General features: G+C 39.9%; 12 protein-coding genes and 2 long non-coding RNA genes across 20 annotated transcripts; 7 read left to right on the top strand and 7 right to left on the bottom strand.

The window, feature by feature from the left end:
- Positions 1-2,612: 2,612 nt before the first annotated feature.
- LOC115742289 (RNA helicase aquarius) lies at positions 2,613-12,214 on the bottom strand. Its single transcript, XM_030676490.2, has 14 exons — positions 11,714-12,214; positions 11,105-11,194; positions 10,836-10,898; positions 10,563-10,649; positions 10,155-10,307; positions 9,889-10,049; positions 9,319-9,553; positions 9,069-9,179; positions 6,912-7,970; positions 6,574-6,822; positions 6,298-6,483; positions 4,870-6,024; positions 3,852-4,202; positions 2,613-3,325 (listed from the first exon to the last, which is right to left on the bottom strand). The coding sequence occupies exons 1-14, from the start codon at positions 12,140-12,142 to the stop codon at positions 2,990-2,992; spliced, it is 4,665 nt and encodes a 1,554-aa protein (XP_030532350.1). The 5' UTR covers positions 12,143-12,214; the 3' UTR covers positions 2,613-2,989.
- A 1,840-nt stretch (positions 12,215-14,054) lies between these two features.
- On the top strand, positions 14,055-16,449 carry LOC115742292 (xanthoxin dehydrogenase). Its single transcript, XM_030676494.2, has 2 exons — positions 14,055-14,170; positions 15,499-16,449. Exons 1-2 carry the CDS (start codon positions 14,127-14,129, stop codon positions 16,295-16,297), a joined length of 843 nt encoding a protein of 280 aa, XP_030532354.1. The 5' UTR covers positions 14,055-14,126; the 3' UTR covers positions 16,298-16,449.
- A 3,162-nt stretch (positions 16,450-19,611) lies between these two features.
- On the top strand, positions 19,612-22,967 carry LOC115742290 (calmodulin binding protein PICBP). The gene is made up of 2 exons (XM_030676491.2): positions 19,612-22,490; positions 22,579-22,967. The coding sequence occupies exon 1, from the start codon at positions 19,907-19,909 to the stop codon at positions 22,469-22,471; it is 2,565 nt and encodes an 854-aa protein (XP_030532351.1). The 5' UTR covers positions 19,612-19,906; the 3' UTR covers positions 22,472-22,490; positions 22,579-22,967.
- A 441-nt stretch (positions 22,968-23,408) lies between these two features.
- Positions 23,409-27,078, bottom strand: LOC115742293. Of its 2 annotated transcripts, none has more exons than XM_030676496.2 (5): positions 26,826-27,078; positions 24,532-24,634; positions 24,244-24,365; positions 24,043-24,164; positions 23,409-23,909 (listed from the first exon to the last, which is right to left on the bottom strand). In XM_030676496.2, the coding sequence occupies exons 2-5, from the start codon at positions 24,632-24,634 to the stop codon at positions 23,609-23,611; spliced, it is 648 nt and encodes a 215-aa protein (XP_030532356.1). In that variant the 5' UTR covers positions 26,826-27,078; the 3' UTR covers positions 23,409-23,608. The 2 variants fall into 2 exon arrangements, with proteins under 2 accessions (XP_030532356.1, XP_048135153.1); XM_048279196.1 differs by lacking the exon at positions 26,826-27,078 and adding an exon at positions 24,784-24,970.
- A 2,637-nt stretch (positions 27,079-29,715) lies between these two features.
- Positions 29,716-32,105, top strand: LOC115742216 (protein trichome birefringence-like 41). Its single transcript, XM_030676357.2, has 5 exons — positions 29,716-30,291; positions 30,833-31,004; positions 31,137-31,312; positions 31,402-31,560; positions 31,646-32,105. The coding sequence occupies exons 1-5, from the start codon at positions 29,939-29,941 to the stop codon at positions 31,935-31,937; spliced, it is 1,152 nt and encodes a 383-aa protein (XP_030532217.1). The 5' UTR covers positions 29,716-29,938; the 3' UTR covers positions 31,938-32,105.
- A 1,979-nt stretch (positions 32,106-34,084) lies between these two features.
- On the bottom strand, positions 34,085-65,442 carry LOC115742215 (scarecrow-like protein 3). 2 transcript variants are annotated; one of them, XM_030676355.2, is made up of 3 exons: positions 65,357-65,442; positions 36,487-36,878; positions 34,085-35,820 (listed from the first exon to the last, which is right to left on the bottom strand). In XM_030676355.2, exon 3 carries the CDS (start codon positions 35,767-35,769, stop codon positions 34,345-34,347), a length of 1,425 nt encoding a protein of 474 aa, XP_030532215.1. In that variant the 5' UTR covers positions 35,770-35,820; positions 36,487-36,878; positions 65,357-65,442; the 3' UTR covers positions 34,085-34,344. The 2 variants fall into 2 exon arrangements, with proteins under 2 accessions (XP_030532215.1, XP_048134491.1); XM_048278534.1 differs by having other exon boundaries at positions 34,085-35,812.
- LOC125314969 lies at positions 45,686-60,075 on the top strand. Its single transcript, XR_007198307.1, has 4 exons — positions 45,686-45,703; positions 54,874-54,877; positions 59,284-59,391; positions 59,492-60,075. It is a non-coding gene; the product is annotated as an uncharacterized LOC125314969 (long non-coding RNA).
- Positions 47,576-55,602, bottom strand: LOC115742214 (crossover junction endonuclease MUS81). Of its 3 annotated transcripts, none has more exons than XM_030676352.2 (15): positions 55,242-55,602; positions 55,018-55,106; positions 54,636-54,714; positions 54,473-54,559; positions 54,263-54,388; positions 53,391-53,616; positions 52,378-52,579; positions 52,116-52,258; positions 51,563-51,711; positions 51,018-51,075; positions 50,271-50,429; positions 49,569-49,648; positions 48,771-49,008; positions 48,308-48,394; positions 47,576-47,791 (listed from the first exon to the last, which is right to left on the bottom strand). In XM_030676352.2, exons 1-15 carry the CDS (start codon positions 55,433-55,435, stop codon positions 47,687-47,689), a joined length of 2,022 nt encoding a protein of 673 aa, XP_030532212.1. In that variant the 5' UTR covers positions 55,436-55,602; the 3' UTR covers positions 47,576-47,686. The 3 variants fall into 3 exon arrangements, with proteins under 3 accessions (XP_030532212.1, XP_048134489.1, XP_048134490.1); XM_048278532.1 differs by having other exon boundaries at positions 52,131-52,258; XM_048278533.1 differs by lacking the exons at positions 47,576-47,791; positions 48,308-48,394 and having other exon boundaries at positions 48,841-48,994.
- Positions 65,294-68,142, top strand: LOC115742217 (protein ARV 2-like). 2 transcript variants are annotated; one of them, XM_030676358.2, is made up of 10 exons: positions 65,294-65,609; positions 65,702-65,749; positions 65,848-65,937; positions 66,038-66,083; positions 66,198-66,280; positions 66,365-66,459; positions 66,991-67,057; positions 67,188-67,263; positions 67,418-67,494; positions 67,609-68,142. In XM_030676358.2, exons 1-10 carry the CDS (start codon positions 65,523-65,525, stop codon positions 67,630-67,632), a joined length of 693 nt encoding a protein of 230 aa, XP_030532218.1. In that variant the 5' UTR covers positions 65,294-65,522; the 3' UTR covers positions 67,633-68,142. The 2 variants fall into 2 exon arrangements, with proteins under 2 accessions (XP_030532218.1, XP_030532221.1); XM_030676361.2 differs by having other exon boundaries at positions 65,295-65,609; positions 66,198-66,274.
- Positions 68,143-71,109: 2,967 nt separating this feature from the next.
- Positions 71,110-72,924, top strand: LOC115742351 (protein JINGUBANG). The gene is made up of 2 exons (XM_030676580.2): positions 71,110-72,574; positions 72,630-72,924. Exon 1 carries the CDS (start codon positions 71,244-71,246, stop codon positions 72,495-72,497), a length of 1,254 nt encoding a protein of 417 aa, XP_030532440.1. The 5' UTR covers positions 71,110-71,243; the 3' UTR covers positions 72,498-72,574; positions 72,630-72,924.
- A 1,856-nt stretch (positions 72,925-74,780) lies between these two features.
- Positions 74,781-79,674, bottom strand: LOC115742286 (ubiquitin carboxyl-terminal hydrolase 24). Of its 2 annotated transcripts, XR_004015544.2 has the most exons (8): positions 79,310-79,674; positions 77,905-78,567; positions 77,566-77,753; positions 76,750-76,997; positions 76,203-76,348; positions 75,602-75,778; positions 75,036-75,293; positions 74,781-74,985 (listed from the first exon to the last, which is right to left on the bottom strand). XR_004015544.2 is itself a non-coding variant. In XM_030676481.2 (7 exons), the coding sequence occupies exons 1-7, from the start codon at positions 79,322-79,324 to the stop codon at positions 75,105-75,107; spliced, it is 1,626 nt and encodes a 541-aa protein (XP_030532341.1). In that variant the 5' UTR covers positions 79,325-79,674; the 3' UTR covers positions 74,781-75,104. The 2 variants fall into 2 exon arrangements, 1 of the variants encoding a protein (XP_030532341.1); XM_030676481.2 differs by having other exon boundaries at positions 74,781-75,293.
- An 8,096-nt stretch (positions 79,675-87,770) lies between these two features.
- On the bottom strand, positions 87,771-91,929 carry LOC115742197 (GDSL esterase/lipase At5g03610-like). Its single transcript, XM_048278955.1, has 5 exons — positions 91,770-91,929; positions 89,603-89,920; positions 88,879-89,153; positions 88,172-88,457; positions 87,771-88,080 (listed from the first exon to the last, which is right to left on the bottom strand). Exons 1-5 carry the CDS (start codon positions 91,927-91,929, stop codon positions 87,863-87,865), a joined length of 1,257 nt encoding a protein of 418 aa, XP_048134912.1. The 3' UTR covers positions 87,771-87,862.
- A 1,103-nt stretch (positions 91,930-93,032) lies between these two features.
- LOC115742343 lies at positions 93,033-97,727 on the bottom strand. The gene is made up of 3 exons (XR_004015550.2): positions 97,597-97,727; positions 93,474-93,477; positions 93,033-93,081 (listed from the first exon to the last, which is right to left on the bottom strand). It is a non-coding gene; the product is annotated as an uncharacterized LOC115742343 (long non-coding RNA).
- A 36,078-nt stretch (positions 97,728-133,805) lies between these two features.
- LOC115742207 (glycosyltransferase-like KOBITO 1) lies at positions 133,806-139,896 on the top strand. Its single transcript, XM_030676342.2, has 12 exons — positions 133,806-133,838; positions 134,352-134,753; positions 135,746-135,895; positions 136,190-136,242; positions 136,480-136,588; positions 136,664-136,798; positions 137,057-137,101; positions 137,338-137,525; positions 137,824-137,965; positions 138,609-138,655; positions 138,815-138,902; positions 139,300-139,896. Exons 2-12 carry the CDS (start codon positions 134,373-134,375, stop codon positions 139,588-139,590), a joined length of 1,629 nt encoding a protein of 542 aa, XP_030532202.1. The 5' UTR covers positions 133,806-133,838; positions 134,352-134,372; the 3' UTR covers positions 139,591-139,896.
- Positions 139,897-140,931: the final 1,035 nt, after the last annotated feature.

Raw genomic sequence — 140,931 nt, 5'->3', positions numbered from 1 at the left:
AGCCCGCCATTGCCCCCTAAAGGACACCGCCCCCTGATTTTCGATAATCATGGGTGCTGGTTGTTCATTGATAGGGATAGGGTTATGTTGGGCAGCTACCTCCCGACGAGCAATATTCTCGTCTTGTCGAACAGGGTGTCCCGGAAACATAACGGTATCCGCGGGTATATCTTGTCGAATAGGATGTCTAGGGAACATACCTGTGTCCGCATTTACCGGGGGTCTAGGTTCGTTGGCCGGTAACGCCTCTCCTCGTTGCAGAATCCGGGGAGGTGCTAAAGGCCGAGTATTCTGTCCCGCAAGGCCTATATTTGGCGGTGCCGTTCTTGGTAAACCGCCACTTGCCGCTGGTACGAAACCATTCCCTTCTTGAGCATGAGGTGGGTTAATTGTAATCCCATGTTGTCCTGCGAAGACATTCGTGATACGTGTTGATGATTAATGGCCTGACAACCTCGGTCATCCGCTGGACCATGTGATCAGCAAACTCGTTCTGGACTTCTTCGATGGTCCGCCTTATCGATGTTAGCATGACAGGCGTCATTTCTGGATTTCTCCTTGGCTCCTCAACGTTACGTCGAGAGACCTCGACGTCCTCTTGATGGGCCGTGGATGACTCCATTCGTTGCATTTCTTCCTAGGGTTCGTCTCCACCACCGTCTATGTTGTTACGTCCTCGTGTGCTTGGCATAGCACTTCTCTCGAACCGACACCAAAGGTCCCACCAGGCGTGCCAAAAAAGATTGTTGCGCGTTAAAATCCCTCGACAAGGCTTTGCTGGTAATGGGTTCTAAGCCCGGATTGACTATGGCCCAATGAAGGTTGCTTACGCGAGAATCTTTTATCGAACTTAATCCGTTCGTTTTCCGAAAATGGGTTCCGGGTCAGTTTTGGACAGAGAATGTCAAATGCAATAGATTTACACAAAAGGACGCGTTACAAACGGGCTTTTGACAACTTCGACGACCCAATGTGCAATAGTAACAGTGTGTGACAGATTTCGACGTGACCCCGGAATTGAATCGACGGGATCGGGAGATAATATAGGACACAATGCTGGAATTCAATCGACAAGACTGGACGGGGAATTATAGGACACAATACCGGAATTGAATCGACGGTCTTGGACAAGATGGGTGAAGGGTGCAACACCGGAATTTAATCGACGGTGCTGAACCTAATGAGTAGACGCCGGAATCTAATCGACGACACCTAACTCTGGATATGATACTCGCCGGAATTGAATCGACGACGGGGATCCCAAGACTACTGCTAGGCTAGGCTAAAGGCTAAAGGTTAAGAGCTAAGAGTTAGTTTGAAAATGCAAGTGTTTTGGATTTGTTGTGTGTGTGTATCTTGCTATTGCGAGGTATTTATAGGCAAGCTCTTTAGTAACCGCCGAGCGGTTTCTTCCCTTGGCCCCACGCTTTGCTCTTTTCCATAAGCCACGTGGATGACGGTTTCCTAGTCTTCGCGCCTTTTCTTTTTACCTCGTGGGGATTACCGCCAACCGCTTCGATCGTGGCCTCCCTCCGCGCGCTTTTCTTGTTCTAGAAGGAAGTGGCGCCAGAATTTATCCCGACACGTGGCACCTTTCTGATTGAAACGTTCCTTGCTTCAGTGTTTTTTCCCGTAGCTGATTATCGCTTCCTCACGTGCTTGTCACGAGTCTCTCTTGGATTATTTTAAGTGTCAACAGGAATCAATGCGAGCTCTTTGTTCTGAAGGGAGAACTGCAAAAGCAGCTTTCGCAGAGTGCTGCGAGGCGGTCAAGGACACTGCCGTGTCGTGTGTCTGCAAGCTCGTCCCACGAGATCAAGTAGGAGGTCCATATGGAGAACGTCGTGTAAGTCACAAAGCATTGCGGGAAGCCGCTCGGCCACGGCATACAATGCGGATGTAACCAGAATTGGCGTTGTATGCTGTGGCCGCTTCTCGCAGTACTTCATGACAAACACGATGTTCTCCATGTTGACCTCCTCCTCGATATTTTGGGACAATTCCTTGCAGATGCACGACACGTCGGTGTCCTTGACCTCGTTGCAGCATTCCTCCGAGGCTGCATCTACGGTTTTTCATGGCGCTTTAGCTAGTTCTAGATTTGTTTTTTTCGTGCTTTTTTTTTTTTTTTGTCCTTTTTGGATTTGTTGAGAACGAAAATTTTCCATGTACTGTCAAAACCTTACTCATGCTATTACTGCAAATTTTACGGCAAATTTTTGTCTCCTTAGGATGCTCGTGGGTCTGTGTAGTTGACGTTCCACAAAGTTCCGATGGGCGGGATATTTCAGCTCTATGTCCAGAAATTCTATGCCGCCTCAGAGACGATAAGTGCGCAGTTGTTCTACCTCAACCACATTTGCCATGAAATGTCCCTCAACTTTAACCAGTTCTGCTGTAGCACATGGTAATCACTTTCTCTGAAATTTTTAGTGATTTACCACATTTGTCGCCACAAAGTTTTGAATCACTTTCTCTCAGAATGTTGAGCATCCGGGGATGCGGTCAGCTTCAGCATGTCTCTCGAGAGAAAATCTTTGACAAAAAAAGGGAAGACAGTGGATTTTTTCAGACAGTTTAATCACGAAACTTTGGAAACCAAGCCATGGAGGAGCAGAACTTGAAAGAATCAACATTGGCAAAACTCAAGGTTTGGCTGCATCTAATGTTACAAAGATCAATAATTAGGCGCTGTACATCAGAAACTATGCTACAATTTGTTCCCTGGACCATGAGGATGCACTTCACAATCTCTTCCAGTAGAGTCCTATCAAAATCGCATTTTTCACATGCTCCCCTGGGAACAGAGAATATTAGATATCTAACCATTTGATGGTGTTCTCGAGAACCTGCTCAGCTCGTCTTCAAGTGGAGCCGACTATGAGAAAGAGGCTCCACTGTTCATTCCAATTCTCCGGGAACTGCTCCTTCATGCTGCCAAATAAAAAGGGCAGCGAATCTTCCACCACAGATGGGTTCATACAACAGACTACTCCTGCATCTCTGTCTCATCGTTCGAGCTCTCTAGCATGTCACCATTTCCATCAGATTTATGGACTTCCGGCTCAGTTTCCCCTTTCTGTTGATTCTGAAGAGGCAAATTTCCATTTTTATCATTTACAGAATCATGGACTGCTGCATTATTCTCTTCATCATCGGCAAGCATATTTCCCAATTTGTTACCCGTAGGCACAGGCGTGCTAGCATTCTCAGTTTCCTGTGAAGAAGTTGAAATCATATGGTCATTAGGAACTCCATTGTCAGTCACGGCACCAGCTACTTGTTCAGGATAAGCCACATATTGATCCCATTGGGGGTTCCTCATCTGCATCGAAACAGGAGAAAATGAAGATCATGTTTAGCTCGTCCCAAGGTAAACATTAAACTAAGAACCAGCTTACAAGAAACAGAAAATCCTAGAACCAAGTTCTGCAAATCCTTTATTGGAATGAAAAATAAAGCAAGAAGCAATAGTTGATTTCAAGCTTGCTTCAATTTTCCAACTAAATTTTGCCAGTTATTTGTCCAATGCTATTCACCAATTTAGTCTTGCAAATACTCAAAGCTTCACAGCTTAGATTGGTTTATATTTCCCTAAACTACATAATACTTAAAACTAAGGAGCTCTCCATTAAATCATTGGAAATGTCATTTGGCAGACACTTTTCTCTCTTTCCAAAATGAAAAGTTACACCAACCGTGCTCCTATGTAATCACAAACAATACAACAGAAATGGCCACAGAATGCTCCATCGCAGCGACTTAAAGCAACTCAACTTCTTCATTATTAAGGTACCAAAAATGCCCACTTCATTGCTAAATTGCTATGTTGTGAAGGAAAAGATAAGTACCTGATATAGGCGATATATCTTATCCATGACAATGCTGCCCATCTCCTCAAGACCACTGACTAGATACCTATCTCTTGTGTCTTCAACGTGCCGATCGGTATATGATGTATCCTCGTAGAGATTCAGCGCAAGATGGTCAGGCCTTTGAAGTAATAGCCGGAATGTTGGCTGTAGCTCGTAGCATTGCTCAAACAAAGAGCGGCGACAAAAAACATACAACCCAAGTCGGGCACGGGACATGGCAACAACTAATCGTCTAACATCACGAAGGTGTCCAACAAAGCGAGTACGCACAAGAGACAGCAAGATGAAATCATTTTGCTGACCTTGGAACTTATCAACTGTAGTGACCTGTCGAAAATGGGAGAGAAAGGATAATTATCATTTCAGGGATTTATTTATATCTGGATAGAGGAATGGAGGAGAAATCTAAATACTATTCTCTTTGTATCACGTTCATTGATCAATCCTACATGGTACTTTGACTAAAGTGATGAGGAAAGTATATTTCATGCTTTTGACCCAAGTTTACCAATTCATCCCAAACTTCCATAAATATACTCAACTAATCGAGATTTCAATGCATATTGTCGACTAATTGAGATTTCAATGCATATGACAGAAGAAAACAAGAGTGAAACATGGAGGAGAAAAATCACTGTACGTCCTTTTCCAGAAATCTTATCAAAAGCACACCGAGCACGTAATTTATAAGGCCATAGACCTGCTAATAGAGTATTGCCACTCACAATAGTTTGGCATAGTAAACAACCTTTTCACAGATAAGTCATCAAATTTGTTATTATCTGTGAAAAGGTTGTTTACTATGCAACCTACTGCAAAAAATTTAACAGCGTTCCATGAATCTAACCAAAAATAAATCATCACATGAAACCATCAAACAAGTTGTTTTGACACTAAAAGAAATCTAGTATCAAGGACCAAACATAAAAACTGTAGTTAATTCATAAAAACATGTGATAAACCATCACAGAAGTCACAGCCAGTCATAGCTTACCTTGCTGGGAGGACCGATGAAGTTATAAGGAGCACATCGTCTGTTGATAACGTCACGGATCAAAAGTTTCTGGCCATTGTAAGTGGTCAAGATGGAAATCTTATTTGCCGGGTACCCTAGTAAGCGCATGTACATATAGACACTAACTACATATTCAGCCTCTCCTTCATTCTGATAGAACCAGGGGGAAGGGGCACTCTCACCTCTCCCATGGTAATCAGGCACGTCAATTAATTGATAATCGTAAGTGAACCCAGCATTGGCTTTGTGGAAGATGGCAGCCTCCTTCAGAAAAGGAAGGTCTCCCAAATCACGGTACCTCCAGTTATAAAGTTTGGCAATGCTTGGCCTGGCTCTACCCTGTGCATTAAGCTCAATGTAGGGTATACCCAGACGAACAAACCTAGTGAAGAGGCTCTGATCCATGTGGCTGTACTTCTGGAAAGCCATATTCTTTACAACTGGAGGCAACTGATGGTGATCACCAATCAATATACAGCGTTTAAGGCGTGCGTAACCATCTTCCTGTCTCTGAAGCAACATTGGGATGAAAGTCTCAATTTCTAGTATTTGGGCACTTTCTTCCATCAACAAGTTGTCATACTTGAAACCTAACTGAAGAAAATCTTTCCTTTTAAGGGCTGCATGAGTGCAAGTCATTGCCACAATCTTTGCCTGCTTGGTCATCAAGTAATTTGCTCGATCAGCTGTTGACTTGAGCAATTCAAATGCCCTACACTCTTCAAGCTCCTGAAACATGGTTTTAAGATGGCGAAAACACCCTTTAGCAGCTCGCATGTCCTTTTCAAATGACTGACCAGTAAAAACAGGCTGAGGAGTGTCAGAGAAGAACTCCTTAAAGGGGAAACGATCTTGAACAAATGTAGGTTTATCTTCATTATCAGCACAAGCAGCAAGAAATTGCTCCCAACGTGAATATACATGGAGCAACCAAAAGTAACCAGCTGTTTCACAAGTGTAGCCCACATCCTCAGGCAGTCCAAGCGATCTTGCCAGCCTTTCCACTTCACTAAGCAATTCTAATCGCCGAACAAGCATCGCATTGACACGACCTTGCCTGCTGAAGTCCAGATCAGTTGCCAGTTCTTGTTCTCCTTGACCTAGCCGAAGAAGATAGCGTGCAGGCACATCCCTCTGTAATCAACAAGGACGCCAATTGAAATCGAATTATATTTTTACAATTGAAGTCAATTTATAACATCATTGAAATCAAAGTTGGAAATATCCAAAGCACAAAGAAAATGAAAAGTGCCACAATCTGTACTCTTGGGTCTAGTTGCACCACAGAATAGTAGGTCCCATCATGTGAAACATGAACCCACCCAATTTAACTGTTAAAATAGAAGCAGTGCATGTTCTCGGTCTGTAGAAGACAATTTCCATCTTGACATGGTTGTGAAAGCTTACCTCCATAATCTTCTCAAAAAGGTCATTAAGAGCCTGATTTGAATGGGTGATTATCAACGTTCTCTGAGAAGGACAATTGTGATAAAGAACATTCAATATCTGCACTGCTGTATCAGTCTTTCCAGTACCAGGCGGACCAACAACCATCGTCAGTCCAGGTTGGATGCCTGATATAATTGCCCCAACCTGCAAAAACAATACAACTTGAATCAATCAGCATAAGATTCCTCTGACTTTTGGACCTTAGAATCTTGGGTAAGAAGAGAAATTCACTACCTGTGTAGGTGTGAATCTAACAGAATTTTGCTTCGGCTGATCTTGGGGATAAGGACCTGGATCAGGGGGAATATAAGCTTCAACAATGAGATTTTCCTTTTCAGAACCAGCGACATCATCCATAGAAGTATCAGATTTCCTGTTCCCAGGAAGAGCGTGAGTATTGGCTTTCAAAGTCCTCGGAAGTCTTATGCGAAAAGGGGGTTTCGGTAGGGAGTTTTCCGAGCCATCTGGATTCACGAAGGACACCTAAAGCCAGGATGGGAAAAACTGTTACTAAATGAAATTAGAAAATGTTTCACAGAAACTAAGAAGAAAAAACCATCACGATAACTGACCTCATATTCCGAGAAACTCTCTTTTAAATGGTTTGCGTCAAGGAAAGTATCTTTAAAATCTACAACGTCAAGAAGATCAGGCATATTAGTCCACTGTGCAGCAGAAGGATTCCCGTAGCCCAGAAATATGTTGTGCAACCAGTCAGGAACAATGCAATACTCATTCATTAGATCCCTTATGGATTCCAGTATTGCCTTGAAGTTGTTTTCCTTGGGTTTTCTCCTCATCAATACATTAAATGTGCCATAAACATCCTCTGAACCTTTTTCCGCAATATCGGTGACATCCATATGGTACTGCGCTGCATCCAGAGCAACAGTAACAGTCCTCAATTCACCCTTTGGGGGCTTCCACTCATCGCGTTTGATTCTTCCCGTAAAATCATTCATTAGAGTTCCCTCTTCATCACGGATCTCAATAATTTCACATCCCCTCACAGACTGAAGGCCAAGCCTCTGTGGCACACTAGCTTTTGACGCTTCCTCTGCACTAAGAGGCTCAAATGAAGGACGGATAGAGAGCAAAAATAGGACATCATGCTCTTTGAGGGCATTCCACTCTGATCTTACTTGAGCTTTATAACTGGAGATGCTAAAAGTTACTTCGGCTGTCACAGACGCAGGCTTAACCTCACCAATATTCGGCTGCTTTACCTCTGTTATCTTAAATTCTTTGAATGGCACAGCCATCCTCGACCAACCACGGAATGCAGTTTCTCCTTCATTATTGATGTACGCAAGGAGGTGCGGTACAGCCTCCTGAATATCCTCGCGAATCTCATAAGTGGACTCAAGACGAAAGAGATTAAAATTTCTTAGAAGATAGTCATGGAGTGTCAGGAACTGTAAATTGAGTTTGGGAAGAGCCAGACAACCTTCCCCCGAGTAATTTATGCTTGGTACAAGACTTTCATCCCACATGATCTGCTCATTGGGGTAGAGTGGAAGCGCATTGATAGCTTCTTTCTGAGACTGTTGTTTTCCAAAGTAGGATACCATCACTTCAACAAGAAAATCCACCCTATCTGACCAGGGATCTTCCTTAGATACCAGCTTAAGCTGCATATATAAAAGGGACAGGAACAGAGCATGGTTTTCCAGTATGAATACCCCAAGGAGAAAGATAAGTCTATGAGCACATGGCCAACTATGCCAACCAGAAAAGACACAAACATTGCTGTAAGATAGGCAAGTGATCCTTTTTTATTTTCTATATGTGTATCAAGGCGGAGCAAAGTACAAGTACGCCCACAAAAATGTGAAAAGGATGTCAAACAAAACGTGCCTATAAAGTGTTTAACATTGGAAACTTCAACTAATTGTAACAACTAAGTATTCCTCAAGTCTCGATGTTTTCAACAGTTGCATAATGCCTGTGATGAAGAAGCACCCTGAACCCTCTGTATAATGACTGTTCGGACCTATTTATCCGTCATTTCTTTTACTTCTTTCCTAAGGATGAACCCACTTACCAAATAAGAATAGAACCACCATAAAGCAGCTTAAACAAGAAATATTTTAGGTGATCAAGCTGCATTTTTGGAGGAAAACATCATAGTACATAATCAGAAGTTTTACAATTCAAACTGTCAACTTCTAAAAAATCTTTCTTATATGCCTTTTTTTTTTTTTTCTAATTTCCAGCAGGAACTCATACTCTGATACTCGTACACATGCATAGACAAAGGTTATAAAAGCACTTAAGATGCATCACATATATATTTCATAGAACACTTTCTTCGTCATATGCTGATTAATTTCTCTTTATTAGTTTCACCTAAAACAGATGCACTCTATTGCAGCATACTTCATGGAACTGGGATTACCGATTCAACATACAAATGTTTCCTGGAATGGCCAACACACATACAACTACGTAAGTGCTGCATTATTGTTTGCTTGATTCTGCTCATCTGTGTTATTCTAACACTCAGCCCTCAGATGAAGTAACACATAATATGTAGCCAAGGGACTGCATAGGTCAGGCAATGGTCAGCAGTCAACATTCCATCTTTGAGAAAGAAGTGAATGCGATGCAACTATGGACAAGTAGTATGAAGCACACCAGATGCCCAGTAAAGTTGATCATTAGATCAAAGGAAAGATCAGTACGGGAAACGGAAGACACAATAAATAAAAAATGTAATACTGACAAACCTTGTGGCAGACTAAGTCCCTCAACTCATCTTTGGTAAGTACAGACAATTTCTTTGAAAGATCGTTCCTCTTGTGAATTGCACCGATGTTAGCCAATGCAAGTTCTCGCAGCTGCAGGAACAACAAAGAATCAGGTAGAAGTCAATTGATGAAAGAGATGATCAAAATCAAGGAAAGGAGATGCATTTCCACCATTCTCAGGATCCATGAATGAACCAGCATTCTACATAAAACTGTGGCCATAACAAACCTTGGGGACCTTCTTAAAAGCGAGTAGCTGGAAAGACTGAAAGCGGTCATAATGAGACTGAACCACCTCATCATCTGTCAATTGTGTGCCGACATGGTCATTAATTTCAAAGCCTTCGTAGAACTGTAGTAAGTCAACAAGTTGTGCAAAGAGTTTTCCTTTTTCATGTCTATACAGGGCACTTAAATGGCATTTGGCAACGATGGCCACATCTTCCACAAGAGGCCTCAGATACCTGCTCATCAAAAATAAAAAGAAGGGTGAGGAATGCTGAAGCATAGTGGTTGCAGTAGCATAGTGGTGTCAGCACAAGGCTAAAAACATAATTCAGTTGAATATTTCAGAAGAATCCCACACAACCACCTTAAAGAGCCAACAACAAGAGAGAAGAAATCCCTTGAACTGATATGATAAAAAAATTCACGCACTATCCTCATGTTAAGTTCTTTTGCAACTATCAAACTCAATTATTTGCATTGCGAAATAAAAAGCTTTCAATAAAGCAACCTAGGCAGGTGACAAAAGCAACCACTGCAGCAGCTTTAGATGAAGTAGAAAAAAACCCGATACCTTCTTGTTGGCAGCTGGCTCAGAAGATCAATGAGGAATTCTATAAACCTCTCACAATATAGGACGGAAGCATCATCAACTTGTCCAGGACTGTAGGCATCAATTGTTCCATCATTCCCATTATCACCATCCGGTCGGGGGAAAACCTTGAAGTCGAGTACCTAGAATAACCAAACAGAATATTGATTTCATTGCGGAGCAAAAGGGCAGGTGACCAGCTGAAATTAGCTATAGATATATAAGCTCTATTAATTCACAGACAGTACCTCCAAAAACTCATCCATGAGATTCCTCAAGAACTTCGACTCCAACTTACAAGAGGGATCAAACTGCTCGCCATGTTTCGTGGTATCCTCACTCTCTCTCTTTATCATCCTTTTCCATTTTTTAATCAAATCAGGGTTGAGGCAAAGCTCCATCTACAATTGCAAGAAACCATGTGTCAGCTTTTTAAGATGCCCATCACACATGTGGGCGCACACATTTATCTCAAACGGAATAGAACTTGTAAGTACATAACATAATTATTAAAGATTCACATGGAGCATAGGCGCGCGCGCGCGCCACACACACACACACACATGTGGGCGCACACATTTATCTCAAACGGAATAGAACTTGTAAGTACATAACATAATTATTAAAGATTCACATGGAGCATAGGCAACTTATACCTGGAAACGACCAAACGACAAACTGTGCCAGGATTGCAGACTTGCTAATCTCAAAACAGTTTCACTGACAATTTCATCTTCCAAACTCTGCCAGGTGAAACAGCAGTCAACAAGATAAAATGGCAAGTAAATAAGTGCAGTTCTGATCACCCAGCTTATTCAAAGAAGGAATAAAGGCGACGCAACAATATTCCGCCCGAAATGAAGTTCTAAAAAAAAAAATTTATAACCTAATGCCCAAAATTCGAACATCCATGAGAAAACGGAACATACCTGAAATGCATAAATCATGAAAACCAAGTAATTAGTTTTCTCTGGTATACTTAACTCCCTTCCCTGGAAAAGAAAAAAGAAAAATAGGCATTCAGGCAGCAGCAAAAATGCAAGAAAATGATTAAACGCAGAATACCGACCAATTTTCCTAAATTACATCACTAAACACTCAGTGAAGTCACTTCGCATATTGCTGGTAGCAGGGCAAAAATTCCCTCAGAGGAGAGAAAGGTTAAGTACACGTTACCAGTGAATAGAAGGATACAAACCTCCTTAAGACGGAGAACCCTGTCAAGAAATCCCTTGAACTCATCCTTTCGGTCATAAAAGCACGTCCAAGCTGCCACATTCTCTCGAAACTGCAAGAGTCACATATGCATGAATTTATTCAAGTTCAAAGGCACAATTTCTTCGAACAAAGGATTATTTTCCTACGTAATGAGGGCAGTGCACAAACAAAAGAAAATCTTCCCTGCTGTCTCATCACATTCCCAGCCATTGCCCAAAGAAGTTACCTTGATTAGCTTATTAATTTGGGATATTAGACAAACGAAGAGAAGAGCCTCGAAGTCATATTGCTATTCCCACCTCACAATTAGACGTTTTAAACAGACAAATGTCAAATCAAAACTTGCTGCTCTTCCTCGTTGCCTCAATTAACCTGAGCAATTATCGAATCTCTCGATGAAAATTGAAAACCTAGCAATAAGAATGCAAGAACCAATTTCTTCACCAATATAACCTGCTTGGCCTACCAGCTCACGGATGTGGAAAACTTACTCGATACCACACATTACCACTCAAAAACTAAGTACACTAAATCGCAATACTCAAATCAGCAAAACCTCTAAAGCTCCAGCAAGTTCCCCGCAACTCACCTTTTCATTGACCATGAGAATCATCGACATGACATGCTCGAAAGTCGCGGTCTGCGGGTCAAAATTCGGCCACAGGTAGTTCTCCAAGTACTGGCTCACTTCGAGAATCATAACCCTCTGCAAGGGCACCGGCTTCCTTCCGCCCTTCACCACCAACTCCGTCTCGTAAATTTCCTTCACCAGCGCCGAATCGAACGGCCCCCTGCTCCTGCTCGCCTCATCGTCGTCGCCGGAAACGAGCCAATTGGCCGCCGCGATTTTGGTGAGGCGGTCGCGCTGGATCTCCGACAAGGTGATCGAGCCGGGGAGGGACGAACCGGGCTTCGACTCCACCGGCTTGTCGCCGAGCTGGTGGGACGACTCGACCGGGTACTCGGCGACTCGGTGGCGCTTGAAGTCGTAGGTGCCGGTTCCATACACCTTGGTCATTTTGGGGAAAGAGAGAGAGACTCTGAGAGAGTGAAGAAGAGCGAGGGTTTATGGTGGAGGGAACGAGCTCTCCTCCTCTCAAAGGCGGCGAAAGGAGTTCTTGAATCCCGCCCGAGGACGGTTTGGGCCCTCGCATTGGCGGTTTTTACGTCAATGCCATTGATATCAAGTGATTTTTTTTCATTTTTCTCAAATTCAGTTTGCTTCGCAAAAGTACTGAATAATTCGAAAATATTTTTTAAAAAATTAACGATTATATTGGTAAAAAATAATTGCTTCATAAATATTTATTTTCATTATTTACAAATATTTTTCAGGACTATGAAATTTAAACTTTATTCTTAAAAGTTATTAATTGTATTGCTCGGAATAATTAGCTCGTAAAAAATTTTGTTATTATTTACAATTATTTTCGTGAATGGTGAATTTTCTTTTTTCTTTTTTTACGTTCATTTATGTTTGTAAGCAATTAAAGTGAGCATTTTTTAAAAATACTTTTCAAATCACCTATTTCCTTCGAAACAAATGGAACATTAATGACTATTCTTTTACAACGAGAAAAAAAATTACCAAGGAGAGTAGATTTCAGTAAATGATTACGTGGTTGTAAAAAGTCAAGAAACACAATTTCAAATTACTAAAAACGACTTCACCGCATTAAAGTGTAAGTACACTAAAGTGCCATAATTTTTGTACAGCGCTCACTTGAATGACATAACTTTTTTTTTGCTCACTTGAGTGTCATCAAAGGAAAATTGTTCCCTTGAGTGCTACTTCCGACAAAAATTATTTACTCGAGTGCCACTTCCGGGGAATCATCCTATGTAGACTTTTTATTTATTTTTCAACAACATGTGATTTTTTAAATATTTTCTTATTTTTTTTTATTTTGATATTTTTCTTTTTATCTTATTTTTGTTGCTTTTTTGGCCTTGGCCGGCGAGGGTGACCGACGACCCTTGTCGGCCACGACTAGCTAGCCCAAGGGGCGAGGGCCGCCTCTCCCTAGGTCGGCGGGCCTGCAACGGCCCAGGGCAACTGTCGTTGCGGCCTCGATAGCGACGGGCGAGGGCCCTCGTGACCTTGTCTGTCATGGGCAAGGGCCATCACGCCTTCGCTTGCCATTGCCAAGGCCGCGACGGCCTTAAGTGAGGGTCCTCGTGACCCCACCGGCCGAGGGCGAGGCAGCCCTTGCCTCGAGGGTCACCGATCATGGTTGGCAAGGGCTAAGGGAGCAAAAAACAAAAATAAAAAGAAAAATTGCAAAATTTAAAAAAAAATTCGCGTGTACATAATCGTTTATTTGGTACCATATCGGCTTTTTCAATGTCCACGTCGGTTTTTCCGACGTCCATATTAGCGATAGCATTTAAGTAGTCGATTTTTTAAAATTGTGATACTCAGCCAAGCGAAAAAAAATTATGCCACTCAAGTGAGCGCCGTACAAAAATTATGACACTCATGATGTACTTATCCTCTGTATTCATTGCAATAAGGACTTCCCTGATTGGTCGAATTTTGACATTCTATAGCTGGGATGAAAAATTCTACCCACCCTTGATATTATAAATCATATTAATCGACTTTTTACGACAAGTGCAGAGTCATAAATTAGTCTAGTTGTGCCAAAAAAAAAAAAACTGATTCGGACGCTAAGCTAAAAAGAAAGAGCCACGTAGTCTTTCGTGGATGCATCGCCTGCCTTCGACAAAATGCAAAAATCAAAAGTTTGAACTTTTATTACACTAACGAAGGAAGTGGGAGTACGTACGATGATGATATGGCCTGGTCAATGTAGTCGGTCGTGCGCGACCGTATTGCGTTTTGAACGGTTGTTTTAAAGTTTAATTCACGGCGATTAAGCGTAGCTGTCTATTCCCAACGTGCTCTCCTTGACTGGGAGAAAACTGGCACTGGTGGCGCCGGTTCTTCACTCGGTCTCGCTAAGTCTGACACGAACAAAGAAGGAAAGAAGCTCGCAATCATGTCCATCTCCGACTCTGGCCCCTCTTCGGTCTCATGCCAAAGGTAATTCCGATGAAGCTACTCTCTCTCTCTCTCTCTCTCTCTGTGGGATTGGGAATTTCTCGTTTTGGGTCTGTTTGAACTTATATTTTTTAGGCTAGAATCAAGATCTCTATGTTGAAATCTCTCGATCTTGTACGTGGGTTTTTCTCACTGAGTGTCGTTTCTCATAAATGGGTTCTGGTCTTTTGCTACTAACATGCAATCCCGTGGCTTGGGAACTGCGATCTGCATCTTCTTGTCATCTTGAGTTTTAACTCCAAGCCCAACCTTATGTTCTGGTTCGTGGATAGCTTGATGTTATTGATTTGTATCAGCCGATATCCTGTCTGGACTTTGCAATATCAAACTGCTTCATCAGTAGCTGGAGCCACTGCTGTGATCAGTCTGCTCTTGATGTTGTTGACTAGAACTAGTGGTAGGAGTATCTTTGCTCACATCGTGTATTGACATTCTGTCTTTTTTTTGTTGTTGTTGCTGCTAACAATAAAATTTTTGTCACTATGTCTTGCTGTTTTAACTGTAATCGTGCGCGCTAAACACGTCATGGCCCCATAATAAGTCATGAAAGAGAGCTGTTTCCGCTCTCATTGTCATAATTCTATCTACCAGTGTAGCTATTGACTGTGTCTGGTGCCTTGTAAAACTATTTCTGTTGTTAATAGAAAAGACAAGATCTAATTCAGTTTTGGTGAGCATGTCAGCCTTGCCAGGCAGATGAGTGCTCTCTATTATGTGTTTGTGCCCAATGATGGACTCAATTGGTGGATTGTCTACCGCGCAATTCTCCTGTACCTACGCATGTTTCCTACTTTCTGCCTTCTGTTATGGGTGCTAAGAGGTTGTGTTGGAGTAAATCGCCTCCTTGAAGCATCAACTCCGCTTCATAAATTTACATTGCCATTTCTTGAACAGTTATCAATTGGTTACAATTTTCTCTGCAAGGTCAATAAGCATAATATGTTCATGCTACTGCTGCCAAAAGTCAAGAATCTAGGCCAGTTTTTTTCCCTGTATCGTCCAATCAATGCTGACTAGAAAGGAGTAATAAGAGTAGAAAAGAGATGATCTTTTTTCCTCCATCGAGGCAAGAAGTTTCTTTCTTGCCTTAAAGTACTCAAAGGCAACCATATCTCAGTTACATTTCATGGAGTTGAATCCTATTGCTCATTTGGGATTCATGTAGATGGGAAACCTGTTCTCCGTTTCTGATGTTTAGCTGTCCTTTGAAAGTTTCTTTCTCTCATTTTGCTCCTCTGTTTCCATGGTCCCCATAACTGAACAGGAATCGACACTATTTTGCTTCGTTACTGATTTCTTTATGTTCACAGATTACAAGGGAAGGTTGCCTTGGTCACTGGTGGAGCAACTGGGATCGGAGAGAGCATCGTGCGTTTATTCCACAAGCATGGTGCGAAGGTTTGTATCGCCGACGTGCAAGATAACCGGGGTCATCAGGTCCTGGAGTCTCTTGGTGGGGAATCTACAGTTTCCTATGTGCACTGTGATGTCTCCCTTGAAGATGATGTTCGCCGTGCAGTCGATGAAACAGTCAGTAAATTTGGTACACTCAATGTGATGGTCAACAATGCCGGGGTATCCGGCCCGCCATGTTCGGACATCCGTAATGCAGAACTGTCCGATTTCGAGAAGGTGTTCGACATAAATGTGAAAGGGGTTTTCATCGGAATGAAGCATGCCGCCCGTGTTATGATCCCGCAGAAGAGCGGCATCATAATCTCTCTAAGCAGTGTTAATAGTGTCATAGGGGGCTTGGGCCCACATGCGTACACCGGGTCCAAGCATGCTGTTTTGGGGCTGACACGGAATGTAGCAGCCGAGCTAGGAAAGCATGGGATACGCGTGAACTGCGTCTCTCCCTATGCAGTTGCGACGGGCCTGGCATTGGCTCATTTGCCCGAGGAGGAGCGGACTGAAGATGCCATGATGGGTTTTCGCTCCTTCGTCACTGGGAATGCCAACTTGGAGGGAGTCGAATTGACAGCAGGGGATGTGGCGAACGCGGTCCTCTTTTTGGCCAGCGACGACGCGAGGTATGTGAGCGGGCTTAATCTCATGGTCGATGGGGGTTTCACATGTTCTAATCACACTTTAGGAGTCTTCAGATGATCAATTGGGGACTTATCCACTGCACATACCATGCTGTACTTGCCTAAATTGTGGTCACTTGGATACTGGTGGGTTGTATCATCAGAGATGGATCAAGAACAACTGGGTGTACTGGATTTTATTATGGCCAAGGGAATTAATTAGGCTTTTTTGCTTCTGCATTTGTTGGAGATGAATTCGAACACTACCTGATCTCTGTTCTTACCCGCAGTAACTTCTGTAATAAAAGTATAACTGTCATGTACTATCTTCACCCAGGTAAAATATAGTGTGGTCGTGATTAAACATAAAAATCTGTGCTTTATATGTTCTAGTTTCGAAGGGATTAATGTATTGACAGTTAGAACGATTAGCTTTATCTTATGTCAAATCAGAATAGAAATCTAGAAGTAACTACAAGATATCTCTCTCTCTTTTTTTTTTTTCCTCATGGCGACCCTTTCATTATTATCATAAGAGTTCACACCCACTAAGGGATATCTGATTTGAGCCATATCTATTCTACATCACCTGCGACTCAAATGTCTTCGGTTGTCGATTTCATTTCCGCGACCTGATAACATTTCTAGATACTAGGAAGTTTGTATAAATAAGATATGCCATAATTAGATAGGGCAGCATGAGCCTCAAAGGCTCGCTCAAGATGTGAATCGAGATCTTGATTTCACGAAAGATGGGTGACCCATTTAATGATTAAGCCAACAACCTTGGCAAGTGAGATGCCCTTTTATCTTGTGTGTCATTTATAAGCACACCAAACATAAAGCATATGCTACGTGTAGATATACACAAGATTATAGGAAATTACCAAAAAAAAGTATTAAACATATTGTATTTGTATCAATTCAATCATAAATATTTTAATTTAGCTAATTTAGTCACGAACCTTTTGATAATATGCCAATGTAGTTCATCCAACTAATTTTGACTGAAAATCGCTAATTTAGACATCGACTATTCTACATGGCACCATTGGTGCTAACGTGTACAAATTTTGTAAATTTTCATGTTTATTTTTTTCTTATTTATTTAATTTTTTTATTTTATTCAATTTTTTTTTTTTATATTGTGATCGGCAAGGGCTTGGCAACCCTCCCCAAATCTAGGCGGGGGTTGCCTTGTCTAGGCCATCGCCGGCCTCTCTTATAGCGGCTCGCCCTCACGGCCATCAAATGTGGCTAGTCTCCAACCATCGTTTGAGACTAGCCACCAGCAAAAAGGAAAAATAAAAAATAAAAACCTAAAAAAAAAAGTTAACAAAATTGTCCATTCATCGCTGGCCATCCCACAACGGACGGCCAGAGCTATCTAGACCGCCATGTTAACGTTTTTTGATCAAAATTGGCCGAAATGATTATATTAGCAAATCTCCAAAAGGTTTAGGATTAGATAGGCACAAATCAATAATATTTAAAATTGAATTGGTACAAATATGATAGATTTAAGGCTCTTTTGGTAAATTTTCCCAAAACTACACAAGGCCCAAAATAAACCAAACGAGGCCCGTTGGAATATACACACATGCAACACATGGGCTCAGTAAGACTACATAACACTGGAAATAAGTACATGTTCGGTGAAAGCACGAATGTACAATCACAGCACCAATACCAGACACATTTGGATGAGTCTACTCTTCCAATTACTTCAAGATTCACTAATCTCATCCTCGAGAAAGTCCTCGAAAAAAGACCCTCCATTTGCGTTGGGTGTCTCCTAAGAAATCATATCGATCCATACCCCATTTCCTATTCGCGACTCCGAGGTCACGAAATGATATGAGCGTCTATAAAGCTCCCGAAATGGCTATGGCCCCCGCGAAAAATATAAGATCAAGACTAAGCAGGACATAAGAAAGTAGAAGAACCCTATTTCAAATTATAGGTGTGTGGCAAGGAAAGACGTGTGTATATGCGAATCGGTATCATTCTTCTCCCTTGAGGCCTAAAAAGTTGAAAGCACGAGCGCATCACCGAAAGGCCAAAGTGAGGCGTTCAAGTGTCGGCTAGAATACAAAAGAAGATCAGCAAAATCTCAACGTACTACGTGGGACATGTATAGGAACTTATACAAAGCACACCGATGTTGAAAGCAAGATCTTGACGAACGATGTCCTCCGGTCTGAATTTCCGTTTGCTCCATGTGTCCATTCCGTCACTAAAGATCGTTTCTTTCTTCTCTTTTTGTCGAATATGAGAGGAGGAAAGAGGAGCCGATTTGAGAGGAGGAAAGAGGAGCCGATTCGGCGGGTAGCGTCGCGTGTAAGCTGATTTTAAGATGGTCGTGTTTTTCTTCTTTTTATTTGTGGTTTTGACGAAGATTGCGCTAGACTCGAAAGTTATGCACGTGAATTTGCTAGATTGCATAGTTTACAGAGCTACTTTAAGATCGACCCCAGGAATTCTCAAATTGAATAGTAAAAGGATGAGATTGGAAAGGTTGACATCCAAGATGTGATGGGAAGAAAAATGGAAGGAGTTCGTTAAGAAGAGATAGTGAAATGTTTAATTTCAATGACAAATCGTTTGAAAAAATGGGGTCATGGGCCGGTGGGCGTTCTTGATAAGGGAAATTGAAATTGATAAAGGAAGCGGGTCAACTTGATTTACCTTTTCTTTATCTTATTTGCTGCTCAGGCTTTACAGACTATGAAAGTTGAAAACATGTTGCAGAGAGAGAAGGGACGAGGAGCGTCTGTCTGGATTTGGAGCTTTGTCACGGTGGATCCCACCATCGCCGACCACCACCACCACCACCACCAACGCCCACCACCGCCCCCAACTTTTCTTTTTGGAAATTGCCGCCCACCCATTTGCTTACGCCTCCTCCGGCTTGCCCAGTCAACAGTGACATGTTGCATTAAATAAAAAAGGGAGAACCTTTGCCAAGTCTTTTGAACATACAGTATCAACAGCAGAAACCATCTTCATCTTGTCATTGGATTTTCGAATTCTCTTGAATCTGTCGACAGGAACATCGGATTTTACGCGCATAACATGGTTTATTCGATCGAAATCGTGTTCAAGAAACACGAGTATCTGATATGATCTCACCAAGATAGGCCCTGTACCTACTGAAAATGAAGGTTTCAAATCACCATACTCATACCCAATCCCAACATTTAATAATACCCGGTGGACCGTAAGAGGACTCTAGAACTATTTCATGCGTGACACAGGGGTTCAAGCCTCTGTAAGGTGAACCCCACCAATGCAAAGATGCCTTCAGAAATAAGAAACAAAGCGAGTGCCATTTTGCAGATTTCCCAGGGCACACGCACATCAACCAAAAGTAATTGCATCCAAAAGATGCCCTTGTTGAAAGGGTCCCAATAGAGACCCAAATGTATGCTAGTGCATGTCAGCATCAGACCGCAATCTCAACCTCATTCAAATCCACCAAGAAACACAAAGAGGCTAACCTCAAGACCTAAACTTAACCACAGCAACAAGGAATCTTTCCCTTGTTTGTTTTCTTGGAATTCCAAAGTGGAAACTTGCCGTTGGCTTTCTTTTCTGAAGCTTCACCTCCCTGGTACCGCAGCAAAGGACACCCGTTTTCTTATTCCCTCTGGTTTGTTTGTCCTAGTGGATTTCTTTTCCTTTGAAGATGGTCCAAAGAAAGGTTGCCGATAAGCTTGGAATCCAAGCTGATCGAATAAAGTCCGAGAAGCTATCGGCGACCTTCAGACCCTCTTCTCATCAGAACCACGACGGCAAAACCAGAGGGACTGACCTGAAAAAGAAGATGAAGAGGTCAAGACCGATGAAGCTCTCCAGCTTCGACGGCTCGAGATCAGCTGCCTTCAAGAAGGAAGTAGCGCAACCCGGAAGACCGCCGCCCTGCGTTGCTCCGACTTCCGCAGCAGCTTTGCAGAAGCAGTCTCCCATCAAGCCAAAGGGTGCTGTGCCTAACTATATGAAGTCCACCAGCTGTTCAGTTGCCAGAAAGGAGTATTCTCAGGTAATTTCGCAGACAACTAAAACTGGTTCTGATACTAAGAATCTGCATAGAAGAACTTCTGGTTCTTCAAAACTGACCCCTGCTTCGTCTGGTAACACATCCCCGAAGAACCTAAAGAGGTCATCCAGTTTGAAACTAGTTAGGACTCTAACGAAGACCCCTAGTTTCAAGCCTGCAAGGTCATCAGTCAAAAGGTGTTCCAAAGTAGTTCTCTGTGCAGACATGGATGCCCAGAGAGCTACCTGTTCTTCGACTCTGAAGGACTCGAAGTTTCCTGAATACCTCATGCTTAATCCTGGCGGAACCGAAGCAGACGGAACTTCAGCGACGAAGGTCTGTCCCTACACTTATTGCTCTCTCAATGGTCATCACCATGCTCGATCGCCTCCTCTCAAGTGCTTCCTCTCGGCACGGAGACGGTTGATGAAGACCCAAAAGAATGCAAAAGTAGTGCCTCTAACCCCAAACGATGAGGGTCTTGATGGTAAACCTGCTAGTGAGGAGGAAAAAATTGGACTGGAATTTTTTGTTGAAATTTACGCTAAAACTGAAGATGAAGTCTCTTCTTCCATTGGAAGAGTTGATATTAAGGAAGAAATGGTTGAGTTAGCAGGGGGAAGCAAAGATGCTGATATCACCACTTACGAGGTAACTGCAGATGAACAAAAAGCAAAATATGCAGATGATGAGCAGAGTGATAAGAAACTATCTGATGTGTCGTCACATTGCGAAGACGATCTTAAGCGAAACCTAGAAGGGTATATTGATGAGAGTAACAAAATGGTCGAAGGTGAGAGCTTTTGTGGAGAAAGTGTCAAACTCCTGGACTCCTGTTCAGAAGATTTGGGTATGGAGTGGGATGCGGGAGAGGATGCTGTTTCAGAGCTTGATGGAGAAGAGATTTACTCAACAGAAGAGGATAATCTATCATGTTCAGATATTGAGTACATAGCAGAAATAGAAGATCCTACTTTGCTCAAAATAGCTGCCGTCGCTTGTCAGAATATTGACAGCAATTGGAAGGAAATTTCCAATGATCAAGCACTGAACGAAGGAAAGCATGCAAGCTTTGATGTCCAAATGCCAAGCCTTGATATGGAAGTTGGAGGTGAAGATGATGCGCTGCGGGGTTCTGAACCTAGCCACGTCTTTGATTACTTAAGCTACAGCGACGATTCATCCATAGAGGATGAATTTGAAGATGTGAAAAACCCCAATGGAAGTGGACAAGCTTCACTAGAGGAGGTCCTCGCAGAAGTAAAGGCATCCTTTGAAGAGGCTGAAGAAGAAAACGTTCCTGGTGCTGACAATGTCAATGCCAATATGCTTTTGAATGCAGTCAGTGACGAATCCAACAGCTTGGACATGATAGGCTATGCCCCATATGATCAGAAGAATAATGACGTTTCCCAAACATCTGAGTTCGATGCTCGTCCAGGTTTGACAGAAGATGAGGAGGCACAAGTTCATACGGATCTTACCACCAAGTGTAGCAGCCTCGATGAGGAAATCCTTCACAATGATGTTGGAGAGAGAACAACAGAAGCAGAGGATAATCATGATTCTGCATCGGTGGCAACAACCATGAATTCTGATCAACCATCCGAAAATTCCTGCAAAGGTGATGAAGACACGCCAACACATGCAGTGGATGATGCTGAGGAGCAGGAAGATCCAAGAAGTAAAAGATCTTACCAAGACGAATACTCTGGTGGAGAACCTCCTGAAATGGAAGGAGGGAAAACTACAGAGCCTGATTCAGCAGATTCAATCCTCAAAGAGGACAATTCCACTGAAGTGAAGTCAACGAGGATATACTCCAGGTTGAAGTGCAATCCTGATGAAGAAACATTTGATTCCTTTAAGAATTTGAAGGGCACAACCAGATGTAAAAGATCCGGTGAGCCGAGTGAGGACCTACGGAGTTTTAACCCGAAAGAACCGAACTATCTGCCACTACCTCCTGATCCAGACGCTGAAAGAGTTGATTTGAAGCACCAGATGATGGATGATAGGAAAAATTCAGAAGAATGGATGCTTGACTATGCACTCAGACAAACTGTGACAAAGCTAGCTCCTGCTAGGAAGAGAAAGGTAGCACTTCTGGTCGAGGCTTTCGAAAAAGTCATGCCAACTTCAAAGTATGAAACCCATCTTCAAAGCACATCAGCAAGCTTCCCTCATGCAAGACCTATTCAAGCTTGCAGCTGAAAAAGATCCCTAAAGCAAGGTAAAAACCTCCTAGTATTCCTCCCTCTTTTTCCCCACTTTCAGAAGTATCCTTCTAATTCATCACTGTCACTAATTTCCTGCTGCAGGTTATAAGCAACAGGGTGCATTTCAAGCAGGTCGAGAGGTTTGGCAGGCATCACAGGCTTGATAGAGCATACCCTATTCGGCTCTTACATTTCGGATCGGGCAGCTTGGAGAAGGGAATCATGGGACAAACCTTGAACTGCTCCGAAGGCAGGCAAACTACGAGTGTCTACTTGGTGGCCAAAAAAAAAAAAAAAAAAAAACTGTTTTGAGTGTCAAGCTTGTTGATATATATGCACCGTCGGTGCAATACATGGCGTTTGAATTTCCTTATGAACAGGGTATCCATGTAGCCTCAGTTGTAGGGGCACTTGGCTCCAAACTCCCGTGACTTATTCTATTTGATGTTTGTCTGATATAATGTATTGCAAGATCATGTTTATGCTCTAAATTGGTCTGAGAGTAGTTTTTGCACTGGCTTACAGTTATGAAAACCTAGGTTCTGGACAACACACATGGACTTCGTGCACTAACAGGAAGATCTTGATAGCTATTCTCCCTATGAAAAGAGGAAACATATAAACCTATTTGAGTTCATGCAAGATTTTTAGAGGATAATCACATGATCTTTTAGTAATCAGTGACCAAATTTAGCCCATCATCGACCATACAAGCAACTCAGAGAGATCGGTGGCAGCGCTACATGATGTGCTCTCATCACCTTGCAATCAATACCAAGCCTCTGCACGGGCATGCGTACTGTTACTGTTGCCTGTAGAGCGGTTTCTTTCTTTAGCCTTCTTCAAGATGGAAGAAGTCTGTGAATATCCATCACTGATCAAGCGAATACCACCCTAAAATCAAGTAATAAAGCTTGCAAACTTTTATCTTCTGCCAACTAGTCGTTTGTCTTGGAAAGAATGTACAGCAAAAATTCTCACAGCATGGCATGGAGACCGTCTGCCGTCAAGAACGAACTTAAATTTACAGTGTAAATGCTGGTAATATAAACATTATATCATAATCGACTATAGAATAAATCCTTGTAAAGGTACAAAAAGAACACATCACAAGAAAGCTATCCCCAACAAGCTAGCGAGACATATCTAATCGAACGTCAATTGCAGGACACTCAATAAGGACTGATCTCAATTCTGCAAAATAACGACTGGATTCCGAACTTTGCACCTTTGAACCCACAGTAAGGCCACTAGCTTCTGCCACTTGGCTTTCTTGTGTTGTTTTGTCAGACATGATTTCATCACTAAATAATTTGAGAGCATCTGGTGTAGAGAGAGAATTAGCAGACTTATACAAGTCTTGGAACTTGTCTCTGTGTCCTTGATCTTCCACTAGCCTCTCTTTCAACACATCAGGAAGGCAAGCGAATGCACTTAATAGGCGTTGCAGATGGTCAAGACAATAATTTCACAAGTCAATGATCAATCTCCCAGAATTGGTCAATACAAATCTCAATGTAATCTAGAAACATGTCATCATTAATTTATGTAACTCTTTTGTTTTACCTGGTGGCACCTTTAACAAGACCCCAGTTGTATCCGATGGGCACTGATTGCTTAAAACCAATATTGAATCCCTCTTGTGCAGAAGCCTCTTTTCCGGCTATTAGTCCATCACGATAACCGATCTAGCATTCGTCAGATAAAGATTAGTCTTATCCAAGAAAGAGAAATACTAGAACTTACAAATTCAAAATTCTTTATTACTGTGTAAAATTGATCATGCCTCCTTTGCCACTCTCTGGCCAAGTCAGATGATTCACCGAATACCTCATCTGAATCATCCCATGCCAATGCATCTTTGTCCACCAACTCAGAGTCATCATTACCTGAAGCAAAACATAAAAAGACTCGTACTTCTAAAGATAAATCTTTCAAGTCTTGCTCACACCTATAAAGGGACGTGATACTTTTAAGAAAGTAGTGATAAACTGATGAAGATAATGTAAACATATATCTATGCAAAACTGACTAACAGCTAAAAACAACTCTTACCAAGAAATTGGTGGTCATTATGGGCAGCGGAACTAGGACTTAATTCTAGCTGTGAGAGTCGCAAACTCTCAGAATAGAGCTCTTCAGCAAATTTATGCTCCATCTACAAAAGGAAAGCAAACATTTTATCCAATTCCTTGATCCTACAAGAAACCACAAAGATTTCTTAATGGCTAACACAAACGTTGCATTAAGCTAAAAAGAAAAAATGTGACTAATTATTCCAAACTTCCAAACCCATCATCCACTGACCATGCTGAATTGTAAAGAAAAGCTGATGGATTTCTAATTGGCTAACATGAATTTTGAGTTAATCAGATAATGAATGCACAATTTTCCAGTATTTTGCCCAAGATGCTGCCCAAATTCAAGCTAGGCTTAGCCAATGAATAACAGCAGAAAACCAAAGACTGAATCAAATGATGAGGATAGCACCAGGATTACAACACAAATAATCACACAAAAAAACCAAGTAATCCCAGATAAATTCATGGCTTGCCTGTTAGAAATCAGTTCAAGGAGGACACTTCTTGGATATTCAATAACCTATACCTACGAATTCCATTGAACCCAGAAATGATACATTGGAAAAATCTTTTGGGTCTTCCAATATCAATAGGTTGATTGTTTCGCTCCTCTATCTTCCAAAAGGAAAAAATATCTCTGAGAGTTGTTTCCTGGATCCGAAAGAAAGTGCTTGGGTTCTCCCAATAACGAAAAAGTGTATCATGCCTGAATCTAAACGAGGTTCGAAGAAGAAGAAGAAGAATAACAGAGAGAGTAGTTTTAATCAGTTCAGTTGGGGGAACTTGAAGGAAACTAGGCTTCCCCCACTTTTTAGCTTCTTCCAAACAACCTGTCCTACTACTTCTTTTTTCGGGATAATTGCTCAAAATCCCCCTGCTTTGCACCATTGCACAATAGCCCCGAATTTTCCAAAAATTTCAGATTATCACCCTCAACTTTGGGCCTCCAAACTTTGAAAAGTTGCAGATTACTCCTTCAACTTTGATTTTGTTGCAGTGGCTAGTTTTCCATCTGAATAGCAATTAAATGTTACCTGAAGATGGACCTATCATATTTTTGATGGAAAAAACCACTAATTCAATTAAAAATATATAAAGAGGGAATGCATGGTTAAGAAAATTTAGCAGAGGTTATTTTCTGATCAATAAAATGAGTTAATCCAGGGTATCACTTACACTATGCAGATGATGGAACAGCTAGCAACTGCAACAAAACTCAAAGTTCAAAGGCCTAAACTGTTACTTTTCAAAGTTCGGACGCCATTGTGCAACAGTGCCAAAGTTTGAGGGAGGACAACCTATAGCTTTTTACAGTTTAAAAGCTATGGCACGATGGTGCCAAAATCTGGGGACGATTTAAGCAATTACCCCTAAACTTTTTTGGCTTAATTCCCTAAAAAACCCCCAACTTAGGCTCCAATCCCAAATTTTCCCCGAACTCATCATAAAAAAATGAAAACCTTCACTTTTGTCCCAAAATCTTCCCCGCATCCAAAAATCGCAATTAATTCTTCAGAATTATTGACATCAGGACTAATTAGAGGTTTATTATCGGAATTTGCGTCTTCACCAACATCTTCACCTTTATATGGAACAAAAACAATCTCTCGGTGTTGCTAATTTTGAGAAAACCAGTGACGATTTTTGGACAAGAAGTAAATTTCGGACTAGAGTGAAAGTTAGTGATTTCTTTTTTTAGATAAAAAAAAGTTTGCAGTAGAATTAGAATTGTACCAAAATTTCAGGTTTTTAGGGAATTAGGAATTTTAGTTTTTATGAGCACGGCTGCCTATTGGGTGGTAGTCTGTCACGATGCCTTTTTGTGCTGCTCGCTAATGAGTCTCATGGTTTAAAAGCATCACCTCTATGATGAGTCCTAAATTCAAGTTAACGTAATTACACAGGCAGACAAAAGCAAATGCAAGTAACCAACTCAAATTAGTGAAGTCTCTCACACGACACAATTCAGAATGCCATGGAATTTTTATTCCATAACATTGTCATGAAATTGACTTCCAAAGATATTGAGCCTCCAAAATCGATCCAAGAATAAATTTTTTCGGAGTTCAGATAAAGAGAATCGTCCACAAATTCTAGATTCAGCTCATAGCGGCATATCATCGAACAGTTGTTGGGCAACTCCAATTTCAAGCATATCACTAAAGTTGTGTCAAGATAGGGAAGACCAGCAGATGCATTTCATCCAATATGGAAGAAGAAATCAATCCAAACAAAAAATAGAGAAAATGAAAGGGAAATACCACTCACCTCTTCGATAGGATGAATTGTGGCCACCGTTAAACTGAGGAGCACTGAAAAATGATTTCCAAGAGAAGAAAGATTTAACGCAAGGACCAATTCAATGCAGTCTCGGGGTCGCTTTTCGAAACGCTCAATGATCGAGCGAAGGGTGGTGAATCACTCGGTGGGGGTAAGATTTTTGCTCTTCCTTCTACCACTCGTGTTGTTTCGAGAAAGCGTCGCGTGGCGAGGTTTCGTTTAGAATGAACAAAGTGTTTGATATCGTGACGGATGGGTGACGGGAGAAGGTTTCAATGGCCGCCACCTGTCCAAGCAGCAACGCCACCCACCAGTAAAAGAAGGCAGCCGGAGGAGATCGGCTCATGAGCAGGGTAGTTCCCGACTTGGAATCGAAAACCGACCCTGTTATTCTTGGAATCGGCTTGTAATACACCCGGTCGGTTCCAAGACTCTAATGCCAAATGGGGAACCGGTCGCAGCCTTTTATTTTTCATTTGTTTTTATTTTTGTATAATATGCAAGTGTCAAATATTAATATGATTTTTTCTCTTTGAAGATAATATGTCAAATACACTCAATTTTAACAAATATTTTCTATTTTAAAAATGTTAGAATCAGGGGTAAATCTATTCAAAATCGGTTTGGTTTAAGATTCTCTAAGCAATTTGTTGCCTCAGTTTTGCGCACCAATGGAGATAATGAAGGAAAAGGCCTGCTTTCCATGGATGGCATTAGGGAATTCTTGGTTAATTATTTTCTCGTTACCCTGATTAAAAGATTATGTTGGGAGTGATCATTAATTTCTTTTTGGGTAGCGAGTACGGATTTACTATTTTATATTGCGATTGGTTTATTTAATTTGTTCGTTTAGTTGAGCTACCAACCTTAGTGAAGAAATAAAAAGTAGAGATTAGTGCAATGAAAGATTTAAAACTTGTCACGGAATTTATAATTGATTCCTAAAACTTTCAAAAAGCGAAACTAAGTTCCGAAACTTGTCAAATCGATTCAATCAAGTCCTTTTGTTATTTCCGTCCGACTAGATTAACGAAAGATGCCTACGTTTCTTTTTTTATTATTGTCTTGAGACATGTGGAGGTGACGTGGTGTCCACAAAGCCTCACATCAGAAAAAAATATTCAGGAAGTAAAAATACACACTGAATTAGGTTGGAAAAAAGAGAGGATAAAAGTACAAAACAAAAAAAGCACTAATTGTAACCAACAGCAGTGGCCACCGACAAGGGGGAGGGCTTTTTCTTTGTTTTCTACTTGGTTTTCGAAAGGAAAAATTATCATTTTTAACTAATTTAATGTAGTTAAGTAAAATTTCAAAAAAGAAAATACTGCAATAAATTAATGTAGGAGAGGGAAAGTAATAAAAATACCATGTAGCATTTTCTGTTTTTCGAATTAGACGGAATTAATGGAATGATTTGATTGTACCAAATTGACAAGTTTTAAGACTTACTTGCATTTTTTTAATAATGGTAGAACTTAACTGCATTTTCGTGACAAGTTTTAAGATTTCTAGTGCAATTATGTATATGTACCATGGGAAGAATTCTAAGGAGGAGAGCAAGAACGACTTCTTTTTTTAACATACTAGCAAAATTTATGTGTGCACAAAAAATTAAGGAAAAAGAGAGAATTATTTTTCGAGTTTTCGTAGAAAATCAGATCAGCTTATTGAAGGAAGAGAAAAATTCGATTTAACATTCCAAAATGTAAGGGGCATTTATTAGATGACATGAAATTGCGTTCACTTTTTAAGTTATCATTTCACTAATTGTTTAATCATGCATTTGCTTGGTTATTATTGCATTGAAATGTCTTGGAAAAATTTGATATTGAAATGTGTTCTTACGTATTTGCTTATGTGAGATTGAAATGGGTTAAGAGTTAATAGGGAGATCAAAATATGAAGATTAACCTTCACAAGTTCATATTCACCGACCCCCAATAATTACAAGCTTCCTTTTTTGCCTTTTTCTGCTTTTGTCATCATTGGAAACAGAATCTATGTCACATGCTACCCTCAATTTTGGACTCCATCTGGATCTTTCTTCTCCAAATTGATTTTCTTTTAATTTTTCAGCTGTTGCTCGGTTGTCATCATCTAATCATACCATGAATGTCTTTGTCAGGATCTTGACTCCCCAACATGATTCCATTTCCAAACCATTTCGCTTCTTTACTCAATTGTAGTGGTTGCATAAGATCAATCCCTTTCTCACTGCAATCATCAAGGTTGAAATGGGGCTACAGCACTTTGACAATTAGACAGATGAAACTATCACGAGAAAAAAATGAATGAACAACCACAGGTGCTCTGTTTCGACCAAAAAAAAAAAACCACAGGTGATCTGTCTCACAGTGATTCCAGAGATTCCTCCATGTCCCTTCTCTCATGTCTGCATGTTCCATGCAAGACAAAGCCAAGCCACTTTTGGTTCTCTCACCGCAGAAGCAAGCACTCCAAAATCACACTCTCTCTCTCTCTCTCTCTCACTCTCTCTGTGACAAAACATGCATGATTCAAAATGGAATCCAATAAGAAATTTCTGAGGGGTTTCCTCTTCCTCGTATGAGCTGTTTGTCATGTGTTTTGCATGTGAAGACACCTAGATTTGCAAATGCGCAACATGGGTCCATAACTAACCAATTTGGGGACAGCCTACCTCTCATGCTCTTGTTCTTCGAGTGTTTCTGAGATCTGGGTCACTCGTGCCCGCATCTCTGTTCTGAAGTCTTTCCATGATTTTGTTATTTCCAGGAAAGGAAAAGAATAAATGTCAAAATATTTTCTGTCACTGAGACCCGGAAAGGTAGTTACTTTGGATGTGCTCGGTGACCCAATTAGGCAGTTCAACTATATTGCCAACATATCTACTTTTGTGGACTCCAATTAACCACACGATCCGCCATGGAATCAAGCCAAAACCTACTTTTTTGGCAACTTGTCTTCTTCTGCTTACTTCCAATTTATCACGCAGTCCACCAGGGGCTTTGAGCCAATTAAGTTACCACCGCCCTCCAACCGCACCTCCTCCTCCTTCTGTATGCAATGCACGTATATTGATTTGGGCCCTCTCTTTCTCTCTCTCTCTCTCTCTCTGAATGAAGAGTGGAGTGAAGATTCTGTGGAGAAACAGGAAGATGGCTGCAGGGTGTCAGAGAATTGTCTTGGCAATCTTGGTTGCCATGTCTGTGACACTTGACTCGTGCGTTAGTTCTGCAGAAGCAGGGCTACTGCAGAGTGTGAGTGCAAATGAAGTGAAGGGAAAGGAACAAGAGCAAGAAGACAATTGTGACATGTATGAGGGGAGTTGGGTATATGACAGTTCTTATCCTCTCTATGATCCCTCTGCGTGCCCTTTCATTCGCAAGGAGTTCGACTGCTTCAAGTACGGCCGACCCGATCGGCTCTACCTCAACTACAGATGGCAGCCCAAAGACTGTTACTTGCCTAGGTACATCTCTCTCTCTCTCTCAATCATTGTTTGCGGGCGGGCATGTCTGTGCGTCATTTATCTTATGTTGTCGTCGTGTTCATATCATTATGTGTTAATCTTGCCGTGTCTCGATTCATCTTGCTCACAAAAAGATGGGAAATTTGGAAAGTTCTCACCTTTTTCTTGCACCGCAATATTAAATCAAGATTTTGCCACCCCGTGAAGATTTTTAATTGAGCGGTTGGGCTTTAGAAGTGCACAGGAGTCAAAAAAGTATTGAGGTCTCTTTTCAGACCTAACATTAATGTTTGGTGGAACTGGTTCCTGCAAGAGAAGAAAAAAGAGCCTCTTCATGTCGCAAACCACCTGGAAAGTTGAAAGGACTGTCACTTCCGTTCCTCCGCCTGCGTCGAATTTTTTCCGATTCATGTTAACTTTCTACAAACTTGTGACATTGGGAGAGAATTATAGAGATATGACTGGATACTTGCTCCGAATTTATGACGTATGCATCCAACTGTCGCCGATAAGAAAAACATGTTTCCGAATGATGTTGCAGATTTGATGCTGAAGGTTTCCTAAGAAGGTTCCGGGGCAAGAAGATTATGTACATTGGAGACTCCTTGAGCCTGAACAACTGGCAATCTTTAATATGCTTGCTTCATGCTGGCGCGCAGAATTCGAGTATCTCGCAGGAGACGGATGGCTCGGTTTCTAAGGTCACATTCGAGGTGATCGAAAATTTTACTTCCTCAAAGAATTAGATCAAAATGTCTGGATGAATAGCATAATTATGGACAGCATGCGATAAGCAAAAAGTGAATGAGGATGTTCAAAGATCTCATGATGTCACCATCGTGCAGGATTATGGAGTATCCGTAATGCTGTTTCACTCTCTGTACCTGGTCGACATCGAAGTGGAAAGCATCGGGAGAGTTTTGAAGCTAGACTCGCTTGAGAACGGTGGTTTGTGGAAGGAGATGGATGTGTTGATCTTCAATACTTGGCAATGGTGGTACAGGAGAGGAGATAAGCAGCAGTACGTTGCATTTTCTTACAGAAGTTGTGTTCTCTTCAGCTGGTTTGAAAGATGCAGAAACAGACCTCCCTTTTTTTGGTCACCTGCAGATGGGATTACATTCAAGAAGGTAATCGCACGTACAAAGACATGGATCGGATGGTTGCGTTTCGCAAAGCATTGACGACATGGGCGAAGTGGGTGGACTCCGATGTCGACACGATTAAAACTAGAGTCATCTTTCAAGGGATTTCGCCCTCCCACTACAAGTAAGTCCTTTTCCTTTTCACTCCAACTTCAGCAAATCAAGGCGTCAAATGCGTACTGATTGCTTCAATGATTCGACGAGTTTAGCGGGACGGATTGGCATGAGCCGGGAGTGAAGGACTGCTCGAAGGAGAACCTACCGATGACTGGATCGACATACCCAGCTGGATTGCCAGCTGCGGCATACGTGGTGAAAGAAGCGATGAGTAGCATCATAAAGCCTGTTCATTTGCTGGACATTACCACTCTTTCTCAGCTGAGGAAAGATGCACATCCTAGCATCTACAGTGGCCTCAAGGTTATGGACTGCACACACTGGTGTATTGCAGGACTTCCGGATACATGGAACGAGCTCTTATCCGTGGCGCTTGCTGCTTGAACGGAAATAGAACGCAAACATGAGAACAGAGATTAAAGGATGGAGTCAAAGAGTAGCCAGATTGATCCGATACATTGATGGGACGAACATGTCCTCTTGAAAATAGAATAATGCTCATTCTTTTTTGTAATGAGAACAAAAAAGATATGTCATTACTTTCATTTTTGCGAGTCATAACCTTGTCTAAGCGGGGACGGGTGCCACAATGTTGGCAAAAGGAATGGCGGCGGTAATACCTTCGACAGTAAGATTTATCGAATAAGAGTTCACTTTGAATAGGGAGTAGAAGATATCCTCCGCCGAAAGCTAATGAAGTGGCAAGAGTTCTATAGAAATTAATCACTCAAAAGAAGCATGTTATCCACTTCCCATGCCAAAGCAGTCATTTCTTCTCTTCTTCATCACTCTTCTCCTATTTGTCAATCATTTTCCGACCCAACAGTCTATCATTAATGAAGTCCTGCACAAGCATAACTTCACACAGTTAAGGAAATAAAAAAACAACTTATGTTCATTTGTCTATGACATCCTAAGACTCAAAAGTCATGTAAGCTGGAAGACCTGGTGGCTTTAGGACTAATCTTGATATATCATCTGAGGGCTTACATGTCAATTATTCTGATATGAAAAAGTTGTTATGATTAAAATGAATTTTTCTGATTCTGTTCCCTGAATGAGTTTTAGATAATCAGAACGCGTTTGGTAACTGCCTAAAATTTCTATTTAAGGAACAGAAACGCGTTTAATAACTGCACGAAATTTCTGTTCCCTGGAACAATTGCTCTTCCCAATTTTTGTCATTTAAGTCAAACAATTACGTAGTTACTTTGTGAAATTTCATCTTACATTTCGAATTAACCGAACATTAATTCATATTGATTCTCTTATATAACATATTGCATATTGAAATGTAAAAATAAATATCAATAATCATCACGAGTCATTTTCGCCATTTACTTTGGGGTTTCATGGAACTCTTTTGGGCGAGCGGACAACCCACACGAGCGACACCTTCGTTTCTACAAGGAAAGTGCAATGCCTTGCCCCGCATTGTGTGTTTTTGGTTCTAGGAAATCAAGCTTCGGGCTTAATTCATCGAAAACTTAAGAACGAGAGCTTGTTAATTGTTCATGATGGTTATTTTTATCCCGTTCCATTTTTTTTTAAAACTAGACTAAGTCTAAAGTACATAAACCTAGGCAGATCACAACTAATGAAATCAAGTGTGCAATCAAGGAATCATGAAAGTGATAAATCGCATCATAAAATCCTAATGAAGCCCTAAGGGTTCGGAGAAATGTAGTTCAAGTTTAATTGCAAAAGTATTTATGATTTAAAAAAAAAAATCTATGAAATCTAGGAAATCTAGGCCCAAATTTATGAAGATGAGGTCAAATTAGCCTAATCTAAGCTTCTTCCATTTTTATGGATTTTTTGAAAATTTTCTTATTTTTTAGAAATTTTCCAATTTTTTTTATTTTTTATTTTTATGTAATATTTTATTATCTTATATATTTTTCTTTGAAAATGAGATCTCGTTCTATTTTAGATTGAGGAAAAATTGAGAGAACTCAAGAAGAAAAATGAGAGACGTGAGACTTCATTATATTTTGTGATTCTCAAAAGTGATTCTTTTTCCCAGAACTAACTTTCTTTTGGTTCTTGCTTTTGCTTCAAAACTGTTTCTGAGAACAGAATTAAAATTAAAATTATTTATGTTACCAAACAAGATTGTCATCTTTTTTTATTCTGGGGAACAGAATCGGGGAACCAGAATGATTACCATGTAAGTCCCGAGAGTGTGTCTAGCAACTTCCATATAAGAAAGCAGATTCATTCGATCATGAAGTTTTCCCACAGGAAGTGTGCAACAATGAGAATGCACATAGCGGTCTTCAGGAAATAACAATGAGAAAACCATGTCTTTTTCTTAATCAGAGAAATAACGCCATGTCCTAGCACATTAGAAAACAAGCTGCAAATATGATCTAACACCACAAAATTCACCAAGAACAGGTCCACTTGACAAGTAGGGGAGGAAGAACAAGTATGGGCACAGTATTTGGCATGTATTGTCATGCCAACATTAGTCAACTAAGTAAATTCAAATAAATAGAGAGGAAGAAAATAGAGTGACTAAGTTGAGATGAATAAAGACCAAATGAGCCAATATATTGGCCAGATGCAACCGAGGGGCAAAAGGAGTTACAGATACCACCAAAAGGGGCAAACAATTTAACACAGTTATGGCAGAGAGATGAGTAAATTGGAATCTCTCCGCTGGCTCACTATGCACGTGCTGAGGAAGAAGAGCTTCAGGTTCTTTATACAAAATATGAAAGAAAATTGGAATAATAGAAGAAAAGAGAATAACACAACTCCCACACAAATTCCACAATATTATTTTCTACCTCTTAAATCTCCAGGCTGAAACTGAAAACAGGGGTTTGTCATGCCAACATAAGAAGAAGCACCCATTCTCTTCCTTTAGGTTGTACCCGTCATAACCACAGCTCTGCAGCAACATCCCCGCTTGCAACAATCCATTGTAACTCAAGGACACCTTTCCAAACCCAGCTAACTCAAGCCTCGAAATCCACTTCTCAAGCTTCTCATGTCTCTCCTTCCTCTGAATGCCCTCGCTAGCAATGATATTCTTAATTTCCTCTCCGAACAGCAGCTTCTCAACCTTTTGTCGCTCTACTGATGCTCTCGGAACAGTAGACTCCAGACAATCAAACAGGGAACCATAGAAGTACAATGCGTCCACATATCTCTCCATTAAGGTAGCCCCATTATGGTTTGATTCTTGCTCAGTAATCACCATTAGCTTAGGTGACAATCCCCAGAGAGAAGTCAAGAAGCTCCCCATCTTTGGTGACAGGTTACAAGATAATGGGGAAGATGCCGAAGCTGAGTCAGGACTAGCACAATATAAAGGGACCACCTCTTTCTGAAGCCACTCTCCTAGAGTGCGCTGCTTCATATGCAACACTCTCTGTCGATGACTAGAATTAGAACTATTGGATGCAGAAGGCGAGGTCCTTCGCTGTGTCTCATCATCAGCTGCCAAGACGGTATGCAGCTGGAGTACAGAGCTAATTGCAAGTGCTTCACCAGTCTTACGCAAACTTTCTAGATCAAGATTCTCCAGCTTACAGACAACAGGATTGAACTGAAATGGGATATCCAATTTTTCAGCTTCTTCAGTCAATCGAAAAGCCATTTGATCTAAAACCTCTTTCTGTTCATTGACACCCGTAATTCGCAAGTGAGGCGGGCCTTCTGGCCTAGCTTTTAGTGACTGAAGAAGATTGATCCACTGAGCAGGCTCAAATGAGTTGAGGTCGATGATGTGAACCATCTTCTCCCCCTCCATCGCTTCTAGTATGGCCTGATTAGTGATTACGTATGCAAGCTTCAAGAAGGGGCAAAGCTCGAAAAACAATCGCTTGACAAGAATTTCCTCAGACACTAGGGATATTTTTGTCGAGTTAAGGGCTTTATGAAGGGCTGGCCAACCTTTGAGTATCCGGTCAGCAAGTGCTTCAGTGAAGTAAGCAGCAATTCGCTGCATAGCATCACCATCAGGAGAAGCAAGATGTGAGATTTGCTCAAGGTAAAGATTAGCATCCTCCACACTACCAGCAGCGACAAGGTTAGCACAGCCAACAAGATAACGGATCAGCCACAAACCTCTGTCTTCAGGACTAACTTCCCTGAGCAATGGGTATGGTGATCCTATGCCAGGAGAAAGTGACATCAACGAGAACATCTGAAGGGGAGATGAAGTTACAGATGATGATCCCTCGTCGTGAACCATACCCGCCATTGATGATGGGAAAACCTTGAGTTACGAGGATTTACGACCTCACCTGCACCACTACAATGAAATCAGATCATGCAAGAAAAGTCAAATCTCAATGTCAAGCAGTCACACCAAAGTTCCTTTACAAAAGATGGAAGGAGATGAGAACAAATGCAAGCCATGACTCCTAATTGCAGAACTCAAATTCAGTGACAGGCTCTACCTAGAAAGGCAAAAACAGTTATGGTGAACTCCAGTAATGAACAACATTAAATGCACTAACAAATGATGTCGAGCATCTCACCACTCATAGAGCATATTAATAAGAGGTAGTCATCTACCTTCATCAATATCCAACCTCTTGCACTGAGATAGTTAAGAGTTACAAGTAAATGTATTCCTCAATGAAACACTTCCTCATTTAATAGCAATAAAAAACACAACAGCTAAAACTGATTTTGGCAGAAGTCTCTTCTACTGCAGCTGTCCGGTTTCTCACTAAGAACTGAAGAATTCACACCATTTACTGCTCAATCTAGTCATTCGGGCACTGTTACCTCTTGGTTCATCAAGTACTTTCAGCTTTGCAAGATCAACAAAGCAATTACTTTCGTTGCCAAAAATAAATTTGAACCACATCAGTGACTAGAGATAATTCAAGCACATGCTATGCTTTTCTTTTCCCCAAAAGAATCAACCCCAAGCCTTACTCAAAGAACTGAGCAGGATCAACAGAATTACCAGATAAAATGTTGATGGATGCTTGCTTCTTGAGTCAGTGCTCGAGGAGAACAGCAGATATATGTTACTGAGCTGGGAAATCTGATTAGTCACAAACCCAGAAAAGACTCCAAGAAAAATTCTGAACTTGATAACCCAGTAAACCTCATCCTTCTAGCTCTTGGTCCGGAGGTCCATTAAGAGCTATGTGGGTGTCTAGGGTTTTATGGCAGAGCGAGCCAATTGGAATAAAAGCTGTCGTCTTGAAGAACTTTTCCATGGCTGCGTTGGCGACAAAGCACGAGGTTGTGTTTGTCGTCATTGTTTTGTTGTCTTTTGTTAGGATCAGAGGAATATGGAATTTCTGAAATCCAGAGCCCCCCCTCTCTCTCTCTCTCTCTCTCTCTCTCTCTCTCTCTGTTCCAAAAAATTTGTTTGTTCTCTCTTCCCTCACTAGGTAAAGCTTTGTCTGGACACGAAGTGGATGGGAATAAAAGCTGGCCAGAATTTGGGGCTATTCTCAAGAAAACTGTTGATCCAAGCATGTCATAACAAAACAAAACAACACCTTTTCTTGTTGCTTAGTGGGTGATGGTGGGGATTGCGAGGAAAGCCTCACAAGTGCCTCCAAAATCTGCATTTGGATTCTTGTCCAAAGGCAAGTGAGAAGAGACCATCCACTTGGTACTTTGTTTTATTTCTTCCTTTTTAGTTTGACATGTTAGGATCCAAGGACAATGAGACAAGGAGATTGTGGAACAAGCCAAAAATAGATATAAAACATTTCAACTTTACTGGTGGAGTCCTTGGGTGGGAGTTCTTGGAATTTGTTAATTCCATTCCTTAGAATTCCTATGCACATTCTTTCAAGAGGGAAAAAAGAACTGAAAAAAAAACCCATAAACAATTTGCCAGAAGCAATCAAAAGGTTGGCAACATAATCTTGAACATTGGGATATGCAACCCAAAAGCAAACCTTTGAATATTGAGTTAAGAGTAGTGGTATACCACCTCATGGATACTTAAACAAATCGATTTGTTTCCTTAGTGGAAGGTATTGCAATGACATATATTTATGTCCAATTTGGGAATAAGTATACTAGAAATAGCGTAACTTTCTCAAGGCACTCACTTAAGTTTTATAACTTCTTTTACAATCATTTGAGTGCCATAACTTTTAAAAAACATATATTTGAGTGCAATAACTTGCAATCAATTACTTGAGTGTCGTAAATTTTAAAAACGTTTATTCAAGTGCCAAAGATCCGATGTGGCATAGCACTTGTGATTAACCTTTAAAAAATTTATGGCACTTAAGTAATCCATTGAAGAATTATATGATTCTCAAGTGATTGAAAATATAGTTATGGCCTTGCGTTACACATAAATTATAGTTCTTATATAATCTAGAAAAAAAAAATGAGCTTCGGATGAACGCCATAGGAAGTTATGACACATGTATGTCATTTTTCCCTCTAATCCATCATCTGTTTTGTCGGTCGCATGCAAGACTTCTGATTAGGTACCTACATTATAATTTCGAAAAAAGAAAACAGAACTCACGGTTTGGGTGGTGGTATGATGTTGGCCTTATTGGTTTCTAAATATGTCTTCAACACTAAAAATACGGTACTAGCATTGCTACATATCCCAAGTGATTCGCCTTTTACAGTCAAGCCTTTCTGTTGTTGATATTTCATGTGAAATTTCACCTTCCCCTATCCCTCAAGCAAATAAATATGAGCATACATGTTTAATGGAGGCATGATTTCCTTTTAACATGACTAGTTAATCCTTCTGTTTTGTTCTCTCCGAACCTCGAAAACCCTAATCTGATTTCTCTCTCTCTCTCTCTCTCTCTCTCTCTCTCTCTCTGTTCTTTCTGGCTTTGGGTTGTGAAGACAAATGCTATGCTTGGTTTCTTGCTTGTTATAATTCGGTCAACAATTACGTCCTATTTCGATATGCCGAATTCGCATGTGGACAAACGAAAGCATCTGCCTTTGCTTTACACGCTCCCTCAAAAGAGGATACAAACTAGAAAGAGATGATAAAGCAAGGACACAGAATTCTCTGTGACAATTTTAGTTTATCTGGTAGGTTTTTCCCATAGCGAAAAGCAAACAAGTTTAAGCTCCATTTGTTTTGCAAAAAAAAAAAAATAATAATAATAATAATCTAAACAATTATTTTCAAGAAAATATTTTCCTAATTATTATTTTTTTCGCGAAACAAATGGAGGCTTATCAACATATTAGCGAGCGATTTTGTGCTTCCTAGTACTGAATTACAAGAAGCCTCTTTAGACAAAGAATCAAATAGACATACCTTCAAACTATGCAGGTTAATTAGTAAGGACTTAATAAAGATGTTTGGGTCTTGTCTTTTCTCTTCTTTTCTTGTTTATGCTCTAAACTCCATGTTTGACCGGACATTATGTTGATTACTTTAAAGGGTCTTCGTTGGTGAGAGATTGGTAAACTTAGGTAGGCATTTTCAAAGAATTAGATACAATCATTGGAACATTGAAAGGGAGAGGTGGATGGAGAGGATGCCATTGCTTTTGGAAATTTCCTAGATTTTGCTTGTTCCTAGGAAAGACGCTTTGTCCTCTCGATATGAAAGCTAACTACTTGTCCTAAACGGTTGGATATCGGTCCTAACGATGTCCTAGTTAGGGTGTTTTCAAAGGAACGACATTTTTGTAGCTTTGTAGGCACCGTTAGAGCATTTTCCTATGTCAGTCCAGCAAATATTTTATGCGCTCGCCCCTGGAGTCAAGCTAAATGATAAGGATGTCATCGTTTAATCGAAAGAAAAAATAAATAAATAGAAGGCCCCACAAGGAAGCGTTAGAAATGGGGAGGACGAAGTTAGGGAAGCCGTTTTGACCCTGTAGGATGAAGACAAGTCTCCACGAAAGACAAAACTTTATAGCGCCATTTTACCGGCGAGGTGATAGGCAAAACCAATTGTCACATAGAGGAGATAAGATATGATGGGTGTTGGCTTCGGTATATATTGATATATGATTTGAAGTGTTCAGAGATCGATTTATTTTTGGATGTTGTATTCGTAGTCAAGTCTTGATTGGTCAAATGTTTTTCACGACTTATTTGCTTCGACGTGCCATTAACTTTTATTGGATATCTATGCGAATTTTTCGCGAGACTTGCTCAATGCTGCTCCGGTTGGAATTACCAAGCTGGCGATAAAGAATATCCCTTTGAAAGCAAGGAGAAGGACCATAAGAACATGCTATAAATTAAGATAATGCTATGATCTTTCCCACATTATATGATATTTCTAACACATGTTTTTAAAGAAGAATAGATAAGGATAAGGTCTTTTCGACCCACCGGAGCAAAGGGAATCCTATGCCAGGCGCGACAACCCGTGAGTGTCTTTTAAGGATGATCACTTCATCACTTCACAAGCGACGAAAATCATTACAAGAAATAAACAAAAAACCGTTGGTTTGTACGGGTGGAAAATTCTTATTCTTATGAGATGATATCCAAGGAGGATCGTTTCTCTTTTGTGACGAAGAGAACTGTAGCCCCCAAGATGAGAACTAAACAAGGAAATGTATCGTTAAGCACGCTTCGGATATACGGTGTTCGTGTACAGATTACACAAGTAGCCTTGTACCTCATTGATTTAGACATACAAATCTCAAATCGAAGGTGGATAGCTATTTGTGTAAAAATCTTTCACAATAAACAATATATAGTAATTTTTTTTGTCAATATACAATATGGGTCCGTTTGCTTGTAGGAGTTTTCCAACTTTCCGGTATGAAAATGATCTTTTGTGAAGATTATTTTCAAGGAAATTGGTTAGCTAATATTTGTTTGGACAACAAAAAGCTAATCGATTTATGAAAAACCCTTTTCATGGACCGAAAACAACAAGTTCAGGTTAGGGAGACCAACTATCCCTTCCGACAAGAAAAATTCCACTTTCCTTAAACACCAAACAAATACTAGCTAACCAATTTCCTCGAAAATAATCTTCATAAAAGATAATTTTCATTGTCATGAACTTTTTAGCGAAACAAACACATCCTATAATTGATAAAAAATTAAGCGCCAAATGACAAGATTGGTCGCACCGGCACCCACTGGCCTCCTCGGTCCACCATTGGACGCAAGCAGGAAAAGGCAATGGTCGCCCAGGACGACGCATAGCAAAGCTCAGTGTTTTTTACATGTAACGAGTACCCTTTTAACCATTGACTCACGGAAAGGGGCAAAAGGATGCTCATCATGCCGTGCACCTGGTGATCCTTTCTCAAAGCAGACGATTCACTTTCTTCTTTTCCTTGTATCTTGTCAATTGTCTTTTAATACAATCGCGAATTGCGAGCCATCTTCCCTACCAATCATCCGACAGATACCATCAATGGATAGTTCATTAATTATCTAGTTAATTGTCTTTTACTTTTACCACCGTGTTTGAACTTCCTTTCATTCTTTGTAACTCAAAACTAACCTGTGCGCTCCAGAGCATCTATGGATCTTGGAACAAGTGTTCCGTAGATAAATCTTCTGAAACATGACTCTGCGAACTCATATTTAGCTCCAAACAAGCGTGCCATGCCATCATTTTAGCGTTTGACCCAGACGTGGAAGACGTAAGAGGCAGATGTGTCGCCTTACCAATCCTTAGTGAAATCTTTAAGACGCTAGGTTGCAAAAACGAGTCAAACCCGAGTACCAGATTTAGACCGACCCCGCAGCATGCCGTATCCAACAGCTATGCCACATGTTAACGAACGTTCAATTGATCACTATCCAACAAAGTAGGCATACTCCTGCCCTCGATAGCACTTGATTAATATTGGAAAAACGAAATCATATTAATGTGCTCGTCCTAATGCCCAAAGCGTTAATACAAAAAAGTTTTTCCATTCACAATGTCCTCTTCTTTGCCAGCGTAGATGCGCTGAGCAGCATCATATCGTCAAGTTTTAAGAGGTAACGAAAATCAATCACCCCATACCAATCAGAAGATGTTTTTATTGGCAAGATTGCTGGCAACATTGTTGGTCTGCTTTGTTAGCATTTCCTCTTGTGGAACAGACAAGTAATCAGGATTATAGTGAAAGAAAGCAAATCAAAGAACTGTTCTGTTTCAATTGATTGAGGAGAACGTTGCTTCGATCACAGGAGGTGCTATGTCGCTCTTTGCATGTTTTGCATTTAGAGAAGCCAATTCTATCATGACAAAAAAAAAGTCTATAACTGTGCACTCATTGAACAGAATAGACATGGGCAAGAGATAGACTGGTTGGCAACATGTCAAGAACAGGAACCACTGCATAGAACCAGAAGTGTCGAAGACATGCAGGAATGGCTATTGAAGCTTCTTCAGTTCTACAATGGTTACTGTGACCTTTTAACAAAAAGTCAAGAATGATAATGCTCCATTAGCTTCAAAGCACAAATGCCTGGAATCGATGTCTTACCTTTCACAGCATTAAGTAATAACTTGTTGCTAAGGTCCTGCACCATTAGTGAAGCAGAGTATCAGATGGCGATTCAGAGCTCAGTCTCCTTAATAAGAAGCAAAAGAATGGCTCACCTACGATATGCCTACACGAATAATTCGACAGAACCCAAGTTCAATTCAACTTATATAAAACAAACAACAGGTTTGCAAACTCAGCATCCATTAATCACCACAGCAAGAAATACATAAACTAACGAGTACATATTGAACAGATAATAAAGAAGACAGTGAATAAGAACTTCAAAGCATTTCAACAGAGGAACTTGTTCTGTCAGATTGAGCAGAGAGGCACGGTGACAACTACAGACTCCAAAGTTACACTTCCCAGGAGGCCACTAATCCAAAGTTGCAGATCACCTGAACAGTACCCTCCCCAGGTGAGCTTTGCGAATCAGAACCAACTATGCCGTGGCTGAACATGCAAACCCAGATGCAAAGACCCATCAATGAAACAGGACGAACCATTCATCGCTTGCCTCCTCCCCAGCTCACACACTACCACCCTAGACCGCCACACCAGCCGCCACCGTTTCTTTTCGCTGCTTCTCTCTTGGTGTGCGCTGCTTGCATTTTTTTTTTATTACCCTTTTTCAAATTTGTTGCGAACGAAATTTTTTTATGTACTGTCAAAACCTTATTCATGCTATTAGTGCAAAGTTTTGTCTCCTTAGGATGCTTATGGGTCCATGTAGTTATATCTCCTTTTATGCTTATAGCGTAAAACGCAAAATGTGGTGTCTTTGGCTTGAATGGTCTCACTAATTGAGTGCTTGTGGTATTCATGTTATTGGTATGGAATGGCAATTCAGCAGTGTAACTTTCTAGGCAAAATTGTTGATCTTGTGCCTATAAGGCTGAAATTGGGAAAAAGGCATCCATGCTCTCCAACATTTTAGTTGGAGAAGCTGTGTTATAGACTAGGCTTTAAAATGACCAAGAACTGTTCATACGTTATTCACAGGAACAATGTCATTCCCGACATGCGGTGAGACATTCTCATCTTGCTGAAGTCGGTTTGGAAAATAGAGTTCTTATTGATATCTGCATTATTTGATCAAAAAAGGGCTCACACTATTATGAATCCCGAGTTATGAAAACAATCTTTATACTATGAAGGTAGCATCGTTTGCATAATGGTAGCTTCACATTTTCGTCCAACAGGGATTATTGTATTTTCATCTTCAAGTTTTTGGGCATGGGGTGCTCGAAGGAGCAAATTCTTCGTGCTGTTGCTGAAGTTTCAGACACTTCCGGTGTGAGGGATACTTCACTCTATGGCCAGCAATACTTCGTCGCCTCAGAGAGGATCAAGTGCACTGTTGTTCCGCCTCAACCACATTTGCTGTGAAACGTTGTTCAACTTCAACCAGATCTGCAGCGGCACACTATAATCGCTTTCTCTGAAATTATAATGATAATTACTTTAACAATTTACCACATATATCGCCGTACAGGTTTGGATTATGAACATCCTGAGTGGGGAATTTCTTCGTTTTCCTACAATCAGGTCAAGTAGACATGGAAGGAAGTCAGAATACAAGGGAGGAGCTTCCCTGTGATGGTGTAACCAAGACAAAATACACCTTCAATTATTCATCACAGAACTCTTTTACCAACAGGCGGTGATGTTGACCCTTGGTCTTGCAACTTGTTATATGTTTATCCCTCCTTTGTTATGTTCACGCGGAGCGCACTTCCTCAAAATTGGTTCAGTTCCCCTATTGCATGTTCTTTTGTTTTGCGCTAAACAATTGCATGTTCACCGCCTATTTCTCTCGGATATATCGGTCACGCAAAGAGTATTTCAGGTTCAGGATACCATTCCCCTCCTCTATATATAGGCTCTGTTTGGTTCAGCATTCCAAATGAGCATTGGGGCTTCAAAGTTCTTTGGCCAAATGCAAATGTTGTTTGATTCATTTTTTGGCTTACTTTAGAGAGATGCAATTGCATCTCAAATGCTTTTCAAAGTCCTTTAGCCCAAAGTACTTCTAGTCCAAAATTAGGTACTTTGGGCTAAAAGACTTTTGCGAAATGCAACTAATTTTTTTATTATTTTAATTTTGTCACTTTCACTTGCCGTCGCCGCCCACCGCCATTGCCCATTGGCTGCCCGCCTCTGGTCGTCGGTTGCTGGTCGTGGCCGCCAGCCGCCGATCACTCCCGCCTTTTTTTCAAAAAAAAAAAATATTTTACAAAGTTCACTTTTCACCAAACAACATTTATGTCAAAGTTGCTTTCCAATTGTGTTTTTAAAATACACTTTACCAAACACTACTTACATTTTGAAAAAGGCCTTCAGCCCAAAAATATTTGCATTTTTTCAAAATCCCTTAGCCAAATGTTGAACCAAACAGGGCCATAGACACCGACCTCTTCACTCTCCCAAAGACACAAGCACACAAAATACACAAGAAAGAAAAAGTGACAAAGCCAGATTCGAGGTAACTTTGTTTGTGGCGGTGGTTTTGGCCATGGCAGCCGGTAGCGCGGTGGCTCAAGAAGGCCGAACCGACCCGGGCCTCTTAAAAGAGTGCGGGCCGTTCGTCCCGAAGGGACAACCGCGGGCGCCGCCCTCGAGACACTGCTGCGAAGCGCTTGTAAAAGCTGACGTAACGTCCGTATGCACGTGTCATACGGACTTTCCCACAAGATGGAGATGCATCTCGACATGGCAAACGTAGTGTACGTCGCCAAATACTGCAGCAACCCGTTTGGCCACGGCCTGCAATGCGGAGGTAAAGAAATAACTCGTTTTCTCTAGCTTATTCAAATTCAAGAACTTATTTAGTAACCTTATCGTTAATTTGATAACTATTTGTGGGTTATACAATCCCATAAAGTCCCCGGATGTTGAAGGGCAAGGTCACACGTGGGGCGAAAACACCAAGAATAATCTTGCCCGTTTTCATTTTCAATGTAATACTTGACAACAATATATGGGAATAAAGGTTTACCATCTGGTTAATTGTCAATGGTTGACTTACGTTTTTCGTTTACAATTTCGTGATTCAAGTACTTCCTCCCCTTTTTGGACCAAAAAAAAAAAAAAAAAGTACTTCCTCCCCTTCTACTTTGCTCGATATTCCCGAAGAGCAAGCGCCAACTCGTACAATCACACGTCCCAGGTGGAACTCCCTCCACCTGCAAATACGACTCCTCCATTAAAGGCCTTCACTTCAAATTTTCTAAATCAGTGGGGGCATTTGCTTTCATGAAACTCATCCTTCTTCCGTCATATTGGAGAAAATGCTATCAATATGACCACGAGCTGAGCGTTGTTTGCACGATTCAAGGATGAAGAACATAATTCAAGACGTGCACCAAGGAAATAAAGCCAGCATAGGATCGCAAGAATTCTTCAGACCATATCTCAAGGAGGTTATTCCCGGTTGCGCGAAAATAAGATCATCCGAAAAACACATGAAAACCGTATTATTCCACTGATATTCCTCGCATAGAAAGAATAAAACAAGTGTTCTGTCTTGCGAAAGCGGTGGATTACTCATGAGCTCCAACCTATACTTTGATGTTAAATTGGCTGCAAATGTCATCAATTATTCTCCGGACCTGGCAATATCAAGATAGAAGCATCGACCGATAGCTTGACATTAATGATAGACTCAATGGAAAAGTACCACATTTGTGGAGCCAGAAATTAAGAAAATAACCTGTGTTTGGCAAGAGCCGAAAATTTGTGTGCAAAAGTATATTTGAATGTGAAGTTTCCTCAACACGACCAACCACTTGGAATCATCTGATACATTCTACTAACGTTTGACTACTTTTGTACAGTTAGTCCCATGAGAATCCATCACCTCACAAAATAAAGTATCCCATCCATCACCGCACCATATAAAGTATCCCATTGACTGCACATACTGAAAATGATGGAAACAACACTGTTGACAGACTGTAAGAACCCCAGAAGTTGCTCGAATTGCCATCAAAATAAATGTTAATATGCATCTACCAAAGTAATAGACATGCAAAATCCTACTAAAGAAAATGGTAGAGCAAAATGCATGGTACGAACTTGCCAAACAGGAGAGAGGAAGACAGTGAGGAGAATCAAACTTGAAACTTACTGACCAGCGAGTAACAAATTGCTCTTGATCATCTAATATTAAGATTACTTCATATGCATCTTGAAATCTCTCTTCGAAATTCAGAGGCGGTTTGCTTAAAACATTCATACGAGAAAATATTTGGTAGGCTAGTTTTGCCAAGTCATCAATGAGACACTCCATACGGAGGAAATGGACACGTGTCCATTGCGGGTCCCACCCGTTAGTAAATTTCCAAAAGCCCTCTAACCAATGGTGGTTCATAGAAGATAAGCGGGCAACAATAACCACATGCAGTTGCTTTCGGCGTGCTCCCACAACTCTAAAGGATGGATAACGATACGGAATTGCTATTTTTGCTTATGAGACCAACTACCTTAAGATGGCTAGGATTCTGCGAGGGTCTTGTTTAGATCTTGACTTGTGTTTGCGGGCAGCTAATGAACTCATCAAGTCAACAATGTTTTTCTGCTGAGGTCTACGTAGCACAACCAGTGGCAGTCATTACAAGAAAAGTAGGATTAGGAACTACTGAACACAAAAACTGCGGTGGTACAACCTGTGCAACCATTGCAGCGACCGTTAAATTTGTAATAGTGGTACGTTTATTTTAACTAAAATCTCATGATCAAATCATTTTCAAGGAAAACGGTTAATTTTTAGCTCGTTGTTCAAGGAAAACACTATTTTGTATATCACATAGTTTTCCCCTCATCTAAATACCATAAAGACAAAATAATTTTCCGGAAATTATTTTCCTTCAAACAAACGGACCCTAAGTATATGACAGTGAAAAACCCAAGAGAGTTAACATGGACCACAAGCTGCAAAGATACAAAGTAAAACACCATTTTTCTAATGTAACTTTCACTGCAGTCCTGCCAATTCGGCCTGCTACTTGGTTGCATCAAGTTCGCGTTTTGTCTTGCTGCACAGACTACGAAGGATTGACGAGGAAACCGACACTTTCTAGGAGATAAAGTGTGTGCAGTGACGTGGGCTTGAGATACAAGTAATGCAAAACAATTTACAGTTGAGGTGAAGACTTGACTATAGTCAGATGGATGAAAAAGATGCAAAATGGATTACCACCGTGTTTGAATTCCCTTTCATTCTTTAGAACTTAAAACTAACCTGTGCGCTCCAGAGCATCTATTGATCTTGGAACAGGTGGTCCCGTAGATAAATCTTCTGAAACATAACTCTGCGAACTCATATTTAGCTCCAAACAAGCAAGCCATGCCATCATTTTAGCATTTGACCAAGACATGAGAGACTTAAGAGGCAGATGTCTCGCCTTCAGCTATGTCAGCTCTCAGTTTCCAGGGACCAGTCCTTAGTGAAAACTTCAAGATGCTAGGTTGTGAAACCGAGTCAAAGCCGAGTTCCAGATTTAGATCGACCCCACAGCATGTCGTGTCCAACAGCTATGCCACATGTTAACGAACATTCAATTGATCACTATCCAACAAAGTAGGCATACTCCTGCCCTCGAGAGCACTTGACTAAAATTCATATTAATGTCCTAATGCCCAAAGCGTTACTACAAAAAGTTTTTTTTCATTCACAATGTCCCCTTTTTTCCCGGTGTAGATGCGCTGAGCAGCATCATATCGTCAAGGTTTAAGAGGTAACAAAAATCAATCACCCCATACCAATCGGAAGATGTTTTTACTGGCAAGCTTGCTGACAACATTGTTGGTCTGCTTCATTAGCATTTCCTCTTGGGCACATAGGTCACCATCCTTCCCAAATATGGAACAGACAAGTAATCAGGATTATAGTGAAAGAAAACATATCAAAGAACTGTTCTGTTTCAATTGCATGAGGAGAACATTGCTTCAATCACATGAGATGCTATGTCACTCTTTGCATGTTTTGCATTTAGAGAAGCCAACTCTATCACGAAAAAAAGCCAAGAACTGTGCACTCATTGGACAGAATAGACATGGGCAAGAGATAGACTGGTTGGCAACATGTCAAGCACAGGAACCAATGCATCATAGGACCAGAAGTGTCGAAGAAATGCAGGAATGGCTATGGAAGCTTCTTCAGTCCTACAATGGTAACTGTGACCTTTGAACTATCATATCCTATTCCTGTCATACAAGTTAATATAGTTTTTATCTGCGCTTTCTAAACTATATAACTTGAAGATTATTAACATGTTTTACACAGGCGAGAGCTGCCATTCTTGTAAATCATGTATTATTATTTTCACAATGTGAATCCGAAATAACTTCTCATACATCAGCACTCACCAGAAGAGCATAGGCACGGGCAAGAGAGAGAAGTGTTGGGTACATGTCAATAACAGCTATAGCAGCTTCTTCAGTCACTTGTGGAACCTGAACACACAATCTCACATAATTTGATCATCCAATTGTGGCAGATTTTATCAACAATTCCAGCCATTAGACATAAGAATCATTAGGACACTGGACACCCAAATCCACTATTAATACTTCAAAGAGTTTCTCGGTCAAAAAAAGAACATGTTTAGGAAAAGCAGATTCCAGAGTAAAGGTCATAGAGCTCAACATTTATCCGGAAAGATAATAATCTGATAGAAGGAAAGAGAAACACAATTCCATCCAAAAAACCTAAATATAACTCCCGAGCAACAGAAAGATCTCCCTTAATTGTTAACAGAAACTTCGTAGTAATATTTCAACGTTTTAAAATATAACCAAATCTATCACTTACTATGAAAAGAGCAAGTACCTGCATGAGTTGGATCGCAAAGACATCACTCACAGTCATTTTCTCCACATCTTGGCATCTTTTTATAAATTCATCGAAAGGTGGGCAAACCCCAGTGCATTTGGACTGGTCACGTTGCAATTGTAATGTGTAATAATGAATAATCGCTTGAGTCAGATGACCATAGTTCTTAAGTGTACCAGCTAGACCGCTTGTTCTCTGCACGTCAAAACCCTCCAGAATTTCTGTCGTGAAACAACTGCGTGTGATAAAATTACTTACAGTTTAAGAAAAACTCATTATTAACTGATCGGACAATAAGTCATCAATACAAGAATAGGAAACCTGCAGTAGGAAAGCGCCAAAAAAAAGAACATCCTCCACATAATGAAAATCCACTAAACCAGCAATTACACCAAGCTCACAATAGTTGCACAGAAATTTCTTATATATTATACAGAAAAATCACATATCATATGCCCCAGGCATCTATGCAACTGTATTATTTTACTTCACAAGGAAATTGGCAAATGATTATATCACAGAACTTTTCACTCATTTCGAGAACTTTCCATCTTGCAAACTTGTCTGCATATAAAGGATTTCGCAATTTGTAAATAAGATGCAAGGAAACTACATTTATCCATGCCCTAGAAACTTCAGGGAAAACAACAAAATAAAAGAAGGAAATCTAAGAGGCATTTCACAACCGTTCTGCTCCACTTTGTCATTCCTTAGTCTATCCTTATCTTCTTCATCGTGCATTCTCTTAAAATCTATCCTTCCCTTTTTCCCACTTTCTAGTCTATCATTACTTACGCTGTCTTGATGCTTTCGGCAGCTTCACAATGATTTGGATCACCTTCCACAAGGTAAATCAGCTTCTTGAGCCCACACCTCTAAAACATATGTAAGACCCAGTGTCAGTTTAACCATCGATGATCACATCAAAAAGCAAATACACAGTACACGCCAATGGGATTATCATCTGATTTTGAAGCTAGGATTTCATCAGTTTCCTCCAACAGAACAGAAACATGGTGGGTCACACCTATACTGGACGTCAGGTAAATTCGGAGGGAACCTAAGTTCTCTTACTAAGCTTTGCTCTCCTGCTTATTTTAATCACATTAGCTGATCAACTTTGGTGAGAAATTCTTTACAGTTTTTACAAACAATTGATACCAATATCAATAGCAAAAAATTTTCTCCTATGAACACTGGACAGCATCTGTTTGTCCTAATTGCTTCTACATGTCAAAACATGAAAGAATGCTTTGCCTACACTGCCAAGTCACCAAATCAAGATAAGACAAGGAATTCGAGGTAACTTCACGCCACATAGTGAAAATTTTGGTAAAAGACCGTCAAAACAACCTAAGAAATGACAACTCTGCAGGTGACTATCAGTGACATTATTAGACAGGAAAAACAAATTATAACATGCAAATGCACAGCTAAAAATTCAGTCAGGGATTTACACGGTTACTTGATGATTTAAATAACTGAAACTGTAAGTACCAGAAGCTTCAATTTCTGATCCTTATAGCGATTATCTCTGATAGAAGAACGCAAATCCTCAACCTTCTTTCTCTCTACTATAAAATCAAGAACATATTCAGAATCATTATATTTATGACGAGCTATCCAGATTCCGTCTCCTACTGGCAGCCGCCTGACCTGCAAATAATTTTGGTGAAAGCAATACAAGGGCAGTCAGACAAGTTCAAGAGCACGGACCTGTTAAACTATCCAATATCGCTTGCCAATGGAATCTATCTAGGCCTCATGCATGTAGTCTCCCTCCACCTAATAGCTTAAATTTTTGGATTGGACTCTTTCACAGCATTTACACAAAATATAAGACGTTATCATTGGCACACTTTTTTTACTCATTGTGTTGATATTCCTGAAGAACAAGCACTAACTCATACTATCACACATCACAGGTGGAACGCCCTTCATCTGCACAATATGACTCCTACATGAAAGGCCTTCACTTCAATTTTTCTAAAGCATTGGGGCAGACTATACTATCAATATGACCACTAGTTGAGTGTTGTTTGCACAATTCCAAGATCAAGAACATAATTTCAGACATGCACCATGGAAATAAAGCCAGCAGAAGAGGTTATTCCTGATTGCACATAAATGAGATCATCCAAAAAAAAACACATGAAAACCATATTATTCTACCGACAAACCTCACAAATAAAGAGTACAAAGTGTTTCTCTTGCGAAAGCGGCTGTTTACTCATGAGCACCAACCTCTACTTTGATGCTAAATTGGCTGCAAATGTTGTCAATTATTCTCTGAGAACGTGACCTGGCAATATTACGATAGCACATCAATCAATAGCCTAACATTAATGATAGACCCAATGGAAAAGTACCACATTTTGAAGCCAGAAATTGAGAAAATAACTTATGTTTGGCAAGAGCAGAAAATTTGTGTGCAAAAGTATATTTCGGTGTGAAATTTCCTCAACACAACCAACCACTGGGAATTATCTGATAGATTCTACTAATGGTGACTACTTTTGGACAACTCATACTATAAGAATCCATCATCTCACCAAATAAAGTATTCCATATGCTGCAAATATAGAAATTCACGGAAACAACACTGTTAACCAACTCTAAGAACCCCAGAAGTTGCTCAAAATGCCATCAAAATAAATGTTAATATGCATCTACCAAAATAATAGACACGTAAAATCCTTTAAAAAAAGCAAAGCAAAATGCATAGCAACAAGCTTGCCAAAGAGGAGAGGGCACGATAAATAGGAGAATCAAACTCAAAACTTACTGACCCGCGAGTAGCAAACTGCTCTCGGTCATCCAATATTAAGATCACTTCATATACATCCTGAAACCTCTCTCCGAAATTCAGAGGCGGCTTGCTTAAAACATTCATACCGCCCTCCAAACTTACAAAGCCTGATCCACTCGCCGGATAATCCTAAGAATTCAGGTGCAAAAGAAAATAAAAATTTGTATCACCACCAACTGACCTACAAATATTTGTGGGAAAATATATCCAATCAAAAGTGCTAAACCTGACATCTTATATTGATGGAGACGCAAAAGAGGGATAAACAAATAAAAAGTTGCAACAACCTTGCAGTATCATTCTCATCTTAGAAACCTAAAAAAGAACGTCAGATATTTAACTCAACTAATATAGGTCCTGTCCTTATCATGGTATCACAAAAAATAGAAACGAAGCATATCGGAGACCCAGACCAAGGGTGGGTCAACATCATTTGGTAAAAGGGAATACACGAAGAGAAGTAATTTCTCTAGAATTTTTTTTGAAAATACAATCATAGATTGCAAATTCATGAAAAGATGTGATTCTATTACCCAGTACAAACATACATTTGAGGAGCAAGGTTTCACGGTAAAAGAGCTCTGTGATGCATTAGTGAAGGTGTATTTTGTCTTGGTTAGGTCATCACAGACAAGCTCCTCCCTTGTACTCTGACTTCCTTCAATGTATACTTGACCTGATTTTAGAAAAACAAGAAATTCAACACTAAGAATGTTCATAATCCAGAACTGTATGGCGATATATGTGGTAAATCATTAAAATTATCATCAGTGTAATTTCAGAGAAAGTGATTACCATGTGCCACTGCAGATCTGGTTGAAGTTGAACAACGTTTCATGGAAAATGTGGTTGAGATGGAACAACCGTACACTTGATCCTCTTTGAGTTGACATAGAATTGCTGGCCATAGAGCTGAAATATCGCTCCCATCAGAAGTTTTTGAAACTTCAGCAACAGCATGAAGAACTTGCTCCTTCGCATATCCCATGCCCAAAAACTGGAGGATGAAAATACAATATTACATATTCGACAAAAATGTGAAGCTTCCATCTGCAAACAATGCTACCTTCATACTATAAAGGTCGTTTTTATAATTCGGGGATTCACAACAGTGTGGGCATCGACTTCAGCAAAATGAGAATGTCTCCTCACCTCATGTCGTGAATGACATTGTTCATGAGAATAATGTATGAACAGTTTTTTGGTCATTTTACAGCCTTGTCTATAACACAGCTTCTCCAACTAAAATGTTGGAGGACATGGAAATTTTTTTTTCCAATTTCGTCATTACAGACACAAGATCGACAATTTTCATAGAAAGTACATGGCTGAACTGCCATCCCATACCAAGAACATGAAGACAAGCACTCACTTAGTAAGACCATTCAAGCCAAAGTCACCATACGTTGCATTCTACATCATAAGTGTAAAAGGAGATACAACTACACAGACCCATAAACATCCCAAGGAGACAAAAATTTGCAGTAATAGCATGAGTAAGGTTTTGACAGTACCTAGAAAATTCTCACTCTCAACAAATTTGAAAAACATTAAAAAAAAAAAAAAAAATACGAGAGCACCGCATTTCAGGTACGTCATAGCAAGAAGTCAAAACAAATCTAGAACTAATAAATCACCATGAAAAAGCCCAAGAGCAGCTCAAAATTAATTGATGACCGCTGAATGATCAACAGCTGAAAGACCATATGCATGAACTGTTTGTGCATGTGCTCGTTCATCGTGGCATCTGACATATGTCCACTCTGTAATTTACTTAAATTAAGCAATATTAAGAAGAAATAATTTACTCTCTCAAGAGTTTGAGGGGGAATATCAGGTGGGTTTTGCCGCTTTCTCCCGCAAATAGGTTGGACTGTCAAATCTTCAGAAGATTCAAGGCTCGCAGTCTCCAGATTCACCCCTTTGACCATGTCCAGGTCAAGAGATCCTTCGTCGGAGTGAGCTGACTCCGCCAAACCAGACCTCAGCAGACAGTCTCGTGCGGCATCCTTGCCTTCCTGAGAAAGCATGTATCTGTTTATGGACAAACTCTCATCAACCACTGAGCCAAACACAAAGCTATCACATGATAAATATCTGGCCAGATTTGGATCCCTCAACTAATTAATTAACCGTCTGGCAGGCTACTAACAGACGAATGAGAGAACATGATCTGCAAAGTCATTAATCTAGATGCTTCTACATCTATCTGTTTAGGAGTTACTCCAATCAATGAAAATAGCAGATTCTCATTTCAACTAGTGCACCTTCATCTATATTTCTTACTCAATGAAATGCAATTTTTTATAAAAAGTAAGATGCCTTAGCCATTGTGGACATAGGCAGTCATTCAAGTATACTTTTCACCTGGTTGCTCTATGGTTGAATAATCACTAGTATCAGAAATTGACTACATTTACATAGTCCACTGGAAACAGAAGCACCAAAATCCCCATCATCATTTCATTTCAACAACAAAGATAGCTTTGAATGGTTAATAGCAGATTGAATTTTACTAATCATTCAAATATAAATGTGCTGAGAAGTTACACATGGGACTGCAATGAAGGATAGATCATCCAACATTCTAAAAGGCTGCAAACCAATAAAAGAAAGTACAAGAATAAACAGATCTTTGCAAAAGACATAATGAAATTGCAAAACAAAAGAAGTGCTATACTTTGCTGGAGAGCTAGATTTCATAACTAATCCCTTTGTTATTAGTGTCTTCATGCAGCTCCATCCACTGTACCATTCCCTTGGAGAACTTCCAAATTGACCAGGTTTCCCTTTTCCTTTTTCTGGACTAAGAATAGAGTGATGTGGTTACAGAATGAACTGTTAACTCCCAATTCATAGAAAAAGGAAATTTGATGAACAAATGACCTACACAATTGGTACCCGAGAAAGTCCACTAGCTTCAGCTGCATCAATAAGTTCTTGCTTGCGCATGTATTCATTCCCATTTGAGGTTCCCCTGAAGAATAACCAACTTACAAATTAAATTTGCAGTCACTACAAACATAAAGCTGAGAAGACAAGATATTCTCTACCTATAAAGAGTAATCAGCAATGTGTAGGCAACGGAATTCTTTTTCGGAAGATAACGCTTGGTTGCTTTGGCATTCTTACCTGCGACAAAAAGATCTTACTCATTTCTTGGAGATAACCAATGAATTCAACATCTCGATCGACATAAATCACTTTTGATCACTATGCTAAGTAAAATATAGAGTTTTAGTACAAGAAGAATGCATTCAGACTACCCAGACGATGCCAATATATGGACAGCTCAGTTCCTAATGAGAATTGCTACATCTTACAGCGACACATAACTTCAAGTAACATTACACTGCACTTTAAGATTGAAACGAGAAGAAAATGAGTCGAGAACAAATCTGCCATAAAATCAGAAATAGAAGGAACTGATAGTACCCTTGGTCGTCAAGTCTTCATTTTCAGAATTGGGCGAATCATTCTCAAAATATCGTCGCACGAGCTTCAGAATCCACTTCCCAACGCCCCTGATTCAAAATGCCCACATTAAATGCACAAGTAAACATCGCACTCGAACTTTCGAACGTATTTACAATGTCCAGGATGCTTCGGTAAGGTGATTCTATCACAATTGAGACTCTCCGAGAGATGTGAAAACTCACTTCAATTGGGACAACTCTTTGAGGGAGTTTATCGGCGACTGGGACTGGGAAATATTGTGAATCGCCCTGGCAAGAGTGGCCTCTACATTCTCCGACAAGCCCTTGGGGGCCTGCGAGAGCTCAAGCTTCTTCTGCAACATGAAATGTACGAGTCCTTCGTTCGACGGACACACAGCTCCGGTCTGGTCCTCCATTCGAGAGGTCCCCGCAGCATTCGACGACGACGACGGGTATTCCGATTTTCCGATCGGCGTTGCGAAGAGGAGCTCTTCGTGACGAGGACGCTCTCTCGCTTGGCCTGAGAAAGAGTCGAAGAGAAATAGCGGTTAATTCGAAAAGATTGAAAGGCCTCCTCACTTCTCTTCTCTACCCAGTGACTCTGGGTCGGGTCTATTCGGGTTTCGCGAATCTGGAATCGGGATGGATCTGCGGACTCGGGTCAGGGTCGACGGGTCGAAATCAGGTTATAATTGGACCCGTTGCCAGGTTAATTAAAACTTCAGAGGAACTAAACCACTAAAACTCATTGGGCCCAAAAAATGTCTAATTCCATCGTTTTATTGGCTACATCCACGTCCTAACAAAGTAGAATGACAAAAACACCCAAACATTCTGACTAGAGCTTGAACTAATGATGGGCGGAATGCGCGAATCATTTTACAACAAACCATTTCAAGGAGATCTGTATCTAAGAATTGATCCATTTTTTGCCTATTTTTTTCACTCATCTTAAATCTATGTGGAAAATTTATGATCTCCTTTAAAAGCTGTCTTTTGAATACTCGAATTATTTATAGGTCCACTTTCCCCACTAGCACCACGTTTTGTTCATCACAATACCACAGCTATATCACGTCGTCACGTGCAAATTGGCTGACCAAATCGCCGTGACCAACACTATTATTTTCGCCCCAGGCCACAAGTCACTAGTTACCCTAATTGGGTTTTCAATGGATTTCGATATATTCTTTCACTCTCCTCCATCTCTCCCTCTCTTTACTTGCACCGCCCTATGCTCGGTATTGCAAGTTATCGCCAAGACCTCACTCCTAGGTCGATCTGATATTAATCACCTCAATCAGCCTCAATTCTAGTGAGCATGATGGCATGCGCTTGGAGCTAAAAGCGGCGAAGGGCGGTGGCCGTGGGCAGAGGCATATGCCCTTGCGAGCTGGGGTAGAGGCAACCGTCGAATGATGTATGACGGCAATACTGTGTGAAGGCTAACAATGGCTGCGTCATGCTATTGAGAGGCTAGTCCGAGCGGGTCGAGTGATAGAGAAAGAGGTGAAGGACTCACGAGAGTACTTTTGTCACCTCATTTTTATGGTGTGTACCGAGCTAACTGGGGGTGAAATTTATGTCACCTATAGTTTTGTAGAGTATTGATGTGGAGTAGAAAATTTCTAAGGGTACATTTGTTTTAATGAAATGTTTTATGGGACATAATTTTCCGTACTTTCACTCGTTTGATTCGCTGAAAATAACTTAGTCAACGTAAAACACCTTCCAATCAACAAAAAATTTATGCATAAAATTAGAAAAATGAATTCTTAAATCTAAAAAAGTGAAAACACTTCCTGAAATTGCTCTTCTCAAATTTTTAATATTTTATCATTTTATAATATTTTTATAGTTAATACGTTCTATATTTTATATGTTATTTACTTAATGAAATATAACTTTTTGTCTTTTATTTGTTCTTTTTTTCTTTTTCCTTTTTTTTTACTCCGCCGATCGCCGGGCCTCGACGACGGCCGGAAGCCGGCAAGCTCGAGGCTTGCTAGTGGGTGCCGCCGGTCAATCGCGATGGTGGGAGGTAGAAAAAGGAAAATAAAAGGAAATAAAAAAATTAAAAATTAAAAATAAAATGTAATATAAAAAAACAAAAAATTGAAAGATTCTATTTTTTTTGTTTGATTCAAATAAAATTATGAGATTGAAATTATTTTTCACATCAAACAAAGAAATAATATATTTTTTTATTTTTAATAATTAAAAAATATTATTATTTTTAAAAGAATTTGAAAATTTTAAAAATGAAGTAGAAATTTTTCAGCCACCGACAATAATTTTTCATAGAAGATATTGTGTTAAAAGTATATCAGAAGTAAAAATTTTCAACCGTTGCCAAATGAATTTCTTTAATGAAAAATCAACTTTTGGGGCTGAAGTAGAAAAATCAACTTCTACTTACGAGTAGAAATAGAAAAATCAACTTATGGCCAGAAGTTGATTTATGAAGTAGGAGTATTGCCATGCGCGCCCTAAAAAGGTGAAAACACTTTTCAAAATTGTTTGTCTCTAATTTTTTAATATCTTATATTATTTTTATATTTAACATATTTTATATTTATATGTAATAAATTCTACGAAATATAAATTTTTGTCTTTTATTTGTTCTTATTTTCTTATTTTCTTGCTCCGTCGATTGCCGACCCTTGGCGACTACCGAAGGCCGACAAGCTTGAGGCTAGTCGGTGGCCCTCGCCAATCAGTCACGGTGGAGGGAGGAAGAAAAATAAAAATAATAAGAAAGAAAAAAATTACAAAAAGTAATATAACATAATGTAAAAACAAAAAAATTACTTCAAGCTCCTAATTTGTGTTTTTTTCTAAGTTGTATGTATAATATATGTGTGTGTGTGTGCGCGCGCACGCGCGCTTCCGATGCTCTATTTCGATTATTAAGGTGTGTTATTGCAGCTTAACCTGAAGCTTAAAAGGAAAAAAGTAATTATTTATTTTTTGTCAAAGTTTAATATATTAGTTAAGTCCAAAGATGTTTTGCAAAAAATATATGCGACTAATTTAGAAAAAAATTCGAAGTGTATGAGTGGCGAGATTTTGAATAAAAAAACGAAATGTAAAAATCAATTTAGATTAGGCTCTAATTTCGGTTTCTTAAGGCATGTTTGGTAACGTTTACGTTCTGATTCCGTTCGTCGGAACAAAAAAGAATCAGAAGCATGTTTGGTAACGCAAATGATTTTGATTTTGATTCGTCGGAACAAAAAAGAATCATAAGCATATTTGGTAATGTAAATGATTTTGATTTTGATTCTGCTCCCGAAAATACTTTTGGACAAAAAATAAGAACAAAAAAAAGTTAGTTCTAAAAAAAAAGAACACATTTGAGAATAAAAAAGGCAACGATAGTCTTCTCTCACTTTTGTCGGGCGCCCGCGAGGCGTGGGCCGGGTCAACCTAACCCAGTCCGAATAAATTTTTTAATAAAAATTTAGAAAATTAATAAAAAAAATTAAAAATCCAAAAAAAGGAAAATTCTAAAAAAATTCTAAAAAATTGAAAAAAATTAGAAAAACCTCCAAAATTTTCAAAAAAAAAATCTCAAAAATTAGGAGAATGGTCATTTCAACTGGCCAATCCTATTTTTGACAATTTTGCCTTCGGATTTCTCTCGAATGATGATTTTTCTCCTCATGAGCAAATCATTTCGAAAAGTCCCGAAAATTCCCAAAAAAACCTCAAAAAGTAGGAAATGGGCCCATTCAACTAGACAATCCTATTTTTGGTGATTTTGCCTTTCGATTTTTTCTAAGCTCTGCTTGATTTGTTGCCGCATGCATCAATGACCATCTACATGGTATTCAAGGGTAAAACCGAGCCACTTATATGGCGGATATGAAATTTATTCATTTTGACTAATAAAAGATAATCATAGTCACATCTTTCATCATTGGCATATGCATAGCCTCAAGCATGGAAAAATAACAATTTTAGCGTATTATCCTTCTAAGGAACAAATTTGAAGCATCCTTATTTTGGCCAAAAAGATGTTATGGTGTAAGAGGATCGCAAATGTGGGGTCTAAGGAAAGTCATCAAATGTGATTATGTAATTATTTGATAATTTTCTCATAACAAAAATTTTATGCAGCTACCAAACGCGTTCCGATTCTTTAAAACTCATCAAGGTAACAGAATTAAAAAAAAAAAAATGATTCTAATCCAAATCACTTTTTTGGAAACAGAAATGTCATCAAACAGACCATTAGTCTATGTGAAATGAGTGAAGTTAGAGGTTTCTGTGTGGTTAGCTTCTGCTGATTGATCTGATTCTGCACAAGCCAAAAGCATATAGACATTTCCTTTATAATGTACTCAAACAAGAAACAGGGGAGTGCAAGGTACATCCACCTGCTTTTACTACCTCTGGTTTCTTGTTCTTTGTGCAATTGAAATCATTTCATTGACATGGGTTTGGAATTCTTTTGATGGACTTGGCAGGGCCTGTTGTGGAAATCATCCTTGGCCTTTCTTGCTTTGGATGCTTGTATCTTTTCTTCTTGAAGATTTTAATCATTAACGAGATTGTTCCTCGTAATGTGTTTAGTATCTTTGTCCATGACCTATGCATACAAAGAACAAAGTGCCTTGGCGACTCAAAACAGGTGTCTGCTGCTGGAAATGGCTCAGGAAGGGGGGTATTCGTCAATGAGCGTCGGCTCTTTTACGTGGACGTGTGTAAAGGTCCTTTTAATAACCCATGTTAGATGGAGAGATTAGTTTTTGAGTTGTTTCGAGATCTTAACAAGCGGCATTGTCAAAGCTGCTGATATTGGCGGATGTCTTTCTTGGGAACTTTTTCCTTTGTTATCTCCTTCTGCTCATGACGAGAAACTCTTTCACGATACCAGTTGGATTCTCCAGGTGAACTTCGATGTTTGTTTTGTATGCTTCACCTAGCCAACAGTCAACAGTAAAACACTTCCACTGCTGCTGTAAAATCAATCCACTTTCTATTTAAGGCACACGGTTACTTTTGTTTATATGAACTTAGCCCATTGAAGATGTGTAGTTCAGTGGATCGACCAGAAGTTTTTCTTGTATTGTGGCCACAGGGTACACGGCAAAAGGCTACCGGTCCTCGATGTAGTGTTAAAAAGACATGAAGAAATCTTTTTTCCTCATTTGATTGGATTGACAATTGTTAAGTATAACATTTACTCCTTTCAAACTTTGTAATATTATCCAAGGATGTAGAGAAAGCTAGTATGTTGTATTTGGCCATGGCATGCATTAGGTACTCTCTTTTTCTACTTGAAACTTGCACTTTACCCTTATTAATATGTTCTTTGTTTGAGATTTTGATATGCATTTAGTTTCCTAACCACGTAGGCACAGGGACTTTACTCTTTCTTGCAATCCTTGTTTCAAGCTACTTCAAGCTTATACTATTAGCCATGATGGTAAGGCTTGGGCTTGACAAGTCTGCACGGAACACTATCGTTTCAGCTTATATTTATCATCTTGTCTCTCCAGCCTACGGGTCCTCAACACCCGTTAAATTCTCCGATGTTTGGATTCGTGATGCTACGGATTTTGGGAATTTCCATCATCAGTGGTTTTCGTCATTGGCTTATCTGTCTTGTCCTCCAATGCAATGGCTTTGAAAGGTCAAATAATTAGGCAATTGCACGGATGAACTATGTACTCGTTCAAATTTGCGTGGCTCTGATGAATGAAACTCAATACTCGATTCTGTTCTGTTAGTCCCTTCTCCTCCATTTTCCTTGATCGGCGTCTTTGCGTGGGCTTTTTTCCAAATCAAGTTGAAAAATAATAATAATTACCAAATCAGGTGCCGCTCGGCGATCTTGATGCCGAGCGGTCCCTCACTCGGCAGTCACACTGCCGAGCGGCCCAAAAAAGCGAAAAAACATTGCCCGCTAGGCAGTCTTATTGCCGAATCAACGGAGCGCATATTTTTTTTAAAATTTTTTATTCTCGCTCGGCAGTTTGATTGCCGAGCGGGAGGAGGGAGTACTTTTTTTAAAAAAAATTTATGTTTGCTCGGCAGTCATACTGCCGAGCAAGCACTCAACCTTTTCTTTATTTTAATTTTTTTTTTATGGTTTTCTTTTTTAATCATTTTTTTAATTTCTTTTTTTTTATTTTCTTTTAATCATTTTTTTATCATTCAATTTGTTCTCTAGAATGGACAAAATATTAATGAAATTCCTATATAATATAATGGTCTACGTTAACGAGCGAGCGAATGAACGATCGAGGCCGCGGAGCGAATACTCGCTCGTTCGCTCGCTCGGTCCGGGGGGTCGAGGGTCACTTGTTCGTTCACTCCGCGGCCTCGATCATTCATTTGCTCACTCCACGAGGTTGAGGCTCGCTCGCTCTTTTGCTTGCTCGTTTGTTCGCTCCGCGGCCTCGATCGTTCACTTTCTCATCCTCAATTTTTAATTCGTGGCGAACTTTCTCCATCAAAAACCTTTCGGATTCAGTTAGAAGGAAAGATCCCACGAGAAATCCACTTGCAACTCATCGTCCGACATGGTCGTGCCGGTTCCTTCGCCCAAACTCATTCTTGCAAATAATTCCAATTTACGGAAAGATACATTCCCGAGTGAGTCCACTCTATTGAGCACTAGGCATGGCAAGGAAACCACGACACGCAACGTAAACATGTGTGTTAAATTCATAAACATGGTGCATACGCTCTATTCCGATAGTCCCTTTCCTCACCCTATAATGAGACCAGGATGTCTTGGTTTACTCCGACATGGAATGTAAACATGAGCGAGCGAACGAATGAACGAGCGAGCGAGAGAGCCTCAACCTCGCGAAGTGAGCGAATGAATGATCGAGGCTGTGGAGAGAACGAACGAGCAAATGAACGAACGATCGAGACTGCGAAGAGAACGAGCGAGCGAGCGAATGAATGAACGAGTGAGCCTCGACCCCACGGACCGAGCGAGCGAACGAGTGAGCCTCGACCCCGTGGACCGAGCGAGCGTTCGCTCCGCGGCCTCAATCGTTCGTTCGCTCACTCATTAACACGGAACATTGTACTATATAGGAATGTCATTAATATTTTATCCATTCCAAAGAACAAATTGAATAATAAAAAAATGATTAAAATAAAATAAGAAAAAGAAATTAAAAAATGATTGAAAAAGAAAACAATAAAAAAATTTTTAAAAAAAGAAAAGGTTGAGTGCTTGCTCGGCAGTCATACTACCGAGCAAGCATAATTTTTTTTAAAAAAAAGTTATGCGCTCCTCCCGCTCAGCAATTAGACTGCCGAGTGCGAATAAAAAATTTAAAAAAATATGCGCTCAGTCGGCTCGGCAATTAGACCGCCGAACGGGAAATTTTTTGCTTTTTTGGCCTGCTCGGCAGTGTGACTGCCGAGCGGCACCTGATTTGGTAAATAAAAATTTTTTACACTTGATTTGGTAATTTTTATTTTTTTTTAAACTTGATTTGGAAAAAAAGCCCTCTTTGCGTTGTAAAGCAGTGATCCCCGCGTCAACCAGGGAAAAATGCATAGGGGCTTGTTTCACTGCACATGCTGCCAAATTTTTTGCCAGTCATGTAAGTCCACATATTCAGAGCCTTGCTGATCGAACTCATAACCGCAGTCTCTCCCTCCCTCCCTCCCCTGTCTCTCACCTGCTTCTCACTGACTCACGCACGCATAAGCTCTCCCTCACCTGCCTCTCACCTGCCTCTCGCTCGCTCACGCACGCACGCATATGCTGTCCCTCCCGTCGCTCCCGTCTCTCGCTCACGCACGCATATACGATCTCCCTCCCCTGTCTCTCGCTCACGCATATGCCATCATTTGGTCCTTTTGCTATCGAACGACTTATGAATAGTTGTTGCTCATCAATGGCTTACGCAACCACGAGACTCACCTTCTCCTTCCACTTCTCCACAAACTCCAAAGTGAACCGCCCACCCCGCCACCACTGCTTTCACCATCCCCACCACCTCCATGACCTCCTGCTCCAAGAAGCTCCACATCACGACTAGGCTAAAGCCGAAGGCGAAGCCGCCATTCCAACCCGGCTCCATCAACTTCTCCAAAGAAGAAAAGCCCCCCTCTAGAGCCAAGAGCCGCCCGCTCCGATCACCACCCAGTTCCAGCCCACCCGACGACCAGAATTTCAATAAGCAGCGCCTGCTGGAGAAGTTCGCGGTGCTGAACACGGGGACCTACGAGTGCAGGTCGTGCCCTACGAGTGCAGGTCGTGCGGGTACAAGTACGACGAGTCGGTGGGGGGAGCCGTCATACCCGATCACACTGGGTGGACGGCGGAGCGGGCAGGCTTGGCACCGACGGTACCTGTTTCCCACCGTGAGGCGCACGAAGGAACAGGGAACCACATCGGCAGCGAGCCCATCGCCGGAGGCTCCGAGCGTGCTCTTCGCCCCAGGCAGCAATGGCAGTGGGACAGGTGTCGTCCACTGAGGACTCGGGCACGGCCTGACCGGCACGGGCACCCAATATTTTCTTAATAAATATCACTATCCACTCATGCCATCAGCGTCTCCCCAATTCGTTGTCCACCGTTTTTAAGAAGCGATGCAAAGAGCGCATCCTCAAGCCACTCCCGTCTGGTATCCTATATAAAACCCCACAATTTCGCTTCCAAGGACAGAAAAAACAAAACATACTCAAAACACACAAGCGCCCACACCAAGGAAGCAGCGAAAAAAAAATGGCGAGCCTCAATCTCCGTTTAGACGCGGCCGGTTTTGGCAATGGCGGTCGTTATGGCGATCGTAAGAGAAAACAACGCGGCGGCAGCGAAATGCGAACGCGACATGCTGGGCCTCTTGACTTTATGCGGGTCAAGAGAGAACCGTAGACGCGGCCTTTCGCAAGGTGTTGCGACGAGGTTAAGGACACCGACGTGTCGTGCGTGTACGAGGTGCTGCTCCATCTCATGGGACAGGTACGTCGGTGTTTTTAACCTTGTCGCAACATCCGGTTCTCTCTTGGCCCGCACTCTGTTAAGAGGCCCTGCATGCCTTGGCATTCCACAGCCACCGCGTTGTTACCTCCTGCAGTCACCGTAACAACCGCCGTGGCTAAATAGAGATTTTTTTGTTTGTTTTGGTCGGATTTGTATAAAATTTTAAAAAAGCAATGCTAACCGCGTTTTCATGATAGATAATTTCAAAATAACAAAATTTTAGCCAAATACGATAAAAGTATGAATTCTTTTCTTATGTATTGATTTCTACTTTTAGAAGCATATTTTCCATGATACAATAAAACTTGCATTCCAATCAAGCGAAAAACAAGGACTCACTACTGGCTCAATAGAGAGATCAATATGTAGCAATCAAATTACTGAATGACTTTGAGTGTATTTGTTACGCAAAATATGAATGCCTTGAAAAATATTTTCTTATCGAATCCGTATCTAATTTTTTCTTGTAGCCTATGAAAATAGTTTTGTTTATTCAATTTTGTAAGACATACAAATGATCATATTTTGAAAAATATTTTTCAAATCGTTATTTTTTCTCAAAACAAACGGACTTTACTATCTCCCATCATCTCTCTCCTCCATTACTCACTCATCGCACTAGCGTTGAAAAAATTGCTCTCTTAAAATTTGCACAAAATCTCGAGATCATATCAAGGTTGTTACTAAATAAGGTTATGAAGTAATATCATTAATCTTGACTGAGCCATGCAATTGTGAAGTACGATGAACTTTTTCAATAATCAACTAAAATTGTTGCATCACGTGATAAGCACTAGTAAAAAGTTATTAATATTTGATGCGCTAATTGGGTGGGGGAGAAGACACACTTAAGGTTGAGATTTGAAGCAATTTAAGAAAATAACTTAAATAAGTAAGAGGTGACTTTTACTTCAAACTCCTTATTTGCATTTTTTTTCTAACTTATATGTATATAATCTGTATATATATATTATTATATTATATTATATACACATATATGCATTTATATATGTTGGTTCTGATGCTCTATATTCGATTATTAAGGCGTGTCTATTGCAGCTTAACCTGAATTAGTTATTTTTTGGTCAGATAATATATTAGTTAAGTACAAAGATGTTTTGCAAAAAATAGATTTGGCTTTTAATGCTGATACCTCCAAATTTCAAAATGGTTAAATTATTAGATAAAGTCATTTAAATCCATTTTCTTTTTTCTGTACTTTTGAAAAACTAAATTATTTGTTCACGGCAAAAACGAACAAGCTCGAACTCCAAGGAAGAGGGTTTGTCCCAAGCATTGTCAACTCGAACTTCGGTAATTGATCTTCCTTCAATCCAATCACACTTTCTTGCCTGTCTCTCTTTCTCTCTACAGCCTCTTCTGGAATCAATTGTTCCAATCCAGAAAGATCATTTCTTTTGCATTCAGGTTCGCTTCTTCTCCAATTTCGAATATTGGGTGGTCACGAATTATATATTTTCAGCTTCTTTTTTTTTTTTTTTGGGGCCCTTCGTTTGGGGATAAAGAGAAGGCAAGAGATGGAGTACAGATGTGTGCAGTGTGGATTTGAGATCAAGAAACTGTACGTGCAGTACTCACCTGGGAACATTCGCCTCATGAAATGCGTAAAGCTTTTGACTTTAATCTCGTCTCTTTTTAAATTAGCTCTTTTTGCTCGGATGAGCAATCTGATTGCTCATCAATTTGTGGTCTTCAGGAGAACTGTAAAGCAGTTGCTGATGAGTATATTGAATGTGAACCCATGGTGAGAACTCTTTCTGTTGAATTTCGTTTTTCTGCTGCTGATTTCGGTTTCTTAGTCTCTGTAAAAATGAGTGAAATTCAAGGTTTTTGTGTTGGTAGATTTTGCTGATTGATTTGATTCTGCACAAGCCAAAAGCATATAGACATCTCCTTTACAATAGACTCAATCAAGAAACAGGGGAGTGCAAGGTACACCCACCTGCTTTTACTAGCTCTGGTTTCCTGTTCTCAGTGCAATTGAAATCATTTCATTGACCTGGGTTTGGAAATCCTTTGATGGACTTGGCAGGGCGTGTTGTGGAAATCAGCCTTGGCCTTTCTTGCTTTGGATGCTTGTATCTTTTTATCTTGAAGATTTTAATCATTAACCAGATTGTTCCTCGTAATCTTCTTAGCATCTTTGTCCATGACCTATGCATACAGAGAACAAAGTGCCTTAGCTAGTCAAGACAGGTGTCTGTTGCTGGAAATGGCTCGGGAAGGATGGGGTTCGTCATGGAGCTTTGGTTCTGTTACTTGGACGTGTGTAAAGGTCTTGTTTTACCTCGTGTTAGATGAATAGATTAGCTTTTGAGTTGTTTTGAGATCTTAACAAGCGGCATTGGCAAAGCTGCAGATATTGGCGGATGTCTTTCTTGGGAACTTGTTCCTTTTTTATCTCCTTCTGCTCATGACGAGAATTTCTTTCACAATACCAGTTGGATTCTCCAGGTGAACTTCTATGTTAGTTTTGTGTGCTTCACCTAGGTAATAGTCACCACTTCCAGTTCTGCTGTAAAATTAATCCACTTTCTATTCAAGGCACGGTTGCTGTTTAATATGAACTTAGCCCATTGAAGATGTGTCGTTTGGTGGGTCACTAGAAATGATAAATGTGATATGCAAACCTCTCTATCTTAGGAAGAAGAGGCTATAACCTTGTCTTAGAGTGGATCGACCAGAAGTTTTTCTTGTATTGTGGCCACAGGATACTCGGCAAAAGCCTATTGGTCCTCTATGTAGAGTTCATAAGAGATGAAGAAAGCTTTTTACTCATTTAATTGGATTGGCAATTGTTAAATATAACATTTACTCCTTTTAAACTATGTACTGTTATCCAAGGATGTAGACAAAGCGAGGATGTTGGATTTGGCCATAGCATGCATTAGGCACTTTCTTTTTCTACTTGAAACTTGCAGTCTACTCTTATTAATGTATTCTTTGTTTGAAATTTGATATGAATTTAATTTCCTAACCACATAGGCACAAGGACTTTACTCTTGCAATCCTTGTTTCAAGCTACTTCAAGCTTCTACTATTAGCCATGATGGTAAGGCTTGGGCTTGACAAGTCTGCAGGGAGCACTATTCTTTCAGCTTAAATTTATCATCTTCTCTCTCCAGTCTACGGGTCCTCACCACCTGTTAAATTCTCTGATGTTTGAATTCGTGATGCTACAGATTTGGGAATTTCCATCATCAGTGGTTTTTGTCATTGACCTATTTGTCTTGTCCTCCAATGCAGTGGCTTTGAAAGGTCAGATAATTAGACAATTGCACGGATGTACTGTGTACTCATTTAAATTTGCGTGGCTCTGATGAATGAAACTCAGTACTTGATTCTGTTCTGTTAGTCCCTTAGTCCCTTCTCCTCCGTTTTCCTTGATCGGCGTCTTTGCCTTGTAAAGCAGTGATCACCGAGTCAACCACGGAAAAATGCATAGGGGCTTGTTTCACTGCACATGCTGCCAAATTTTTTGCCGGTCATGTAAGTCCACAATTCAGATCCTTGCTGATCAAACTTATAACTAGCTTTCTTAGCTTCTAGCGATGAAAGATCAAGTAGTTTTTCAATCCCCTGTCGGATTGATTTTGGTTCCAGCTTTTGCAATGGTGCTTTGCTTGACAACTCCGTGAGGTATCCAGCAATCTCAAAATCATGCATTATGCTATATTCACGAGTGAGTTCGACACATTGGGAAACTGTTTAGGGTCACCGCTTCTCCTTTTTGTGGCTTCCATTTGGTGGAGGAAGGACAAGAAGAAAAGGCTTCGGTTGATATGTTCGGACTTACTTTCACTGGTCAGCCTTCTGATGTCACGTATAGAAGAGCAGCTTCGGATGAATGCTTCAAAGATATTGCAAATTGCTGGCATCTCAAGCTCTGAAGCAGTTATTTGGACAACCAAGGTCATTGCACATCACCGTCTACCGTGCGACTTCATTACCTGTTCAAAACAATGTTAATCTTGAAGTGAATATTTTCACTTTCTGCTGCATCGTGTATCCAGCTTTGGTTCCAATTGTTTTCTGATTTGCAGAAGTGGTTAGTGAGGTTAATCTGACCGATGACCCAGTGCTTGATTCAAGAATATTTGAGTGTTAATAACGGTATTTACTGAAATTGTCTCGGTTTACTTCTCTTGTTGATATGGTCAGCATCGCATTTTGTGTCATCCCAAGTCCAATCTAGAGAAGAGAGAATAGTGTAAAAACTGTGTTTAAATGGGCCAGGTTGAGCCCTTCCATCTTGTTGGCCGTTTTTCTCAAATGAGCGCACAAAAGAATCGGGAACCGCCCGAACCAACCTGTTCTGGGCGGTTTGCATGGGAACCGCATCGGTTCCCGGTTCCAATAGATGGAAACTGGTGATTACTGATCAATTGCAGGTGTGGAATTTCCCCCAAGGACCACCCAGACTACACATATATGTTTCTAACTTTATGATTTTAATATTAACCTTTTCAGAATAATTATGTTTTGAAAACCTGAATGTCAGGACTGAATTGATGACGTGGGTAGTTCTCGATTTCTGAGTGGGGACCATTCACCCTGGAATTGATTATCCCTAATTGACGTGACCTAGACCGAAGATTGATGATTTTGACTGGGATTTACATAACCTGCAGGTCATGATCGTGTTCGATTTGTTTATCCTCGATTCCATTAAGTTGTACCGTGTAAGGGCACTTGGTAGTAGCTCCAAATCTACCAAACTTAGAGAGATACGCATGTTAATTGTGATAGAGGTCACTGTGGGAGTGGAAGATGGTTAAAGTGATGGGAGAAAAGAAATGAAACTTTGCTTATGCTAATTGGTAATGAATGTTCATGGTAACTGAAAAATGCTAATTACTGTTATATATTGTTGATACAATTACGTTCGAGAGAAGGTTACTGTCGCTGCAGACCACCGACCTAACTGCGCAATGTTTGTTGACCATAATGTGACCGTCTGCATGAATTGAATCTGATGTCGTAGTGTGTGAACATCAACTCTATGGGGCTAGCTACAAACAAAATGTCATATACTATTACCATCTTTTTGATCATGACTAAGAGAAACCCGACCAACGCCAATCTTTGAACATGGAAAATCACTAAGATTCTCATTCTAGATAACATTAAATATCGAAATCTTTTAAAAGATTGATCTTCATGAATACTTTGTTAACAAGGTGGCTCGAAGTTGCTTCGAACGAGAGAGGAATCTGTGATATACTTGCTTAAAATGAGTTTAAAAGTTTTTTAAACATATACAATAGTATTTTTCCGATTTAAAAGACAATCCAAACTCACGACCCACTCCTCATTGGAAGAAAATTCGACAGCTTTTTATTAGTTAATGATTACACGTGGCTGTATTACTAATTATAAGTGTAAAATGATTCAATCATGCTCCTCCTTCAAGTTCCAAAGCTTATATTGATTTTTTATAGTCTAAACACGACTTTGGAATTACAATAGACAGCCGACCACCATGCTTCTAGGACGGATGTTTTGAATACTATGGAGCACAAGGTAAACGAGAGACGTTAGTTTAATGAAATTTATTCAGTAAAACAACTTTAACTTATTCAGGTGTCCTTATGTTGAAAAGTCAAAAACTCTTTCTTGCGGCTAAAACCGAAAAAAAGAGTCAAAAACTCTCTCATGTAATTTCTGAGCCTGAATTTCCAAAAAAAAAAAAAATGTGAGCCTGAATAATTTTCACAACCCATATTGATTTATTCTGTAAAAATATAACACATTAATAATCATTATTATTTTTTAATTTTCTGGGTGGATCGATTATATCACTATAAAGTAACGATTCAAGTCCTGATTAGCGGGAGAGAAGAGTCAACGGGAGGATTAGGGAGCCAAATAGGTCCATGATTAGGAATATAAAATATAAAATGATTGCATAATTGTTAGCTTAGCTCACAGAAAGAGAATGCCTTATTTACTAGAGAGTGTGACCCATGTGGAGAATAAATAAATCAGTTAGGTCACTCTTCACTAACTTGTAATTTGGTGTCGAGTAGTATAGTATCTGGCCAAGATTCCCACGGCAAATCTAGAGGATTGTTATGAGTCGATGGACGAGTCGATGCTTCGAAAAATTTCTGAAGATTTTTGGGAAGAAAGGACATTGCTAATCGTGATTTTTCCCTCACACGTCTTTCTCTTTACACTAAATCATAGCTTAGTCTAGTTTGGGAAATTAAACCAAAAGAGTGAAAGTTAATCAGTTTGCCAGGTGCAAATTCACGAGTAACTTTCACTTGATGTGCATGTGAATGACCTAACCCAAAAAGAGACAACCCCTGATGAAACTAAATGAAATCAAGAGATGGGTCACGTCCAATGTTCATCCATCTGGTCAAATTATGAAACTTTAAGCTTGAACAACCTAACCCTAGATAGTTTATGGACGTAGAGGAGCCGGTAGGAGCGTCAAGCTCAAGGGTTCATATCTTATACCAGAATTGCAGTAAAGAGCTTGACCTATGTCTGATTCTTTTCTTATTTTATTTACGCCACATTCAAGAAAAAATGTTGGACACGGTATGGATCTTCGAACCTTCCCACCGTCAATTCGTTTGAAGATGCCGATTAGTCAACCGAATAATTATAAAGATGGAATCAAATTTTCTTCGTCATTGAACGAGGACAAGAAACTACCAAAACTTTGAATGGAGCAGCAATGTCACATTTTTGCCGATTGAGGCCCCTCTTCTGAATTTGTTTAAGGACAATATTTGACTGTTAAATGTAAACACGTTGTAGCCTGAACGACGATCTTCATCCCTATCAATCACTCTTAAGCATGCGTAGATGCGTTCTTTGCTTCACATCAGGCGATGAAGATTTCGAGCGGAAGGCAAAACTTTCCCGTTGCACAGCTGTGCACCAAAAGGGTCCAACAAGGCCTCGAATTCTTGGGATATGTCAAGTAATTAGTGAAGAGGGGGGTGGTGGTCCCTCTTAACAAACCTAATTTGCGTTGAGTAAAGCAACGAGTTTTCAAAGTAGCCGTTGAACCCACACCAGGAAATAACAATTTAAAAAGAGACGAATTATGCAAACCCTTTCCCTCAAGAAATCCGTGTTGGTCCTTTACAGCTCCGCTCCACTTTAGAGAATTCCTCTTTATAACACACCCATCATTGTTCATCACAGTAATCTCTCCGCAACGTCTCTCAAAACTGCCCCCCCCCAATCAAGAAAGTCACTTTATTTTTTTGCTTTCGATGGATCTTCACGTTTCAGATATTGCAGTCTCCATTCCATTGTTGTCTGCAACAGTAACAAGCAGTAGCTGCAGCAGCAGCAGCAGCCTGGGCAGCGAAACCGAGGATAGCCCTGCGAATTCTCACCGGTTCGAGCTGCGAGACGTGAAATATCGGCTACCTTGCACCCCCTTTTCCGGGTTTCAGTCGCACAAGCCATTGGCAGTTTTGTCGGGCCATGTGGGTTCAGTTTCTTGCTTGGCCTTGTGTGGGGAGTTCATCTTGAGTGCCTCACAAGGCAAGGACATCATAGTGTGGCAACAGCCCGATTTGAGGCTATTCACAAAGTTTGGCCAAGGGGATGGCTCTGTGAAAGCCCTTGTGACTGTGGGCGACAAGGTGTTCACAGCACATCAAGATAGCAGAATCAGAGTTTGGAAGGTCTCGAGGAGGTCGGAGAATGTTTTCAGGCTCGTCGATACGCTTCCCACCACGAAGGACTACTTGGGGAAGTGCATGAAGCAGAGCAATTATGTGCACACAAGGAGGCATCACAAGAGGTTGTGGATTGAGCATGCGGATAGCATCTCTTGCTTGGCTGTGCATCACGACTTCATCTATTCAGGGTCTTGGGACAAAACCCTCAAAGTGTGGAGGGTATCGGATCTGAAGTGCTTGGAGTCCATAAAGGCACATGATGATGCTATTAATGGGTTGGTGGCATGCAAAGGGGTTGTGTATTCAGCTTCTGCAGATGGGAAAATCAAAGCCTGGGGCAAGGAGGGAACAAAGAGGTCACACTCGTTGAAGGGCATTTTGGAAGGCCACAAGGATGTTTCTCTAAATTCGGTGATTGTTTCGGAAGATGGGAAGTGGGTTTATGGAGGAGGGTCAGATGGGTATGTTATGGGGTGGGAGGGGAGTAGTAATCTTGTGAGCTGGAAGTTGGTGTGCGAGGAAAACGCACATCAGATGGCTGTTTTGTGTATGTGCTTGATGGGAGAGTACTTGTGCAGTGGTTCTGCTGATAAAAGCATAGCCATATGGAAGAGAGAGGCTTTTGGTCAGATTTGTAAGGTTGGCCTGATAAGTGGCCATGAAGGGCCAGTGAAGTGTCTGCAAGCATCACCTCTCAGAGTTGGTGAAGGGTTCATGCTCTATAGTGGGGGTCTTGACAGACGTTTGAGGGTATGGTGGGTTCCCAAGTACTCTGCCCAGAAAGAGGACACAACTTCAACACTGATGATTACAGAGAAGAGCTCTATTTTGGGTTAGAAAAAGTTTCAGATTGCTGAGAGTTATGAGGCACTGCTGCTGCCTTTTTTCTTTGCCTGCAGTGCTTCAAATCAGTTTTGAGACATGTTCATAGTTCTTTGAAAGATGAACAAGAGTCTGCAATTCATTTTGTTGAGAGTCTGAAGCCGGGTCTTGGAGTTATTGAGTTTTTCTTCTTCTTTTTTCCCCTTTCCCCTTGTGCAACACTTAATGGTAGATAGGGTTCAAGAAAATAGATACGTTGCTTTCCTTTTTTTTCTTTGGTTTTCTCTCTATGTTTGGACAAAGTTTAGAACATACCAGTGAAGAGTGGATTGTTTGTTATTTCCCGTTATAGGTGTCACAGATTTATGATAACTCTCTATATATGAAACCAGTGTGATTTAAGGATATGTTCAGAGTATGAATAGCATCCTTTCTTTAGTTACATGATGAAGTTGCAGCTTTTCCTTGTTTATGCTGCTAATTCTTCTTCTCCAGCCAAGCCTTTTCATTTGGAGTTGGGGTAAAATATATATAATACCAGAACAAACAAGTATCTGAAACATGCTTTGCTTCCTCCTTCCATGACAATGAGACCCCACCGAAAAACATAAGAAGACATCGATGCTAAAAAACCACAAGCAAACACAATTTAGAGCTGTGACAAAAAAATATCGTCTTGTTCTCAGTCTTACAAGACTTTCCCATCGTTTGTCAGATTTTCCTCTGCAGATATACCAACTTAAGGTGAATTTATGCCTGTTTTGTTATTTCGTCACTGTTTATATTTGAGGATGCTAGACCGCTAGCCCTACTCGCTTCTGACAATTTCTTCAAAATACAAACTCCAATTAGGAAAATTATAGTAACTAGACAAGGTTAGATCACTAAAGAATAAGTTTTCGAAGCTGAATAGGCATTACAGTTAAATCTCTGATCCCTTCCCCCTAATTAGTACATTACTGTCATGATTTCATCATGAGGAACTATAAAATGAATGGACGGTTGCCGAGCTCAGACCCAGCAATCAGGACCACCACAGTCTTAAATGCTTAAGAACCTAAATCCTTCATCTTTAAGCAATCACAGGATTGCTGAAACCCCAAGCAGCGAACAGGCACGGTTCAACAACCTGTCAAGGTTTTCTAGCTGCTTGGACTATGCTTTTTAGCCACACCATCAAACCATAAAATATTGTCCGCTAGCAAGGGAGGGAACACGGTAGTAAAAGTTTAGACTGGTTCTTTGATTCCTGTAAAAGAAAACAAGCCAAGCACATAAAGTCCCAACTTCCTCTGTTTTCTTTATGTTGTTCAAATAAGAGTACTCTGAAAACAAACTTAAGAATGATTCTTTGGTACATGTGAAAGTAAAGGAGCCACCAAACAGAAGCCGTCCTCTAACAAGGCCTTCTAATTTCTAATCAATTGTTCATGAGAAGCTTCTGATTTTCTCACCAGAGAAAGCAAACAAAAGTGTTCCAACCTGGACTACTCTTTTGCCTTTTTTCCAAAGAACGAACAGTTCTTCGAAATATCTAAGAGAAAAGCAAGGATCCACTGAGAAATATCAAAAAGGAATTCAGCTACTAGCTTACTGCATCATCCACATTTGCCTGCTGCTACTAAAGATCTGGAGGGACCATTCAAAACGTTCAAGCAAAAATCTTAGCCCCCAGGGAAAAAGAAAATTTTATTTCTCAGCTGTGATGAGCCAACTTGACCTCCACTCAGATCAGCCAGCATTGGTTGAGCGAGAAATTGGATTCACATAATGCACCGTGCAAGGGGTATCGCGATGACAATGCAAGTGTCAAGGATAACAAGAAGAGTGAAATTGCTCTAAACTTAGTTGTGCTTCAATTTAAGGGCGTGTTAATACTTCCACTTGACAATGTTAAAAAGACAGAAATAGATGCCTAATAACAAAAATTGAAGGAGCGGGCTTCCATGAAAATCCCAACGGGAAAATTGATGCCTAAAGCAGGGGTGCAAAAATTTCCAGGACCAACCCGAACCGAACAGAAATTTTTGGGTCTTTTCGGGCTGGGTCTTCTTAATTTTCAGGTAACAGGTAAAACACACAGGTATCGTAAAGGTTTCAGATCGATGTCGGTTATTGCAATGAGTTCAAAACCCCATCATTGAATCGTACGGGTGAGCGCCTAAAAGGCTAAAAGTGACACTATCAAACATTCCTCAACCTCAATTAGCAACATCCAACCTCAGGGGCTCAATATAGCCTGTTAACAACCTTTCAAGCACAAAAAATTCATCCCATCTCATTTATCCACAACACCACTTAACGGAAAGCGAAAATTTAACCATATCAAAACTGAGAATTAATTTACTCCAAGTAGCAGAAATTTCAACTACAATCCATTCATTAACAATATGTCAAACCCCCAAAAAAAATTTACAACCTCACCCAGAAGACCATCAGAAAAGGGAGGCCAAGAACTACCTCAAGTTTCCCAACATAAATGGACAATGATACACAGCCATGACATCTGGCTTTTTGCCAGTGATTCATAGTAATAACTTTGTTATCAACTGATAAGTTACTCGAATCAGCAGGCCTCTTTCCTTTGACAAAGGTACACACATCCATAAACATTCTGCACACTTAAACTTGCTTGTAGAAGAGGACATATGCCTGGTCGTGCAATACCTTATTTGTCCCAATAACAGTCACAGATGCATCATCAAACCGCAACCACTGGCCATTAGCGTGCAGAGTATCAGTAGTGTAGTGACCCTTTGTGGGCTCCCTGCCATGGTGGGTTACAGTAGCAACAAGCTTGTATTTGCGGCCCTGCAGAGGCAAAGCATTTCACTTGATATAGATCATAATAACCCCAACTAATAAAAGCAACTTCTAGCTGTTAGGTCCTTAAGTTGATTTGCAAAACTTACAGCTATATCTCATATCTACATCTATGCATCTAAACAAAAATTCTGGAAAAGGCACTCTAATGCTTTATGACAACAAGATGATTCCAACACAGAATTAAATACCATAATTACCAGTTCAAAGCCTCAAAAGTAGACAAGAATGCAGCATATGGCATATGCAGAATAAATAGTTAAGACATGCAATTAACAATTGGAGAAAAGCATCACCTCTGTAGATGAAGACACAAGCAGCTCACGACCCAAAACCAATTCAAGGGGAAAATACACTGCTTTATGCAACTTGGTGCTTCCTTGGCTTCCATACCCAAACCGCATCAGGTGCAGAATCAATACGTTGGAAAGTTTTTGAATTTTGATGGATTTCCTTGCAGCCACCACACTAGCCTGCTAAATGATGAAATTAATTAGAATATTTTGATGCTTGTCCTATGAAAATTGAAGTTCACTGATTTAAATATCATAAAAGTGAAATTTCAGGTAATGCTACCTAATAGCTGATTAGTTTGTAAGGACTGCTATACCAATGAGAATTAATAATTATCACTACCCTACAGACAGTACCAGAAAAGGCGAGACAATCATACTCATTAAGGAGAAAACAATATGCAGAAAGGAAAAGAAAGCAGATGCAACAACGTTAACATGACGTGATATTAAATAGTTACATATACATCATAAGAAACATGCATAACCAAATCAATATGGTTTCACAATCTAATGACCATAAAAAGATTCAGTCCATCAAAATTTCATGTTCCACAATAAAGATTAAAATAGTAATACGTAATGACTCGTCGGTTCAGACAACCTTTCCGCTTGCTGATGGTTTATATCCCTCGAGAGTTTCTGGTGCTGAGAACAATCGAAGCGCATCCTCAATAGTATGAACAGCCTCTGGGCAAATATCTAGATGTAGCAAGAGAAAGGGTTGAACAGTTGCAGAAGCTTTATTTCCTGAACCAGAGATACAGAGATCCAGAAATTATCACTTTGAGAGAGCTTTATTGACCAAAACAAAGTAATGAACAACTAGATTAGAAAATCAGCATGTAGAAGCAGCTCTTCCATCCATGTTTAGATATCGCCAACACCATCTAGATTCAAACTCAGCTCAGCCAAGCAGATATAAGGCTAAAATGCCCAAAAAGATCACAGTTTAACAGTTATGGAATAGAACCAAATTAAAGAACAAACAAGTTTCTTTTTCCTGAACAGAAAAACAAATCTCACACAACTACCGTGGTAGAAAGCAGTAACCGATGCATCCGATGAATATACAAGGACCAAGAGAAAGCACCAAAGTACTTTAAACAGTAAAAGCCATGACTTTATCATCATATAACTATAGTGCGTACCTTTTGCCTTCACCACACTTTTCAATTGTCCACCAAAGATATCACTCAGTTCTGATGGGACAAAACTTTGTGTTCTAGTCACTGCCGATTTGTTCTTTGGGCCAACCGTCTCCCATTCATCATCTTCCACAGAAGAAACTAAAGATGATTTTCCCCCATTAACTAACAAACAATTCCCACCAAGCTTAAGTAATTCATCATGCATTTGATCCATGATGAAGCTTAGAAATTCCTGTGCATCTTCTTGCCTACAGCAACAATAACAATAGAAACCAACTTAGAGACATTTTTCATATCACTTACACAATGCTAAAAAAATGAGAAATGGTCTTTTTAAAACAAAAGTATTTCATTCCATTCTCAGCAAGATAATAGTTTCCCTTTTCTTGTGTCATCAGGATGTCTAAGCTCATGCTTTCCTTTGCTAAATTAGCCATGGCATTCAGCAACCCAACAATATAATTATGATATTTCAAACACTTTATTGCTTAAACATGCTGTTGAAGTCTTGCAGAAACAAGTGAGCCAACCAACAACATAAGCCACTCTTGACAAGGAAGATCTTACAAAGTAAGAGAATCTTAGGGCATTAACATATCCAAATCAGTCATCTAAAAAGCACTAGCACCAAGAATAATGCATCTTCATTAAACAAATTCCTTTACCTGTGTTTCAAGTACAGTGTTCATGTATATACATTGAAGACAGCAACTGACAGAACTTCAAGGCAACATGAACGTCAAGCGATAGTTGCAGGCTATAAAATGATCGGTTCCGCTAAAAAAGTTAAACAATTAATTAGCAAAATGAACAAACCTAGGCCTTGATGACATGCTATTTGGCACATCTGGAGTAAAACTCTTCAGCACGGCTCCAAACATAGCAGGGTTAAAAGGCCTTCCAGTCTCCAGAGAATTGAGGTCCTTTCTGTTTGAGCTTGAGCCAGCAGGCATCTCGAATTCAGAGATGAACTCAGTGAATGCAACTAAAGTGGGATAACTAACCTAGTCAAACCAAGTGCAAGGAGAGCACAGTCAGATGAAAGATGAACTGAAGCAATGAGGAGTTCATAAAACTGAGGCAAGAAATCATCATCGTGTTAATGCTCTGCAACAGCTCCTGTAAATGTAAACAAGTAAGATGAGCGCAACAAACCTTTGGAATGTCTCGCTGCTTGAGGTCATGCAAGAGCCGCACAAAAGGAGCACAGGAGAGAAGAGCTTGTAGAGTCGCATTAAGAAAACACAAGTTACCAGAATTAATTAAGCCTCGTGGAAGTAGGTCCTTCAAACATGGCACAGACCCATTTGATTCGTTCAGAATTCCCTCCTTAGACACCATCCGTGGAAAATCCCCAATAACACAATTCAGGTCGCCGCCTTTTGCTTCTTCATCATCAAGAACACGAAACATTGACTTTTGAGAGTGACAAGAGGGACTGTCTCCATTTAGGGATCCGCTTATGGATGTTGAACTGATACTATCTACTTCTACTTCTTTCCCCCCATTACTACTAGAGGAAACATGGATGTGATTGAAGTTTCCATTTTCTTTTGGAATACCTGAAGCTATCAGTGCATGGCTCTTTGCCTTTGCTACATCTGATTCTGCATGTTTCTTTAAAGGTTTTAAGCTCCCAAAAGCTATTAACCCCCCTGAAGAATCCACATATCTGCTGGATCGATCATCGCTATTGACATTGGGAAATGAGCCTATTCGTAGTTCTCTCTTATCAGCAGCCTTTTCAGCACTTTTGGAAGACTGCCTTAGCAGCAATGACTTAGTTTCGTCTTCAGTGAATGAACCAAAGAGAACTACCTGCTCAAGCATTATGAAGAGATAAAAACTTCATGTCCAGATTAAAATAAGTCAACTGCAAAGTTCAAAAAGGAAAATTATAATGACTCTTCATATATATGTTCTTTTTGATAGGATCATGTGAATATACACACTGTTAATTCAACACTTGAATATTTCTCAAGAGAGTGACATATTTTCCCAGTATCATGAAAGTGTAAGCCTTTCCTGGTTCTTTCCACGAAACAGACTCTTTCGAAAGGAAGCATCATCTCAAAGACGAGAATACATTATACATCAAAATACTGTCTCCTATTTGACCTGGGAACAAAACAAGAAAATGAAAGTAACTAGCCTGGAGCAAAAAGACTCGCATGGATATCCATGGTCCTCACATTAATTGCGTTTAATCATCAATATCCAGCTCAGAACTTATGCTGATGAAGCTAACTATACACCAGCACAACCTCGAAAGCTATGCATCTTCATCCGTCATTGAACCCACTTGAAATTGACCAAAAGATAGCCACAACTTGGAGAAACAAGCAGCAATAACAGAGACAAATTTTCCAAAAACTTAGAAACAAGCGACAATATTGAACTCCCCAGACCAGAAAAACTCAGAAAGCCCCAACCCTTTGACGTCAATTAACATACAGACACTCACCCACGATCACAATCAACTCATACCCATTACAGAAACGACCCATCAATCAAACTCACGAGTCGCGCCACATTCTCAGTTCGTTACGAGGAGACGCACCTTGGAATCACTCATGTTTCAGGCGCACAGACGTCTCTATATATTCCAAACAATCCCAGATCACCCCAGCACTTCCGGCAATGTCCGAATCGTATGCGAAAGGAATGAGAAATCAGGGGTTTTGCGAGCCCAGGAGAGAGAGGGGGGGTATAGAAGAAGCCGATGGTAGACATGAAATTGGAGAGGAGGAGCAGAGAGAGCATTTAACGACGGAACCCTCTCTTTGGCCCTTCACTGGCTCGCCACAACGGAGCATCGACCGACTAGAGAAACGGAACCAAGAAGCTAGGGTTTGGTTTTCTCTCTGGTTTCCTGAAGCTGAGAAAGGAGAACTTGGGGGAGAGAGAGGGAGAGAGAGCAGGTTCTTCGCAAAAAATTATTGTGTTTTTATATTATATTAGTATTAAGATTAACATTTATCTTGAGCTAAGGTACAATGTCTAGTTACCAAAAATATATCTTTAACCATGTAAAATTACAAATGCACATATATGATTACCAAAAATAAATAAATGTACAACCCTCGCAACTCCTTAAGATGCATTTTTAGTTTGTATTATTAAGATATAAATAGGATTGCCTATTAAAATAAATTAAGATAATTAAAAATCCGGTTCCTCGAAATTCGCTTGCTTTTTAAAATTTAACCTAACTTATTTAACTTTTATGAAAATTCATATTTTACTTTTTAAATTAAACTACCCCTGATTTATGTGTGAAGCGAAGTGATAATCAATAGAAGAATATTGATATTTATGTTATTACATGAACAATAAAAGAAATATGAGTCAATTATGTATTTTATATTATTTTATCTAATTACATTTTCGAATCAAAAGGCATAATGGCTTATGCTCTTTTGCTAGTCAAAAGAAAGGAGAATGAGAATATTATGGCACGCATGACAACATTTATGAAGTAAAATATTTACTCCGGAAGCACTTTTAGAGCAAAAATCCGTTCGAGTTACACAATTTACGAAGTAGAAATCCGTTTGGTTATGCAACTTTACTTTTCTAATTTTGGAGCATTTTTTTGCTCCAAAAATAGTTTTGGAGCCACTTGAAAAAGTAAAAAAAAAAAATATTTCTCTCAAGAAGAAGAAAAATCAACTTTTGCTCAAGAAAAGTGTTGTCATGCACGCCCATAACTTTTGAAACATACTTCACCTTGTAAAAATTGCATGTAATTTAAGAATTTATCAAAAGGAAAGATGCCGAGACAAAAAAACCAAAAGAAAAATGAGAGTAACGGAGATTAGGATTGTTGTGTAATTATGATTCTTCATTTTCTTTTTGGAAATTTTGCAATTTCAATTTTTGTCAACAAATATATCAATCTATTTATGCTAATTCGTGAAGGGAACGAAGGTTAAAATCTATTATTAATCCCTTTCCATTCTATTCGAAAAAACTCAATTTGTATGGATTAGGTATTTTTGTCTTTTACCCTTCGTTCATGCACTTCTTTGAAACGATTTAAGCACTTGAGACCCTTATTTGAAGTAAAGCCCACTTCAAACCCTTATTTAAGAAAATGAGGGTACTTTTGACCCTTAATTGGAAATTTTCCAAAAAAACCGACAAGAGCACTCGAATATGAGAGCACGAATCGGTTTGAGGGGGAAGCCATGCGGTTATTAGTGTGTTGTGGCATGCTTTCTCATTTCTGATATCCAAGTTGTCTATTGCCATAGAGAAACCAATTCGGTTGCAATTGGGTCGCCAAACTCCCCAGGACAAAAGCCCTCCCTAACAATTGGTCATCTAAGGGTGCGCATGATAACACTCTTGGTCGTAAATTTTTGCTCCAGAATTACTTACGGAATAGAACTTTTGAAGCGGTAATCTGTTTGGTAATATAACTTCTAAAGTAAAAATCCATTGGGTGAAAATTTTTATTTACGAAAGAAATTTCTACTTTTGAAGTGAATTTTCACTTCAAACCTGTTTTTCCCCAATTTGAAAAGTCAAAAAAGAATTGCTTCTCAACTCAAGAAATACATCCCAGCTCACTCTTTTTTCATTATGCCTTCACCCTCTTTGCAACCACGCCCGCCTCCGCCGACCTCCGTCGTCACCCACCATCGTCGGTGGCTACCGCCCACCCCCCCGCCACTAACCGTGACCACCGTTGACCATTGCTGTCGCCGCCCACCGCCGGGGCCACCCATCATTTCTTGCGACTACTGCTAACTGCCGACCATCCCCCGTCGCTACCCACCTCAAACCTTTGCTGGTCGCCGCCACCCACCGCCACTCGCAACCACCGCCATGGTCGACCGCCCCTCGTCGCCAACTATTGCCCATCATAAACCTCTACCGGTCGCCACCCATCGCCGACACCTGCCGGCCGACGTCTATCGCCGCCCACAACCATTGCCACCCGCTACCAACCGCTACCGAACTTCGCCGGCCACCACCCACGACCGCCGCCCACAATCGCCACCCCATGTCGCTTGCCACCGCAATCTTCCGTCTACTATCGCTACTAAGTCATTGTCTCCTACAGCCGAAGAAAAAAGTAAATAACAATTTTTTTTTATTTTTAAAAGTTAAATAATATTTTTTAATAAAAAAATATTTCTAAAGAAATTCAAAATGTTTAAAAATGAAGGAGAAATTTTTCGATCACCAACAACAATTTTTCATAGAAGATTTTGTTAATAATATTTCTGAAATAGAAATTTTCAATCGCTACCAAACGAATTTCTCTTATCAGAAATCAACTTCTGACGCAGAAGTACAAAAATCAACTTTTGACCAGAAGTTGATTTTTGAAGTAGAAATGTTGTCATGCGCGCCCTAAACCTCCCCACGTCCTTTTGGACCTTTTAGTTTTATGTAACGAAGCCCAACTTGTGGGTTCTTCGAGTTTTGCTTAGTAATGTCAATAAAGATTTATTCGACGAAAAAAATAAAAAAAAAAGTGGATGAATGTTGCATGCCTTATATGTTCTTAACAGAATGTGATCAAGCCCATCATGTTTGAGTGGGGATACTATATTTGAGCGCCTATGATGGGGAAGTGGTGGGAGCAGTTTATTTCCAAATCGTCCACACTAACAATCAATCCTTCTCCTCCAAAAGGAGATTTTAGTAAATAACCAAATATAACACTTGGACTAAGGGTCGGGTTAGTAATTTTCCTTACATCTCCCCCTCCCGTAGCCCGGGTATCATATATGCCTCCAAAATAAAGAGCCTTAAATAGTAGAAGAAAAGCACCTATACCTATTAAGATAAAGTGAATACCCAAAATTGTGGTCATTTTATTTCTATCATTCCATACATAACCAAAGAATAGAAAAGATTCTTCAACAGTCTCGAGGCCCAGAAGTGCATGATAAATATCGCCAGAGCCTAACATTGCGGACGAAATTAAGTAAAGTACTCTAGATACAAAATATATAAATGTATCTATAACTTCCCCACCCGGACTTACGAAATAAGTAAAAGAAACTTTTGAATTTTGATTTTTCTTGTTCTTCTATTGATGTATGTAATGAGTTTAAATAGATACATAATCACAAATGAATGCGAAAGTGATTCCTCAAATCAAGGAAAGAATAATTCCTCAAATTAAGGAAATCACTCAAATCAAGGAAAGAATAATTCCTAAATCAAGCAAAAAATTCTAAATACAAACATTTCAAATTGAGGAAAATATCCTCAAAATTGATTTCATGACGATATGTTATCATCCCCCCACAAGTTGAACACGGTTGGCTGAAGGTGAAGCTTGTTCTGCAAATATCTAATGCGATTAGAACTTAGACATTTTATGAACAAATTTGCAATTTGATCTTTCTTGGAGATAAATTGAACATTTAGAATCTTATACCCAACTAACTCCCCGACATAATAAAAATCAACCGCAACATGCTTCGCTCTTGAATGAAAAATTGGATTATAGGCGAGAGAAATTGCGGAAATATTAACACACCGGATGGTGGGTGGTTTAAGGAGTGGGCAATGTAGTTCACGTAATATGGAGCATAGCCAAACTAATTCAGCTGTAGTGTGAGCTAGACACCGGTACTCAATTTCGGATGAAGAACATGCTACCATGGCCTGTTTCTTAGCACTCCAAGAAACGGGGTTGGAGCCAAAGAAAATACGAGAATCCACCGCGAACAGAAACAATTGAGAGAATAACCCGTTGAATATTATGAGAGGGGTGACCAAGACATGCATGCGATTGATCCGTGGTGATGGAGGAACCGTAATGAGCCTTTGGAGCGGTGGATGATGATGGAATGCGAAATGGGTACAAGCCGTTCTCAATCGGCCCTTGATACAGATATCCTCCCCGGGCCTTATCCTTAATACAAAAACCAGAGGCATCAAAGTTAAATAGACGGTTGTTATCTTTGGAAAAGTGATAAAATAGAGAGTGAATTGTGTGAAGTCGTGGGATAATGGAATATAGATTTTAGGTGAAGAGGTGATAAAGAGGATGATATGGTGGTGGAACCAACATGTGCAATGGGCATAACATGACCATTACCTATCTCAACAGTATCATTACCTTCGTAAGCGGTTGAAATGTGTAGAATTTCGAGATCTAAGGTGAGATGATGAGTAGCTGCGGTGTCGGTGTACCAAGTGTTGGGTAGGGTAGAGGCGTGGGCTGCCATCGTTGCAATTTTGCCGGTGGATGGCGACCTTGATAGGTGTAATCCATTCGGTGATAACAATCGATGGCAATATGTCCCATACGATTGCAAATCTAACATTGTGGACGAACACCCTAATTTTGAAATTTTTGTTGACCTTTGGGGTGATGGTCGTTGTTGCACCGATTTGGAGGATCCGGATGACTGCCGACGTGGAGAAAATGTACCATGAGATGATGCATGGTCGCGACCCTAAGAGAATTGATGAGAGTTGTTGGGCCTAGAAGGCTTGGAAGCATCCAATGCAGCGGATCGAGTTGAGACCGTTGGTGGTGTATCGTCGGTTAAAGAGAGATCTTCACAAATTAATAGTGTATGCGGTTCTTCCCGAGATAGGGTCGATGTTCTAGCACGAATACGAACCAAGGAATAGAATTGGTGATATGATGGTGGCAGCCCATCGACGAAGTGAATAAGCATATCATCCTCGCTTAGGGAAAAGCCACGGGCAGCCGGTTGGTCAGAGATGACCTTAAATTCTTGGAGATAATCAGCCATAGATTGAGTGCCCTTCTTGAGTTGAATAAGCACCCGTTTGAGGGACATCACATGGGCAAGCGCCGTAGAGGCATATCTATTATTGAATAGCTCCCATGCTTGCCTAGCGAAGGTGAGTTTGACAATATACGGAAGAGCAGAGTCACTTAATGTTGCGTTGATCTAGGATAACATCAACTGGACTTTTTCAAACCAAGTTGGATATGTAGGATCATCAGGTGAAGATACGGGAATAGAGCCATCAACATGATGCATCATGCAATTACCACGCAAAAAAGGTGTGAACAAAGATTTCCAAAAAAGATAATTTGAGGCATTCGGTTTGATTGGGATGAGGTTGGAAATGTTCGAAATCACAATAGGTGGGGACCGAACCGGGGTATTAATAGAGCCAGTAGCATCTGCATTAACATTGCCGGTAGCTTCGGGATTAGTTGAAAGAGCCATGAGGAAGAAGAAGTAGGATCACAGAAATGTTATTATGCAGAGAGCTCTAATACCATTAAGAAGTAAAAGAAACTTTTGAATTTTGATTTTTCTTGTTCTTCTATTGATGTATGTAATGAGTTTAAATAGATACATAATCACAGATGAAGACGAAAGTGATTCCTCAAATCAAGAAAAGAATAATTCCTCAAATCGAGAAAATCACTAAAATCAAGGAAAGAATACTTCCTAAAATCAAGGAAAGAATTCTAAATACAAACATTTCAAATTGAGGAAAATATCCTCAAAATTGATTGTATGACGATATGTTATCACCTACCCCCAACCTAGAGTAGCTAAGTGAGGAAGTTAAATTAATTGTTATTCATACATGGGCTTTTCTATTACAGAATGAGCTACTTCAAATAGGTTAATTGCTCCGACCCATAATATGATTAATTTGGCATGGGCTACATGAGCCCCCAACAGTTTATCGGAATAACTCGTACATTCCCGACCCACCAAGCGAAACCATGACCAGCTTAAAGCTACGGTTCCATTAAAGAGCGTTTCCACGGGGTAGAGCCTCCTTAGGGAATATAAGCTTTTTCATGAGGCTGATCTTGAGTAGCATTCTAAGCATGAAGACCTTCGTTTAAGAGAATATTATTGGTGTAGAAAGTCTCAAATTCAGGATCTTCCACTGCACATATCTTCCGGGAAACGAAGTAATAGGCACGTAGGTTCATAGCTAGATTGACTACTTCAAGAGCACTTATCCATAAACTGGTTCTTGGTACAAGTAACATAAAGATATGTAACCAACGTTTATTGGAAAAAGCAATCCCAAAGATTTGGGACCAAAAGTGATTAGTACTGACCATTGAATAAGTTTCTTTCGCTTGATTTAGGTTAAAAGCACGGAATGTATTTGCACCATCATCATCTTCAAATAAAGTATTTTCTACGTAGCGCCATGAATAATGGATAGGAGATCAATGCCCAATACACCAGCAACTCCCATCATATGAAATGGGTTCAATATCCAATCATGAAACCTTGAAAAAAGAAAGGATGAAGCGAAATATAGCTGCTACATCAAAACTAGGCGAAAAGAACCAATCAGACCGACCTCGTGGATAAATCAAGAATACAGAAACAAAAACAGTGGTTGGACCGGAGAATGCGATTACATTATAAGGTCGTAATTGAATAGATCGAGAAAGTTCAAATTGACGCAACATGAAACCTATTAGTTTGAAAGTGCCGTGGAGAGCCACAAAAGTCCACAAACCCCCTAATTAACACCAACAAGAAAAATCTCCTTGTGCTTCAGGATCCCATATTAATAACAAAGAATGTGTTAAACTATTAGCGGGAGTAGAAACTCAGCGAGTTAAGAAGTTGCATCCTTCCAAATAGGAATTGGCCAATCCATGGGTATACCATGAAGTTACAAAGGTTGTACTTGTGAACAAACCAAGCATAAGGAAAAAGCAATAGACCGGACCAACCTATAAAAACGAAAAGGTCTCTACGTAACCAGTCATCCACAATATCAAATAAATCATTTTCGTCTTTGGTAAATTTACCAAGGGTTATAGTCATAGTGATCCTCCTATTCAACTATTTCAACCATTTCCGAACACCTCATGGCATTTTCAGGGCGTGTGAGCATTCGATCATTTATATATGATTTGATTTCTTGGCTCTAATGGATTTCAAAGACAAAAAAAATCTTTCTTGGTCCATAACCTGAACTAGGTAAATCCATAAAATCAATTTGGTTATTTGTTAATATTTTAATAAGCACCTGAACCTTGAATTATCTTATGAATTATCAATAAGATAGAATTTTTTTTTGAAAGAATATTTCAAGGAGGAAGGGATCCTTTCTCTCAATATCAGTTGATTCACGGACTTCCTCCTCTTCTCTTGGCCGATCAACTAATCTTATTCTTGGATCTTGTTTATGAGTTGAGAAAATCAATGTATTCATTTCTATTGTATTAAACAAGAATGTTTTGTTTTTGGTCATACTAAGATCGTTGTGGCGTCGTAAATTCGTCCATTAAGTGCTGTTGATCCAACCTACATTCGTCCATATATTCTTTGTCGAGAAAATGCATTTCGAAATCCAAATAGCCAATATACATAATTACAAATTCAGCAAAATAGGACGAAATAAACGAACTTTCTTTGGGAAAAATTCAATTATCAACGAAAGGAAGGACATTGCCACGAGTCTGCTTGATCACGCAGCCTCAAAGGGAAAATCTCAGATGTCAATACCTAAAATACCGATTCAACGCGCACGGAAAAGAAAGCCAAAGTTACTTCGTTACCACAAAATGGAAGGATTGCCATCGTGGCTGGCCTCAGGGACCGATAGTGGCGCCGCCTCCAGCACCTTTGATCCAAGGGCATCCCTTTGCGGCACTGCAGGATAAAGACTCGCCACTATTCGAACTAATTCATAGAATTAATTAAGTCCCAGTTCATCATTTGGAGGGAAGGAAAGGGCCAAAAGACTTTGTTTCTACAAGGTTATGATTATATGATTTCTCTTACGAGTCATGTCTATACCACGTCGGATTGTTCCAAATTCAAGTTCAAGTGATTACGAAAGAAGATCTCATACAGAGTAAGAGAGTCCAGTCAATTCGAGGGTTAAGACCTCTTTATTTTGAGAGTAGCCGGTATGTTCTTTGGTTTGAGAAAAAGTATACTGACGAGGTAGAAGAAGGCCTCCTTCCATATTCGTGAGATGATATTTTTTTCCAGGCCCTCTTTTTTTATTTATTTATATTTTACTAGGTATATTTATAAGACAGATTGAAAAAAACTAAACCCTCATGACCATCAAATAACCACTTTATTCATATTCCATAATATTCCTAAAGAAACTAGAAGAGAACCGAACAAACTAAGCTTGTGGATAAATGAAGCTTTCAAACCCTAATTTGGTCGAGATTTGGTCCGAGAGTCGAATACACAGCTTCCCAACCAGCCTGCGTGGGATGAACCGTGTCCCAGAAGAAGTGAGTACTAGGATCGTCACACACCGTGTACATCTTCATCCCATTCGCGTCCACATTCCCGCACAGGTACTTGCTGCTCACTCCCGTGCAACATGGCTTCATTGGATTCTTAAAGGTCGTCGAATTCACTGCAGAAATAAAGTTAAAAGAGAGAGAAAAAAAGGGGGGTTAAACCTTGAAAATCACAAGATCAAGCGTTGAGAATTTGAATAGATATACCGATGATTGAGTGGAAAGCACTGTAAAGGTCGATCATGACAAAAGTGGAAGGGCTAGTTTCATTGTTTAGCTTATCCACGGCGTGTTGCAATAGCGAGTTGTGGTATTTGACGAGTACATTGTCGTCCTGGCTGCAACTTTGGAATTTTGTTGTGGAGGTGACTTGAGGAAGGCACCCCAAGGGCTGTAGAGCCGCGACCGCGATCTTCCTTACGCCCGGTGCGTGCAGGCGCTTTAAATTCGCAACGAGTTGATTCACTACTTTGTAGATGAAGAGCACCATCCCCTGTTATTGTCATCAAATTTTTAAACAGAATCGCATTAGCATTATGCCGTAAATCGTCTTCGGCCGGAGTGGAAGGAGTGGAATCGCACTCATAGTCCCTTTTGCTAGGCACATGCATACCAAGCGGCACCCCAATTTGTTCCTAGGGCTTGTCCCTGGTGGCTAATTTTTCTAAAAGGACAAATATCTTAAAATTGACCTGAAACTTGAATTATTAAAATAATAATAACAAATGTAAATTATTAAAAAAATTTCTCTTTTCCTTTGATCTATTTTAATCGGATCGAACTTAATTTTATAATAAAGAGGGACCTCAAGTTTTTTTTCTTGTCATTTTTGATAGCAAGTAATGAATCTACTACTCAATGAGTAAATAAAGTTAAATAAAAAAGGTATTGTGCAACTGATCAAGATCACTCACCGATATCTGGCCACCATTGGCTAAGTAATAATCGTAGTCATTGCCGGAGTTAGTGACCAAGGCGACAGAGGACTGGGTGAGGGCGACCTTGAAGATGGCGGATCTGATCATACCTTCAAAGCAATCGATTTGGGCCGTCATGTTCGGGTCGGAGCTCGCTGTGTCGAACACCCCGGTCCCGCCATAAGCGAAATTCGTGCCGAAAGTGGCATGCTCCCAGTAGTCTAGCGGCCACCATTGAATTGGTAAGGGCGACTTCAATCCGAAATATTTAGCTGCAAAGGAAAAAAAGAGGAATTGGAGCAAAATTTAATGACTCCATTAAAAATGTACTTCCCATAAATCGTTTATATATTGGTAGCTCCAAATGGTTATCCGAGTGATAAAACATAAATTCATACTTTATATTTTTATTTTTTGTTCAACCTAACTATGTGGAGTTGTGAAAAAAGTTCATTTAAAAAAAAAAAAATTCCTAAACGTAAAAGTTAATCGCCTGCATGACACTAGATCGACAAAATAGAAATTGGAAAAGAAGTAGTTTGGGTAGATGAGGATGGTGAAAAAGCAAACCTCGTCTCTAGAATATTAATGTCATTTGAGTCAAACCTCATCTCAGTATCTCAGAGAATGACCTTAAAAACTCGAACTTTTTTCAAATGAAAATCTGTTCGGATCGCAAAGGAAGAAAAGAGAGCAAAGCTGATCTGACAAGTTCACTTACCGAGCAAATCAGTGAAGACAAGGCCGTCGGAGAAACGCCCCAGCGGATAACCGGGGAAGGTCATGCCGTAAGGCACTTTCCACGACCTTCCCACCAACCTGTTCAGGTTCCCCGTGTCCGCGTATGAGTCTCCGAACACGAACAGCTTCGTCGGGTTGAAAGCATACGTGGGTTCCTCCTCGGGATAGTCAGACGTAGACGAGTGGAGGTCATGTTGTTGGCGATGATGATGATGGTGGTGGTGGTGGTGAGATGACGATTGAAGGTCATGTTTGTGATGATGGTGGTGGGGAGATGAGCCGTGAACCGCCTTATGCCCTGCAAAAAAAAACAAAAAAGAAGAAAAATTAAAAGCCAATGATCAGACACGACAGAAGAAGAAGGAAAGGAAGAGCTTTGCACGGGAGAAATGGGAACCTGCGAGAAGAGAGAAGAGAAGGAAGGAGAGGAGGAGTAGTTTTTCAGTGGCCATAGGAGAGAGAAAGAGAGGTACAATCGAGGATGATTTTGATAGTGAGATTGGGTTATGTGCACTATTCTTTATATAGGCCGAGGAAGAGGTAGAGGTTTATAAGCCAATAAGAAAATTTGAAAATCAAAATAAAATAACTGTTAGATCTCATTTGATGCAGTTGAAAATTTTGTCAGATCCATTTGTCGCATAAGTATAGATGTTGGGATTTTACGGATTACACCGACTACAAATCTTATAAATGCTCATCAAAATGAACTGGTGTTCCTCTCTCAAGATTAAGCGAGATATTGTTTGAATTGTAGATTTGTTCTCAAGATTCTTAACAGCATATCAGCCTATTTAGTTGAATTTTGCAGAATCCATTAATCTCAAGATTTAAAAACTCAATCTCTACACGTTTTATATTTGTTTCAAACTATTTAGACCAAAAAAAAAAAATATTTCAAACTATAAATGCCTATATGAACGGTGACAGATGTTGGATTGCTAAACAAATTGATTACATTGATTTTGATATAAAAGTTCATTAAAGTGAAGTTCATTGTACCTTTCTTAAGATTACAGGAGATACTGTCAACAAAATAGATTTGAATTATTAAGTTAATCTCATGATTATTCGTAAGCAATGATCCTGTTTAATTCAATTTTGATCAGCCAACAATCTCAATATTTAAAAACTCTATCCCACGATCTGCATAAAAACATTTGTCACAATATCCACAACAATCCCCATTGATTTGGATAATTGAATACGGAACATTCATTGAGATGAAGTTTAGCGGTCTCTCTCGAGATTATAGAAGATATTGTGAAACAAATGGGTGTCTCTCTTTATTCAAAAAGACAACTGCTCATTAAATGAATATGATGAACTAAGCTCTTGAATTAACTCGTAATTTGCTTGTATTACTCATACTACTCGTAATTTGAGTCGCATAACTAATTGGTTCCTCTCTTGAAGTCACGGAATAAATTGTGATACAAGTGTGATTGAATTGGTAAAGTTACTTACAAGATTCTTGTAAGCATATAAACTTATCTAATTTGATTTAGCAGCAATAACAAAAACAAAATCTACGAGCATCCACCAATCTCAAAAATTTTAAAATCGATTACCTTGCATCTTAAATTTGTCAAAAGAAATTAATAGAATGAACTCCGAGTATATTATGGTCAAAACCTTTTCACAAGTAGCAATATTATAATCGTTTGGCATATTGTTCCTTTCGGTCCTACTGCTTGTATCAATGTACACGCCAAAAATGACTATTACTCATCCATTTCATGTAAATTTAAGAATGTGAACATCGCAGCAGTTTTGCCTTTTTTTTTCCTTTCTTTTCTTTTCCTCACTAATTAAAAAGATAACTGCTCATTTACTAAAAATGGAGTAGCTAATCTTCATTTGGCTTCTGGTGCTGTCGATGCTTGTCAGGTGGTTCAAATAATTGTGTAATCATACTGATGCCGGGGGGGCTGATATATCGTGAAGGAGGAAATTAATCAACCATCCCTCGGCACTAGAACGTCACTTGGCATTAGAACCAAAATGTCCTCCTCGTCTTCTGTCTTCAACACCTACTGTTGATCATCTCCCAAGTTCTTGATCCTTGGCCAAAGCTCCTCCGGTGCTCGTATGCAGCTGCCCACTGTGGCTTAGACCTCCAGCAGTGTGCTACCCCGAGTGTGGACCTTTGCTTGACCGCCGCAACCACCTTGTCATATCTGGTGATCTTTCCATCAAGCCAACAACAATGTTAGACCTCCTTGCACAAGCTGTCATTGCTCGTGTCACTGACTCCGCAATGCCAAACTTCCCACTGCAAGAGCCTCCTCGGCTGGGCATGGGCATGAGCAGTCTCCTCCCATGGCTAGCTCTAGGATGTCCTCACTCAACTATAAGCTTTTGCTTTGCCCATGAAAATCAGGCCCTCACCGCTCTTTTCCACTCTTTTCAACTGTAGTAGGAGATGGAATCTGGATAGCTTGTCATAAATATCATCATTTTGAGTATGTTCTTGATTTTATAGTAGAGAGAAAGAAGGTTGAGGATTTGCGTTCTTTCATCAGAGATAATGGCTATAAGGATTAGAAATTCAAACTTCTGGTACTTACAGTATAGTGTCAGTTATTTAAATCATCAAGTAACTGTGTAAATCCCTGACTGTGAATTTTTAGCTGTGCATTTGCATGTTATAATTTGTTTTACCTGTCTAATAATGTCGTTGATAGTCACCTGCAGTTGTCATTTCTAATGTTGTTTTGACGGTCTTCTACCAAAATTTTCACCATGCGGCCTGAAGTTACCTTGAATTCCTTGTCTTATCTTGATTTGGTGACTTGGCAGCGTAAGCAAAGCATTCTTCAATGGGCTAAGTTCAATCAAACAAAAGCAACCGTGCCTTAAATAGAAAGTGGTTCAATTTTACAGCAGAACTGGAAGTGTTTTAGTCTTGACTATTACCTAGGTGAAGTATACAAAACTAACGTCGAAGGTCACCTGGAGAATCCAACTGGTATTGCAAAAGAGATTCTCGTCATGAGCAGAAGGATGTAGAATAGGAAAAAGGATCCCAAGAAAGACATCCGCCAATATCTGCAGCTTCGACAATGCCGCTTGTTAAGATCTCGAAACAACTCAAAACACAAATTTATCCATCCAACACAAGTAAACAAAGACCTTTACACACGTCCAAGTAACAGATGAATCCCATCCTTGCCGAACCATTTCCAGCAACAGACACCGGTCTTGAGTCGCTAAGGCACTTTGTTCTTTGTATGCATAGCTCATGGACAAAGATACTAAACACACTATTTACGAGGAACTATCTGGTTAATGGTTAAAAACCTCAAGATAAAAAGATACAAGCATCCAAAGCAAGAAAATTTAGATAAGGAATCAGCCCATCTATGAGACTCGATCGGCCGAAACCTAAAAGTCGAGATCAAAGAACAGGATTTTGATACTACCAAATGGAAAGCAAACAGTTTCTTTTGGAACTTCCTATGTGTTGCACAGAATGTGCTCTCTGTTGTTACGGAGAATGTGCTTTTTTGATTTTAGAAGAACAACAGAAGATCACATAGCATTTTCAAAAAATAAAGAAAAACTGAATTGCACTAACTAGCAACAAAATAGGAACCGAATAACAAACTCCTACTATCTTGCCGACTAAGTAAAACAAAACAAACAGCTAACAGACCGGAACAAAAATGACCAAAAATGATCCTTAAGGCATAACCAACATACTCCTCTTTGGCTTAAGGAGCAAAACACATTCCAGCCTTCTTCTTCAATAACTCAAGTCCGCTTGCTTGCGGTGGCTTAGTAAACACATCAGCCACACGATCTTACGTCTTGCAATAGAGTAGCTTCACTTCACCTTCTTGTTGCACTTCCCTCAAATAGTAGAACTTGATCTTGAAATGCTTGGTTCTCTCGTGAAAGACAGGATTTTGAGATATGGCTAGTGCAGCTTGGTTGTCCACAAGTATCTCGGTTGGTCCTTCAACTTCTATTTCCGGATCCCGCATCGCCTTTCTCAACCATATTGCATGATTGGCTGCTGCGAGTAGCTGCTAGAAACTCAGCTTCTGCAGATGGCTGAGCAACCACTTCTTGCTTCTTTGAGCTCCAGGTGAAACATCCATATCCCAAAGTAAAACAAAAACCACTTGTACTCCTCATATCCTCGATCGAACCAGCCCAATCACTATCAAAGCAAAGCCTTGCAACCCGCAATTGTCCACTTTAGTAAACTTGACACCAAATGACCGAGTGCCTTTCAAGTATCTAATCACTCTTTTTGCGGCTACCAAGTGTTCTTCACCAGCACAACTTAGGAATCTTGAAAGCACACCTACCGCATACAAGATATCTGGTCTTGTTGCGATTAGATACATCAAGCAACCAACTAAACTCCCGTATACTCCTTCATCGCACGGCTCGGCTCCTTCGGCTTCTGCGACTTCTCCTTTAGATTCATAGGAGTGTTCACACTTCTACATTCCTCCATCTCAAATCTCTTTAAGATCTCTCTTAGGTATTTCCTTTGACAGATGAATACCTCGCCTTTCCTCTGCTGCACCTCCATTCCCAGAAAGAAGGACATTAGTCCAAGATCGGTCATTTCAAACCGCTTCATCGGTCCTCTCTTCGGTTCGCAATCTGCTCTTCGCAATCACCAAGTGACCAAAAGATCATCAACATAAAGAGAGACAATAGCTACACCTTCCATACCTTTCTTCACATATAGGGTCACTTCACTCAAACTTCTTTTAAACCCAAGTTCCCGCAGATGCTTATCAATCTTACTATACCAAGCTCTTGGAGCCTGCTTCAACCCGTACAAGGCTTTTCTCAACTTATACACATGATCTTCCTTATCTCTCACTACAAAGCCATCAGGCTGCTCAACATATATCTCCTCCACTAGCTCTCCATTCAGGAAAGCCGACTTCACATCCAAATGAAATACTTTCCAGCCCTTTTGTGCAGCGAAGAGAGCTGACATCCTTATGGTATCTAACCTTGCCACCGGAGCAAAGGTCTCGAAATAGTCTACTCCCCATACTTGCGCATAGCCTTTGACAACGAGTCTTGCTTTGTGCTTATGTACTGAGCCATCGGGATTCAACTTTGTCCCGAATACCCACTTCACTCCAATCACCTTTACGTTTCTGGGCCTCTCAACCGGATCCCATGTCTGGTTTTTCTCAATCATTATGATTTCTTCTTCCATTGCAGCACACCATTTCACATCTTCACTTGCTTCCTTATAGCTAGCTGGTTCAATCATAGCTATATTGCATCTCTCATAAATTTCAGCAAGAGATCTAGTGCCTCTCACGGGAACATGATCAATTAGATCCTCGACTTCCACTTCATTTGGTTCAACCTGCAATGGCACTACCTCCTCTTCAGCCTTGCCACCTTCTACAGACCCGTCCCACTTCTTATCTTCCATAAAACTCACATCTCTACACACCACAACCTGGTTGCTAGCGGGATTATAAACTCTACAAGCCTTAGATTGCAAACTATATCCCACAAAGATACATGCTTTTCCTCTTGGATCAAGCTTATCTCTCTTAACGAAGGAATCAATGAATAGCAAATGCAACCAAACACTTTCGGGTTGCTCACCTTAGGCTTGTAACCATGCCATGCTTCAAATGGTGTCCGCTTGTTGAGAGCTTTAGTGGGCGATGCATTCGAAGAAAGACTGCAGTGTTGGCGGCCTCAGCCCAGAACTTCTTAGGGAGTTCTTTCTCATGTAGCATACATCTAGCCATCTCCATGATACTTCTGTTCTTCCTTTCACTCACTCCATTTTGCTGGGGAGTGTATGGCATGATGAGTTGGTGCTTGATCCCCGCATTATCACATATAGCATTGAAACCGCCCGAGGTGTATTCTCCTCCATTGTCCGATCTAATTGTCTTGATATTGCAGCCACTCTCCTTCTCCACTTCTCTTTTGAACCTCAAAAAAATCTCATTAACTTCAGCCTTAGTCTTTATGAAGTACACCCAACACATTCTAGTGCATTCATCTATGAAAGTGATGAGGTATTTGCTGCCATTCGGTGATTCCTCCGGCATTGGACCACACACATCGGTGTGAATTAGTTGCAGCTTCTCACTGGCCCTCCAATTTGACCTTTTGAAAGGAATCCTCACTTGCTTGCCTTGTAAACATGCTCTACAGCCGGTTACTTCCTTTTGCAACATAGGTAGCCCCATTGCCATTTCATTTTGCTGCAAGTATTGCAGCCCCTTGCTATGGAAATGACCCAGTCTTCTATGCCATAACTCCTCCTCATCTTGTATACTTTTCATGGCTTCATAATTCTCATCAACTGGATCAAATGTAAAACACTTGTTCCTCATAGGAATCCTAAAAAAAATGTGACCATTCTCATCTCCTATGGCACACTCACTCTTCTCAAACACGACCTTCAACCCCTTCTCTACTAACTAACCCACACTCAGCAGGTTCCGATCTATCTTTGGCACAAACAAAACCTCCGTGATAAGCTTAACACCACCAGGACCTTCAAGCACTACATCACCTTTGCCTTCTACTTCTATGCATTCTCCATTACCAATCCCGACTTTAGACTTCACAGATTTGTCTAAATTGCTAAATAATCCTTCATTACCTGTCATATGGTTGGTGCATCCACTGTCCACGAGCCATCCATCTCTAGATGCATTTGAGATGAAGCAAGAGGCAACAAACAGGTGCTCCACTTCACCGGCTATTGCGGTTTGACCTTCAGCTTGTTGTTGCTGATGCTTTTCCCCGCAAATGGCCTCAACATGGCCCATTTTGTGACACCTCCCGCACTTCACATCCGGTCTCTTCCAACACTTGAAATGAGGGTGGTTTCTCTTTCCGCAATGCTTGCATGGAACCGCATTCCACTTCCTATCGTGTCCACCACTACTTGAACCTCCCCGGCTATGACTATGACCGGCCTCAAAATGTCTTCTATTCCGGTTCCATCCTCTTCCCTTTTCGCAGTATGCGGTTTCAGCTTGGCTTGCAGAGCACTTTCGATAGGCTCATTCTTCCTCATAAGCCTTCTTTGCTCCCGAGCCAGTAGAGCACTTAGGACTTCAGCAAGTTTAATGTCCGAAATGTCCTTAGTGTTCTCAAGAGAAGCAATGGTTGCTTCAAACCTTTCGAACACTGCAACCAAAATCTTTTGAACCAGCCTTTTATCATCTATATCCGTCCCTAGGACCCTTATCTTATTGGCTATATCAACTAGCCTATCAACAAACTCTTTCACCGACTCATTCTCCTTCATTTGCTGCCTCTCAAACTCCCTTAACAAGTTCAGCACCTTCATCCCTTTCACTCTCTCATCCCCTTCATACTCTTCCTTCAAATAATTCCATATATCATGTGCTGAATCCTTTTTCATGATTCTAGTAAATATGGTCGAGGAGACGGCGAAAAACAAGCAAGATTTTGCCTTTGCTTTTCTGGTTACTCTCTCTTTATGGTACCTGATTTGATTGATAGTTGGATTGTTGGGTAGATCAGCAACTTCGTAGTCCTCTTCCACAGCTTCCCATAGATCTGCACCCTCCATGAAAGCTTGCATCTTCACTGCCCATGCCTGGTAGTTGTCTCCATCGAAGATTGGAGCTGTGATTGTTGAGAATGAGGCAAGAGGAACACCGGTTTGTTCCATCTTTCTTGTTCTACTTCGAATTTTGCACTCTCTCACAAGTCCCTTAAGATCAATAGGGCTCTGATACCAATTTGTTGCACAGAATGTGCTCTCTGTTGTTACAGAGAATGTGCTTTTTTGATTTTAGAAGAACAACAGAAGATTACATAGCATTTTCAAAAAATAAAGAAAAACTGAATTGCACTAACTAGCAACAAAATAGGAACTGAATAACAAACTCCTACTATCTTGTTGACTAAGTAAAACAAAACAAACAGCTAACAGACCGGAACAAAAATGACCAAAAATGATCCTTAAGGCATAACCAACACTATGGAGGAAAATCTGCATTTGTCGTGGAAAGGGAAGAGCCGAGGAAACCAGATGCAAGATCCGAACTTGCCATATAGTGCTCAGTAATTGACCGGACAGATCTGGGGATAGAACCAGCAGTTACCTGGCCCTTGAGATCCGGACTGGCTCGTACTGCTTCTCTGCATCATAAATTAATGCGAAAAGTATTAGAAACCAAGAAACGACGATGAAACAGAATATACCCTCTCCTGGCCTTTCCTCCCTGATTCAGATTCTAAGGCAAATGCAAAGATAAGAGTGCTGCAGTCAACCGGTCCGCATTTAAAAGTTCATTCAAGTAATCAATTGAATCGAATTCGATCGAATGGGCATGCAGACGAGCAGGAGCAAGGAGAGACAATACACAAGAAAAAAGGCTGGAAAAAAGAAGTTCCAACAGCAACAGGGGTGGTCCTAAAACTTTCGTAGATGGAGGAGCATGAATACAACCGCTAAAAACTGCTGGACAAGTGCTTGCACATGCACCACACTTCACCGCATCGCAGCACCTTGTGAAGACTGCGTTCTCCCTTACAAAGGGCTCGCATTGAGTCAACAGCTCCTACGTGTCACCTTGGCATACCTGTGCGTCTGCAGTTGTCCCTTCAGACAAAGGGCTTGCATTGAGTCAACAGCTCCTACGTGTCACTTGGCATTCCTGCTCAGCCACGACCAGAACCGCTGCTGCGACAGAACGGCACAGTGGCCATGGCTGAACAGGAATGCCAAAGGAAGTGGCAGGGGATGCGCTCTTTGCATTGTTTCTTAAAAATGATAGGGACATGCAATTGGTGATGCTCCACGAAACCAGAAATATAAATCAAGTGGACTGTGATTAAAGCACGGATGAAGATCCTGCCGCTCAGCCGATCGAATTGATCGGGTAGATGACGACACTAGCGTGAGTGTCAAGCCAGTGTCAAGAGTAGAGGGCAGGGAACGGCTCTAGAGTTTGATGTAGGGGAGAACGGGGATGCACTAAATTTTCAATGCCTCTCATGAAATATTATTTTACTTCAATTTTTTGTCCTTTTCCAACGTTGTCATTTTTAGCTTTTAAAAGTGAAATTTTGCTTATTTCAAACATTTAGAAGAAAATATTGCTAATGTATAGTCATTCAAAGGATTTTTCATATATTCAATTAAACTAACCCTTTGCTGAAGAAATCGACAATGATGATTGGCAAGCCTTGAAGCTTTTAAATGAGTAAGGTTTGTTGACTACTCTAGAACATACATAGAGCTAATATCGGAATGTACACAAAGGATATTTTTAGGGTTCTCTTTTGATTTTGAATAAAATCATTCAAATTTTTTTTTATCATTCAATTATAAATTCAAAAGGAAACAAAATAAATGATAAATTTTCATTGATTAAAGTCTCTGGGTAGAGAAAGCTACTGAAGTATTTACAACGAGTATTTGTAACCTAATTATCAAAAGTTACAAACAAATTGTTGCCCTCTAACCATGCTTACTGCAAGACGTTCCCCAAGATTTAGGATTGCTTTTCATATGTCAATGATTATTATCTATAATAAGTTACCATTCTTAAAGCCGTGAAATTAATCAACCGTCATAATCATTCTGGCTCAGAAATTACCACTAAGCATTGGATCCGTCACCCCGAGAGTCTCTCTCATCGACCCCCTCTTTCGAAACTGTGCCCATCCCATCGCCTGCAGCGGGGATAGCAAGTTCTCGAGCAAGGATGAAAACGTTGTGTTCAGATTTTGTTCATTGATCTCAAGACCTCATGGAACTTGCCTAACCAGATCCCCACCTCCACTCTCTCGAACCTCGGGGCTCGAGTTTGATCTCTGTGCTCTCTTTGTCATTCCGTCAAACGGGTCGTGGTCTTAGAGGGAACGCATCGTTGAAACCACATGCCACATTGGTCTGGTACCCATAAATCCGGGTGCCGTCAAACGGGCTCTTCGGAGGAAATTGGTCGGCATCAAATCCGTTGAAGAGCATAGCTTGGACGTCGCAGTCCGTGGCGGACTTGGAGCCGGAAATGTTTCTTGCGTTGGTAGTGCCTTTGCGGATGAGGAGGGAGCCGTACAAGCATGATGAGATCGCTGCGACGATTGAGGTCGCGGTGGATTAGGGTGGGAAGCTGCTGGCCTGGTTCCCATGGGGTGATTGGGTTATTAAAAATAAACGTGAGTCAGACGAATCGAACGAATTGGGAATCACCCAGACTTGACCGAACTGGCCGGTTCGGTCCGGCTTCCGAGATCACCGGTCTGATTTTCCTATTGAAACTGGTGATTTTCGGTTCGGTTCTCTTTTTTTCAGAGAGAATCGTATGGCCTGGACCAAACCAGTTTTTTCTTTTATATTTGAAATATAATCCTAATTATCCATCATCTTTTTAACTAATACATTAAAATCAAAATCCGTAATACTCACTCCTATTAATAATGCACCAATTCCACTAGAACACCCTGAACCGAAAAAGTGAGTCGGGTTCCTAATCCCAAAAACTGGAAACCGGTCCTTCCGGCCCGGCTCCCTACTCCTAAGTGGGATTGGACGGAACTGGAAACCGATCATTCCTAATTAAAAGTAGGTTTATAGTAGATTCACTAAAATCCATCTTTTTATTTTGGGCCTTTATCTTTGGAACCCATTCATAATCCGTATTTATCGAATTTGCAATAACCCATTTGACGGCCCTATCATAGCAACAAGCAACGGACGGTGGCTTGGTGCAGGAAAGATGCTTATATTGGCAGGGACCAAATGTGGATGGACTCGAACACAAAAAAGAAGTGTGGATGGTGGCAAGGCTCCGAAGAGGCGAGTTGGGAGTAGATGGTGGCATCCCGCAACCTGGGCCGGGCGTTCTATGCAATTTAATTAGGGCTTAGATTTGCTCAGCTTAAGACATATTTTTCTTTTTATAGACAATGAAACAAATAGCTCCTGAACTTTGACTCAATTTATAACAGAATCCCTAATCTTTTAGTTTGTTCAATGCGGTTCCTGAACTTACGGTACATGTTTGTCTTAGCCCTCGAATTATATGAAAATGTTCAATATTATCCTTCCGTTAATTCAAATATTTATACTACATTGAACATTATCATATAGTTCATAGACTAAATTGAACATGGATAAAAAATGTCCAAAAACCACATTGAATAATTTAAAAGTTCAGGGAAGACAATGCAAATTGAACTAAAGTTTGGGGACCATATTGAATAAACAAAAAATTCATGTACCACATTGTGCATCTTGGCCAAATTCAGGGATCATTTGCGTCGTTATTATTATTATTATTATTATTATTATTATTATTATTATTTTAAAATATGCGATGCATAAGGCTTGTGTCCCAATTAACAATGTAGGCCGACGAAACGCTTTACCCAACGTGGAGTAAAAAGTGATTTCAAGCGCCACAGATCAGATCAAGGTGACTTCTTGTGCTTCAGAACCTGTTTAGACATGAACTAACGAAATCTGCAGGGATTGGACACTGAACTAAGACACTGTCTAGAGCAATTCAATCAAATTATTTATCTGAATAACCATACAGAACTTCTCTGTCGACATCTTTCTGCCAAGAAAAATGCAGCAAAATAAATTCTGTGTAAGTATACAATGGTTAATCACATCAAAAATCCATTTTTCCTCTTCCTGCATCACTTCAAGCTCGGCCTTTCTCTGTGTGCGCTTTTTCTTTGGTCGAGTACGTTAGCTGTATTTGGCATTCTGGATGTTCGGCGATGTCGATCTTGGGTTGGTTGGCTTGGTTGTCTGAATGAGTATTGGTGACTCCTATTCCTAGTTATTGGTCTCATACTATGCCAGTATCTTAACATCATCGAACGATAAGTTTCAAATTAAATGTCTGATCTAGGGTCATAAAGTGCATCTGATGATAACTAGTAGTGGTATAACTTTTTGCTATGTCTAGAGCTGAAATGAAAGGAAACATTGATATTTAAGGACGAACTGATGCGGTTTGGGTATGGACGCCAAGGAAGCACCAAGTTGCATAAAGCAGTGCATTTTCCCCTCGATTTGGTTTTGGGTCGTGAGCTGCTTGTATCTTCATCTACAGACGTGGCGCTTTTCTCCAATTATTAGTTGCATGTCTTGACTATTTATTCTGCATACGTCATCTGCTGCATTCTTCTCTACTTTTGAGGTTTTGAATTGGTAAATTATGGTATTTAATTCTGTGTTGGAATCATCTTGTGGTCATATAGAGCATTAGAGTGCCCTTAGAAAATGCCTTCTGATGGCTGCACTACTCAAAACTATATTTCCTGACTCCTGCTAGTATTTTTTTTTTCCTGATTCCTGACTAGTTTTGTCGTCACGGTTTTTCCAGAATCTTTGTTTAGATGCGTAGATGTGGATAAGAGATTGTCGCGACCTAAAAAAAATAGACGAGTTAATTTTCGGGCTAATGGATTATCAGGTTAATTAATTAACTAACCTAACTCGGACTCTCCCAAGTCCATACCAAATCGCAACTTAAGGTTCAAATAATTAACATGCAATGTGATTTGAATTTGGAGTCGCCACTAATCATTTTCGGTAGGTTGATTAGAAACCTAAATAAAATAGCGGGAGAAAACTATCTTATTTCCGCGAACCAGAGATTTTGAATTCGGGGATTTGGTTACATCAGATTTCTCTAACGCCCTTTCGGTACCATTTTCATGAAAAATATTTGATTTGGCAATTTTGATGGATTTTACTTGAAATTCAAAGATGCAATTTTTTTGGTTTTTTTCTTCTTTTTTATGGGGATGTAAAATATTGAACTTTGTACGATATACACCATGGGTGATTTAGAAAGAAAGAAAACGCAGCTAGTCACGAGTATTTATAAAAATAAATTAACGTGTAATAATGCTAAAATTTGGAACACGTGGCATGTCTAAAATAAACAAACAAATGTTCAAACCAAATGATTACATTTTTGTAGATCGAGATGGAAAGGATTACCTTCTATTACACAAAATCTTACTCACATACACGTTATAGTTCCCTTCAAAATCTCGGAGCGGGAAGAACGCGGCTGTCGTCGAAAATGGCAAGCAATGGCGTTGTTGGGTGGCGAGGGGTGAAATATGTGTCGGGACTTGTCGAAGATGACGCTCGACTAAAACTCTTTTCTTCACTCTCGAATTTTCTCTTCTGATTTTTCTCAAGAACTCTCTTTTTCCTCTCTAAAAATTCCTCTCAAAAACTCTCTCAATTCTCTTCCACTTCCCCCCCTCAATTCTCCTCAAGAGCTCTCTACCTTCTCTATCACCAAAATTCTCTTCCTCAATTCTCAAGAACTCTCCCTCTTTTATAGCCAAATTTCTCCATCATCTTTTCATCATCTTCCCTTCTTCATCTTCTCTTCATCATCTTCCCTTCATCACCTTCCCTTCATCATCTTCTCTTCATCACCTTCCCTTCATTATCTTCCCTTCTTCATCTTCTCTTCATCACCTTCCCTTCATCATCTTCTCTTCATCACCTTCCCTTCATTATCTTCCCTTCTTCATCTTCTCTTGGTATTTGCAATACAGTCCATGAAGTTTCAAGTATTTGCAATACGGTCCCCGAAGTTTTAAGTATTTGCAATATAGTCCCCGAAGTTTCAAATCTTCTCGGTGTATGTTTCCATCCCATGCCTAGTCTAGACGCATGCTAAATTAAATGTTCTGCTTGCCTAATTATATGCCAATGCAATGTACGCTAAAAATAAATATGTGAGATGATTTTTATTTAGAACTAAAATTAGTTCTAATTTTTATGCAAAAAATAGATTAGTCAAAATTTAGGCGTCAACAACTGCCCCTCTTTGAGTGGAGGCTCGTAGAGGTTCCGCTCAAAGACAAAATTTGAATCCTAAATTTTGATAGTGCAAATTATGGATGAACTTTTTGGCGGGAGTTTTAATCCCATTTTTTTAATGTAATGAAGTGATGCATGATATGCAAGACTGTAAATAACATGTGTCATAATTCCTCTTTTCCATGTTAGAGAAACTCGCACATGGATCGCATACAAGAATACATGTTTTACCAAATTTCTCGTAAGCTAATGGTTCTCTTAATTTCCAAGTTTCTTTTTGCGGATGCAAGGATTTTAAGGTATCGGTGCCTTATCCGTTACCGCAGGCTTCTTTCTGGTGCGAGACAGCGCAAAATATATGTGTCGTTCGAGATCACAAGAGCTACGTCGTTGTGAGTCGAAAGAAGTAGAACCAAGTTCACAAGAGCTACGTCATTGTGAGTTGATTAAATGTTGAAATCGCCAGTGCATATGTCTTCACGATTCGACAAAGGGGAAACAAAATCATAAGAGCTACGTCATTATGATTTGGTTTTGGATCAAAACCATGGGTGCTTATGTCTTTATGATTTGATAAAGGAGCCGAAAATCATAAGAGCTATGTCATTATGAGTCGACTAAAGGTCAAGATCACCGGTGCATACGTCTTCGTGATTCGAGACCGAAATCATAAGAGCTACGTCGTTATGATTTGATAAGATGTCAAGATCGTCGATACATATGTCTTCACGTCCCGATAGAAGAGGCATATTGCCCGAATTGAACAATATTTGATAGGAGCACCATTGAATGGAATCGATAAGTACGAAAGGGGCATATTGCACGAATTGAATCATAACAACTATCATCGGAGGAGTTGTTAATTTGAAAAGGGGTTCGGAAAACTTACCTGGGTTCTCCAAACGATTAATCAAGGAACGAAACAGATTGCTCGTATCGTACCTGGTAGGCATTTGCCAGCAAAACTTGCTCATTCAATAATCCTTGGATGAATTTCGAGACCTTGGGAAGGGAACTCGAACATCGGGAATGTATTACCTATCATAGAATGTCAGAGGTAACACACACAAACATATTCAACAATGAGTATAATGCAATCACTCATACTATGGTTCATGCATAACCATTCTGTCAAGTTTGCATTACCAATTTTGTCCAGGGAGGTTCTCACATTACGAATGCCTCGAATGTGAGCTGAATGGGGGGACTTCGATCCGAAAGGGCTTTCTCTCACTCTCGAGAAAAGCTATTTATCCCGTCTGCAGGATTCAAGAGAAATCACTCAATCTTTCCATCATCGCATTCGATAAGGATCCAAGTAATCTCGCAATTGATATGACCGAGCCGATCCGGAGGTCTTGATTAGGACCGTAATGAGGGCTAGGTCAAAGGTTTACAAAGGGGACTCTAGTTGAGTTGAGGCTGTTGAAATGAATTTCTTCGTTATCCGCTCTGGGTTTACAAGTCAAGAACCCCGCAAAAATGAGAGAGAAATAATCTTGCTCGAACTTCTTCGAGCGATGCTTAAAATAATTGAGCTCCACGTTAACTCAAGTACCCTAGTCAGAAAAGACTTTTGAAGGGTTGCACGGTGAGTTATGATTCGGGGACTTGGAAAAGAAAGGAATCGTTTTGGCTCGGAAAATGTATGAGAAGCGGCTTGATGTTGGTGACCATCGCAATCTTGCCATTGACCTTGGGCTTTTGGAGTGCTACCATTGCTTTGAGGATAGTATGAGCTGAGGATTGCACTTTGCAATTTGACACTTAATGAGAACCCATCTTGAAATGTACAAGAGAATTGTACATTCAAATTCAAATGTATTCTACAAATGAGAAATGAATTAAATGGGCGTTGGCCTTACTTTTGGTAGGCACTTTGTTTTTCAAATGCCCCAAGAATTTTCTGTAGAATCAACCTTTGCTTCTTCCTTTTTTTTCACCTTTATTTTACTGCTGCATATTTCAGTATCTTGATGAGTTCTTTCGGGGATTTTCCGTTGATCCGACTTTTCAAGTTCTCCTCAAAGATGGGCCGTTTTTGCTTCGGGACAATAATGGTCACCAATAAGGGCTTTTAGAAATGCATTTGTTGGTTCAAATGGGTTGTGCAAATGGATATAAATGTGTAGGATAGAGGAACAAATGCTCTTCGTCATCCTAAGGCACTTGAATTAAAGCGCAAGTACAATGCAAAGAATCACCCGAAGATTGATGTTAGTCCAAGCAAGAGAATTTCTAACCATTTGCCTCGTGATGTTGATGGAATTACCTCTGTTTTGCCCCAATGTGGGGTGGTTCTTGACAGGGTTGTAGAAGTGAAACTTCCGCTCAAATGGGTTAATCAACGGATAACCTGTAGTGTTTAGGATAGAGAAATGAACGCCTCCGTCACTTCGGTTATCGTACCTTTCGCGAGAAAACTCTTTACCTCGGGGAATGCGGAATTTTGCCACCGTTCATCTCGCCTGAAAAAATTGGACGTGTTTGGGAAAGGATTGCCTTTCATCATCCTGTCATGTCCCATTCCATACATTCGATGTATCTTATGTAGTTCATGTTCCTTATTCAGAGTTGGTAAATTAAACATGAGGACCGGTCATGCGCAAACTATGCAATGTATGAGTGTTTTTGAGCATCTAAAATGCAACAACTTTTTATCTTGGTGGACAGAATTCGCAAGCACATAAGAAACTTCTTAGGGGCGTGGATCGCGAGTTGCCCCCGCTCATGCAAATGAGTTGCAAAACTTCATTATCCGGTTCAAGACATGAGATTGTCAAAGGCTCCGGGAATTTCTCATTTCATTAATTTTTCGGGGAGAATGGATACTTTCATATCCGAAAAGGCGGTGACCCCCGTAAAAATCAAAAGGGAAAGCGTCAATGTACGTTCTCATGTTCTAAACGAGTTGAAACGATACCGCTTTACCCTTGTACGAATTTCTTGTGAACTTTGAATTGAAAGGATCAACTCATCCGGATTGGATTGTATGTCCGGGATGTTATCTCTCCGGTCTTGTAACCATCTGGGCTGAGTTTCAATCGGCATTGAATCGCGAAGCAAAAAGGTTTTTATTAATCTTTGTACATTGATGCCAAATCCCGGGATCGAACCTAGGACGCCTCGGACCACTGTCATTCCCCCAACCACTAGGTCGTGGTGATGTTGGCGTCCACGGTTGGTTCGCTTTTTGCTATATTGTTCTCAAAACAGGTTGGCAATCTCCCGTCGAGAATGAAATAAGCTTAAATCGAGTTTGAAATGATTGAGAGCCAATTGGGACGATACGGAGTTACCCATCTTTGAGTCCGCTTGGCCTTTTACTCGTATTCTCCCAAGTAAGGCTATTCGGAATCTCTCTTTACGGGCGTTCGGGGCGTCGTCCACAAATTGATTTTCTACGGGCCTAGCTTAACAAGGAACTCACGCATTTGATAAGGGAGGAGAAAATTCGCCCTTTAACTCTAGGCAAATTCTAGACAGCTAGAAAGTAAAAAAAATATCCCACGCAGGGGAACTATACATGGAATCAAAGAAGTATTCATGCGAGATTGGTTCCACCTCTCTTCTTGGGCCATTCCAATGATCGACTGATTTTGTCTTGGATCATACACCAACGATCGTTGTTCAAGGATCCATAATCACTTGCTTCGGATCACAACTCGGAGGTCCTTCAGCTCCGAACCGGGCGATCAAGGTGGTGAGCTCATCATCAAAGTAATCTTCGATTGATACTCGAATTGGGTAGTGTTACTTGCTAACACTAGCGACGGATTTCCCACTTTGTTTTCACCGTGAGCGATCGACCCCTTGAGCTTGAGCTTCCGCCGTTGCTCGGAAACTTGTAGGGATGATCAACTGGTCTGCTGCTAGAACCACCAGCGGAAGGTTGGTATGACATGTATTCTTGATTGGGAAGTGGCCGAGTACCTTTTGCTCGGTAGATTTTCCCGGTATTGATCTTCCAATCAACTTTGGTCCGGTCGCGTTGGTCCCAACTCCGCATCGTGCTTCCTCGACTTATCTCTAACCCTTTGAAGGTGATTCGTGACACTTTGCATGGTGAGTCCGTCTATATTCATTATTCCGTGTACAGCCATTGGTCGTGGCTTGAATTGATTCCTAGGCGTCGAACCGCCTCAATGAATATAGAATGAAGCTTGGCGGACCAAAGGGGCCTTTTCTTTTGGACAAAATCGTCGTCATCGGCTTGGTCGTAGTTTTTTTGTTCGAGTAATTGCTTCCTTACAGCATGCTGCCAAATGTTTTGGAGCATTCGAACGCAGACCGGCTTCTGTAGGACGTCTCGAGCACCATGCAATGTGGCCCTCGTTATGAACTGCCGATCATTACTTGCTGATACTACGATGACCCGTATGTCTAACTCGGAATCAATGATCTTTAAGAGACTCGAAACCGTCCATATTGATCCCTACCACGGCCGTGACGACGATGTCAAACTCTTCTTTGTACCGCCTCGGCACTTCTAAGGCATCCGTTGCCTTCGCATAAGCAAAAACCCCGTACATGCAACTTCTCAAAGATAGCAACGAGGATTGAGAGGGAAACGGGGTTGCCATCAATGGCCATGACTCGCAGATCCTCGGGATAGGAAGGTTCCCATACTTCCGCTTGGAATGAACGTGTTTTTCTTTTAAAACCTTCCATATGTAGACCGAAAATGGCTGTTTCGACTAGAGAATGAGCTTTAGATGTTCTTGGACTTGCAAAAACAAATTGCCCGAAAATCACAAAAGCGATGATGGCCTTTCGTGACGGATTCTGAAGGTCGCTAGGTGCATGGAGACTTCAAGTTCTTTATAAACTTCCTCTCTTTTTTTTTTTTATTAGTCTTGCGAGACGGGTTTTCGCTTTCTCTACGAAAGAGGACAGCTTTTTTCTCTCCTTTTCGGCTCTTAGTGCCTTGGATCCGTTTCGTAATAACTCTCATCTCTCACTCCATCTATCATCTTCTTCCTTTTCTGATATGGAGGAGCCCTCAAATCTTTTCACTTTTTCTACAAACGAGGCAGTTACTTCCCTCCTCAAATCTTTTCGCTCCCTCCTACGAGCGAGGCGATTATTTCCCTCCTCAAATCTTTTTGCATCTACCTATGTGAAGGCTTTTAATGCTTTTCCTTTCGGCGTTCACTCAAATCTGACAAGGAATTCACGCATTTAAGCATGATAACATTCGCGAATAATCTTGTTCTTTGCCCCTTGATTAACTCTAGGCGTAAAAAGAAGAATATCTCACATGGGGACTTTATAACAAACAGTACATTCATTCACGCATGTCTCTACTCTTCTTGAGGATTCGTAAGGGCTGGCTAGTAATGCTCAAAAGAGCGACATTTTGAGAGCCCATAATAAAAAACTCAAGCTTCATGTAGGCTACTGATTCGGAGTTTCATCATCGTTGAATTGGCCGACTGTGATAAGCTCGTCATCAAGTAAACTCCCATCGTAGTGATGCATGTCCCCCCCGTCGAAGGGGTTTGTCTCCATAAGATCGATTTTCCGGGATGAATCCCCAACAAAATCTGATTGTGCCAGAAATTGCTCTGAGGAGTGAGGTGATAAATGAGCATTTTCAACGCTCAAATGTGGCTCATCGAGGAACATTTCACCAAGGGCGATGGGACCGCTACGAGTCAAGGCAAGCAAGTGTTAAGAGCATCTCTATACCTCTTGTTCTCTCGCTTCGAAGTTTTTCATTTTCCTCCTTTAGAAACGCGAGTTCATGACTTTTATGTTGATCCTTCAATTGGGTTTTCAATTGGGCCCGCTTGTTTTGAAACCAAAACTTGACCTTCAAGGGTTCCATTCCTAGCTTCCGGCTCAATTCATTTCTTTGTTTCTTGTCAAGGTAAGGGCACTCCTCGAAGGAAGCTTCGAGCTCTCTTATTTGCCTCCAAGCGTGGTCTTTTTTTCTTTTACGGGGTTGACTACGGCTGCTTGCTTGTTGTTGTTGTTCTTTGTAGAGATCTTGAACTTCATCGCCAAGGGGATTGGGTTTTACGGCTTCAAGACTGGATTCGGCTTCGAAATCTTTAATGCCTCTCGCCAGTTCACTCTCGGAGATGTCTAAGTCGGTCGCTTCCAATAAGTCTTGGTAGCCTCTAAACATGTTGGATTGAAATACCTCTTACTGCATTTTGTTCACTCTACTCTCCGCTGTATGCTTACTCTCTCCAAATTCTTCCGAGTAAACATGCATGTTCCAGAGCCTCCCTTTTAACGTGGATGAAAACCACTAAGCCAGTGCTTCTCCCAAGATTTCGTGTTTCCCGCTCTGTCTTCTTCATTTCCTTCTGACATGCTGGGACCCTCAAATCTTTTCTGCAGTATGCTTGTCCCTCTTTTAATATGGCGAGACCTTTAAGTCATTTCGCAACTTTTTCGAATTGGTGAGCCTCGAGATGGTAGATCCGTGATTCACGGACGAAACGTCTGTAGTTTTGCCCGGATAATTAACTCGGCCCCCACAATAATTATTGCTATAACTTTTTCTGCCCTTTAAATTAGGATTTAACGCCGAGACGATTATCGCTTTCATATCTTCATCTCCAACCTTCTAAGCACTCTTTCGCATCCACTTTTTTCAGCAACTTCAGCAACAATGGCCTCCCTCCTTGCACGCATCTTCTCGGCTGAAGTTTTGGCCAAATGGGAGAAACTTTATAATCTCTTAGGCCAGGGCTACTCTTATATAGCCAACCATCCGGAGGTCGAAACCGAAATCCGTCTCATGTTTACGGATATGGACACCGTTTCTATTCAAGGTACCGAGTTAGAAGAGGAATATAGGATCTTCCCTACCCTCTTCACTAACTTCCCGGAGGCTTACAATCATGCTTATCAAGATGTTACTTTGGCCTATCTTGTGAGGGCACGCTATCGGGATCGGTCGGATAACTTGATGTTGGCCGATCTTGTAGCCGACAATTATAAGAAGGCCCTTGACTACGGTAATGATCAAGTCTCACTGCTGATTCGTGAGAGGGGGAACTTGGTGGAACGCTTGGCCATGTCCCGGACCATCTTCGAGCGCGATCCGCTCGATATTGTTTTGAAATTTCAATGCTCATGGCTGGAAGAAAGGCTGGACGATCCGACCCTGGATATAGCCCGCGGGAGAATGCTGATCCATGACTTGGAATCTCGCTGCCGAGTATCACGAGGACAGGGTGGCCAAGCTTAAAGAGAAATGTGAGCTCCTCCTCTTTAAGGCGGCGGATCTCGATTCTCGAAGCGATCGAGTGTAGGCGGAGCATCAACCGTATGGAGAGTCGGTTAAACTCCTTTGTGATGCTCATTAGGGCTCGGTTTGGCTTTACGTTCCCACCCCGATGATCCGTTTGTAAGGTTTCCCGATGGATGGAATAAATGCAAGTTTTTACTGATTTGCATTTCGCTTTCGCATTATTCGATCTTCCATGTGCTGACAGATTTTATCTTGGTCGTCATATTTTTTTGCAAGATAACGCCTTTACTTTGTGGATATGTAAATCTCACGCTCCCGATGATCAATTCAATTGGGCCAGAGAAACCCCCATTTGAAATAATCTCTCAACAAACGAATGCCCGAATGTGAACAACTCGTGAATCAGTATTAATATTATAACCCGATTATGAAAACATCAGAGTAAATCAAGTATAATATTTTTTTACAAGCATCGAATTGACTGGATTGGTAAAGACACGACCATCCATCTCGGCTAGAATTAAAGCACCACCAGGGAGCACCTTCTTTACTATATATGGACCACCATAGTTTGGAGCGAACTTCCCTTCCGGGAGTGGGACCATTGGCAACAATTTTCGCAAGACCAGGTTATTGATCCGAAAATATCGAGGCCGAACTTTTTTGTTGAATGAATTAGCAACCCTCTGCCGATAACACCGGCCATGACATATAACCTTAAGTCTCTTTTCATCGATCGGATTCAATTGGCTCGCCCTCTGCTTGGATCCATTCGGCTTCCGTCAAGATAGCTTGAGACAAGATATACGTAAGGAAGGAATTTCCACTTCAACCGGTAGAACGACCTCCATTCCATATACAAGAGAATACGGGGTTGCCCCCGTAGATGTCCGGATTGAGGTCCGATACGCCATAAGTGCAAATGGCAACCTCTCATGCCAATCGCGATAATTTTCAGCCGTCTTCGCTAAGATTTTCTTGATGTTCTTATTGGCGGCTTCTCTTGCTCCATTCATCCGAGGACGATATGGGGAAGAGTTCGAGATGCTTGATCTTGAATTCTTTGAACAATTCGTCCATTAGCTTGTTGTTCAAGTTTGAGCCATTGTCGGTGATTATGGCTTCAGGTGAACCATATCGAGCGATGATATCTCGACGGATAAATTTCACGATATTTCGTGGCTTGTGACCGCTAAATAAGATGCGGCTTCGATTCATTTAGAGAAATAGTCAATTGCTACCAAGATGAATCGATGCCCATTGGATGCTTTAGGATTGATAGGGCTGATAACATCAATGTCCCACATAGAAAACGGCCATGGTTCGGATAACCGATGCAACTCGTTCGGAGAGACATTAATCTTGTCACCATGAATCTGACATTTGTGACAACTCCGGACATGCTGAACCGGGTTGGAAGTTCCATCATACTTCTCGAAGTCGGGCATCTTGAACTTTTCCGGCACAATGATCTTTGAAAAGACAGACAGGTCGACCTGGGGTATGTTGTGAGTCCCCTCGACCTCTCGGATCCTCTGTTCCATTTGGGCCAATAGCTTGGCCGTATCACCATTCAATCCGGGGGCCACGGGGCTGGCTTGAGGGATTGGGACTACGGGCGGCGTGCTCGAGCTCACGCCCGTGATGATCACATTCTCTACCGGCATTGTCGGATAGGGAGTAGCTTCCGGGGCTTTACCGAAGTTGTCCGTAGGAGGAACTAGAGCAGGAAGCGGCGGGATGGTGGCGGATGATTGAAGTTTGGCGGTGAAGGCGGCCATAATTTCTTCCATCTTTCGGGACATCATCCTTTCAAAGCGCTCGATCAAGGAGCCAAGTTTCTCGTCTAGGGCAAGACTAACGGCAGAGTTAATGTCGGCCATCCTCTTTGCGACCGATCGAGTAATATGTGGAAGATCCATGATAAATTACCTGTACACAGTAACAAACCCAAAATTAGTACGGGGAGCAAGAACAGCGAGCCGGCCCATGGCATCCCTCTAGACTCAAACGAACAAAGTGATTATGACCAAAGGATTGAAACATGTAATTTTCAGTTTGTCCGCTTTTAAAAAAAATTCGTATTAATTCGCACGTTGATCAAAACATGTCCAAATTTTACGAGCTTATAGTTGAGAAGATGATGAACAACTTTTATGTTGGCCAATCGGACTAGAAATGCACAGATCAAATCAGTTTAATGTGTTTTTCCAAAAAAAATCACATTCAGAAAACTGTTATAACCGCATGTAGTTGAAAAAACGAAAGGCCATCTTAAATTATGAATTTAATTCTGAAATTTTGCAAGATATTAGTTGAAACATAGGTCTACAACTTTCGTGTTTGGCACTTACTCAAAGCTCGATTGTAGAATTTAGTAAAAATCGCACAACAGGAATAAGCCAAATTAGAATTGAGGACAACTAATGAAATTGTAAAAGCTACGGAAGCAAAGTGCGAAATTGGAAATAAGACAATGAAACTTCTAAACAATCAACCTAAACCATGGACCGGCCAAAAATAAAAATGAGATAACAGGGTACAAGAGACAAGAATTTACCTCTCATACGAAGAAAATGTCAATCACAAAGACATGCGCATGAATCGTGAGTTTAAATCTTATTCTATCTATCCAAAAGGCTTTTGCAAAGTGAAATGATGAACGAAACGACATGTCGCAGCCTCGCGCACAGTCATCATGACTAGTCGCAACCTCGCGTACAATAGTCATGACTAGTCGGGTCCAATCACTTCGGCTTGGTTCGGTCGACAAGGGCAATTCTCATGCATCGTAGTCTCACGTGCATAAGAACGACCCTTGAGCCATTTTTTTTAAAAAAATTTTCGGGATCCGAGATGGGATAACCTTTAGCGAAGCCTTACCGCCAAGGTTAAAGGACCATCTAAATACCATCTTAAAACTATTAGTGTGACTCGGAGTCCGGTCACGGGTTGTGTGCGATGTAGTGCAAAGACGATAAATCATGCACAACAATTAAAAGCAAACACCGCTTCAATGATTCAAAAGTTAAATCACAATTCCAATTCACCAAGCCTGCAAAACAAAGGGTTAGCCAATCACTCCTCCCCTTATAACTCCCAATCTGCAAAAGCATTTAACACCTAAGAATGAGAATTCAACCAAAGTTTGCCAAATCAAGTGATTCCTTTTTCATGAAATTATCTGGCCTAAGTCCTCTTAAATTCCCAGTGAGTCGCCAAGTCTGTCGCGACCTAAAAAAAATAGACGAGTTAATTTTCGGGCTAATGGATTATCAGGTTAATTAATTAACTAACCTAACTCGGACTCTCCCAAGTCCATACCAAATCGCAACTTAAGGTTAATGCAATGTGATTTGAATTTGGAGTCGCCACTAATCATTTTCGGTAGGTTGATTAGAAACCTAAATAAAATAGCGGGAGAAAACTATCTTATTTCCGCGAACCGGAGATTTTGAATTCGGGGATTTGGTTACGTCAGATTTCTCTAACGCCCTTTCGGTACCATTTTCATGAAAAATATTTGATTTGGCAATTTTGATGGATTTTACTTGAAATTCAAAGATGCAATTTTTTTGGTTTTTTTCTTCTTTTTTATGGGGATGTAAAATATTGAACTTTGTACGATATACACCATGGGTGATTTAGAAAGAAAGAAAACGCAGCTAGTCACGAGTATTTATAAAAATAAATTAACGTGTAATAATGCTAAAATTTGGAACACGTGGCATGTCTAAAATAAACAAACAAATGTTCAAACCAAACGATTACATTTTTGTAGATCGAGATGGAAAGGATTACCTTCTATTACACAAAATCTTACTCACATACACGTTATAGTTCCCTTCAAAATCTCGGAGTGGGAAGAACGCGGCTGTCGTCGAAAATGGCAAGCAATGGCGTTGTTGGGTGGCGAGGGGTGAAATATGTGTCGGGACTTGTAGAAGATGACGCTCGACTAAAACTCTTTTCTTCATTCTCGAATTTTCTCTTCCGATTTTTCTCAAGAACTCTCTTTTTCCTCTCTAAAAATTCCTCTCAAAAACTCTCTCAATTCTCTTCCACTTCCCCCCCTCAATTCTCCTCAAGAGCTCTCTACCTTCTCTATCACCAAAATTCTCTTCCTCAATTCTCAAGAACTCTCCCTCTTTTATAGCCAAATTTCTCCATCATCTTTTCATCATCTTCCCTTCTTCATCTTCTCTTCATCATCTTCCCTTCATCACCTTCCCTTCATCATCTTCTCTTCATCACCTTCCCTTCATTATCTTCCCTTCTTCATCTTCTCTTCATCACCTTCCCTTCATCATCTTCTCTTCATCACCTTCCCTTCATTATCTTCCCTTCTTCATCTTCTCTTGGTATTTGCAATACAGATCCCGAAGTTTCAAGTATTTGCAATACAGTCCCTGAAGTTTTAAGTATTTGCAATATAGTCCCTGAAGTTTCAAATCTTCTCGGTGTATGTTTCCATCCCATGCCTAGTCTAGACGCATGCTAAATTAAGTGTTCCGCTTGCCTAATTATATGCCAATGCAATGTACGCTAAAAATAAATATGTGAGATGATTTTTATTTAGAACTAAAATTAGTTCTAATTTTTATGCAAAAAATAGATTAGTCAAAATTTAGGCGTCAACAGAGATATAGCTGTATGTCTCGCAAATAAACTTAAGGACCTAACAGCTAGAAGTTGCTTTTGTTAATTGGGGTTATTATGATCTATATCAAGTGAAATGCTTTGCCTCTACAGGGCAGCAAATACAAGCTTGTTGCAACCGTAACCCACCATGGCAGGGAGCCCACAAAGGGTCACTATATTACCGATGCTCCGCAGGCTATTGGCCGATGGTTGCGGTTTGATGATGCATCTGTGATCGTTATTGGGACAAATAAGATATTGCACGACCGGGCATAACTCCTCTTCTACAAGCAAGTACAAGTGTGGAGAATGTTTATGGATGTCTGTACCTTTATCAAAAGAAAGAGGCCTACCGATTCGAGTAACTTATCGCTTGATAACAAAGTTATTACTATTTATCAACCGGCAAAGAGCCGATGCCATGGCTGTGTATCATTGTCCATTTATGTAGGGAAACTTGAGGGAGTTCGTGGCCTCCCTTTTTTGATGTTCTTTAAGGCGATGTTGCAAATTTTTTTTGGGGGTTTGACATATTGTTAATGAATGGATCGTGGTTGAAATTTTTGCTACGGGGAGTAAATTATTACTCAGTTTTGATATGGTTAAATTTTCTCTTTTCATATAAGTGGTGTTGTGGATAAATGAGATAGGATGAACTTTTTGTGCTTGAAAGGTTGTTAACAGACTATATTGAGTCACCGTGATTGGATGTTGATAATTGAGGTTGAGGACTGTTTGATAGTGTCATTTTTTGTCTTGCAAGCGCTTACGAGTACAATTCAATGCTAGGGTTTGAACTCGGTGAAATAACCCGACACCGACCCGAAACCTTTATGACACCCGTTTGATTTACTTGTTATCCGAACATTAAGAAGACCTAGCTAAAAAAAAAAACGAAAATTTAGGGTTGGTCGGGGCAATTTTGGCACCTCTGTTTTAGGCATCAATTTTCCCGTTCGGAATTTTCATGGAAGCCCGCTCCTTCAATTTTTGCTATCAGGCATCTATTTGTCTTCTTAACATTATCAAATTAAGTATTAACCACCATTAATATTGCAAAGAAACCTCGATCTCGTTTTCATATAACGCGCCCTTAAATTGGAGCACAACTAGGTTTGGAGCCATTTCGCTCTTGTTGTTCTCCTTGCCACTTGCATTGTGATCGAGATACGCATTATACGGTGCATTATGGGAATCAAATTTCTCGTTGGACCAATGCCGGCTGATCTAAGTGGAGGTCAAGTCAGCTCATTACAGCTGAGAGATAAAATTTTCATTTCCCTCGAGGGCTAAGGTTATTGCTTGAACTTTTTGAATGGTCCCTCCGGATCTTTAGTAGCAAGGGACATATGTGGATGATGCAATCGTTGGAGATTAAATCAAATTCATGATAAGTATGTGAATGTCTATTCGACTCCCAAGACGCATGTACGAACTTGTGCACGAACCAAGACTTGTCTTCATTGTATTGTCGTTTTCAAGAGTCTTTATTGTAGAGTCTTTATTAGATGAGTCTTTCAAGAGTCGATTCATGTACCGATATTATGTATGTATATTCATTTGTTCATGTTCTAGAGGTAAATCAAGAGTATAGTCATGTATCAAGATTATAAATAAGAGTGTCTTGCAACTATTTTGGTATGGGTGAATCAAGGTAAAAACACAAAGAAAAGTTTATTCGTCTTCTCCACGTTCGTAAGAATTGTTTTGCAAGTGTTTGTGAGTACCTCACATTAGATTTATCCCATCAGCAGTAAGCCAGCAGCTGAATTCCTTTTGATGTTTCTCGGTGGATGCTTGCTTTTCTATTAGACATTTTGAAGCACTGTTCTTTCTTGGAAAAAAAAGGCAAAAGGGTAATCCAGGTTGGACCACTTTTGTTTACTTTCTCTCGTGAGAAAATCAGAAGCTTCTCATGAACAATTGATCAGAAATTAGATGGCCTCGTTAGAGGACGGCTTTTGCTTGGTAGCTCCTTCACTTTCACATGTACCAGAGAATCATCCTTAAGTTTGTTTTCAGAGTACTCTTACATGTGAACGACATAAAGTGAACCGTGGAAGTTGGGACTTTGAGCGGGTTTGGTTTAGCATTTGAAATAAGTTTTGGAAAAATACAAATGTCTTTAACCTAAAGGGGTTTAGGAAAATATTAATTGCATTTGGTAAAATCTCATTTGAAAATGGGTTTTGACCTTGCGAAGAAGATAAACAGTAAAAAGGAAGGTAAAATCGGAAATATAGGAAATTGATGAGGTTAGTTTTAGAAGGAAACAAAATCTCTTAGCATTTGGCCAAATGCTGAAATTCCAATGTTGGTCCCTACCAGCATTGGGCTTTCAACTTTCCTAAGGCCAGCATTTGGTTAAATGTTAGCTTAAAGTTGAACCAAATGCTTCAACATTTTTCTAATGGGCTTTGGGGGCTAAAAGCTCCTTGGGAATGATGAGCCAAACCCACCCTTTATGTGCTTGGGTTGTTTTCTTTTACGAGAATCAAAGACCCAGTTTAAACTTTTAGTACCGGCTTCCCTCCCTTTCTAGGGGACAATATTTTATGGTTTGATGGTGGCTAAAAAACAAAGTCCAAGCAGCTAGAAAACCTTGGCGGGTTATTGAACTGTGCCGGTTCACTACTTGGGGTTTCAGCAATCCCGTGATTGCTTAAAGATAAAAGGATTTAGGTTCTTAAGCGTTTAAGACTGTGGTGGTCCTTTATCTGCGGTCGGCAATTCCATCCATTCATTTTATCGTTCCTTAATGATGAAATCATGACGGTAATGTACTAATTAAGGGGAAGGGATCAGAGATTTACCCGTAATGCCTATTCAGCTTGGACGACTTATTCTTTTTTAGTCATCTATGAAAACAGAAATTGCACGGTCCCCGGGATTTTTCCCGATTTGAGTTTGTGAGTGAATCAAATATGCTCTCAAGCCGGGTAGAAGAAATTTCATTTTTGAAGAAATTGTCAGAAGTGAGTAGGGCTAGCAATCTAGTCTCCTCAAATATGAAACAGAACCGCCATAAATTCGCCTTGAGTTGGTACATCTGCTGAGGAAAGTCCGACAAATGATGGAGAAGTATTGTAAGACCGAGAACAAGGCAATATTCTTTTGGTCACAATTCTAAATGACCTTTAATTGCTTGTGGGTTTTTAGCATGGGCTAATTCCCCCAAAAAAGTACCAACTTTAGGTTCAATGATGATTTTGGCTCGATTTTTTTGGTCTCATAAAAAATCACCAATTTTAACTCGAGTCCCAAACTTGGCCCCGGTTCATTTGGAACCATTAGTTGAGTGTGGCAATTCCACGTCATCAATAAATCCACGTGGCTTGCCGACATGTGTTTAAGGCACTATTCATCATCTTCTTAATAGGGAATCCAAAGTTTTTCATCTGCTTCTTCTCGGTCATAGTCCGATGGACGATGGTTATGCTGTTCATCATCTCCTTTACTTCCCCGGCAAACCTATGCTATCTCACTGGAATCTAAAGCTATGTATTACCACCCATGGAGAGACGCCATGAACGAGATTCGCCAAGACTAGATTTTTTTTTTTCTGAAATAAGCCCAAGCCTCCCCTGCAGCTTCGAAATAGTAAGCCAAATTTCTCCTTTTCTTTTGTTTTTTCACTTTGTTGCGAACCATCTCGAATACGAGGGGGTTTAGGGGTGATTACTGATTTCTAAGGATCCGTGGTGATCCATAGGTTGGTTTGGACTCTCCCAAGTCCTAACCTCGCAATTACGGCGGGATTTAAAGTGGTTTTGATCTTTGTAGTGTGGTCGGGTGACATGTGCATAAGTGTACATGCCTTGGAGTCGTCATTGATCTTTGGGGAAGGTAGATTGGAAATCTCGTCAGGCGGTAATAGAATTCGAACGACTCATACGGAATGAGATATTTGGGAACAGAGACTTAGTTACGTCAATGTTGCCATTGACACCCTTTCGGTATCTAAGTTGAATGATTTTTTTAACAATGGATTTCATGCAGACGATTTAGGACGAGTAAAGCTCTAGAACCTAAGAGTTCATGTAGAGGAGGGTATCAAGCCTACCAGTCACAATCAGAAAAAATAAATGCGCAAAACAAGGATCCAAGTCATGTGGATAAAACACATAAAATCAATACCCGATATCCCTAGTAAAGCCCTAATGGCTTAGACAAGGGGTCTTTGGAGTTTGGAAGGAGTTTAGGTAGATTTGGAGGCAATTTTCCCATAAGGGTCAAAATTGTGAAAAAGATTTGGAAGGATTTACAGAAAATTTGCGGGGGCCTAAATTATCATTTTGGAACAAATTTGAAAGAAGAATCATTAGAAATAGGATTGACCAGTTGAAATGGCCTCGTTTTCTAATATATGATATTTTTAGGAATTAATTTTTTCCAATTTTTTTAGATTTTTTTTTTTATAAATTTTCTTTCTTTTTTTTGGATTTTTTAATCATTTTCTGATATGTTTTTATTTTCTGATTTTTTTTTTTGAAAAATATTATCCGAACAGGGTGGGATTGACCCGCCCATGTCTCGCAGCTACTTGACCCGGACCTTACGAGTCTATGCCGGCCTAAGACCAAGACGACGTACTTTCACGATTGGTTATGTGCGCTCTTCTTTACGTAGGCGGAGGAAGAGGTCCAATAAAAAAATTTGAAAATTCAAAATTAACTAACTGTTAGATCTCATTTGAAGCGGCTCCAAAATTTCGTTGAGATTATAGCGGATACTGTGAACAAAATGGATTTTGAAGTTTTAAGTTAATCTCATGATTCTTATAAGCAATAACGACCCTAATTCATTCAAATTTACATCATCCAACAATCTCAACATCTAAAAACTCTATCCCATGTACGTCTTGTATTTGTCAATAATTCTAAGAAGGTACCCTATCTACATAAAAATGTTTATCACAATATCCACAACTATAACCATTGATTTGGATAATTGAAGATAGAAGGTTCACTAAGATGAAATTTAAAGGTTCCACTCTTGAGGTTACAGACGATACAACGAAACAAATGGGTTCATATAAACAAATGAGCCTCATCCATTAATCTCAAGAACAAAAAGGTTCAATGATCTCCTTCCCAATATGAAATGCCATTCCTTGGGTGAATTTAGGGAATACAAAGATATCTTCCTTTAGCGAGTCCTTCTCGGACAGCATTGCCATCAACCATTCTAGAAAGCGAAATCCCTCGTAGGATTACCTAATCAAGTTTGAGATAAGATAAGATAGCAATATGGAGAACAGATCCCATTTGATCTTCTTACTTATGGTGAACTTGTTGCATATGTGTATAAGATAGGAACTAAATTATGCAACAACATTAAACTGCAAAAGCAGATTAAAAAAGAAAAGTCACTTACCAACAAAGGGTTAGGTGATTTTTGTGCACAATATATTCCTACTTATACCAAACCTTCCAAACCTAAATGTTCCGGCAAATGCCCTCCAGATAAGAGAGATAGGAAAAGGAAGAAATCTTTCAATAAAAACAAAACCAATAGGAATTTTCATAAAAAATCAGATCCTAAACAAGTTACAGCAAAAAAGGATTTTAGTAAATTCACATGCTACAACTGTGGCAAAAAGGGTCATACAGAAAATTTTGCAAATTAAATAAAAAAATCAATGAGTTAGATATTGATGAAGATATCCTACATCAATTAAATCAACTCATGATTGATACCGAAGATGAAACTTTATGCTTTTCTTCAGAAGAAGAAAATGAAGAAGAAGGTCTTCAAGTCAATGATATTGCAATTTCTGAATCATAACCAGAAAATCCTTCGAAAAATGGAGACAAAGAAGACAATATTCTCACAAAAGAAGAAAATGAAGTTTTGGAAACAATTGATAATATGACTGATTTTGATGAAAAAGAAAAAACCCATAAACAAATTTCAAAATTTCAGTTCGACTTTTCATAAAATGCCACAATTTGATAAACCTTAAAATCTCATTGAGATTTTGAATAGGGAAAAGAAACTCCAATCTCGCCCCACCAATTCCAGTGGTATTCATCATGAGATTAATGAACTCAAAAAAGAGTTCAAAAATCTCAAAATAACCCATATTGAATTTCAAAAAGAATTCATGGAGTTCAAAAAGCAAGCTTGAAAGGAAAATGCAAAGAGGATCTTGAACCCCGAAAATTGATCCTTCTTCTTTTCTTCACATGCTTTCTGAAACAACAATAAGAAAGTGGATAATTAATATTTCCATAAAAAAATTGATAAGGAATTCATTTTGAATACACTTGCTCTTTTGGATCTTGGAGCAGACTTGAATTATCCAACTTGAATTGCATTCGAGAAGGTCTTATTCCAACAAAATATTTTGATAAAACAACTGAAGCTTTGAAATCAGCCTTAGGTGACCGTTTGAAAATTAAATACAAGTTGCCAGAAGCTTTCATAATAAAAGACAGTATCTCTTTAAAAATGTCTTTTCTTTTGGTAAAGGATTTGAAACAAAAGGTCATACTTGGGACCCCTTTCATAAATTTGATTCAACCCTTCGGGGTCACCCCGAAAGGCATTGAAACAGAGATTTTTAATAATAAAATCAATATCAGAGATTAATTGTCTTATAAGAGACAAGGAATCTCATCTTCTATATCTGAAGGAGGAACTTGAATATAAGAAGATAGAGCAAAACCTTGCCCTTTCTCATATTCGAAAGAAGATTTCTTCTTTAGAAATTCATATAAAAGAAAATATTTGTTCCACACTTCCTGATGCCTTTTGGTCCAGGAAGAAGCACATAGTTGATCTACCTTATGAAGCAGATTTTTCTGAAAAGAATATTTCGACAAAGGCTAGACCGATTCAGATGAATCACGAAGTCCTTAATTTCTATAAAAAAGAAATTAAAGATCTTCTTGATAAAGGTTTGATTAGAAAAAGTCAGTCTCCTTGGAGCTGTTCAGCTTTTTATGTAAATAAAAATGCTGAATTAGAAAGAGGAGTTCCTTGACTTGTCATAAACTATAATCCTCTAAATACAGCTTTAAAATGGATAAGATATCCAATCCCTAATAAGAAAGATCTTTTGAACAGATTACATAACTCAAAAGTCTTTTCTAAATTTGATATGAAATCTGGATTTTGGCAAATTCAAATAGCCGAAAAAGACAAATTCAAAACGGCATTCACTGTTCCCTTTAACCAGTACAAATGGAATGTAATGCCTTTTGGATTAAAAACTGCTCCTTCAGAATTCCAAAGAATAATGAATGACATTTTTAATCCTTGTTCCAATTTCATAATTGTATATATTGATGATGTTTTGATATATTCTCCAAATATGGATTCTCATTTCAAACATATCAATCATTTCTTCAATATTGCAAAAAGGAATGGATTAGCATTATTCCCTTCCAAGATTTTGCTCTTCCAAACCAAAATCCGATTTTTAGGACATTATGTACACCTGGGTATTGTTGTACCAATTGAGAGATCTATTCAATTTGCAGAAAAATTTCCTAACGAATTGAAAGATAAGACTCAATTACAACGATTCCTAGGGAGTCTCAATTATGTGATTGATTTTATACCAAATATCAATATCATTTGCAAACCTTTACACCAAAGGTTGAAGAAAAATCCAGTCCCTTGGACCTCTTTACATACTGATACTGTCAAGAAGATCAAATCCATTGTTAAGGAAATTCCTTTTCTACATCTTGCTAATCCTTCTGCTTTCAAGATTGTTGAAACATATGCTTTAGAAATAGGATATGGCAGAATCCTTAAACAAAATAAAGATGATAGAGAACAAATTGTGCAGTTCATTTCTAAACATTGGAATGAAACTCAACAAAATTACTCTACCATCAAAAAAGAAATTCTTGCGATAGTACTTTCGATAGCCAAATTTCAGGGAGACTTATTAAATAAAAAATTCTTATTAAGAATTGATTGTAAGTCTGCCAAAGATGTTTTGCAGAAAGATGTTTTAAATATTGCATCAAAACAGATTTTTGCCGGATGGCAAGCCATATTATCCGTATTTGATTTTGATATTGAATTTATACATGGTGATTTGAACTTTCTCCCAGATTTTCTCACACGAGAATTTTTACAAGGAAAACATCCAACACCATGCCGCCCAAAAAAGAGCCCCCCAAGAAAGACAAAGGCAAGGGTAAAGCTACTGCCCAGCCACAAACTTCAATAGTCCTAGGGAAGCTCACCCCAATCTGTAACTAGCTTGAGGCAACCTAGTGCAAAGCTGGCTTAAGACAACCCGACCAAACCCCTTTGATAAAACCTTCATCTTCAATATCTCCCAGCCAACAAACCACTTCAATACCCTTATCTCGGTTGGCTACAATACTTCCAAAAAATATCCTAAAGGATCCGCAAAAATCTTTAGGAAAAGAAATTTTCATACTAGAAGAAGTATAGTCCCCTTCTCCTTTGAAAACAAAAAATATTTCCAGTGAGGTGGTTCTTCGATCAAAGACAACCCCTCTTGATGCACAACCGAAATCAATTTTTTTTCAAAAGACATATTTTGAGAAAGTTTATATGGTTGAAAAGGGATTTTACCATGAGGATCCATATATGTTCGCGAAGAATATGTTTGGAGAAAATAATTTTTATACCCCTCATGATCTTATTAAGACGGTTGAGTACTATGAGAAAATATTAGTACAAACCGGTTCAATAAAATTTAAACACTTTCAGGATAAAAATAATCCTGGAACCATCCATACTCCACTACAAGAATTGTAAGGGTTATTCACCCTTCCGAGTGGACCAATGCTCCATATACCTCGGTCAAACACAATATCAGATCGATCGAAGCTCTTTCATACCCCCCAACCTTTACATATTTTGATTATCAACAGGTCTGGTGGAATGCCTTTTTCCGGCAAAATACCAATCTCTGCCATACTTGGCTCTTCTATTTTGAAGAGGATTTTGATATATCTAACTTGTCCCTTTGGTTTCTTTGATGGTGGGATTGCTTTGGTACGATTCCTAACATACTTCCTCCAAATGTTAGAGAAGTGTATCAACTTTTCATAACCTCCTATACTCCACTAATAGTGGAAGAACCATTCTCCCCACTTTTTATATTTGTCGTAAATTTCTACCTATCATGGGTGACGGCTTGAGAATTTGAATACCAAAACAATCATATTGACCCCAAAATTTTCATACTCACAAGGAAGTATAAAACTAAATGGTGGGATGGCTTCACATTCTGGGACAAAGTCTCAAGAACGGCTGTCTACAAATGGTTACGGAGACGGAAAACTCCTGTTGATACTTCCTTTCTCCATAACAGGTCTATTGCGGTTTCAAGACTGGTAGGAGTCGCAATAGAAGAAGACTTCTACCGGATGATGAACCAAGCAAGAACCGAATATGCGGGGTCTCAAGTGTCTTCACATCATAGTGGAAACACAAACGAAGATGATTTCTACGGCATCGACCTGGCGGGAGACGATTCAAATTGAATACGTTTTCATATCGTATTTCACCGTACATTGTACATTGTAGCAACTTTAATATAGCAAAACACCGTACACCGTAGCGGCTTTTTAAATATCACTATAGCGCTACACCGTAGCCACGGAACTTTCATACCCTCTTTAAATACCCGACTTCCGAACGTTAGAAGCGGAACTTTTAGGCGTAACCTTTCGAGCCTTTGAAACCAGAGCCAGAAACTCAAAGATTTCTCTCTCGGATCACTCTGAAACCTCTCCTCTTCTTTCATAACCCATACATTTCTTACTTCCAACCTCGGAAGCCTTTAATACCCACGTCCTAACTTGGAAGCCTTTGATATCTACTTCCCGGACCCGGATCCACTAAGTATCTTGAATATCCCTGTTCTTACCCCAAAGTTCCGGATTTGCACATTGGCCTGTGGATTCTAAGGGTTTTTATATTTGCACTTGTAGGCACCAGATCTGCGGATCTTTTGTATTTGTGTAGCTTTCCATATTGCAATCTTTCTATTTCTTTCAATAAAATGTACATATTTGAAAATATCTCCTGCATATCCCACAATCTGCAGGTTTTACCGCCCGTGGTGTTCAAGGCTTCGTTCATCTACTTTAATATCTACAATTTATTTACTTTCAATATACTCCGAATCGGAAGGCTGAGCCTTCTACTGGTGGTCCATATCATATTCCTCCCACTTGCACTATTTCACCGACTAGATCCGAGATTGTAAAATTCACCAGATTCCCTCCCCTTCATCATATCCCTTGCATATATGTTTCAGACATAGTTACGTTTCATAGCAACTATTTGTTTTCATATTTTTATAATAATCACCAGCATACATTGCATACAGTTCATTATAGAACTTGTTTGTGATTTTATAGACTATTTTGATTATTATTTAGATATTCCTTTGGAAGATCTTTTCCACTGTTACTATAAAACTCCTCATCAATAGTTATTTTATGATCTCTTCAATAGAACGACAGATCCTGTGTGCCTTATGGTTTTGCGTGCCCTATGGTCATACACACACACAAGAGGTATTATTTAAGAAGGTAGGAAAAGGAAAAATCTAACAAACATCCCTTATTATTTATAGGATATACACCGAATATGGTGTTGACTAACGGACGCAAAGTAAGTCCTAACAAATGAGAAGAAAGATGAATGTTTGGCTAGTTTGGGTGATTAAGATATGGGTTATTTTAAGTCGTAGACTGTGTAACAACTTAATTGCCCAACTCCCGTCCATCACCATTTATTTGGATAGTTGTTCTATATTCAAACTATAACCATGCATAGATAATGATAGAAAATTTGAGTTGCGTAGCAAATTGGTTCCTCTCTTGAAGACACCGGATATACTGGGATACAAATGTGTTTGAATTGGTATAGTTACTTATAAGAATCTTGTGAGCATATAAACTTATTTAATTTGATTTAGAAGCAAAAACAACAACAAAAATTTACCGGCATCCGTCAATCTCAAATTTTTAAATTCGATTACGTTACGCTTTAATTTTGTGATAGAATGGACTCCAAGTATATTATCATCAAGACGTTTTCACAAATAGCAATACTATAATTGTTTGGCATATGGTTCCCTTCGGCCCTACTGCTTGTTTCGATGTGCACACCAAAAGTGACAATTACTCTTCTATCTCATGCAAATTTAAGAATATGAACATCGCAGCGGTGTTGCCTTTTTTTTTTTTGTTTTCTTTTCCTCACTAATAAAAAGATAAGTGCTCATGTACTAAAAATGGTGTAACTAATCATCATTTGGCTTGTGGATGCTTGTTCGGCAGTTCGAACAATCGTGTAATCATAAAGACGCGAGGGAAGCTGATACATTTAGAATGAGGAAATTTCGAGCTCAGTTTATAAACACAGAGAGATTCAAATTCATGCTTGTGCCTAAAGTGATCAAGGTCTAAACCAGCATCTTTGGCCTCGTGAAAAGTAATTCAAGGAAAGATCGATTTTGATTTTTATGGAAATGGGTACTTTATTAATCTTGGAAAGGAAATCACCCAACTTTAAATTTAAAACGAAAGGAAATGCAAGTACTGAAATTTAAAGAACAGTTTGCAAGGAAATGATAAATTTTCATTGATCGAAGTGTCTAAGGAAAAGTGATATACGAGAGTATTTACTACGACTATGGCCAAATTATTGACGGTTACAAACAAAAAGTCAACACACTAACCATGCTTAGTTTTACATGTTCTCCAAGACTCTAGGCTTGCTTTTGGTACGAAATTGATGCCACGAAATTAATCAACCATCACTCGGCACTAGAACGTCACTCGGCACTGGAACCAACATGTCCTCCTTGTCTTCTATCTTGGACACTTACTCTTCTTGATCCTGGGCCAAAGCTTCTCTGGTGCTCGTATGCAGCTGTCCGCTGTTGTTTAAACCTCCAGCAGTGTGCTCCCCCGAGTGTGGACCCTTGCTTGACTGCCGGCAACCACCTTGTCATATCTGGTGATCTTTCCATCAAGCCAACAACAATGTTAGACCACCTAGGAAGTTGTCATTGCCCCTGTCACTCACTCCGCAACGCCAAACTTCCCACCACAAGAGCGTCCTCGAATGGGCATGAGTCGTCTTCCCAGTCCTCGCTCAACTGTAAGCTTTTGCTTTGCCCACCGACAGTCAGGTCCTCGCGACTCTTTTCCGCACTCGTTCCCGTCTCGCCACTCTTTTGCACACTCGTTTGCGTCTAATTTATCCATCTAACACACGTAAAGCAAGACCTTTACACACGTCCAAGTAACAGAACTGAAGCTCGTTGATGAATCCCATCCTACCGAGCCATTTGCAGCAACAGAACTGTCTTGAGTCGCTAAGGCACTTTGTTCTTTGTATGCATAGCTCATGGACAAAGATGCTAAACAGATGACGAGGAACAATCTGGTTAATGATTAAAATCTTCAAGATAAAAAGATGCAAGCATCAAAAGCTGGAAAGCCCGAGGCCGATTTCCACAACCCGCCCAGACAAGTCCATCAAAAGAATTCCAAACCCATGTCAACGAAAAGAATTCAATTGCACTAAGAACAAGAAACCAGAGCTAGCAAAAGCAGGTGGGTGTACCTTGCACTCCCCTGTTTCTTGATTGACAACATTATAAAAGAAATGTCTTCATGCTTTTGGCATGTGAGAATCAAATCAATCAGCAGAATCTAACCTCACAGAAACCTTGAATTTCACTCATTTTATAGAGACTAAGAAACCGAAATCTGCAGCAGAAAAAAGGAAATTCACCAGAAAGTGTTCTCACATTCAACATACTCATCAGCAACTGCTTTACAGTTCTCGTAAAAGGCCATAAATTGGTGAGCAATCAGCTTATCCAACCTATAAAAGCTTGTTTGTAAGGAGATGAGATTCTGACCCCCCCACCAAAAAAAAAAAAAAAAAAAAAAAAAGAAAAAAAAAAGAAAAGCAGAGATGAGACGAAAGTCGAAAGCTTTGCGCATTTCATGAGGCGAATGTTCCCATGTTAAAGTTTTTTTATCCCAATCCACACTACACACATCTGTACTCAATCTCTTGCGTTCTCCCTTTCCCAAAAGGAAAGGCCAGAAAAAAAAAGGGGAAAAATATTTAAAATTTGCAATATGTTTTTATAATATAATCATTCGCATGTCTTACAAAATTGAATAAACAAAAATCACTGCTTTCTTATGTTATGAGTTTGGAATTATACATATGGCTTAACAGACCCTAAATTAACATGGGAACAACGAGCACCATTACATATCAAACTCACTTCACTATGTGTAAATAATCCACGCACCTTATCAAGTTTGGATTCATATTTACTTACATGCTCACCGCATATATTTGTGTGTACGTATTTCTTTTACTAATACTTTTTGTGTGAAACCGAATATGCTAATTCTGTATCGGTATTGAGTTGTATTATCATATTATGCATTGAAGGAGGTGGTGAGAGTTTCATAGTATGCATCGAAGTCATAGAAAGTGGTGAGAGTAGCATTGGAAACTATCCTTAAATCAGTGAGTTGGTCAGGATCAAATGTCGAGAAACAAGGCCAACTTATTTCCATATATTACTCTCACTATATCTCCTCCTTGATAAACCAAGTTACAAGAAAGAGATTATTCTACGCCTATATAGTCTGGGTTTTCCCTCCATGGGACCGTATAACCTGCAAAAAGTGGTCAATTCAAGATATTGTTAATAACTAAGTTATCGGATTTGAATGTTCAGCAATATGCAGAAAAATTACCTCCGCATTGCCAGCCATGACCGAGCGGATTCCCACAATAGTTGGCGACGTACGCAACGTACACGACGTTCTCCATGTTCAGCTCCTGCTTGATCTTTCACAACAAGTGCTTGCAGACACATGAGATGTCTGTGTTTTTCACCGCGTCCACTGTGCCCTTACCGGCTAAAGCGCTGCCACGGCCAAAACCACCGCCGCGGACCTGGAGCCTCTTCATTTCTTTTCAAGAGAAGTAAGATATAACTGAGGATGATTTTGATAGCGAGATTGGCTATGTGCGCTCTTCTTTATATAGGCAGAGGAAGAGGTCCAATAAGAAAATTTGAAAATTCAAAATTGATTAACTGTTAGATCTCATTTGAAGCGGTTCCAAAATTGCGTCGAGATTATAGGAGATACTGTGAACAAAATGGATTTGAAGTATTAAGTCAATCACATGATTTTTATAAGCAATAATGACCCTAATTCATTCAAATTTGCATCATCCAACAATCTCAACATCTAAAAATCTACCAATGTACGTCTTGTATTTGTCAATAATTCTAAGAACGTATGTTATCTGTATAAAAACCGTTTGTCACAATATCCACACTGATAACCATTGATTTGGATGATTGAAGACAGAAGGTTCGCTAAGATGAAATTTAAAGGTTCCTCTCGAGGTTATAGAAGATACTGCAAAGCGAATGAGTTCATATAATCAAATGATCCTCATTCATCAATCTCAAGAACAAAAAAGTTCAATTCATTTTTGCAATTTAAATATGTAAAAAAAACGAAAGAATTTAAAAAACGTGAACATATCAATAGCATTGACGTTTTCTTTTCTCTTTTTTTTTTTCTCTCGCTATTTAAAAAGGCAAGTACTCGTCAAATAAATATGATGAACTCAGCTTCCGAATGAACTCGTAATTTGCTTGTATTGTTCATTCTACTTATAGTACAATGCAAATATACACACACACACACGCACATGAGGTATTATTTAAGATAGTAGGAAAAGGAAAAATCTAACAAACATCCCTTATTTTTTATAAGATATACACCGAATATAGTGCTGACTAACGGACGCAAAGTAAGTCCTAACAAATGATAAGAAAGATGAATGTTTGGCTACTTTGGGTGATTAAGATATGGGTTATTTTAAGCCGTAGACTGTGTAATAACTTAATTGCACAACTCCTGTCCTTCACCATTTATTTGGACAGTTGTTCTATATTCAAACTATAACTACGCATAAATAGTGGCAGAAAATTTGAGTTGCGTAGCAAATTGGTTCCTCCCTTGAAGGCACCGGATAATGTGATGAATGACAGGAACAGCTTTTGAACTTCAGAAGAGATACGTCTTCTAACAATAGCTTGGTCTTCATTGTGATGGAACACATGGGCAAGAAAAAGGACAATATGACAGCCGTAGTTGATCTGAAGCTCCACTTCAACTCAAGCCCCATCAACTTCCACTCCAGCTCCAAATCCTCCCAAATAAAACTCATTTGCATTCTATTATTTTCTTAGATTTGATTCTATTTTTAATGTTGAATATTTATGAGTTTGAATGTTATTACTGCACAAGTTTTTGATCTGATTGAACCTTCTTACGGCTTTTATTGAATATATATTCTTGTTTGATCTGTGCTTTTGTGTTGATGACAAAAAGGGGGATAAATGTTTATTCCAAAAGGAGAATTTATAATTTGCAAGAGCAGGTTCCAAAAGTTAAGTTCTGAAATGAACAAATATCATAGGTTTTCGCAGTGACAAGTTCTGAGAATGAGACAAAAACAAGTCGTTTTAAGTATACAAGTTCTGAAAGTTTCAAACTTAGAGTTTATGCTCTGAACCTATACATTGCTATGCTCTGAATCTCTTCAATGCTTTGAATTCATTACTTTGATACAAGCTATATAGGTTCTACAGATCAAGAATGAACTAAATGCTCAAAACAAACGAAACTTGGTCATATTTTGATACAAGGTTTACATGCTCTGATATAGGCTTTATAGGTTCTAGAGTTTATATGAACTCAATGCTCTGAACCTGCTTGTATTCAATTGACAAATTTTCAGATGCTTTGATACAGGTTCTACAAATTTTGAAGGCGAAACCCAATCATATTCTGAGAACGAATTCAAACAATGAATTCATTGTTATCCCAATACTTACTTTTGCTAAAGCACTACATGATATATTATTGACTAAGCAAATTATCATTGAGTAGCAAATTATCATGTTACACACAATGTTTTTCATACAACAATTGGTATATTTGTCTGGATAGTTTGGTCATCATAAAAAAAAAAGGAGATTGCTGAGAAAAACCCATAATTGATTTTGAAGTTAACAAAACAATCCATGATCTCTAATATCTGAGTTAATGCAATGAAAGTCCTAATCTAATACACGGGATTGAATCTAGCAAGAAAGGCTCAGACAATGTTCTAAGGGACCCCGACGCTGTATGAAACTCGGACGTTGAGCGAGTAGCTCTGAAGATGTACATTGAGCAAGGAGCTTAGATGTGAGAATGAAGCTTAAGCTATAAGAGAGTATTTCATGTATAACGACCAGATTATCAAAAGATGTATTCAAAATGATTGCATCATCAAACATCTAGCAAATCAAACTGGATTACTCTTGAAGATTTTCAATCACAAAGAACAATCAAGGACATGAGTTAAGAGAGATGAGGATGGCTCACCTAATGATGAATTCTATCTATGAAAACCCAAGATCATAATTGTATGGGCAATTTGATCTAATGGGGGATTCTTTCCTTTGTCAATCTCAATAGCTACGAGATCCTTTGTATATAATTTTTCGTTCAAATGGGAAGTTTGAAGAGTGATCCTCTAGAGATCTTCCAACGGGAAGTTGGAGATGAAGAAGTATAAAAGGAGATTTCGAGACCGAAGAGCATAAGAGACGGGAGAGTAGGATTCTAAATTTCAATATCAAAAGAGCTTCACATTCTTTACATACATTTGATCCAAACATTGTAATATTTAAGTCAATTCACCGAGTTGTAACCTCTGAGTTATTTACTAGTGAAATCCAGTTGCTTGGCTGCTAGCGCGAAGAAGTGGACGTAAGCTTAAACTAAAGCTGAACCACTATAAGCCCTCTATGTAATTTCTCTATTCCTTAATTTCTCTGTTTGTATTATGTGATAGTAGAATTGTGCACGCTACTGCTTCCGAGGTATCTCGGATCTTACAAGCATTCATCGTCTAAGTGCGAAGCTCTGAGCTTATTCGTTTATATCTCTGCATTGATTTCTAAAATTCTATGAAATCATCTATCCACTCCCTTCTAAGTGATATCGCTAGCTTAACACAAGGCTCGTATCATCTATGAAACCTAATTAACAATGTAGGCCGACGAAACGCTTAATTTACCCAACGGGAGTGAAAAGTGATGTCAAGCGCCACAGATCAGATCGAGGTGACTTATTGTGCTTCAGAACCTGTCTGAACATGAACTAATGAAATCAGCAGGCGTAGGACACTGAACACGGTATTGCGTGCCTGCACATTGAACTAAGATACTGTCTAGAGCAATTCAATCAAATCATTTATCTGAAAAACTGCACGGATTTTTTTTTTGTCCACATCTTTCTTCAAAGGAAAATGTAGCAAAGCATATTGTGTGTAGCACTTGGTGCATCAAGGACCGTGTAAGTATACAGTGGTTACTCACATCGAACTTCCATTTTTCTCTCTTCCTGCATCTCTTCAAGCTCGGCCTTTCTCTGAAAGGCGTGATCGCGATACCTAGCCCCGGGATGGACGTTGTCAGGGTCGTAGATATTCAGGTTGTTCTCCAGAATGAAAGGGTCCTCGCATTTCGCATTGGTGGTTCGTAGCATTTCTCCTTCCCGAAGCACGTGGATTTCCTCGCACGGCGGGTCGTGGTTGATCACTTTTGCGTGGGCAAGAGTCTCAATGCCGGAGACGAACCCGCTTTCACTCGTCTCGAAGCGGCTCAAAAGGAGCGCTTACGTGACGAGTAGAGTGAAACACCAGCAGTGTTTCCTCTTGGCCATGGCTATTTGTAAGGAAATGCTGCAGCAGAGGAATGAGTTCGTGTAGTTTCAGCTTAACTTGTTAAAGCTGTGCCCTAGAGAGAGGTTCTAGTTCTGCTCATTTATCTTTACTATGAATAAGGTACGATGTTCTTTTCTTTTTCGGTGTCGTTGGAGAGGGAGTTGAAACGTTTCTTTCATTTCTGGCCAGAAGCACTTCTTTCTGCTCCAAAAATATTATCATATGGCACCCTAAATTGTCGTATTGCAATTTGGATTTAATCTCTACTTTATCATTGGATAAACAAAATAACCAACCACAGTCAGATCAATTATTTGCATAAAAATTTGGTGGAAATACTAAATATGCCTCTACAGAAATTCCGTAAGTGTGTAAACCTTTGATTAAAATGTGACAGATTTTCGTTTTTTAAAATTATTCCAAAAAGAACCGAGCTATAAAACGCTTCTCTCTTTCTTTTTGTGTAAATAGTTCATATATGTGAATAACCACTTTATAATATTCACATATATTACTATATGTCAATAACCACTTTATAATAAATAGATCAAAAAAATCACTTTATAATATGTCTATGATTTTTGCACTGATTTATAACTTTAATATTCTGTACTCAGTTAAATCTTCTACATTCTCAACGGACTTAAGTTTCTTTCCTATTTTCGCTCACATTTTATATTTGTGTGCTATTTTTGCTAGATTTTAGAATTATTGATTGAAAATACATACTACACACGCAAACTACTAACAAGTTGGACGGCATTAAAAAAAAAAAACTAAAAGCATGAATGATAACTATTATATTTTTGGAATTAATTTCTGATTAAAAATAGATTTTTTTATTTTTTATTTTTGAACGAGTTTCTAAGCAAATAAAAACGTTTGATGACGATAATAAACTTTTATTTCCGGAATAGAAATTCGCTTGATAACAATATAAGATTTCTAAGGTTGCCGGTGATTGACAGATTGGCGATTGATGATCAGCAAATCAATGTTCGACATTCGGTGGACTAGCGTCGGGCGGATCGGTGGATAGCTATCACCTATTAGTGATAGGGACATGAGAGAGAAGGAGTGAGCGATAAGAAGAATTTTTTTTTCATTAGCTAAAAATTTTGCTTTTCAACTTTATTCCAAACCAATTTTTAGAGTAAAATTTTGTTTTCGAAATGGAAAATTTAGAATAGTCATGGTTCGCCTTTTGATTAGCTCATATAAAATTCCCAACCAAACCATGCGCTGCTCAAATTAATAAAAAGAGAAAAAAAAAATTCCTCTCTCCCGGAGTCCGCCATGCCGAGCCACCTCCACACTTCTCTCCGAGCAAACGCACCTTCCTTCTACTCGAACTCCTCGTCGTCGTCGCCGTCGCAGTCCTTCGCTGCGAAGCTTCTCCTCCTGCTGACCCTCCTCCCTCTCTCCCTCGCTCTCCTGGCCTTCGCCCTCCAATGGCGCGGCGGCCTCACCGACCCCACCACCCGCTGGGCCCCTCCCGGATCCAGCCACCTCTTCCCCGGCATGGACAACGCCTCCCCTCTCTCCTCCATCTCCCGCCACTCTTCTCCTTCTTCCTCGTCTTCATCTGATTGTGCCCATCTCGCTCGCAGTGCCTCTCCTTCCTTCCCGTACTACCGGGATTGGAAGTTCGATTTCGGATCCAGTCTAAAGCCAAAGGTTCTTTCTTTTTTTCCGCTTCGTTTCGTTAAACTGCGTTGAGCTTGGCTTTAATTATGCTCTGGAGGTTCAGCTATTAAATTCTGAGGACGAAAATTACGATGTCGATCTCGGATTGGACAAATTTTCAAAATTATTTTTTTTTTTGGTAAGGAAAATTTTCAAAATTATTGTTCCAGTGGGAAGGCGAAAGTTTGATTTTTTTTTCCCCTTTTGTTGCTTCCCGCTGTTTGTTGATACCGATCTAGGTTCTGTTTTTGTCTGTGTGCGCTTTTTCCTTGGTCGAGTACGTTAGCCGTGTTTGGCATTCTGGATGTTCAGCTATGTCGATCTTGGGGAGGCTCTGGTTGTCCGAATGAGTATTGGTACTCATGCTATATGAGTATCTTGACATCATTGATCGATAGGTTTCAAATTATACCTCATGAAGTGCACCGATGGTAATTTTTGTTTTTCAACACCGATGGTAATTAGTACTAGTATACTTTTTACTAGTTTAGAACTGAAATGGAAGGAAACCTTTATACTTAACATTGAACTTTTTATATATATATAATTGATTTTGAGCCCCCGTCACAAAAAAAAAAAACGATAATTTTCTAAACAGTTCCCAGAAGAGTTTTATGAAAATGAAAGATTGAACCGTTGTGCACACATTTTGTACTTTATATGCTGCATGTGCATCAATACTGTTGGTGACGTTAATTTGTCAGAGTGATTGGTAGACAGTGTAAGGGAACACAGAGAACTGAGAGGGAAATGTGCTGGCTACTGATCTTCAGGTCGTGATTATTCTGGCTGGTTTAAATGTGGCGGAGAAGGGTGGATAGGAGTCGGTGTGAGCATTTCTATTTTGTTTCATTGTGTGTTAGAGTCCTTTCTCTGTCAATTGCAGCTATACGGACTATGTGCTGTCATCCGTAGATATGGAGACTCTTTTGGGTTTCAACTTGCATATGATAACCGTCTCAGATTCTCTTTTCACTGTGTAGATATGCGTAACAACAAGTACCTCAGCTGGTTTGGATCAGATTCTGCCATGGATGTTTTACCATAAGGTTATTGGAGTCACAACCTTCTTTTTATTTGTTGAAGGGAAGGCTGCATCTCCTAGCATATCAAAAGTTCTTGAATCTATTCCAGTAAGTAAACGCTTACTTTAATTTGGCTGGCTTTGCTCTCTCTTCCCCTTTTTTTCAGGATCTTTATCATTTGGAAGTTAAGATTCACATGAAGCATTGAAAAGTGTGCTTATAGAAAGATATGATCTCAGGGGCAAATCTGTTCTTTTATTACAAAAAAAATAAAACCCAACATTCAGATGTACCATGGGGTAAAGCAAATATTGACAGAATCCTGGACTTGTTATGGTTCTATTTGTTTAATATTTGGTAAGGCAGGTCTGCTTGAACATTTATTAAATGCTGCTTTTACAGGGTGTAAAAGTGATATACAGAACAAGAGAGCTAGAAGAGCAGCAAGCTAAAAGGTGAAATCTGTCATTTTGATGTTGGATTGTGTCATCCCGCTCTAACTGGCTGACTGAGATGATTATTGGCTTTTTGTTTGAGATATGTTTACTATGAAATTAACATATTTTTTGTGGTCTATGTATATGACATGGGTAGCCCTCTGAAGTCAAAAGTTTATGTATTGTGGTTATTTGCTTGATTACCTTTCTAAACCTATCGTCTTTTATGGTCTTATTTTTCCTTGGATCCATCAGTCGAATCTGGAATGAGACTTGGCTATCGGGTTTCTTTTACAAACCATGCAATTATGAGCTATTTGTGAAGCAATCTCTCAATATGGAGATGGCCATCGTCATGGCAAGGGTATCAATTTACACTCTTTTTGTTGCATAAATTATATCACAAGAACGAAATCTGACTCTGCTTGTATAACGTCAGGATGCTGGAATGGATTGGATAATTCATCTTGATACAGACGAGCTGATGCACCCTGCTGGTGCACAAGAATATTCTCTGAGGCAATTACTGATGGATGTTCCTGGTAATGTGGACATGGTTGTATTTCCGAACTATGTAAGTGAAGGGTTTTGAAATTATTCTGATGGTTTCGTAGGGGCTTCTTTTATTTTGTTTTGTTATTTCATTAAACTTATGACAAACTTATGCATAGCCTCCTCCTGAAGGTGGTCGGTTTTTCCATATAGACTTTGATTTTGTTTTGTGTTGTGAGATAATGAGAGACAGAGTTGTTAAAGTTTCACCTTTCTCTTTGCTGCCTTTGATTAGCTCTGGCACATAATATAATTGATATCTCCTCTGATCATCTTTTAGGAGAGCAGTGTAGAGCGTGACAACATCAAAGATCCTTTCAGTGAGGTAAATGCCTCTGTCACACTCAGAAGGTTTTTGATGTTGGCTTCATTTTTTTATCTCCAAAGTTAGTGTTCACCGAAACAAAGTTTAGGCCATTGCTGTTCCTGAATTCATTCTCTTCTGTCTTTTTAGACTGTGGACTTCATTTTTATGATTGTTGTCTTCATTAGTCTACACTGTATATTTCCAGCTAATTCTGGATGTTCCTGAAAGATATGCACTTCTTTTGATTTGAGCAGGTCTTGATGTTCAAGAAAAATTATGACCATCTTCCAAAAGATACTTACTTTGGAATGTACAAAGAATCGACTCGTGGTAATCCGAACTACTTCTTGACTTATGGAAATGGGAAATCAGCTGCCCGAATTCAGGATCATCTTCGACCTAATGGAGCACACAGATGGCACAATTACATGAAAACCCCCAAGTATGATGCTCTTATCTGTGAATGTTTGGCTTTTGATTAGCGGTCTATTTCAGAGGCCGCAAATAATGCATCTCACTTTGTTTTTTCCCTTCTAGATGTTAGTAGAGTGGTGTGAATTATTTACAAATCCATCTCCTTGGGTATCAGTAAAGCTAATGTTACTAGAGTCCTTTTTTATATTTAGGATGTTTGCTGATTTTATTTTATGTCATTTATCTATTTGTTGACAAATCTTCAGCTTAAAGTCTTGGTATCTGTTCAGATAGATTTCAACTATGTCATTTGCTTTGGCTGTTAGTGAGGTCAAGCTGGAAGAGGCTGCTGTTCTACATTACACGTACGCCAAGTTCTCAGATTTGACTTCTAGGCGTGATAGGTGTGGCTGCAAGCCCACAAAGGAAGATGTTAAAAGATGCTTCATGTTAGAATTTGACAGATCAGTGAGTAATCTCTCTCTCTCTCTCTCTCTCTTCACATATATGTATTCCCATACATACATTCGTTTCCTCTGTCTTTGTTGGGTTGAGGAGTGGACTGTGGGTGGCTTTGAGGAAGGAAGAGGTGGTTGCCAGTGAAACTGAGCTGCATTTAGATGTAACTGGCTCTTATTTACTTTTGGAGAGACCGCAAGTTATAGGAGGCCATTACATGATTTTGATTTAAATTGGACCTGTGGAGCAACGTATAAGCTTCCATTGTGATAAGCTATGTCTTGCCTAAGAGTCAAGGCTTAGAAATATATGTATACACATATGTACAGATGTGTCCATACACACACACACACACACACACGTGTGTGTGCACATATGTCAAGGCTTAAATTGTACATATGTGTATATACATACACGCACGTGTGTGTGTGTGTAATGATCTGTCTTCTCTTATGATGATTCAAGGTAAAAAGTGCTTTCAATAACTTGGGAAACATCTGAGTGTCCAATGCACTCACAATATTTATTTCTCCTGATGTGCATGGTTTGTGAAAATTTATCCAGTGGCTGAGCTGTAGCATCTATGTTCATGCTGTAATCATCTGTTTGTGAATTTACTTTTGATTAAATGAATCAAATGTAAATGTTGCAGGCATTCATAATCGCTTCAACCGCTACTGAGGATGAAATGCTAAACTGGTAACACCTGGATACTATGCAGTTCTTTTCTTGTCTCGTTTCTTTTAATGATGCTTCAATTTTGCTATGATGATGAAGCTGTCTACTCAATAGTTATTGGCTCACATAAAGTGGCTCTTTTTCGCAAATCGTGTGATTTTTTCTTTTCTTTTGTTTTAGGTATCGGGAACATGTTGTCTGGGGTGACAAAGATGTAAAAATGAAACTCCTAAGAAAAGGCATCCTAACTCGCATATATGCTCCAATGGTAAGTATCATTTCTAGTATTTTCTCTACTGAATAGTAAACAAGGTTTTCTGCCCTGATCTGCGATTATACTTTGTCAAGATTTCACCTTTTTCTGGGACATGGGTAGGGGAAGACAGAACGAGCTTGGATTTGTAATGCTGGGCACATTTAAATGCTCTAACAACTAATTTCTAGGAGGTGGATCCTATACTAGATAAAGTGTAGTTGCGTAGATAAATCCCCGAACCCTTACCCCACTTTTAGAGGAAAAAAGCGTGCTTTCTGCTTTAGGAGTACTAGTTGATGGTCTTTTTTTTTTTTTTTTTTTGGTAAGGACTAGTTGACGGTCTTTTTACTCCTCCTAAATTGTTTTTTCTCTCTCTTGGATCCATTCGGTACAATCTCTTTTACATCAGGCTATTATACAAGGCCTGAGGGAATCCGGTGTCTTCAGCTCTGTCATCGCATCCACCCCATCAATTCTATCAAGAGACAAGTTCTTATCTCTGATTGGTGGTGGTAATTCATCTAGAGCAGTTGCCTCGGAATCCCTCCCATCAAGAAAGGCTGGAAGAGGCGTGGAACACCACTCAACTGCAAGGAAGATCTTGGATGTTGAAGCCAGTGCTGCTGCTTCTCATGCACCAGCCATCCCACCGCTGTCGGCCCCAGGAATAAGAGGATACATCTCGGATGAAGTATATTAGTATATACCCTGGTCCATCATGATTGCTGCCATTGCTGTCGCCACAGCTTCTCGTCCTTGTGATGCAAGCTTTTGGTTGGAAGGAAGAATCAGGAGACAAAATTTGCTAGTTTTTGGTTCAGGCGGGTGTGACATGATCTACACTTGCGTCCTATCTCACTTGGTTCTTTCCAATCATTATCAGAGCGGCCTTGTGAGTCGCGCATTGTTTTGAACTGAGATTCAGTGATCTCAATGGAATCTGAAGTGGTGTTGTACTTATATTCATTGCATGTAAAAGAAGATGCTCAGATTGTTTCCCTTGTAATCATCGGATGCGTCTTTGGCTTTGCTGTGATTTTACTAGTGACAAGAAAGAAGACGCCGGATGCATTTCAGTCATACAAAAATTTTGCATCAGGAGATTGTGCATTACCCTGTGATATCTATTTATCACCCATATGCAGTGTTTTAGAGTTATTTAATCAAAAGCTTGGATTAAAACTGTCAGACCATAGTAATGTGCGACTGAAGCTGAGATTAAAGCAGGACCAACTATGGAAAAACCGAAACATGACCCGTTCTTCTGCCAAATTACAATTTGTGACCAGGGTGGCATTAATTAATTAATAAGACAAGCGACAGGAACTCCACTTAACGCTTTTCTAGCTATCAAAATCTTCGTGTTTGCGACCCAAAAAAAAAAAAAAATTCTTCCGGTTAACCTTTTCTAGCTATAAAAGTCATTACTGAGACAAGCGACAGGAACACGAATTGACCATTTTCTAGCTATCAAAGTCATCAAAGACTGGCCCCAGTTTAGGCCCCCGAGGTTTTTTTTTTTTGGTTATGTCTTTAAAAAAGGAATCCAGTTTGGAGCATTCAACCTAGAGGTGGCCAAATGGACCGTGGCCCGAAACCGGCCCGTTGACCGGGCCCACGGTTCCAACCCGGAACCGGAATCGGCCCTAAAGGGCCGGTTCCGGTTTGTAAATTATTGGAACGGGCCCGGAACCGGTGGTCCCGGGTAGGTTCCGACCCCTTTTTTTTTTAAAAAAAAAAAAAAGGGAGGAGGCCGGGTGAAAAGAGCAATTGGGCCTTGGAACCCGGCGGTTCCACCTTTTTAGGAACCGGAACCGGCGGTTCCACGGAACTGGCCACGTCTAATTCAACCATCTAGCTGTCAGCATTATTCGGAGGCATGAGGCATCACAGTTGCTTTTCTTGAACTTTGTCTGCATTTTGCAATTTGGGTGAACGATTCACTGTTAACCTTTTCTAGTTATGAAAGTCATTATTAAGACAAGCGACAGGAACTCCAATTAACCATTTTCTAGCTATCAAAATCATCAAATACTGGCCT

The sequence above is a fragment of the Rhodamnia argentea genome, chromosome 5 (assembly GCF_020921035.1).
Source record: "Rhodamnia argentea isolate NSW1041297 chromosome 5, ASM2092103v1, whole genome shotgun sequence".
Taxonomy (NCBI): Eukaryota; Viridiplantae; Streptophyta; class Magnoliopsida; order Myrtales; family Myrtaceae; genus Rhodamnia; species Rhodamnia argentea.
This window is presented reverse-complemented; position numbering and strand designations above follow the sequence as displayed.

What these genes read in the sequence shown, in the direction of transcription:
- LOC115742289 (XM_030676490.2), bottom strand. Translation starts at nt 12,142, where the DNA reads ATGACCAAGGTGTATGGAACCGGCACCTACGACTTCAAGCGCCACCGA. An exon ending in TGTCGTTTGGTCGTTTCCAG is followed by an intron (nt 10,308 to 10,562) that starts GTATAAGTTGCC and finishes TTGCAATTGTAG; the next exon opens with ATGGAGCTTTGCCTCAACCC. An exon ending in AGCCAGCTGCCAACAAGAAG is followed by an intron (nt 9,554 to 9,888) that starts GTATCGGGTTTT and finishes TTTGATGAGCAG; the next exon opens with GTATCTGAGGCCTCTTGTGG.
- LOC115742292 (XM_030676494.2), top strand. Translation starts at nt 14,127, where the DNA reads ATGTCCATCTCCGACTCTGGCCCCTCTTCGGTCTCATGCCAAAG. An exon ending in TCTTCGGTCTCATGCCAAAG is followed by an intron (nt 14,171 to 15,498) that starts GTAATTCCGATG and finishes TTATGTTCACAG; the next exon opens with ATTACAAGGGAAGGTTGCCT.
- LOC115742290 (XM_030676491.2), top strand. Translation starts at nt 19,907, where the DNA reads ATGGTCCAAAGAAAGGTTGCCGATAAGCTTGGAATCCAAGCTGATCGA.
- LOC115742293 (XM_048279196.1), bottom strand. An exon ending in TAATGACCACCAATTTCTTG is followed by an intron (nt 24,366 to 24,531) that starts GTAAGAGTTGTT and finishes GTTTTGCTTCAG; the next exon opens with GTAATGATGACTCTGAGTTG. An exon ending in GGCATGATCAATTTTACACA is followed by an intron (nt 24,165 to 24,243) that starts GTAATAAAGAAT and finishes GACGAATGCTAG; the next exon opens with ATCGGTTATCGTGATGGACT.
- LOC115742216 (XM_030676357.2), top strand. Translation starts at nt 29,939, where the DNA reads ATGAAGAGTGGAGTGAAGATTCTGTGGAGAAACAGGAAGATGGCTGCA. An exon ending in AGGAGAGGAGATAAGCAGCA is followed by an intron (nt 31,313 to 31,401) that starts GTACGTTGCATT and finishes GGTCACCTGCAG; the next exon opens with ATGGGATTACATTCAAGAAG. An exon ending in ATTTCGCCCTCCCACTACAA is followed by an intron (nt 31,561 to 31,645) that starts GTAAGTCCTTTT and finishes CGACGAGTTTAG; the next exon opens with CGGGACGGATTGGCATGAGC.
- LOC115742215 (XM_030676355.2), bottom strand. Translation starts at nt 35,769, where the DNA reads ATGGCGGGTATGGTTCACGACGAGGGATCATCATCTGTAACTTCATCT.
- LOC115742214 (XM_030676352.2), bottom strand. Translation starts at nt 55,435, where the DNA reads ATGGAGGACCAGACCGGAGCTGTGTGTCCGTCGAACGAAGGACTCGTA. An exon ending in CTTTCTCGGGTACCAATTGT is followed by an intron (nt 54,389 to 54,472) that starts GTAGGTCATTTG and finishes CTCTATTCTTAG; the next exon opens with TCCAGAAAAAGGAAAAGGGA. An exon ending in GAGCAGTTTGCTACTCGCGG is followed by an intron (nt 51,076 to 51,562) that starts GTCAGTAAGTTT and finishes TAATATTGCCAG; the next exon opens with GTCACGTTCTCAGAGAATAA.
- LOC115742217 (XM_030676358.2), top strand. Translation starts at nt 65,523, where the DNA reads ATGGAGTACAGATGTGTGCAGTGTGGATTTGAGATCAAGAAACTGTAC. An exon ending in AAGAAACAGGGGAGTGCAAG is followed by an intron (nt 65,938 to 66,037) that starts GTACACCCACCT and finishes TGGACTTGGCAG; the next exon opens with GGCGTGTTGTGGAAATCAGC. An exon ending in TTACTTGGACGTGTGTAAAG is followed by an intron (nt 66,281 to 66,364) that starts GTCTTGTTTTAC and finishes GCAAAGCTGCAG; the next exon opens with ATATTGGCGGATGTCTTTCT.
- LOC115742351 (XM_030676580.2), top strand. Translation starts at nt 71,244, where the DNA reads ATGGATCTTCACGTTTCAGATATTGCAGTCTCCATTCCATTGTTGTCT.
- LOC115742286 (XM_030676481.2), bottom strand. An exon ending in AGCAGCGAGACATTCCAAAG is followed by an intron (nt 77,754 to 77,904) that starts GTTTGTTGCGCT and finishes TGGTTTGACTAG; the next exon opens with GTTAGTTATCCCACTTTAGT. An exon ending in AACCATCAGCAAGCGGAAAG is followed by an intron (nt 75,779 to 76,202) that starts GTTGTCTGAACC and finishes ATCATTTAGCAG; the next exon opens with GCTAGTGTGGTGGCTGCAAG.
- LOC115742197 (XM_048278955.1), bottom strand. Translation starts at nt 91,929, where the DNA reads ATGCCCATGCCCAGCCGAGGAGGCTCTTGCAGTGGGAAGTTTGGCATT. An exon ending in GTTGCGGCGGTCAAGCAAAG is followed by an intron (nt 89,921 to 91,769) that starts GTCCACACTCGG and finishes TTTTTTTTGCAG; the next exon opens with GGCATAAGGCGGTTCACGGC. An exon ending in TGCTTTCCACTCAATCATCG is followed by an intron (nt 88,081 to 88,171) that starts GTATATCTATTC and finishes TTATTTCTGCAG; the next exon opens with TGAATTCGACGACCTTTAAG.
- LOC115742207 (XM_030676342.2), top strand. Translation starts at nt 134,373, where the DNA reads ATGCCGAGCCACCTCCACACTTCTCTCCGAGCAAACGCACCTTCCTTC. An exon ending in AAGTTCTTGAATCTATTCCA is followed by an intron (nt 135,896 to 136,189) that starts GTAAGTAAACGC and finishes CTGCTTTTACAG; the next exon opens with GGTGTAAAAGTGATATACAG. An exon ending in GAGGATGAAATGCTAAACTG is followed by an intron (nt 138,656 to 138,814) that starts GTAACACCTGGA and finishes CTTTTGTTTTAG; the next exon opens with GTATCGGGAACATGTTGTCT.